Consider the following 140,457-nt stretch of genomic DNA (forward strand, 5'->3'; position numbering starts at 1 on the left):
TTCCTTAGGAGGCACAGTGGCTCAGGACTGCCCTACCCCAAGGATTCAGGCTTGCAGCCCGACTGGTTGAGATCAGCCCTTCTGGCTCTCACGGATGAAACCAACTAGGAAAAGAGCCTCTCCTAAGCTGGGGAACGTGGTGGCTTTTCCTAGTCTTCAAAGGAACAGCACTCTGAGAGAGAGGAGCTGTTGACGTGTGGTAGCAAAATCTCCTCTGCTGAAGAGAAACATTTCGTTGTAAGCGGGTTCCCTCAGCCTTGCCACCTTTTCTCAGCTGGCTATACTGGAGGGCAGTCTGTTGGCAGACTCCCCTGAGGCCCTGCTTCCCAGGCTGTGATACACACACGCCGCCTGCTTCAGCGCAATGGGACAGCTTAAAGTATGGGAAAAACCTCCTCTGCTGAAGAGAAACATTTCGTTGTAAGCGGGTTCCATCAGCCTTGCCACCTTTTCTCAGCTGGCATTACTGGAGGGCAGTCTGTTGGCAGACTCCCCTGAGGCCCTGCTTCCCAGGCTGTGATACACACACGCCGCCTGCTTCAGCGCAAAGGGACAGCTTAAGGTAAGGTAAAAACCCTGTGTTGGCAAGTGCCTGCCTAACCCTCGCACAAGCAAAAGCATATTGGCCATTGGTCAAAGGCTTTCCCCACAAGCTTCACACGTTTGCTCCCATGTAGCCTGCGAAGGCCGAGTTGACCTAGCTAGGAATCAAAGTGCAGGAAAGGAACTCAGGGTGCTGGTGACTGCAGGTTGTTTCACCAGGCAGCCCAAATCGAGTACATCCGTACACAATGTAGTAAAGGCCTCACCCTTCAAGCCCACGTCAATTTCATAGAGAAAACACCAGGCCTCGGTGTGCTTTCCTGTGGCAAGGAAACTTTGCTTGCATTCCTTAGGAGGCACAGTGGCTCAGGACTGCCCTACCCCAAGGACTCAGGCTGTGCAGCCCGACTGGTTGAGATCAGCCCTTCTGGCTCTCACGGATGAAACCAACTAGGAAAAGAGCCTCTCCTAAGCTGGGGAACGTGGTGGCTTTTCCTAGTCTTCAAAGGAACAGCACTCTGAGGGAGAGGAGCTGTTGACGTGTGGTAGCAAAATCTCCTCTGCTGAAGAGAAACATTTCGTTGTAAGCGGGTTCCCTCAGCCTTGCCACCTTTTCTCAGCTGGCTATACTGGAGGGCAGTCTGTTGGCAGACTCCCCTGAGGCCCTGCTTCCCAGGCTGTGATACACACACGCCGCCTGCTTCAGTGCAAAGGCACAGCTTAAGGTAAGGGAAAAACCTCCTCTGCTGAAGAGAAACATTTCGTTGTAAGCGGGTTCCATCAGCCTTGCCACCTTTTCTCAGCTGGCATTACTGGAGGGCAGTCTGTTGGCAGACTCCCCTGAGGCCCTGCTTCCCAGGCTGTGATACACACACGCCGCCTGCTTCAGCGCAAAGGGACAGCTTAAGGTAAGGTAAAAACCCTGTGTTGGCAAGTGCCTGCCTAACCCTCGCACAAGCAAAAGCATATTGGCCATTGGTCAAAGGCTTTCCCCACAAGCTTCACACGTTTGCTCCCATGTAGCCTCCGAAGGCCGAGTTGACCTAGCTAGGAATCAAAGTTCAGGAAAGGAACTCAGGGTGCTGGGGACTGCAGGTTGTTTCACCAGGCAGCCCAAATCGAGTACATCCGTACACAATGTAGTAAAGGCCTCACCCTTCAAGCCCACGTCAATTTCATAGAGAAAACACCAGGCCTCGGTGTGCTTTCCTGTGGCAAGGAAACTTTGCTTGCATTCCTTAGGAGGCACAGTGGCTCAGGACTGCCCTACCCCAAGGATTCAGGCTTGCAGCCCGACTGGTTGAGATCAGCCCTTCTGGCTCTCACGGATGAAACCAACTAGGAAAAGAGCCTCTCCTAAGCTGGGGAACGTGGTGGCTTTTCCTAGTCTTCAAAGGAACAGCACTCTGAGAGAGAGGAGCTGTTGACGTGTGGTAGCAAAATCTCCTCTGCTGAAGAGAAACATTTCGTTGTAAGCGGGTTCCCTCAGCCTTGCCACCTTTTCTCAGCTGGCTATACTGGAGGGCAGTCTGTTGGCAGACTCCCCTGAGGCCCTGCTTCCCAGGCTGTGATACACACACGCCGCCTGCTTCAGTGCAAAGGCACAGCTTAAGGTAAGGGAAAAACCTCCTCTGCTGAAGAGAAACATTTCGTTGTAAGCGGGTTCCATCAGCCTTGCCACCTTTTCTCAGCTGGCATTACTGGAGGGCAGTCTGTTGGCAGACTCCCCTGAGGCCCTGCTTCCCAGGCTGTGATACACACACGCCGCCTGCTTCAGCGCAAAGGGACAGCTTAAGGTAAGGTAAAAACCCTGTGTTGGCAAGTGCCTGCCTAACCCTCGCACAAGCAAAAGCATATTGGCCATTGGTCAAAGGCTTTCCCCACAAGCTTCACACGTTTGCTCCCATGTAGCCTCCGAAGGCCGAGTTGACCTAGCTAGGAATCAAAGTTCAGGAAAGGAACTCAGGGTGCTGGGGACTGCAGGTTGTTTCACCAGGCAGCCCAAATCGAGTACATCCGTACACAATGTAGTAAAGGCCTCACCCTTCAAGCCCACGTCAATTTCATAGAGAAAACACCAGGCCTCGGTGTGCTTTCCTGTGGCAAGGAAACTTTGCTTGCATTCCTTAGGAGGCACAGTGGCTCAGGACTGCCCTACCCCAAGGATTCAGGCTTGCAGCCCGACTGGTTGAGATCAGCCCTTCTGGCTCTCACGGATGAAACCAACTAGGAAAAGAGCCTCTCCTAAGCTGGGGAACGTGGTGGCTTTTCCTAGTCTTCAAAGGAACAGCACTCTGAGAGAGAGGAGCTGTTGACGTGTGGTAGCAAAATCTCCTCTGCTGAAGAGAAACATTTCGTTGTAAGCGGGTTCCCTCAGCCTTGCCACCTTTTCTCAGCTGGCTATACTGGAGGGCAGTCTGTTGGCAGACTCCCCTGAGGCCCTGCTTCCCAGGCTGTGATACACACACGCCGCCTGCTTCAGCGCAATGGGACAGCTTAAAGTAAGGGAAAAACCTCCTCTGCTGAAGAGAAACATTTCGTTGTAAGCGGGTTCCATCAGCCTTGCCACCTTTTCTCAGCTGGCATTACTGGAGGGCAGTCTGTTGGCAGACTCCCCTGAGGCCCTGCTTCCCAGGCTGTGATACACACACGCCGCCTGCTTCAGCGCAAAGGGACAGCTTAAGGTAAGGTAAAAACCCTGTGTTGGCAAGTGCCTGCCTAACCCTCGCACAAGCAAAAGCATATTGGCCATTGGTCAAAGGCTTTCCCCACAAGCTTCACACGTTTGCTCCCATGTAGCCTGCGAAGGCCGAGTTGACCTAGCTAGGAATCAAAGTGCAGGAAAGGAACTCAGGGTGCTGGTGACTGCAGGTTGTTTCACCAGGCAGCCCAAATCGAGTACATCCGTACACAATGTAGTAAAGGCCTCACCCTTCAAGCCCACGTCAATTTCATAGAGAAAACACCAGGCCTCGGTGTGCTTTCCTGTGGCAAGGAAACTTTGCTTGCATTCCTTAGGAGGCACAGTGGCTCAGGACTGCCCTACCCCAAGGACTCAGGCTGTGCAGCCCAACTGGTTGAGATCAGCCCTTCTGGCTCTCACGGATGAAACCAACTAGGAAAAGAGCCTCTCCGAAGCTGGGGAACGTGGTGGCTTTTCCTAGTCTTCAAAGGAACAGCACTCTGAGGGAGAGGAGCTGTTGACGTGTGGTAGCAAAATCTCCTCTGCTGAAGAGAAACATTTCGTTGTAAGCGGGTTCCCTCAGCCTTGCCACCTTTTCTCAGCTGGCTATACTGGAGGGCAGTCTGTTGGCAGACTCCCCTGAGGCCCTGCTTCCCAGGCTGTGATACACACACGCCGCCTGCTTCAGTGCAAAGGCACAGCTTAAGGTAAGGGAAAAACCTCCTCTGCTGAAGAGAAACATTTCGTTGTAAGCGGGTTCCATCAGCCTTGCCACCTTTTCTCAGCTGGCATTACTGGAGGGCAGTCTGTTGGCAGACTCCCCTGAGGCCCTGCTTCCCAGGCTGTGATACACACACGCCGCCTGCTTCAGCGCAAAGGGACAGCTTAAGGTAAGGTAAAAACCCTGTGTTGGCAAGTGCCTGCCTAACCCTCGCACAAGCAAAAGCATATTGGCCATTGGTCAAAGGCTTTCCCCACAAGCTTCACACGTTTGCTCCCATGTAGCCTCCGAAGGCCGAGTTGACCTAGCTAGGAATCAAAGTTCAGGAAAGGAACTCAGGGTGCTGGGGACTGCAGGTTGTTTCACCAGGCAGCCCAAATCGAGTACATCCGTACACAATGTAGTAAAGGCCTCACCCTTCAAGCCCACGTCAATTTCATAGAGAAAACACCAGGCCTCGGTGTGCTTTCCTGTGGCAAGGAAACTTTGCTTGCATTCCTTAGGAGGCACAGTGGCTCAGGACTGCCCTACCCCAAGGATTCAGGCTTGCAGCCCGACTGGTTGAGATCAGCCCTTCTGGCTCTCACGGATGAAACCAACTAGGAAAAGAGCCTCTCCTAAGCTGGGGAACGTGGTGGCTTTTCCTAGTCTTCAAAGGAACAGCACTCTGAGAGAGAGGAGCTGTTGACGTGTGGTAGCAAAATCTCCTCTGCTGAAGAGAAACATTTCGTTGTAAGCGGGTTCCCTCAGCCTTGCCACCTTTTCTCAGCTGGCTATACTGGAGGGCAGTCTGTTGGCAGACTCCCCTGAGGCCCTGCTTCCCAGGCTGTGATACACACACGCCGCCTGCTTCAGCGCAATGGGACAGCTTAAAGTAAGGGAAAAACCTCCTCTGCTGAAGAGAAACATTTCGTTGTAAGCGGGTTCCATCAGCCTTGCCACCTTTTCTCAGCTGGCATTACTGGAGGGCAGTCTGTTGGCAGACTCCCCTGAGGCCCTGCTTCCCAGGCTGTGATACACACACGCCGCCTGCTTCAGCGCAAAGGGACAGCTTAAGGTAAGGTAAAAACCCTGTGTTGGCAAGTGCCTGCCTAACCCTCGCACAAGCAAAAGCATATTGGCCATTGGTCAAAGGCTTTCCCCACAAGCTTCACACGTTTGCTCCCATGTAGCCTGCGAAGGCCGAGTTGACCTAGCTAGGAATCAAAGTGCAGGAAAGGAACTCAGGGTGCTGGTGACTGCAGGTTGTTTCACCAGGCAGCCCAAATCGAGTACATCCGTACACAATGTAGTAAAGGCCTCACCCTTCAAGCCCACGTCAATTTCATAGAGAAAACACCAGGCCTCGGTGTGCTTTCCTGTGGCAAGGAAACTTTGCTTGCATTCCTTAGGAGGCACAGTGGCTCAGGACTGCCCTACCCCAAGGATTCAGGCTTGCAGCCCGACTGGTTGAGATCAGCCCTTCTGGCTCTCACGGATGAAACCAACTAGGAAAAGAGCCTCTCCTAAGCTGGGGAACGTGGTGGCTTTTCCTAGTCTTCAAAGGAACAGCACTCTGAGAGAGAGGAGCTGTTGACGTGTGGTAGCAAAATCTCCTCTGCTGAAGAGAAACATTTCGTTGTAAGCGGGTTCCCTCAGCCTTGCCACCTTTTCTCAGCTGGCTATACTGGAGGGCAGTCTGTTGGCAGACTCCCCTGAGGCCCTGCTTCCCAGGCTGTGATACACACACGCCGCCTGCTTCAGTGCAAAGGCACAGCTTAAGGTAAGGGAAAAACCTCCTCTGCTGAAGAGAAACATTTCGTTGTAAGCGGGTTCCATCAGCCTTGCCACCTTTTCTCAGCTGGCATTACTGGAGGGCAGTCTGTTGGCAGACTCCCCTGAGGCCCTGCTTCCCAGGCTGTGATACACACACGCCGCCTGCTTCAGCGCAAAGGGACAGCTTAAGGTAAGGTAAAAACCCTGTGTTGGCAAGTGCCTGCCTAACCCTCGCACAAGCAAAAGCATATTGGCCATTGGTCAAAGGCTTTCCCCACAAGCTTCACACGTTTGCTCCCATGTAGCCTCCGAAGGCCGAGTTGACCTAGCTAGGAATCAAAGTTCAGGAAAGGAACTCAGGGTGCTGGGGACTGCAGGTTGTTTCACCAGGCAGCCCAAATCGAGTACATCCGTACACAATGTAGTAAAGGCCTCACCCTTCAAGCCCACGTCAATTTCATAGAGAAAACACCAGGCCTCGGTGTGCTTTCCTGTGGCAAGGAAACTTTGCTTGCATTCCTTAGGAGGCACAGTGGCTCAGGACTGCCCTACCCCAAGGATTCAGGCTTGCAGCCCGACTGGTTGAGATCAGCCCTTCTGGCTCTCACGGATGAAACCAACTAGGAAAAGAGCCTCTCCTAAGCTGGGGAACGTGGTGGCTTTTCCTAGTCTTCAAAGGAACAGCACTCTGAGAGAGAGGAGCTGTTGACGTGTGGTAGCAAAATCTCCTCTGCTGAAGAGAAACATTTCGTTGTAAGCGGGTTCCCTCAGCCTTGCCACCTTTTCTCAGCTGGCTATACTGGAGGGCAGTCTGTTGGCAGACTCCCCTGAGGCCCTGCTTCCCAGGCTGTGATACACACACGCCGCCTGCTTCAGCGCAATGGGACAGCTTAAAGTAAGGGAAAAACCTCCTCTGCTGAAGAGAAACATTTCGTTGTAAGCGGGTTCCATCAGCCTTGCCACCTTTTCTCAGCTGGCATTACTGGAGGGCAGTCTGTTGGCAGACTCCCCTGAGGCCCTGCTTCCCAGGCTGTGATACACACACGCCGCCTGCTTCAGCGCAAAGGGACAGCTTAAGGTAAGGTAAAAACCCTGTGTTGGCAAGTGCCTGCCTAACCCTCGCACAAGCAAAAGCATATTGGCCATTGGTCAAAGGCTTTCCCCACAAGCTTCACACGTTTGCTCCCATGTAGCCTGCGAAGGCCGAGTTGACCTAGCTAGGAATCAAAGTGCAGGAAAGGAACTCAGGGTGCTGGTGACTGCAGGTTGTTTCACCAGGCAGCCCAAATCGAGTACATCCGTACACAATGTAGTAAAGGCCTCACCCTTCAAGCCCACGTCAATTTCATAGAGAAAACACCAGGCCTCGGTGTGCTTTCCTGTGGCAAGGAAACTTTGCTTGCATTCCTTAGGAGGCACAGTGGCTCAGGACTGCCCTACCCCAAGGACTCAGGCTGTGCAGCCCAACTGGTTGAGATCAGCCCTTCTGGCTCTCACGGATGAAACCAACTAGGAAAAGAGCCTCTCCGAAGCTGGGGAACGTGGTGGCTTTTCCTAGTCTTCAAAGGAACAGCACTCTGAGGGAGAGGAGCTGTTGACGTGTGGTAGCAAAATCTCCTCTGCTGAAGAGAAACATTTCGTTGTAAGCGGGTTCCCTCAGCCTTGCCACCTTTTCTCAGCTGGCTATACTGGAGGGCAGTCTGTTGGCAGACTCCCCTGAGGCCCTGCTTCCCAGGCTGTGATACACACACGCCGCCTGCTTCAGTGCAAAGGCACAGCTTAAGGTAAGGGAAAAACCTCCTCTGCTGAAGAGAAACATTTCGTTGTAAGCGGGTTCCATCAGCCTTGCCACCTTTTCTCAGCTGGCATTACTGGAGGGCAGTCTGTTGGCAGACTCCCCTGAGGCCCTGCTTCCCAGGCTGTGATACACACACGCCGCCTGCTTCAGCGCAAAGGGACAGCTTAAGGTAAGGTAAAAACCCTGTGTTGGCAAGTGCCTGCCTAACCCTCGCACAAGCAAAAGCATATTGGCCATTGGTCAAAGGCTTTCCCCACAAGCTTCACACGTTTGCTCCCATGTAGCCTCCGAAGGCCGAGTTGACCTAGCTAGGAATCAAAGTTCAGGAAAGGAACTCAGGGTGCTGGGGACTGCAGGTTGTTTCACCAGGCAGCCCAAATCGAGTACATCCGTACACAATGTAGTAAAGGCCTCACCCTTCAAGCCCACGTCAATTTCATAGAGAAAACACCAGGCCTCGGTGTGCTTTCCTGTGGCAAGGAAACTTTGCTTGCATTCCTTAGGAGGCACAGTGGCTCAGGACTGCCCTACCCCAAGGATTCAGGCTTGCAGCCCGACTGGTTGAGATCAGCCCTTCTGGCTCTCACGGATGAAACCAACTAGGAAAAGAGCCTCTCCTAAGCTGGGGAACGTGGTGGCTTTTCCTAGTCTTCAAAGGAACAGCACTCTGAGAGAGAGGAGCTGTTGACGTGTGGTAGCAAAATCTCCTCTGCTGAAGAGAAACATTTCGTTGTAAGCGGGTTCCCTCAGCCTTGCCACCTTTTCTCAGCTGGCTATACTGGAGGGCAGTCTGTTGGCAGACTCCCCTGAGGCCCTGCTTCCCAGGCTGTGATACACACACGCCGCCTGCTTCAGCGCAATGGGACAGCTTAAAGTAAGGGAAAAACCTCCTCTGCTGAAGAGAAACATTTCGTTGTAAGCGGGTTCCATCAGCCTTGCCACCTTTTCTCAGCTGGCATTACTGGAGGGCAGTCTGTTGGCAGACTCCCCTGAGGCCCTGCTTCCCAGGCTGTGATACACACACGCCGCCTGCTTCAGCGCAAAGGGACAGCTTAAGGTAAGGTAAAAACCCTGTGTTGGCAAGTGCCTGCCTAACCCTCGCACAAGCAAAAGCATATTGGCCATTGGTCAAAGGCTTTCCCCACAAGCTTCACACGTTTGCTCCCATGTAGCCTGCGAAGGCCGAGTTGACCTAGCTAGGAATCAAAGTGCAGGAAAGGAACTCAGGGTGCTGGTGACTGCAGGTTGTTTCACCAGGCAGCCCAAATCGAGTACATCCGTACACAATGTAGTAAAGGCCTCACCCTTCAAGCCCACGTCAATTTCATAGAGAAAACACCAGGCCTCGGTGTGCTTTCCTGTGGCAAGGAAACTTTGCTTGCATTCCTTAGGAGGCACAGTGGCTCAGGACTGCCCTACCCCAAGGACTCAGGCTGTGCAGCCCGACTGGTTGAGATCAGCCCTTCTGGCTCTCACGGATGAAACCAACTAGGAAAAGAGCCTCTCCGAAGCTGGGGAACGTGGTGGCTTTTCCTAGTCTTCAAAGGAACAGCACTCTGAGGGAGAGGAGCTGTTGACGTGTGGTAGCAAAATCTCCTCTGCTGAAGAGAAACATTTCGTTGTAAGCGGGTTCCCTCAGCCTTGCCACCTTTTCTCAGCTGGCTATACTGGAGGGCAGTCTGTTGGCAGACTCCCCTGAGGCCCTGCTTCCCAGGCTGTGATACACACACGCCGCCTGCTTCAGTGCAAAGGCACAGCTTAAGGTAAGGGAAAAACCTCCTCTGCTGAAGAGAAACATTTCGTTGTAAGCGGGTTCCATCAGCCTTGCCACCTTTTCTCAGCTGGCATTACTGGAGGGCAGTCTGTTGGCAGACTCCCCTGAGGCCCTGCTTCCCAGGCTGTGATACACACACGCCGCCTGCTTCAGCGCAAAGGGACAGCTTAAGGTAAGGTAAAAACCCTGTGTTGGCAAGTGCCTGCCTAACCCTCGCACAAGCAAAAGCATATTGGCCATTGGTCAAAGGCTTTCCCCACAAGCTTCACACGTTTGCTCCCATGTAGCCTCCGAAGGCCGAGTTGACCTAGCTAGGAATCAAAGTTCAGGAAAGGAACTCAGGGTGCTGGGGACTGCAGGTTGTTTCACCAGGCAGCCCAAATCGAGTACATCCGTACACAATGTAGTAAAGGCCTCACCCTTCAAGCCCACGTCAATTTCATAGAGAAAACACCAGGCCTCGGTGTGCTTTCCTGTGGCAAGGAAACTTTGCTTGCATTCCTTAGGAGGCACAGTGGCTCAGGACTGCCCTACCCCAAGGATTCAGGCTTGCAGCCCGACTGGTTGAGATCAGCCCTTCTGGCTCTCACGGATGAAACCAACTAGGAAAAGAGCCTCTCCTAAGCTGGGGAACGTGGTGGCTTTTCCTAGTCTTCAAAGGAACAGCACTCTGAGAGAGAGGAGCTGTTGACGTGTGGTAGCAAAATCTCCTCTGCTGAAGAGAAACATTTCGTTGTAAGCGGGTTCCCTCAGCCTTGCCACCTTTTCTCAGCTGGCTATACTGGAGGGCAGTCTGTTGGCAGACTCCCCTGAGGCCCTGCTTCCCAGGCTGTGATACACACACGCCGCCTGCTTCAGCGCAATGGGACAGCTTAAAGTAAGGGAAAAACCTCCTCTGCTGAAGAGAAACATTTCGTTGTAAGCGGGTTCCATCAGCCTTGCCACCTTTTCTCAGCTGGCATTACTGGAGGGCAGTCTGTTGGCAGACTCCCCTGAGGCCCTGCTTCCCAGGCTGTGATACACACACGCCGCCTGCTTCAGCGCAAAGGGACAGCTTAAGGTAAGGTAAAAACCCTGTGTTGGCAAGTGCCTGCCTAACCCTCGCACAAGCAAAAGCATATTGGCCATTGGTCAAAGGCTTTCCCCACAAGCTTCACACGTTTGCTCCCATGTAGCCTGCGAAGGCCGAGTTGACCTAGCTAGGAATCAAAGTGCAGGAAAGGAACTCAGGGTGCTGGTGACTGCAGGTTGTTTCACCAGGCAGCCCAAATCGAGTACATCCGTACACAATGTAGTAAAGGCCTCACCCTTCAAGCCCACGTCAATTTCATAGAGAAAACACCAGGCCTCGGTGTGCTTTCCTGTGGCAAGGAAACTTTGCTTGCATTCCTTAGGAGGCACAGTGGCTCAGGACTGCCCTACCCCAAGGACTCAGGCTGTGCAGCCCGACTGGTTGAGATCAGCCCTTCTGGCTCTCACGGATGAAACCAACTAGGAAAAGAGCCTCTCCGAAGCTGGGGAACGTGGTGGCTTTTCCTAGTCTTCAAAGGAACAGCACTCTGAGGGAGAGGAGCTGTTGACGTGTGGTAGCAAAATCTCCTCTGCTGAAGAGAAACATTTCGTTGTAAGCGGGTTCCCTCAGCCTTGCCACCTTTTCTCAGCTGGCTATACTGGAGGGCAGTCTGTTGGCAGACTCCCCTGAGGCCCTGCTTCCCAGGCTGTGATACACACACGCCGCCTGCTTCAGTGCAAAGGCACAGCTTAAGGTAAGGGAAAAACCTCCTCTGCTGAAGAGAAACATTTCGTTGTAAGCGGGTTCCATCAGCCTTGCCACCTTTTCTCAGCTGGCATTACTGGAGGGCAGTCTGTTGGCAGACTCCCCTGAGGCCCTGCTTCCCAGGCTGTGATACACACACGCCGCCTGCTTCAGCGCAAAGGGACAGCTTAAGGTAAGGTAAAAACCCTGTGTTGGCAAGTGCCTGCCTAACCCTCGCACAAGCAAAAGCATATTGGCCATTGGTCAAAGGCTTTCCCCACAAGCTTCACACGTTTGCTCCCATGTAGCCTCCGAAGGCCGAGTTGACCTAGCTAGGAATCAAAGTTCAGGAAAGGAACTCAGGGTGCTGGGGACTGCAGGTTGTTTCACCAGGCAGCCCAAATCGAGTACATCCGTACACAATGTAGTAAAGGCCTCACCCTTCAAGCCCACGTCAATTTCATAGAGAAAACACCAGGCCTCGGTGTGCTTTCCTGTGGCAAGGAAACTTTGCTTGCATTCCTTAGGAGGCACAGTGGCTCAGGACTGCCCTACCCCAAGGATTCAGGCTTGCAGCCCGACTGGTTGAGATCAGCCCTTCTGGCTCTCACGGATGAAACCAACTAGGAAAAGAGCCTCTCCTAAGCTGGGGAACGTGGTGGCTTTTCCTAGTCTTCAAAGGAACAGCACTCTGAGGGAGAGGAGCTGTTGACGTGTGGTAGCAAAATCTCCTCTGCTGAAGAGAAACATTTCGTTGTAAGCGGGTTCCCTCAGCCTTGCCACCTTTTCTCAGCTGGCTATACTGGAGGGCAGTCTGTTGGCAGACTCCCCTGAGGCCCTGCTTCCCAGGCTGTGATACACACACGCCGCCTGCTTCAGCGCAATGGGACAGCTTAAAGTAAGGGAAAAACCTCCTCTGCTGAAGAGAAACATTTCGTTGTAAGCGGGTTCCATCAGCCTTGCCACCTTTTCTCAGCTGGCATTACTGGAGGGCAGTCTGTTGGCAGACTCCCCTGAGGCCCTGCTTCCCAGGCTGTGATACACACACGCCGCCTGCTTCAGCGCAAAGGGACAGCTTAAGGTAAGGTAAAAACCCTGTGTTGGCAAGTGCCTGCCTAACCCTCGCACAAGCAAAAGCATATTGGCCATTGGTCAAAGGCTTTCCCCACAAGCTTCACACGTTTGCTCCCATGTAGCCTGCGAAGGCCGAGTTGACCTAGCTAGGAATCAAAGTGCAGGAAAGGAACTCAGGGTGCTGGTGACTGCAGGTTGTTTCACCAGGCAGCCCAAATCGAGTACATCCGTACACAATGTAGTAAAGGCCTCACCCTTCAAGCCCACGTCAATTTCATAGAGAAAACACCAGGCCTCGGTGTGCTTTCCTGTGGCAAGGAAACTTTGCTTGCATTCCTTAGGAGGCACAGTGGCTCAGGACTGCCCTACCCCAAGGACTCAGGCTGTGCAGCCCGACTGGTTGAGATCAGCCCTTCTGGCTCTCACGGATGAAACCAACTAGGAAAAGAGCCTCTCCGAAGCTGGGGAACGTGGTGGCTTTTCCTAGTCTTCAAAGGAACAGCACTCTGAGGGAGAGGAGCTGTTGACGTGTGGTAGCAAAATCTCCTCTGCTGAAGAGAAACATTTCGTTGTAAGCGGGTTCCCTCAGCCTTGCCACCTTTTCTCAGCTGGCTATACTGGAGGGCAGTCTGTTGGCAGACTCCCCTGAGGCCCTGCTTCCCAGGCTGTGATACACACACGCCGCCTGCTTCAGTGCAAAGGCACAGCTTAAGGTAAGGGAAAAACCTCCTCTGCTGAAGAGAAACATTTCGTTGTAAGCGGGTTCCATCAGCCTTGCCACCTTTTCTCAGCTGGCATTACTGGAGGGCAGTCTGTTGGCAGACTCCCCTGAGGCCCTGCTTCCCAGGCTGTGATACACACACGCCGCCTGCTTCAGCGCAAAGGGACAGCTTAAGGTAAGGTAAAAACCCTGTGTTGGCAAGTGCCTGCCTAACCCTCGCACAAGCAAAAGCATATTGGCCATTGGTCAAAGGCTTTCCCCACAAGCTTCACACGTTTGCTCCCATGTAGCCTCCGAAGGCCGAGTTGACCTAGCTAGGAATCAAAGTTCAGGAAAGGAACTCAGGGTGCTGGGGACTGCAGGTTGTTTCACCAGGCAGCCCAAATCGAGTACATCCGTACACAATGTAGTAAAGGCCTCACCCTTCAAGCCCACGTCAATTTCATAGAGAAAACACCAGGCCTCGGTGTGCTTTCCTGTGGCAAGGAAACTTTGCTTGCATTCCTTAGGAGGCACAGTGGCTCAGGACTGCCCTACCCCAAGGATTCAGGCTTGCAGCCCGACTGGTTGAGATCAGCCCTTCTGGCTCTCACGGATGAAACCAACTAGGAAAAGAGCCTCTCCTAAGCTGGGGAACGTGGTGGCTTTTCCTAGTCTTCAAAGGAACAGCACTCTGAGGGAGAGGAGCTGTTGACGTGTGGTAGCAAAATCTCCTCTGCTGAAGAGAAACATTTCGTTGTAAGCGGGTTCCCTCAGCCTTGCCACCTTTTCTCAGCTGGCTATACTGGAGGGCAGTCTGTTGGCAGACTCCCCTGAGGCCCTGCTTCCCAGGCTGTGATACACACACGCCGCCTGCTTCAGCGCAATGGGACAGCTTAAAGTAAGGGAAAAACCTCCTCTGCTGAAGAGAAACATTTCGTTGTAAGCGGGTTCCATCAGCCTTGCCACCTTTTCTCAGCTGGCATTACTGGAGGGCAGTCTGTTGGCAGACTCCCCGGAGGCCCTGCTTCCCAGGCTGTGATACACACACGCCGCCTGCTTCAGCGCAAAGGGACAGCTTAAGGTAAGGTAAAAACCCTGTGTTGGCAAGTGCCTGCCTAACCCTCGCACAAGCAAAAGCATATTGGCCATTGGTCAAAGGCTTTCCCCACAAGCTTCACACGTTTGCTCCCATGTAGCCTGCGAAGGCCGAGTTGACCTAGCTAGGAATCAAAGTGCAGGAAAGGAACTCAGGGTGCTGGTGACTGCAGGTTGTTTCACCAGGCAGCCCAAATCGAGTACATCCGTACACAATGTAGTAAAGGCCTCACCCTTCAAGCCCACGTCAATTTCATAGAGAAAACACCAGGCCTCGGTGTGCTTTCCTGTGGCAAGGAAACTTTGCTTGCATTCCTTAGGAGGCACAGTGGCTCAGGACTGCCCTACCCCAAGGACTCAGGCTGTGCAGCCCGACTGGTTGAGATCAGCCCTTCTGGCTCTCACGGATGAAACCAACTAGGAAAAGAGCCTCTCCGAAGCTGGGGAACGTGGTGGCTTTTCCTAGTCTTCAAAGGAACAGCACTCTGAGGGAGAGGAGCTGTTGACGTGTGGTAGCAAAATCTCCTCTGCTGAAGAGAAACATTTCGTTGTAAGCGGGTTCCATCAGCCTTGCCACCTTTTCTCAGCTGGCTATACTGGAGGGCAGTCTGTTGGCAGACTCCCCTGAGGCCCTGCTTCCCAGGCTGTGATACACACACGCCGCCTGCTTCAGTGCAAAGGCACAGCTTAAGGTAAGGGAAAAACCTCCTCTGCTGAAGAGAAACATTTCGTTGTAAGCGGGTTCCATCAGCCTTGCCACCTTTTCTCAGCTGGCATTACTGGAGGGCAGTCTGTTGGCAGACTCCCCTGAGGCCCTGCTTCCCAGGCTGTGATACACACACGCCGCCTGCTTCAGCGCAAAGGGACAGCTTAAGGTAAGGTAAAAACCCTGTGTTGGCAAGTGCCTGCCTAACCCTCGCACAAGCAAAAGCATATTAGCCATTGGTCAAAGGCTTTCCCCACAAGCTTCACACGTTTGCTCCCATGTAGCCTCCGAAGGCCGAGTTGACCTAGCTAGGAATCAAAGTTCAGGAAAGGAACTCAGGGTGCTGGGGACTGCAGGTTGTTTCACCAGGCAGCCCAAATCGAGTACATCCGTACACAATGTAGTAAAGGCCTCACCCTTCAAGCCCACGTCAATTTCATAGAGAAAACACCAGGCCTCGGTGTGCTTTCCTGTGGCAAGGAAACTTTGCTTGCATTCCTTAGGAGGCACAGTGGCTCAGGACTGCCCTACCCCAAGGACTCAGGCTGTGCAGCCCGACTGGTTGAGATCAGCCCTTCTGGCTCTCACGGATGAAACCAACTAGGAAAAGAGCCTCTCCGAAGCTGGGGAACGTGGTGGCTTTTCCTAGTCTTCAAAGGAACAGCACTCTGAGGGAGAGGAGCTGTTGACGTGTGGTAGCAAAATCTCCTCTGCTGAAGAGAAACATTTCGTTGTAAGCGGGTTCCCTCAGCCTTGCCACCTTTTCTCAGCTGGCTATACTGGAGGGCAGTCTGTTGGCAGACTCCCCTGAGGCCCTGCTTCCCAGGCTGTGATACACACACGCCGCCTGCTTCAGTGCAAAGGCACAGCTTAAGGTAAGGGAAAAACCTCCTCTGCTGAAGAGAAACATTTCGTTGTAAGCGGGTTCCATCAGCCTTGCCACCTTTTCTCAGCTGGCATTACTGGAGGGCAGTCTGTTGGCAGACTCCCCTGAGGCCCTGCTTCCCAGGCTGTGATACACACACGCCGCCTGCTTCAGCGCAAAGGGACAGCTTAAGGTAAGGTAAAAACCCTGTGTTGGCAAGTGCCTGCCTAACCCTCGCACAAGCAAAAGCATATTGGCCATTGGTCAAAGGCTTTCCCCACAAGCTTCACACGTTTGCTCCCATGTAGCCTCCGAAGGCCGAGTTGACCTAGCTAGGAATCAAAGTTCAGGAAAGGAACTCAGGGTGCTGGGGACTGCAGGTTGTTTCACCAGGCAGCCCAAATCGAGTACATCCGTACACAATGTAGTAAAGGCCTCACCCTTCAAGCCCACGTCAATTTCATAGAGAAAACACCAGGCCTCGGTGTGCTTTCCTGTGGCAAGGAAACTTTGCTTGCATTCCTTAGGAGGCACAGTGGCTCAGGACTGCCCTACCCCAAGGATTCAGGCTTGCAGCCCGACTGGTTGAGATCAGCCCTTCTGGCTCTCACGGATGAAACCAACTAGGAAAAGAGCCTCTCCTAAGCTGGGGAACGTGGTGGCTTTTCCTAGTCTTCAAAGGAACAGCACTCTGAGGGAGAGGAGCTGTTGACGTGTGGTAGCAAAATCTCCTCTGCTGAAGAGAAACATTTCGTTGTAAGCGGGTTCCCTCAGCCTTGCCACCTTTTCTCAGCTGGCTATACTGGAGGGCAGTCTGTTGGCAGACTCCCCTGAGGCCCTGCTTCCCAGGCTGTGATACACACACGCCGCCTGCTTCAGCGCAATGGGACAGCTTAAAGTAAGGGAAAAACCTCCTCTGCTGAAGAGAAACATTTCGTTGTAAGCGGGTTCCATCAGCCTTGCCACCTTTTCTCAGCTGGCATTACTGGAGGGCAGTCTGTTGGCAGACTCCCCTGAGGCCCTGCTTCCCAGGCTGTGATACACACACGCCGCCTGCTTCAGCGCAAAGGGACAGCTTAAGGTAAGGTAAAAACCCTGTGTTGGCAAGTGCCTGCCTAACCCTCGCACAAGCAAAAGCATATTGGCCATTGGTCAAAGGCTTTCCCCACAAGCTTCACACGTTTGCTCCCATGTAGCCTGCGAAGGCCGAGTTGACCTAGCTAGGAATCAAAGTGCAGGAAAGGAACTCAGGGTGCTGGTGACTGCAGGTTGTTTCACCAGGCAGCCCAAATCGAGTACATCCGTACACAATGTAGTAAAGGCCTCACCCTTCAAGCCCACGTCAATTTCATAGAGAAAACACCAGGCCTCGGTGTGCTTTCCTGTGGCAAGGAAACTTTGCTTGCATTCCTTAGGAGGCACAGTGGCTCAGGACTGCCCTACCCCAAGGACTCAGGCTGTGCAGCCCGACTGGTTGAGATCAGCCCTTCTGGCTCTCACGGATGAAACCAACTAGGAAAAGAGCCTCTCCGAAGCTGGGGAACGTGGTGGCTTTTCCTAGTCTTCAAAGGAACAGCACTCTGAGGGAGAGGAGCTGTTGACGTGTGGTAGCAAAATCTCCTCTGCTGAAGAGAAACATTTCGTTGTAAGCGGGTTCCCTCAGCCTTGCCACCTTTTCTCAGCTGGCTATACTGGAGGGCAGTCTGTTGGCAGACTCCCCTGAGGCCCTGCTTCCCAGGCTGTGATACACACACGCCGCCTGCTTCAGTGCAAAGGCACAGCTTAAGGTAAGGGAAAAACCTCCTCTGCTGAAGAGAAACATTTCGTTGTAAGCGGGTTCCATCAGCCTTGCCACCTTTTCTCAGCTGGCATTACTGGAGGGCAGTCTGTTGGCAGACTCCCCTGAGGCCCTGCTTCCCAGGCTGTGATACACACACGCCGCCTGCTTCAGCGCAAAGGGACAGCTTAAGGTAAGGTAAAAACCCTGTGTTGGCAAGTGCCTGCCTAACCCTCGCACAAGCAAAAGCATATTGGCCATTGGTCAAAGGCTTTCCCCACAAGCTTCACACGTTTGCTCCCATGTAGCCTCCGAAGGCCGAGTTGACCTAGCTAGGAATCAAAGTTCAGGAAAGGAACTCAGGGTGCTGGGGACTGCAGGTTGTTTCACCAGGCAGCCCAAATCGAGTACATCCGTACACAATGTAGTAAAGGCCTCACCCTTCAAGCCCACGTCAATTTCATAGAGAAAACACCAGGCCTCGGTGTGCTTTCCTGTGGCAAGGAAACTTTGCTTGCATTCCTTAGGAGGCACAGTGGCTCAGGACTGCCCTACCCCAAGGATTCAGGCTTGCAGCCCGACTGGTTGAGATCAGCCCTTCTGGCTCTCACGGATGAAACCAACTAGGAAAAGAGCCTCTCCTAAGCTGGGGAACGTGGTGGCTTTTCCTAGTCTTCAAAGGAACAGCACTCTGAGGGAGAGGAGCTGTTGACGTGTGGTAGCAAAATCTCCTCTGCTGAAGAGAAACATTTCGTTGTAAGCGGGTTCCCTCAGCCTTGCCACCTTTTCTCAGCTGGCTATACTGGAGGGCAGTCTGTTGGCAGACTCCCCTGAGGCCCTGCTTCCCAGGCTGTGATACACACACGCCGCCTGCTTCAGCGCAATGGGACAGCTTAAAGTAAGGGAAAAACCTCCTCTGCTGAAGAGAAACATTTCGTTGTAAGCGGGTTCCATCAGCCTTGCCACCTTTTCTCAGCTGGCATTACTGGAGGGCAGTCTGTTGGCAGACTCCCCTGAGGCCCTGCTTCCCAGGCTGTGATACACACACGCCGCCTGCTTCAGCGCAAAGGGACAGCTTAAGGTAAGGTAAAAACCCTGTGTTGGCAAGTGCCTGCCTAACCCTCGCACAAGCAAAAGCATATTGGCCATTGGTCAAAGGCTTTCCCCACAAGCTTCACACGTTTGCTCCCATGTAGCCTGCGAAGGCCGAGTTGACCTAGCTAGGAATCAAAGTGCAGGAAAGGAACTCAGGGTGCTGGTGACTGCAGGTTGTTTCACCAGGCAGCCCAAATCGAGTACATCCGTACACAATGTAGTAAAGGCCTCACCCTTCAAGCCCACGTCAATTTCATAGAGAAAACACCAGGCCTCGGTGTGCTTTCCTGTGGCAAGGAAACTTTGCTTGCATTCCTTAGGAGGCACAGTGGCTCAGGACTGCCCTACCCCAAGGACTCAGGCTGTGCAGCCCGACTGGTTGAGATCAGCCCTTCTGGCTCTCACGGATGAAACCAACTAGGAAAAGAGCCTCTCCGAAGCTGGGGAACGTGGTGGCTTTTCCTAGTCTTCAAAGGAACAGCACTCTGAGGGAGAGGAGCTGTTGACGTGTGGTAGCAAAATCTCCTCTGCTGAAGAGAAACATTTCGTTGTAAGCGGGTTCCATCAGCCTTGCCACCTTTTCTCAGCTGGCTATACTGGAGGGCAGTCTGTTGGCAGACTCCCCTGAGGCCCTGCTTCCCAGGCTGTGATACACACACGCCGCCTGCTTCAGTGCAAAGGCACAGCTTAAGGTAAGGGAAAAACCTCCTCTGCTGAAGAGAAACATTTCGTTGTAAGCGGGTTCCATCAGCCTTGCCACCTTTTCTCAGCTGGCATTACTGGAGGGCAGTCTGTTGGCAGACTCCCCTGAGGCCCTGCTTCCCAGGCTGTGATACACACACGCCGCCTGCTTCAGCGCAAAGGGACAGCTTAAGGTAAGGTAAAAACCCTGTGTTGGCAAGTGCCTGCCTAACCCTCGCACAAGCAAAAGCATATTAGCCATTGGTCAAAGGCTTTCCCCACAAGCTTCACACGTTTGCTCCCATGTAGCCTCCGAAGGCCGAGTTGACCTAGCTAGGAATCAAAGTTCAGGAAAGGAACTCAGGGTGCTGGGGACTGCAGGTTGTTTCACCAGGCAGCCCAAATCGAGTACATCCGTACACAATGTAGTAAAGGCCTCACCCTTCAAGCCCACGTCAATTTCATAGAGAAAACACCAGGCCTCGGTGTGCTTTCCTGTGGCAAGGAAACTTTGCTTGCATTCCTTAGGAGGCACAGTGGCTCAGGACTGCCCTACCCCAAGGACTCAGGCTGTGCAGCCCGACTGGTTGAGATCAGCCCTTCTGGCTCTCACGGATGAAACCAACTAGGAAAAGAGCCTCTCCGAAGCTGGGGAACGTGGTGGCTTTTCCTAGTCTTCAAAGGAACAGCACTCTGAGGGAGAGGAGCTGTTGACGTGTGGTAGCAAAATCTCCTCTGCTGAAGAGAAACATTTCGTTGTAAGCGGGTTCCCTCAGCCTTGCCACCTTTTCTCAGCTGGCTATACTGGAGGGCAGTCTGTTGGCAGACTCCCCTGAGGCCCTGCTTCCCAGGCTGTGATACACACACGCCGCCTGCTTCAGTGCAAAGGCACAGCTTAAGGTAAGGGAAAAACCTCCTCTGCTGAAGAGAAACATTTCGTTGTAAGCGGGTTCCATCAGCCTTGCCACCTTTTCTCAGCTGGCATTACTGGAGGGCAGTCTGTTGGCAGACTCCCCTGAGGCCCTGCTTCCCAGGCTGTGATACACACACGCCGCCTGCTTCAGCGCAAAGGGACAGCTTAAGGTAAGGTAAAAACCCTGTGTTGGCAAGTGCCTGCCTAACCCTCGCACAAGCAAAAGCATATTGGCCATTGGTCAAAGGCTTTCCCCACAAGCTTCACACGTTTGCTCCCATGTAGCCTCCGAAGGCCGAGTTGACCTAGCTAGGAATCAAAGTGCAGGAAAGGAACTCAGGGTGCTGGTGACTGCAGGTTGTTTCACCAGGCAGCCCAAATCGAGTACATCCGTACACAATGTAGTAAAGGCCTCACCCTTCAAGCCCACGTCAATTTCATAGAGAAAACACCAGGCCTCGGTGTGCTTTCCTGTGGCAAGGAAACTTTGCTTGCATTCCTTAGGAGGCACAGTGGCTCAGGACTGCCCTACCCCAAGGACTCAGGCTGTGCAGCCCGACTGGTTGAGATCAGCCCTTCTGGCTCTCACGGATGAAACCAACTAGGAAAAGAGCCTCTCCTAAGCTGGGGAACGTGGTGGCTTTTCCTAGTCTTCAAAGGAACAGCACTCTGAGGGAGAGGAGCTGTTGACGTGTGGTAGCAAAATCTCCTCTGCTGAAGAGAAACATTTCGTTGTAAGCGGGTTCCCTCAGCCTTGCCACCTTTTCTCAGCTGGCTATACTGGAGGGCAGTCTGTTGGCAGACTCCCCTGAGGCCCTGCTTCCCAGGCTGTGATACACACACGCCGCCTGCTTCAGTGCAAAGGCACAGCTTAAGGTAAGGGAAAAACCTCCTCTGCTGAAGAGAAACATTTCGTTGTAAGCGGGTTCCATCAGCCTTGCCACCTTTTCTCAGCTGGCATTACTGGAGGGCAGTCTGTTGGCAGACTCCCCTGAGGCCCTGCTTCCCAGGCTGTGATACACACACGCCGCCTGCTTCAGCGCAAAGGGACAGCTTAAGGTAAGGTAAAAACCCTGTGTTGGCAAGTGCCTGCCTAACCCTCGCACAAGCAAAAGCATATTGGCCATTGGTCAAAGGCTTTCCCCACAAGCTTCACACGTTTGCTCCCATGTAGCCTGCGAAGGCCGAGTTGACCTAGCTAGGAATCAAAGTGCAGGAAAGGAACTCAGGGTGCTGGTGACTGCAGGTTGTTTCACCAGGCAGCCCAAATCGAGTACATCCGTACACAGTGTAGTAAAGGCCTCACCCTTCAAGCCCACGTCAATTTCATAGAGAAAACACCAGGCCTCGGTGTGCTTTCCTGTGGCAAGGAAACTTTGCTTGCATTCCTTAGGAGGCACAGTGGCTCAGGACTGCCCTACCCCAAGGACTCAGGCTGTGCAGCCCGACTGGTTGAGATCAGCCCTTCTGGCTCTCACGGATGAAACCAACTAGGAAAAGAGCCTCTCCTAAGCTGGGGAACGTGGTGGCTTTTCCTAGTCTTCAAAGGAACAGCACTCTGAGAGAGAGGAGCTGTTGACGTGTGGTAGCAAAATCTCCTCTGCTGAAGAGAAACATTTCGTTGTAAGCGGGTTCCCTCAGCCTTGCCACCTTTTCTCAGCTGGCTATACTGGAGGGCAGTCTGTTGGCAGACTCCCCTGAGGCCCTGCTTCCCAGGCTGTGATACACACACGCCGCCTGCTTCAGCGCAATGGGACAGCTTAAAGTAAGGGAAAAACCTCCTCTGCTGAAGAGAAACATTTCGTTGTAAGCGGGTTCCATCAGCCTTGCCACCTTTTCTCAGCTGGCATTACTGGAGGGCAGTCTGTTGGCAGACTCCCCTGAGGCCCTGCTTCCCAGGCTGTGATACACACACGCCGCCTGCTTCAGCGCAAAGGGACAGCTTAAGGTAAGGTAAAAACCCTGTGTTGGCAAGTGCCTGCCTAACCCTCGCACAAGCAAAAGCATATTGGCCATTGGTCAAAGGCTTTCCCCACAAGCTTCACACGTTTGCTCCCATGTAGCCTGCGAAGGCCGAGTTGACCTAGCTAGGAATCAAAGTGCAGGAAAGGAACTCAGGGTGCTGGTGACTGCAGGTTGTTTCACCAGGCAGCCCAAATCGAGTACATCCGTACACAATGTAGTAAAGGCCTCACCCTTCAAGCCCACGTCAATTTCATAGAGAAAACACCAGGCCTCGGTGTGCTTTCCTGTGGCAAGGAAACTTTGCTTGCATTCCTTAGGAGGCACAGTGGCTCAGGACTGCCCTACCCCAAGGACTCAGGCTGTGCAGCCCGACTGGTTGAGATCAGCCCTTCTGGCTCTCACGGATGAAACCAACTAGGAAAAGAGCCTCTCCGAAGCTGGGGAACGTGGTGGCTTTTCCTAGTCTTCAAAGGAACAGCACTCTGAGGGAGAGGAGCTGTTGACGTGTGGTAGCAAAATCTCCTCTGCTGAAGAGAAACATTTCGTTGTAAGCGGGTTCCCTCAGCCTTGCCACCTTTTCTCAGCTGGCTATACTGGAGGGCAGTCTGTTGGCAGACTCCCCTGAGGCCCTGCTTCCCAGGCTGTGATACACACACGCCGCCTGCTTCAGTGCAAAGGCACAGCTTAAGGTAAGGGAAAAACCTCCTCTGCTGAAGAGAAACATTTCGTTGTAAGCGGGTTCCATCAGCCTTGCCACCTTTTCTCAGCTGGCATTACTGGAGGGCAGTCTGTTGGCAGACTCCCCTGAGGCCCTGCTTCCCAGGCTGTGATACACACACGCCGCCTGCTTCAGCGCAAAGGGACAGCTTAAGGTAAGGTAAAAACCCTGTGTTGGCAAGTGCCTGCCTAACCCTCGCACAAGCAAAAGCATATTGGCCATTGGTCAAAGGCTTTCCCCACAAGCTTCACACGTTTGCTCCCATGTAGCCTGCGAAGGCCGAGTTGACCTAGCTAGGAATCAAAGTGCAGGAAAGGAACTCAGGGTGCTGGTGACTGCAGGTTGTTTCACCAGGCAGCCCAAATCGAGTACATCCGTACACAATGTAGTAAAGGCCTCACCCTTCAAGCCCACGTCAATTTCATAGAGAAAACACCAGGCCTCGGTGTGCTTTCCTGTGGCAAGGAAACTTTGCTTGCATTCCTTAGGAGGCACAGTGGCTCAGGACTGCCCTACCCCAAGGACTCAGGCTGTGCAGCCCGACTGGTTGAGATCAGCCCTTCTGGCTCTCACGGATGAAACCAACTAGGAAAAGAGCCTCTCCGAAGCTGGGGAACGTGGTGGCTTTTCCTAGTCTTCAAAGGAACAGCACTCTGAGGGAGAGGAGCTGTTGACGTGTGGTAGCAAAATCTCCTCTGCTGAAGAGAAACATTTCGTTGTAAGCGGGTTCCCTCAGCCTTGCCACCTTTTCTCAGCTGGCTATACTGGAGGGCAGTCTGTTGGCAGACTCCCCTGAGGCCCTGCTTCCCAGGCTGTGATACACACACGCCGCCTGCTTCAGTGCAAAGGCACAGCTTAAGGTAAGGGAAAAACCTCCTCTGCTGAAGAGAAACATTTCGTTGTAAGCGGGTTCCATCAGCCTTGCCACCTTTTCTCAGCTGGCATTACTGGAGGGCAGTCTGTTGGCAGACTCCCCTGAGGCCCTGCTTCCCAGGCTGTGATACACACACGCCGCCTGCTTCAGCGCAAAGGGACAGCTTAAGGTAAGGTAAAAACCCTGTGTTGGCAAGTGCCTGCCTAACCCTCGCACAAGCAAAAGCATATTGGCCATTGGTCAAAGGCTTTCCCCACAAGCTTCACACGTTTGCTCCCATGTAGCCTGCGAAGGCCGAGTTGACCTAGCTAGGAATCAAAGTGCAGGAAAGGAACTCAGGGTGCTGGGGACTGCAGGTTGTTTCACCAGGCAGCCCAAATCGAGTACATCCGTACACAATGTAGTAAAGGCCTCACCCTTCAAGCCCACGTCAATTTCATAGAGAAAACACCAGGCCTCGGTGTGCTTTCCTGTGGCAAGGAAACTTTGCTTGCATTCCTTAGGAGGCACAGTGGCTCAGGACTGCCCTACCCCAAGGACTCAGGCTGTGCAGCCCGACTGGTTGAGATCAGCCCTTCTGGCTCTCACGGATGAAACCAACTAGGAAAAGAGCCTCTCCGAAGCTGGGGAACGTGGTGGCTTTTCCTAGTCTTCAAAGGAACAGCACTCTGAGGGAGAGGAGCTGTTGACGTGTGGTAGCAAAATCTCCTCTGCTGAAGAGAAACATTTCGTTGTAAGCGGGTTCCCTCAGCCTTGCCACCTTTTCTCAGCTGGCTATACTGGAGGGCAGTCTGTTGGCAGACTCCCCTGAGGCCCTGCTTCCCAGGCTGTGATACACACACGCCGCCTGCTTCAGTGCAAAGGCACAGCTTAAGGTAAGGGAAAAACCTCCTCTGCTGAAGAGAAACATTTCGTTGTAAGCGGGTTCCATCAGCCTTGCCACCTTTTCTCAGCTGGCATTACTGGAGGGCAGTCTGTTGGCAGACTCCCCTGAGGCCCTGCTTCCCAGGCTGTGATACACACACGCCGCCTGCTTCAGCGCAAAGGGACAGCTTAAGGTAAGGTAAAAACCCTGTGTTGGCAAGTGCCTGCCTAACCCTCGCACAAGCAAAAGCATATTGGCCATTGGTCAAAGGCTTTCCCCACAAGCTTCACACGTTTGCTCCCATGTAGCCTGCGAAGGCCGAGTTGACCTAGCTAGGAATCAAAGTGCAGGAAAGGAACTCAGGGTGCTGGTGACTGCAGGTTGTTTCACCAGGCAGCCCAAATCGAGTACATCCGTACACAATGTAGTAAAGGCCTCACCCTTCAAGCCCACGTCAATTTCATAGAGAAAACACCAGGCCTCGGTGTGCTTTCCTGTGGCAAGGAAACTTTGCTTGCATTCCTTAGGAGGCACAGTGGCTCAGGACTGCCCTACCCCAAGGACTCAGGCTGTGCAGCCCGACTGGTTGAGATCAGCCCTTCTGGCTCTCACGGATGAAACCAACTAGGAAAAGAGCCTCTCCTAAGCTGGGGAACGTGGTGGCTTTTCCTAGTCTTCAAAGGAACAGCACTCTGAGGGAGAGGAGCTGTTGACGTGTGGTAGCAAAATCTCCTCTGCTGAAGAGAAACATTTCGTTGTAAGCGGGTTCCCTCAGCCTTGCCACCTTTTCTCAGCTGGCTATACTGGAGGGCAGTCTGTTGGCAGACTCCCCTGAGGCCCTGCTTCCCAGGCTGTGATACACACACGCCGCCTGCTTCAGTGCAAAGGCACAGCTTAAGGTAAGGGAAAAACCTCCTCTGCTGAAGAGAAACATTTCGTTGTAAGCGGGTTCCATCAGCCTTGCCACCTTTTCTCAGCTGGCATTACTGGAGGGCAGTCTGTTGGCAGACTCCCCTGAGGCCCTGCTTCCCAGGCTGTGATACACACACGCCGCCTGCTTCAGCGCAAAGGGACAGCTTAAGGTAAGGTAAAAACCCTGTGTTGGCAAGTGCCTGCCTAACCCTCGCACAAGCAAAAGCATATTGGCCATTGGTCAAAGGCTTTCCCCACAAGCTTCACACGTTTGCTCCCATGTAGCCTCCGAAGGCCGAGTTGACCTAGCTAGGAATCAAAGTTCAGGAAAGGAACTCAGGGTGCTGGGGACTGCAGGTTGTTTCACCAGGCAGCCCAAATCGAGTACATCCGTACACAATGTAGTAAAGGCCTCACCCTTCAAGCCCACGTCAATTTCATAGAGAAAACACCAGGCCTCGGTGTGCTTTCCTGTGGCAAGGAAACTTTGCTTGCATTCCTTAGGAGGCACAGTGGCTCAGGACTGCCCTACCCCAAGGATTCAGGCTTGCAGCCCGACTGGTTGAGATCAGCCCTTCTGGCTCTCACGGATGAAACCAACTAGGAAAAGAGCCTCTCCTAAGCTGGGGAACGTGGTGGCTTTTCCTAGTCTTCAAAGGAACAGCACTCTGAGGGAGAGGAGCTGTTGACGTGTGGTAGCAAAATCTCCTCTGCTGAAGAGAAACATTTCGTTGTAAGCGGGTTCCCTCAGCCTTGCCACCTTTTCTCAGCTGGCTATACTGGAGGGCAGTCTGTTGGCAGACTCCCCTGAGGCCCTGCTTCCCAGGCTGTGATACACACACGCCGCCTGCTTCAGCGCAATGGGACAGCTTAAAGTAAGGGAAAAACCTCCTCTGCTGAAGAGAAACATTTCGTTGTAAGCGGGTTCCATCAGCCTTGCCACCTTTTCTCAGCTGGCATTACTGGAGGGCAGTCTGTTGGCAGACTCCCCTGAGGCCCTGCTTCCCAGGCTGTGATACACACACGCCGCCTGCTTCAGCGCAAAGGGACAGCTTAAGGTAAGGTAAAAACCCTGTGTTGGCAAGTGCCTGCCTAACCCTCGCACAAGCAAAAGCATATTGGCCATTGGTCAAAGGCTTTCCCCACAAGCTTCACACGTTTGCTCCCATGTAGCCTGCGAAGGCCGAGTTGACCTAGCTAGGAATCAAAGTGCAGGAAAGGAACTCAGGGTGCTGGTGACTGCAGGTTGTTTCACCAGGCAGCCCAAATCGAGTACATCCGTACACAATGTAGTAAAGGCCTCACCCTTCAAGCCCACGTCAATTTCATAGAGAAAACACCAGGCCTCGGTGTGCTTTCCTGTGGCAAGGAAACTTTGCTTGCATTCCTTAGGAGGCACAGTGGCTCAGGACTGCCCTACCCCAAGGACTCAGGCTGTGCAGCCCGACTGGTTGAGATCAGCCCTTCTGGCTCTCACGGATGAAACCAACTAGGAAAAGAGCCTCTCCGAAGCTGGGGAACGTGGTGGCTTTTCCTAGTCTTCAAAGGAACAGCACTCTGAGGGAGAGGAGCTGTTGACGTGTGGTAGCAAAATCTCCTCTGCTGAAGAGAAACATTTCGTTGTAAGCGGGTTCCCTCAGCCTTGCCACCTTTTCTCAGCTGGCTATACTGGAGGGCAGTCTGTTGGCAGACTCCCCTGAGGCCCTGCTTCCCAGGCTGTGATACACACACGCCGCCTGCTTCAGTGCAAAGGCACAGCTTAAGGTAAGGGAAAAACCTCCTCTGCTGAAGAGAAACATTTCGTTGTAAGCGGGTTCCATCAGCCTTGCCACCTTTTCTCAGCTGGCATTACTGGAGGGCAGTCTGTTGGCAGACTCCCCTGAGGCCCTGCTTCCCAGGCTGTGATACACACACGCCGCCTGCTTCAGCGCAAAGGGACAGCTTAAGGTAAGGTAAAAACCCTGTGTTGGCAAGTGCCTGCCTAACCCTCGCACAAGCAAAAGCATATTGGCCATTGGTCAAAGGCTTTCCCCACAAGCTTCACACGTTTGCTCCCATGTAGCCTCCGAAGGCCGAGTTGACCTAGCTAGGAATCAAAGTTCAGGAAAGGAACTCAGGGTGCTGGGGACTGCAGGTTGTTTCACCAGGCAGCCCAAATCGAGTACATCCGTACACAATGTAGTAAAGGCCTCACCCTTCAAGCCCACGTCAATTTCATAGAGAAAACACCAGGCCTCGGTGTGCTTTCCTGTGGCAAGGAAACTTTGCTTGCATTCCTTAGGAGGCACAGTGGCTCAGGACTGCCCTACCCCAAGGATTCAGGCTTGCAGCCCGACTGGTTGAGATCAGCCCTTCTGGCTCTCACGGATGAAACCAACTAGGAAAAGAGCCTCTCCTAAGCTGGGGAACGTGGTGGCTTTTCCTAGTCTTCAAAGGAACAGCACTCTGAGGGAGAGGAGCTGTTGACGTGTGGTAGCAAAATCTCCTCTGCTGAAGAGAAACATTTCGTTGTAAGCGGGTTCCCTCAGCCTTGCCACCTTTTCTCAGCTGGCTATACTGGAGGGCAGTCTGTTGGCAGACTCCCCTGAGGCCCTGCTTCCCAGGCTGTGATACACACACGCCGCCTGCTTCAGCGCAATGGGACAGCTTAAAGTAAGGGAAAAACCTCCTCTGCTGAAGAGAAACATTTCGTTGTAAGCGGGTTCCATCAGCCTTGCCACCTTTTCTCAGCTGGCATTACTGGAGGGCAGTCTGTTGGCAGACTCCCCTGAGGCCCTGCTTCCCAGGCTGTGATACACACACGCCGCCTGCTTCAGCGCAAAGGGACAGCTTAAGGTAAGGTAAAAACCCTGTGTTGGCAAGTGCCTGCCTAACCCTCGCACAAGCAAAAGCATATTGGCCATTGGTCAAAGGCTTTCCCCACAAGCTTCACACGTTTGCTCCCATGTAGCCTGCGAAGGCCGAGTTGACCTAGCTAGGAATCAAAGTGCAGGAAAGGAACTCAGGGTGCTGGTGACTGCAGGTTGTTTCACCAGGCAGCCCAAATCGAGTACATCCGTACACAATGTAGTAAAGGCCTCACCCTTCAAGCCCACGTCAATTTCATAGAGAAAACACCAGGCCTCGGTGTGCTTTCCTGTGGCAAGGAAACTTTGCTTGCATTCCTTAGGAGGCACAGTGGCTCAGGACTGCCCTACCCCAAGGACTCAGGCTGTGCAGCCCGACTGGTTGAGATCAGCCCTTCTGGCTCTCACGGATGAAACCAACTAGGAAAAGAGCCTCTCCGAAGCTGGGGAACGTGGTGGCTTTTCCTAGTCTTCAAAGGAACAGCACTCTGAGGGAGAGGAGCTGTTGACGTGTGGTAGCAAAATCTCCTCTGCTGAAGAGAAACATTTCGTTGTAAGCGGGTTCCCTCAGCCTTGCCACCTTTTCTCAGCTGGCTATACTGGAGGGCAGTCTGTTGGCAGACTCCCCTGAGGCCCTGCTTCCCAGGCTGTGATACACACACGCCGCCTGCTTCAGTGCAAAGGCACAGCTTAAGGTAAGGGAAAAACCTCCTCTGCTGAAGAGAAACATTTCGTTGTAAGCGGGTTCCATCAGCCTTGCCACCTTTTCTCAGCTGGCATTACTGGAGGGCAGTCTGTTGGCAGACTCCCCTGAGGCCCTGCTTCCCAGGCTGTGATACACACACGCCGCCTGCTTCAGCGCAAAGGGACAGCTTAAGGTAAGGTAAAAACCCTGTGTTGGCAAGTGCCTGCCTAACCCTCGCACAAGCAAAAGCATATTGGCCATTGGTCAAAGGCTTTCCCCACAAGCTTCACACGTTTGCTCCCATGTAGCCTCCGAAGGCCGAGTTGACCTAGCTAGGAATCAAAGTGCAGGAAAGGAACTCAGGGTGCTGGTGACTGCAGGTTGTTTCACCAGGCAGCCCAAATCGAGTACATCCGTACACAATGTAGTAAAGGCCTCACCCTTCAAGCCCACGTCAATTTCATAGAGAAAACACCAGGCCTCGGTGTGCTTTCCTGTGGCAAGGAAACTTTGCTTGCATTCCTTAGGAGGCACAGTGGCTCAGGACTGCCCTACCCCAAGGACTCAGGCTGTGCAGCCCGACTGGTTGAGATCAGCCCTTCTGGCTCTCACGGATGAAACCAACTAGGAAAAGAGCCTCTCCTAAGCTGGGGAACGTGGTGGCTTTTCCTAGTCTTCAAAGGAACAGCACTCTGAGGGAGAGGAGCTGTTGACGTGTGGTAGCAAAATCTCCTCTGCTGAAGAGAAACATTTCGTTGTAAGCGGGTTCCCTCAGCCTTGCCACCTTTTCTCAGCTGGCTATACTGGAGGGCAGTCTGTTGGCAGACTCCCCTGAGGCCCTGCTTCCCAGGCTGTGATACACACACGCCGCCTGCTTCAGTGCAAAGGCACAGCTTAAGGTAAGGGAAAAACCTCCTCTGCTGAAGAGAAACATTTCGTTGTAAGCGGGTTCCATCAGCCTTGCCACCTTTTCTCAGCTGGCATTACTGGAGGGCAGTCTGTTGGCAGACTCCCCTGAGGCCCTGCTTCCCAGGCTGTGATACACACACGCCGCCTGCTTCAGCGCAAAGGGACAGCTTAAGGTAAGGTAAAAACCCTGTGTTGGCAAGTGCCTGCCTAACCCTCGCACAAGCAAAAGCATATTGGCCATTGGTCAAAGGCTTTCCCCACAAGCTTCACACGTTTGCTCCCATGTAGCCTGCGAAGGCCGAGTTGACCTAGCTAGGAATCAAAGTGCAGGAAAGGAACTCAGGGTGCTGGTGACTGCAGGTTGTTTCACCAGGCAGCCCAAATCGAGTACATCCGTACACAGTGTAGTAAAGGCCTCACCCTTCAAGCCCACGTCAATTTCATAGAGAAAACACCAGGCCTCGGTGTGCTTTCCTGTGGCAAGGAAACTTTGCTTGCATTCCTTAGGAGGCACAGTGGCTCAGGACTGCCCTACCCCAAGGACTCAGGCTGTGCAGCCCGACTGGTTGAGATCAGCCCTTCTGGCTCTCACGGATGAAACCAACTAGGAAAAGAGCCTCTCCTAAGCTGGGGAACGTGGTGGCTTTTCCTAGTCTTCAAAGGAACAGCACTCTGAGAGAGAGGAGCTGTTGACGTGTGGTAGCAAAATCTCCTCTGCTGAAGAGAAACATTTCGTTGTAAGCGGGTTCCCTCAGCCTTGCCACCTTTTCTCAGCTGGCTATACTGGAGGGCAGTCTGTTGGCAGACTCCCCTGAGGCCCTGCTTCCCAGGCTGTGATACACACACGCCGCCTGCTTCAGCGCAATGGGACAGCTTAAAGTAAGGGAAAAACCTCCTCTGCTGAAGAGAAACATTTCGTTGTAAGCGGGTTCCATCAGCCTTGCCACCTTTTCTCAGCTGGCATTACTGGAGGGCAGTCTGTTGGCAGACTCCCCTGAGGCCCTGCTTCCCAGGCTGTGATACACACACGCCGCCTGCTTCAGCGCAAAGGGACAGCTTAAGGTAAGGTAAAAACCCTGTGTTGGCAAGTGCCTGCCTAACCCTCGCACAAGCAAAAGCATATTGGCCATTGGTCAAAGGCTTTCCCCACAAGCTTCACACGTTTGCTCCCATGTAGCCTGCGAAGGCCGAGTTGACCTAGCTAGGAATCAAAGTGCAGGAAAGGAACTCAGGGTGCTGGTGACTGCAGGTTGTTTCACCAGGCAGCCCAAATCGAGTACATCCGTACACAATGTAGTAAAGGCCTCACCCTTCAAGCCCACGTCAATTTCATAGAGAAAACACCAGGCCTCGGTGTGCTTTCCTGTGGCAAGGAAACTTTGCTTGCATTCCTTAGGAGGCACAGTGGCTCAGGACTGCCCTACCCCAAGGATTCAGGCTTGCAGCCCGACTGGTTGAGATCAGCCCTTCTGGCTCTCACGGATGAAACCAACTAGGAAAAGAGCCTCTCCTAAGCTGGGGAACGTGGTGGCTTTTCCTAGTCTTCAAAGGAACAGCACTCTGAGAGAGAGGAGCTGTTGACGTGTGGTAGCAAAATCTCCTCTGCTGAAGAGAAACATTTCGTTGTAAGCGGGTTCCCTCAGCCTTGCCACCTTTTCTCAGCTGGCTATACTGGAGGGCAGTCTGTTGGCAGACTCCCCTGAGGCCCTGCTTCCCAGGCTGTGATACACACACGCCGCCTGCTTCAGCGCAATGGGACAGCTTAAAGTAAGGGAAAAACCTCCTCTGCTGAAGAGAAACATTTCGTTGTAAGCGGGTTCCATCAGCCTTGCCACCTTTTCTCAGCTGGCATTACTGGAGGGCAGTCTGTTGGCAGACTCCCCTGAGGCCCTGCTTCCCAGGCTGTGATACACACACGCCGCCTGCTTCAGCGCAAAGGGACAGCTTAAGGTAAGGTAAAAACCCTGTGTTGGCAAGTGCCTGCCTAACCCTCGCACAAGCAAAAGCATATTGGCCATTGGTCAAAGGCTTTCCCCACAAGCTTCACACGTTTGCTCCCATGTAGCCTGCGAAGGCCGAGTTGACCTAGCTAGGAATCAAAGTGCAGGAAAGGAACTCAGGGTGCTGGTGACTGCAGGTTGTTTCACCAGGCAGCCCAAATCGAGTACATCCGTACACAATGTAGTAAAGGCCTCACCCTTCAAGCCCACGTCAATTTCATAGAGAAAACACCAGGCCTCGGTGTGCTTTCCTGTGGCAAGGAAACTTTGCTTGCATTCCTTAGGAGGCACAGTGGCTCAGGACTGCCCTACCCCAAGGACTCAGGCTGTGCAGCCCGACTGGTTGAGATCAGCCCTTCTGGCTCTCACGGATGAAACCAACTAGGAAAAGAGCCTCTCCGAAGCTGGGGAACGTGGTGGCTTTTCCTAGTCTTCAAAGGAACAGCACTCTGAGGGAGAGGAGCTGTTGACGTGTGGTAGCAAAATCTCCTCTGCTGAAGAGAAACATTTCGTTGTAAGCGGGTTCCCTCAGCCTTGCCACCTTTTCTCAGCTGGCTATACTGGAGGGCAGTCTGTTGGCAGACTCCCCTGAGGCCCTGCTTCCCAGGCTGTGATACACACACGCCGCCTGCTTCAGTGCAAAGGCACAGCTTAAGGTAAGGGAAAAACCTCCTCTGCTGAAGAGAAACATTTCGTTGTAAGCGGGTTCCATCAGCCTTGCCACCTTTTCTCAGCTGGCATTACTGGAGGGCAGTCTGTTGGCAGACTCCCCTGAGGCCCTGCTTCCCAGGCTGTGATACACACACGCCGCCTGCTTCAGCGCAAAGGGACAGCTTAAGGTAAGGTAAAAACCCTGTGTTGGCAAGTGCCTGCCTAACCCTCGCACAAGCAAAAGCATATTGGCCATTGGTCAAAGGCTTTCCCCACAAGCTTCACACGTTTGCTCCCATGTAGCCTGCGAAGGCCGAGTTGACCTAGCTAGGAATCAAAGTGCAGGAAAGGAACTCAGGGTGCTGGGGACTGCAGGTTGTTTCACCAGGCAGCCCAAATCGAGTACATCCGTACACAATGTAGTAAAGGCCTCACCCTTCAAGCCCACGTCAATTTCATAGAGAAAACACCAGGCCTCGGTGTGCTTTCCTGTGGCAAGGAAACTTTGCTTGCATTCCTTAGGAGGCACAGTGGCTCAGGACTGCCCTACCCCAAGGACTCAGGCTGTGCAGCCCGACTGGTTGAGATCAGCCCTTCTGGCTCTCACGGATGAAACCAACTAGGAAAAGAGCCTCTCCGAAGCTGGGGAACGTGGTGGCTTTTCCTAGTCTTCAAAGGAACAGCACTCTGAGGGAGAGGAGCTGTTGACGTGTGGTAGCAAAATCTCCTCTGCTGAAGAGAAACATTTCGTTGTAAGCGGGTTCCCTCAGCCTTGCCACCTTTTCTCAGCTGGCTATACTGGAGGGCAGTCTGTTGGCAGACTCCCCTGAGGCCCTGCTTCCCAGGCTGTGATACACACACGCCGCCTGCTTCAGCGCAATGGGACAGCTTAAAGTAAGGGAAAAACCTCCTCTGCTGAAGAGAAACATTTCGTTGTAAGCGGGTTCCATCAGCCTTGCCACCTTTTCTCAGCTGGCATTACTGGAGGGCAGTCTGTTGGCAGACTCCCCTGAGGCCCTGCTTCCCAGGCTGTGATACACACACGCCGCCTGCTTCAGCGCAAAGGGACAGCTTAAGGTAAGGTAAAAACCCTGTGTTGGCAAGTGCCTGCCTAACCCTCGCACAAGCAAAAGCATATTGGCCATTGGTCAAAGGCTTTCCCCACAAGCTTCACACGTTTGCTCCCATGTAGCCTGCGAAGGCCGAGTTGACCTAGCTAGGAATCAAAGTGCAGGAAAGGAACTCAGGGTGCTGGGGACTGCAGGTTGTTTCACCAGGCAGCCCAAATCGAGTACATCCGTACACAATGTAGTAAAGGCCTCACCCTTCAAGCCCACGTCAATTTCATAGAGAAAACACCAGGCCTCGGTGTGCTTTCCTGTGGCAAGGAAACTTTGCTTGCATTCCTTAGGAGGCACAGTGGCTCAGGACTGCCCTACCCCAAGGACTCAGGCTGTGCAGCCCGACTGGTTGAGATCAGCCCTTCTGGCTCTCACGGATGAAACCAACTAGGAAAAGAGCCTCTCCGAAGCTGGGGAACGTGGTGGCTTTTCCTAGTCTTCAAAGGAACAGCACTCTGAGGGAGAGGAGCTGTTGACGTGTGGTAGCAAAATCTCCTCTGCTGAAGAGAAACATTTCGTTGTAAGCGGGTTCCCTCAGCCTTGCCACCTTTTCTCAGCTGGCTATACTGGAGGGCAGTCTGTTGGCAGACTCCCCTGAGGCCCTGCTTCCCAGGCTGTGATACACACACGCCGCCTGCTTCAGTGCAAAGGCACAGCTTAAGGTAAGGGAAAAACCTCCTCTGCTGAAGAGAAACATTTCGTTGTAAGCGGGTTCCATCAGCCTTGCCACCTTTTCTCAGCTGGCATTACTGGAGGGCAGTCTGTTGGCAGACTCCCCTGAGGCCCTGCTTCCCAGGCTGTGATACACACACGCCGCCTGCTTCAGCGCAAAGGGACAGCTTAAGGTAAGGTAAAAACCCTGTGTTGGCAAGTGCCTGCCTAACCCTCGCACAAGCAAAAGCATATTGGCCATTGGTCAAAGGCTTTCCCCACAAGCTTCACACGTTTGCTCCCATGTAGCCTGCGAAGGCCGAGTTGACCTAGCTAGGAATCAAAGTGCAGGAAAGGAACTCAGGGTGCTGGTGACTGCAGGTTGTTTCACCAGGCAGCCTAAATCGAGTACATCCGTACACAATGTAGTAAAGGCCTCACCCTTCAAGCCCACGTCAATTTCATAGAGAAAACACCAGGCCTCGGTGTGCTTTCCTGTGGCAAGGAAACTTTGCTTGCATTCCTTAGGAGGCACAGTGGCTCAGGACTGCCCTACCCCAAGGACTCAGGCTGTGCAGCCCGACTGGTTGAGATCAGCCCTTCTGGCTCTCACGGATGAAACCAACTAGGAAAAGAGCCTCTCCGAAGCTGGGGAACGTGGTGGCTTTTCCTAGTCTTCAAAGGAACAGCACTCTGAGGGAGAGGAGCTGTTGACGTGTGGTAGCAAAATCTCCTCTGCTGAAGAGAAACATTTCGTTGTAAGCGGGTTCCCTCAGCCTTGCCACCTTTTCTCAGCTGGCTATACTGGAGGGCAGTCTGTTGGCAGACTCCCCTGAGGCCCTGCTTCCCAGGCTGTGATACACACACGCCGCCTGCTTCAGTGCAAAGGCACAGCTTAAGGTAAGGGAAAAACCTCCTCTGCTGAAGAGAAACATTTCGTTGTAAGCGGGTTCCATCAGCCTTGCCACCTTTTCTCAGCTGGCATTACTGGAGGGCAGTCTGTTGGCAGACTCCCCTGAGGCCCTGCTTCCCAGGCTGTGATACACACACGCCGCCTGCTTCAGCGCAAAGGGACAGCTTAAGGTAAGGTAAAAACCCTGTGTTGGCAAGTGCCTGCCTAACCCTCGCACAAGCAAAAGCATATTGGCCATTGGTCAAAGGCTTTCCCCACAAGCTTCACACGTTTGCTCCCATGTAGCCTCCGAAGGCCGAGTTGACCTAGCTAGGAATCAAAGTGCAGGAAAGGAACTCAGGGTGCTGGGGACTGCAGGTTGTTTCACCAGGCAGCCCAAATCGAGTACATCCGTACACAATGTAGTAAAGGCCTCACCCTTCAAGCCCACGTCAATTTCATAGAGAAAACACCAGGCCTCGGTGTGCTTTCCTGTGGCAAGGAAACTTTGCTTGCATTCCTTAGGAGGCACAGTGGCTCAGGACTGCCCTACCCCAAGGACTCAGGCTGTGCAGCCCGACTGGTTGAGATCAGCCCTTCTGGCTCTCACGGATGAAACCAACTAGGAAAAGAGCCTCTCCGAAGCTGGGGAACGTGGTGGCTTTTCCTAGTCTTCAAAGGAACAGCACTCTGAGGGAGAGGAGCTGTTGACGTGTGGTAGCAAAATCTCCTCTGCTGAAGAGAAACATTTCGTTGTAAGCGGGTTCCCTCAGCCTTGCCACCTTTTCTCAGCTGGCTATACTGGAGGGCAGTCTGTTGGCAGACTCCCCTGAGGCCCTGCTTCCCAGGCTGTGATACACACACGCCGCCTGCTTCAGCGCAATGGGACAGCTTAAAGTAAGGGAAAAACCTCCTCTGCTGAAGAGAAACATTTCGTTGTAAGCGGGTTCCATCAGCCTTGCCACCTTTTCTCAGCTGGCATTACTGGAGGGCAGTCTGTTGGCAGACTCCCCTGAGGCCCTGCTTCCCAGGCTGTGATACACACACGCCGCCTGCTTCAGCGCAAAGGGACAGCTTAAGGTAAGGTAAAAACCCTGTGTTGGCAAGTGCCTGCCTAACCCTCGCACAAGCAAAAGCATATTGGCCATTGGTCAAAGGCTTTCCCCACAAGCTTCACACGTTTGCTCCCATGTAGCCTGCGAAGGCCGAGTTGACCTAGCTAGGAATCAAAGTGCAGGAAAGGAACTCAGGGTGCTGGGGACTGCAGGTTGTTTCACCAGGCAGCCCAAATCGAGTACATCCGTACACAATGTAGTAAAGGCCTCACCCTTCAAGCCCACGTCAATTTCATAGAGAAAACACCAGGCCTCGGTGTGCTTTCCTGTGGCAAGGAAACTTTGCTTGCATTCCTTAGGAGGCACAGTGGCTCAGGACTGCCCTACCCCAAGGACTCAGGCTGTGCAGCCCGACTGGTTGAGATCAGCCCTTCTGGCTCTCACGGATGAAACCAACTAGGAAAAGAGCCTCTCCGAAGCTGGGGAACGTGGTGGCTTTTCCTAGTCTTCAAAGGAACAGCACTCTGAGGGAGAGGAGCTGTTGACGTGTGGTAGCAAAATCTCCTCTGCTGAAGAGAAACATTTCGTTGTAAGCGGGTTCCCTCAGCCTTGCCACCTTTTCTCAGCTGGCTATACTGGAGGGCAGTCTGTTGGCAGACTCCCCTGAGGCCCTGCTTCCCAGGCTGTGATACACACACGCCGCCTGCTTCAGTGCAAAGGCACAGCTTAAGGTAAGGGAAAAACCTCCTCTGCTGAAGAGAAACATTTCGTTGTAAGCGGGTTCCATCAGCCTTGCCACCTTTTCTCAGCTGGCATTACTGGAGGGCAGTCTGTTGGCAGACTCCCCTGAGGCCCTGCTTCCCAGGCTGTGATACACACACGCCGCCTGCTTCAGCGCAAAGGGACAGCTTAAGGTAAGGTAAAAACCCTGTGTTGGCAAGTGCCTGCCTAACCCTCGCACAAGCAAAAGCATATTGGCCATTGGTCAAAGGCTTTCCCCACAAGCTTCACACGTTTGCTCCCATGTAGCCTCCGAAGGCCGAGTTGACCTAGCTAGGAATCAAAGTGCAGGAAAGGAACTCAGGGTGCTGGGGACTGCAGGTTGTTTCACCAGGCAGCCCAAATCGAGTACATCCGTACACAATGTAGTAAAGGCCTCACCCTTCAAGCCCACGTCAATTTCATAGAGAAAACACCAGGCCTCGGTGTGCTTTCCTGTGGCAAGGAAACTTTGCTTGCATTCCTTAGGAGGCACAGTGGCTCAGGACTGCCCTACCCCAAGGACTCAGGCTGTGCAGCCCGACTGGTTGAGATCAGCCCTTCTGGCTCTCACGGATGAAACCAACTAGGAAAAGAGCCTCTCCGAAGCTGGGGAACGTGGTGGCTTTTCCTAGTCTTCAAAGGAACAGCACTCTGAGGGAGAGGAGCTGTTGACGTGTGGTAGCAAAATCTCCTCTGCTGAAGAGAAACATTTCGTTGTAAGCGGGTTCCCTCAGCCTTGCCACCTTTTCTCAGCTGGCTATACTGGAGGGCAGTCTGTTGGCAGACTCCCCTGAGGCCCTGCTTCCCAGGCTGTGATACACACACGCCGCCTGCTTCAGTGCAAAGGCACAGCTTAAGGTAAGGGAAAAACCTCCTCTGCTGAAGAGAAACATTTCGTTGTAAGCGGGTTCCATCAGCCTTGCCACCTTTTCTCAGCTGGCATTACTGGAGGGCAGTCTGTTGGCAGACTCCCCTGAGGCCCTGCTTCCCAGGCTGTGATACACACACGCCGCCTGCTTCAGCGCAAAGGGACAGCTTAAGGTAAGGTAAAAACCCTGTGTTGGCAAGTGCCTGCCTAACCCTCGCACAAGCAAAAGCATATTGGCCATTGGTCAAAGGCTTTCCCCACAAGCTTCACACGTTTGCTCCCATGTAGCCTGCGAAGGCCGAGTTGACCTAGCTAGGAATCAAAGTGCAGGAAAGGAACTCAGGGTGCTGGGGACTGCAGGTTGTTTCACCAGGCAGCCCAAATCGAGTACATCCGTACACAGTGTAGTAAAGGCCTCACCCTTCAAGCCCACGTCAATTTCATAGAGAAAACACCAGGCCTCGGTGTGCTTTCCTGTGGCAAGGAAACTTTGCTTGCATTCCTTAGGAGGCACAGTGGCTCAGGACTGCCCTAACCCAAGGACTCAGGCTGTGCAGCCCGACTGGTTGAGATCAGCCCTTCTGGCTCTCACGGATGAAACCAACTAGGAAAAGAGCCTCTCCTAAGCTGGGGAACGTGGTGGCTTTTCCTAGTCTTCAAAGGAACAGCACTCTGAAGGAGAGGAGCTGTTGACGTGTGGTAGCAAAATCTCCTCTGCTGAAGAGAAACATTTCGTTGTAAGCGGGTTCCCTCAGCCTTGCCACCTTTTCTCAGCTGGCTATACTGGAGGGCAGTCTGTTGGCAGACTCCCCTGAGGCCCTGCTTCCCAGGCTGTGATACACACACGCCGCCTGCTTCAGTGCAAAGGCACAGCTTAAGGTAAGGGAAAAACCTCCTCAGCTGAAGAGAAACATTTCGTTGTAAGCGGGTTCCATCAGCCTTGCCACCTTTTCTCAGCTGGCATTACTGGAGGGCAGTCTGTTGGCAGACTCCCCTGAGGCCCTGCTTCCCAGGCTGTGATACACACACGCCGCCTGCTTCAGCGCAAAGGGACAGCTTAAGGTAAGGTAAAAACCCTGTGTTGGCAAGTGCCTGCCTAACCCTCGCACAAGCAAAAGCATATTGGCCATTGGTCAAAGGCTTTCCCCACAAGCTTCACACGTTTGCTCCCATGTAGCCTCCGAAGGCCGAGTTGACCTAGCTAGGAATCAAAGTTCAGGAAAGGAACTCAGGGTGCTGGGGACTGCAGTTTGTTTCACCAGGCAGCCCAAATCGAGTACATCCGTACACAATGTAGTAAAGGCCTCACCCTTCAAGCCCACGTCAATTTCATAGAGAAAACACCAGGCCTCGGTGTGCTTTCCTGTGGCAAGGAAACTTTGCTTGCATTCCTTAGGAGGCACAGTGGCTCAGGACTGCCCTACCCCAAGGATTCAGGCTTGCAGCCCGACTGGTTGAGATCAGCCCTTCTGGCTCTCACGGATGAAACCAACTAGGAAAAGAGCCTCTCCTAAGCTGGGGAACGTGGTGGCTTTTCCTAGTCTTCAAAGGAACAGCACTCTGAGAGAGAGGAGCTGTTGACGTGTGGTAGCAAAATCTCCTCTGCTGAAGAGAAACATTTCGTTGTAAGCGGGTTCCCTCAGCCTTGCCACCTTTTCTCAGCTGGCTATACTGTAGGGCAGTCTGTTGGCAGACTCCCCTGAGGCCCTGCTTCCCAGGCTGTGATACACACACGCCGCCTGCTTCAGTGCAAAGGCACAGCTTAAGGTAAGGGAAAAACCTCCTCTGCTGAAGAGAAACATTTCGTTGTAAGCGGGTTCCATCAGCCTTGCCACCTTTTCTCAGCTGGCATTACTGGAGGGCAGTCTGTTGGCAGACTCCCCTGAGGCCCTGCTTCCCAGGCTGTGATACACACACGCCGCCTGCTTCAGCGCAATGGGACAGCTTAAAGTAAGGGAAAAACCTCCTCTGCTGAAGAGAAACATTTCGTTGTAAGCGGGTTCCATCAGCCTTGCCACCTTTTCTCAGCTGGCATTACTGGAGGGCAGTCTGTTGGCAGACTCCCCTGAGGCCCTGCTTCCCAGGCTGTGATACACACACGCCGCCTGCTTCAGCGCAAAGGGACAGCTTAAGGTAAGGTAAAAACCCTGTGTTGGCAAGTGCCTGCCTAACCCTCGCACAAGCAAAAGCATATTGGCCATTGGTCAAAGGCTTTCCCCACAAGCTTCACACGTTTGCTCCCATGTAGCCTGCGAAGGCCGAGTTGACCTAGCTAGGAATCAAAGTGCAGGAAAGGAACTCAGGGTGCTGGTGACTGCAGGTTGTTTCACCAGGCAGCCCAAATTGAGTACATCCGTACACAATGTAGTAAAGGCCTCACCCTTCAAGCCCACGTCAATTTCATAGAGAAAACACCAGGCCTCAGTGTGCTTTCCTGTGGCAAGGAAACTTTGCTTGCATTCCTTAGGAGGCACAGTGGCTCAGGACTGCCCTACCCCAAGTACTCAGGCTGTGCAGCCCGACTGGTTGAGATCAGCCCTTCTGGCTCTCACGGATGAAACCAACTAGGAAAAGAGCCTCTCCTAAGCTGGGGAACGTGGTGGCTTTTCCTAGTCTTCAAAGGAACAGCACTCTGAGGGAGAGGAGCTGTTGACGTGTGGTAGCAAAATCTCCTCTGCTGAAGAGAAACATTTCGTTGTAAGCGGGTTCCCTCAGCCTTGCCACCTTTTCTCAGCTGGCTATACTGGAGGGCAGTCTGTTGGCAGACTCCCCTGAGGCCCTGCTTCCCAGGCTGTGATACACACACGCCGCCTGCTTCAGTGCAAAGGCACAGCTTAAGGTAAGGGAAAAACCTCCTCTGCTGAAGAGAAACATTTCGTTGTAAGCGGGTTCCATCAGCCTTGCCACCTTTTCTCAGCTGGCATTACTGGAGGGCAGTCTGTTGGCAGACTCCCCTGAGGCCCTGCTTCCCAGGCTGTGATACACACACGCCGCCTGCTTCAGCGCAAAGGGACAGCTTAAGGTAAGGTAAAAACCCTGTGTTGGCAAGTGCCTGCCTAACCCTCGCACAAGCAAAAGCATATTGGCCATTGGTCAAAGGCTTTCCCCACAAGCTTCACACGTTTGCTCCCATGTAGCCTCCGAAGGCCGAGTTGACCTAGCTAGGAATCAAAGTTCAGGAAAGGAACTCAGGGTGCTGGGGACTGCAGGTTGTTTCACCAGGCAGCCCAAATCGAGTACATCCGTACACAATGTAGTAAAGGCCTCACCCTTTAAGCCCACGTCAATTTCATAGAGAAAACACCAGGCCTCGGTGTGCTTTCCTGTGGCAAGGAAACTTTGCTTGCATTCCTTAGGAGGCACAGTGGCTCAGGACTGCCCTACCCCAAGGTCTCAGGCTGTGCAGCCCGACTGGTTGAGATCAGCCCTTCTGGCTCTCACGGATGAAACCAACTAGGAAAAGAGCCTCTCCTAAGCTGGGGAACGTGGTGGCTTTTCCTAGTCTTCAAAGGAACAGCACTCTGAGGGAGAGGAGCTGTTGACGTGTGGTAGCAAAATCTCCTCTGCTGAAGAGAAACATTTCGTTGTAAGCGGGTTCCCTCAGCCTTGCCACCTTTTCTCAGCTGGCTATACTGGAGGGCAGTCTGTTGGCAGACTCCCCTGAGGCCCTGCTTCCCAGGCTGTGATACACACACGCCGCCTGCTTCAGTGCAAAGGCACAGCTTAAGGTAAGGGAAAAACCTCCTCTGCTGAAGAGAAACATTTCGTTGTAAGCGGGTTCCATCAGCCTTGCCACCTTTTCTCAGCTGGCATTACTGGAGGGCAGTCTGTTGGCAGACTCCCCTGAGGCCCTGCTTCCCAGGCTGTGATACACACACGCCGCCTGCTTCAGCGCAAAGGGACAGCTTAAGGTAAGGTAAAAACCCTGTGTTGGCAAGTGCCTGCCTAACCCTCGCACAAGCAAAAGCATATTGGCCATTGGTCAAAGGCTTTCCCCACAAGCTTCACACGTTTGCTCCCATGTAGCCTGCGAAGGCCGAGTTGACCTAGCTAGGAATCAAAGTGCAGGAAAGGAACTCAGGGTGCTGGTGACTGCAGGTTGTTTCACCAGGCAGCCCAAATTGAGTACATCCGTACACAATGTAGTAAAGGCCTCACCCTTCAAGCCCACGTCAATTTCATAGAGAAAACACCAGGCCTCAGTGTGCTTTCCTGTGGCAAGGAAACTTTGCTTGCATTCCTTAGGAGGCACAGTGGCTCAGGACTGCCCTACCCCAAGGACTCAGGCTGTGCAGCCCGACTGGTTGAGATCAGCCCTTCTGGCTCTCACGGATGAAACCAACTAGGAAAAGAGCCTCTCCTAAGCTGGGGAACGTGGTGGCTTTTCCTAGTCTTCAAAGGAACAGCACTCTGAGGGAGAGGAGCTGTTGACGTGTGGTAGCAAAATCTCCTCTGCTGAAGAGAAACATTTCGTTGTAAGCGGGTTCCCTCAGCCTTGCCACCTTTTCTCAGCTGGCTATACTGGAGGGCAGTCTGTTGGCAGACTCCCCTGAGGCCCTGCTTCCCAGGCTGTGATACACACACGCCGCCTGCTTCAGTGCAAAGGCACAGCTTAAGGTAAGGGAAAAACCTCCTCTGCTGAAGAGAAACATTTCGTTGTAAGCGGGTTCCATCAGCCTTGCCACCTTTTCTCAGCTGGCATTACTGGAGGGCAGTCTGTTGGCAGACTCCCCTGAGGCCCTGCTTCCCAGGCTGTGATACACACACGCCGCCTGCTTCAGCACAAAGGGACAGCTTAAGGTAAGGTAAAAACCCTGTGTTGGCAAGTGCCTGCCTAACCCTCGCACAAGCAAAAGCATATTGGCCATTGGTCAAAGGCTTTCCCCACAAGCTTCACACGTTTGCTCCCATGTAGCCTCCGAAGGCCGAGTTGACCTAGCTAGGAATCAAAGTTCAGGAAAGGAACTCAGGGTGCTGGTGACTGCAGGTTGTTTCACCAGGCAGCCCAAATCGAGTACATCCGTACACAATGTAGTAAAGGCCTCACCCTTCAAGCCCACGTCAATTTCATAGAGAAAACACCAGGCCTCGGTGTGCTTTCCTGTGGCAAGGAAACTTTGCTTGCATTCCTTAGGAGGCACAGTGGCTCAGGACTGCCCTACCCCAAGGACTCAGGCTGTGCAGCCCGACTGGTTGAGATCAGCCCTTCTGGCTCTCACGGATGAAACCAACTAGGAAAAGAGCCTCTCCTAAGCTGGGGAACGTGGTGGCTTTTCCTAGTCTTCAAAGGAACAGCACTCTGAGGGAGAGGAGCTGTTGACGTGTGGTAGCAAAATCTCCTCTGCTGAAGAGAAACATTTCGTTGTAAGCGGGTTCCCTCAGCCTTGCCACCTTTTCTCAGCTGGCTATACTGGAGGGCAGTCTGTTGGCAGACTCCCCTGAGGCCCTGCTTCCCAGGCTGTGATACACACACGCCGCCTGCTTCAGTGCAAAGGCACAGCTTAAGGTAAGGGAAAAACCTCCTCTGCTGAAGAGAAACATTTCGTTGTAAGCGGGTTCCATCAGCCTTGCCACCTTTTCTCAGCTGGCATTACTGGAGGGCAGTCTGTTGGCAGACTCCCCTGAGGCCCTGCTTCCCAGGCTGTGATACACACACGCCGCCTGCTTCAGCGCAAAGGGACAGCTTAAGGTAAGGTAAAAACCCTGTGTTGGCAAGTGCCTGCCTAACCCTCGCACAAGCAAAAGCATATTGGCCATTGGTCAAAGGCTTTCCCCACAAGCTTCACACGTTTGCTCCCATGTAGCCTCCGAAGGCCGAGTTGACCTAGCTAGGAATCAAAGTGCAGGAAAGGAACTCAGGGTGCTGGTGACTGCAGGTTGTTTCACCAGGCAGCCCAAATCGAGTATATCCGTACACAATGTAGTAAAGGCCTCACCCTTCAAGCCCACGTCAATTTCATAGAGAAAACACCAGGCCTCGGTGTGCTTTCCTGTGGCAAGGAAACTTTGCTTGCATTCCTTAGGAGGCACAGTGGCTCAGGACTGCCCTACCCCAAGGACTCAGGCTGTGCAGCCCGACTGGTTGAGATCAGCCCTTCTGGCTCTCACGGATGAAACCAACTAGGAAAAGAGCCTCTCCGAAGCTGGGGAACGTGGTGGCTTTTCCTAGTCTTCAAAGGAACAGCACTCTGAGGGAGAGGAGCTGTTGACGTGTGGTAGCAAAATCTCCTCTGCTGAAGAGAAACATTTCGTTGTAAGCGGGTTCCCTCAGCCTTGCCACCTTTTCTCAGCTGGCTATACTGGAGGGCAGTCTGTTGGCAGACTCCCCTGAGGCCCTGCTTCCCAGGCTGTGATACACACACGCCGCCTGCTTCAGTGCAAAGGCACAGCTTAAGGTAAGGGAAAAACCTCCTCTGCTGAAGAGAAACATTTCGTTGTAAGCGGGTTCCATCAGCCTTGCCACCTTTTCTCAGCTGGCATTACTGGAGGGCAGTCTGTTGGCAGACTCCCCTGAGGCCCTGCTTCCCAGGCTGTGATACACACACGCCGCCTGCTTCAGCGCAAAGGGACAGCTTAAGGTAAGGTAAAAACCCTGTGTTGGCAAGTGCCTGCCTAACCCTCGCACAAGCAAAAGCATATTGGCCATTGGTCAAAGGCTTTCCCCACAAGCTTCACACGTTTGCTCCCATGTAGCCTGCGAAGGCCGAGTTGACCTAGCTAGGAATCAAAGTGCAGGAAAGGAACTCAGGGTGCTGGTGACTGCAGGTTGTTTCACCAGGCAGCCCAAATCGAGTACATCCGTACACAATGTAGTAAAGGCCTCACCCTTCAAGCCCACGTCAATTTCATAGAGAAAACACCAGGCCTCGGTGTGCTTTCCTGTGACAAGGAAACTTTGCTTGCATTCCTTAGGAGGCACAGTGGCTCAGGACTGCCCTACCCCAAGGATTCAGGCTTGCAGCCCGACTGGTTGAGATCAGCCCTTCTGGCTCTCACGGATGAAACCAACTAGGAAAAGAGCCTCTCCTAAGCTGGGGAACGTGGTGGCTTTTCCTAGTCTTCAAAGGAACAGCACTCTGAGAGAGAGGAGCTGTTGACGTGTGGTAGCAAAATCTCCTCTGCTGAAGAGAAACATTTCGTTGTAAGCGGGTTCCCTCAGCCTTGCCACCTTTTCTCAGCTGGCTATACTGGAGGGCAGTCTGTTGGCAGACTCCCCTGAGGCCCTGCTTCCCAGGCTGTGATACACACACGCCGCCTGCTTCAGTGCAAAGGCACAGCTTAAGGTAAGGGAAAAACCTCCTCAGCTGAAGAGAAACATTTCGTTGTAAGCGGGTTCCATCAGCCTTGCCACCTTTTCTCAGCTGGCATTACTGGAGGGCAGTCTGTTGGCAGACTCCCCTGAGGCCCTGCTTCCCAGGCTGTGATACACACACGCCGCCTGCTTCAGCGCAAAGGGACAGCTTAAGGTAAGGTAAAAACCCTGTGTTGGCAAGTGCCTGCCTAACCCTCGCACAAGCAAAAGCATATTGGCCATTGGTCAAAGGCTTTCCCCACAAGCTTCACACGTTTGCTCCCATGTAGCCTCCGAAGGCCGAGTTGACCTAGCTAGGAATCAAAGTTCAGGAAAGGAACTCAGGGTGCTGGGGACTGCAGTTTGTTTCACCAGGCAGCCCAAATCGAGTACATCCGTACACAATGTAGTAAAGGCCTCACCCTTCAAGCCCACGTCAATTTCATAGAGAAAACACCAGGCCTCGGTGTGCTTTCCTGTGGCAAGGAAACTTTGCTTGCATTCCTTAGGAGGCACAGTGGCTCAGGACTGCCCTACCCCAAGGATTCAGGCTTGCAGCCCGACTGGTTGAGATCAGCCCTTCTGGCTCTCACGGATGAAACCAACTAGGAAAAGAGCCTCTCCTAAGCTGGGGAACGTGGTGGCTTTTCCTAGTCTTCAAAGGAACAGCACTCTGAGAGAGAGGAGCTGTTGACGTGTGGTAGCAAAATCTCCTCTGCTGAAGAGAAACATTTCGTTGTAAGCGGGTTCCCTCAGCCTTGCCACCTTTTCTCAGCTGGCTATACTGTAGGGCAGTCTGTTGGCAGACTCCCCTGAGGCCCTGCTTCCCAGGCTGTGATACACACACGCCGCCTGCTTCAGTGCAAAGGCACAGCTTAAGGTAAGGGAAAAACCTCCTCTGCTGAAGAGAAACATTTCGTTGTAAGCGGGTTCCATCAGCCTTGCCACCTTTTCTCAGCTGGCATTACTGGAGGGCAGTCTGTTGGCAGACTCCCCTGAGGCCCTGCTTCCCAGGCTGTGATACACACACGCCGCCTGCTTCAGCGCAATGGGACAGCTTAAAGTAAGGGAAAAACCTCCTCTGCTGAAGAGAAACATTTCGTTGTAAGCGGGTTCCATCAGCCTTGCCACCTTTTCTCAGCTGGCATTACTGGAGGGCAGTCTGTTGGCAGACTCCCCTGAGGCCCTGCTTCCCAGGCTGTGATACACACACGCCGCCTGCTTCAGCGCAAAGGGACAGCTTAAGGTAAGGTAAAAACCCTGTGTTGGCAAGTGCCTGCCTAACCCTCGCACAAGCAAAAGCATATTGGCCATTGGTCAAAGGCTTTCCCCACAAGCTTCACACGTTTGCTCCCATGTAGCCTGCGAAGGCCGAGTTGACCTAGCTAGGAATCAAAGTGCAGGAAAGGAACTCAGGGTGCTGGTGACTGCAGGTTGTTTCACCAGGCAGCCCAAATTGAGTACATCCGTACACAATGTAGTAAAGGCCTCACCCTTCAAGCCCACGTCAATTTCATAGAGAAAACACCAGGCCTCAGTGTGCTTTCCTGTGGCAAGGAAACTTTGCTTGCATTCCTTAGGAGGCACAGTGGCTCAGGACTGCCCTACCCCAAGTACTCAGGCTGTGCAGCCCGACTGGTTGAGATCAGCCCTTCTGGCTCTCACGGATGAAACCAACTAGGAAAAGAGCCTCTCCTAAGCTGGGGAACGTGGTGGCTTTTCCTAGTCTTCAAAGGAACAGCACTCTGAGGGAGAGGAGCTGTTGACGTGTGGTAGCAAAATCTCCTCTGCTGAAGAGAAACATTTCGTTGTAAGCGGGTTCCCTCAGCCTTGCCACCTTTTCTCAGCTGGCTATACTGGAGGGCAGTCTGTTGGCAGACTCCCCTGAGGCCCTGCTTCCCAGGCTGTGATACACACACGCCGCCTGCTTCAGTGCAAAGGCACAGCTTAAGGTAAGGGAAAAACCTCCTCTGCTGAAGAGAAACATTTCGTTGTAAGCGGGTTCCATCAGCCTTGCCACCTTTTCTCAGCTGGCATTACTGGAGGGCAGTCTGTTGGCAGACTCCCCTGAGGCCCTGCTTCCCAGGCTGTGATACACACACGCCGCCTGCTTCAGCGCAAAGGGACAGCTTAAGGTAAGGTAAAAACCCTGTGTTGGCAAGTGCCTGCCTAACCCTCGCACAAGCAAAAGCATATTGGCCATTGGTCAAAGGCTTTCCCCACAAGCTTCACACGTTTGCTCCCATGTAGCCTCCGAAGGCCGAGTTGACCTAGCTAGGAATCAAAGTTCAGGAAAGGAACTCAGGGTGCTGGGGACTGCAGGTTGTTTCACCAGGCAGCCCAAATCGAGTACATCCGTACACAATGTAGTAAAGGCCTCACCCTTTAAGCCCACGTCAATTTCATAGAGAAAACACCAGGCCTCGGTGTGCTTTCCTGTGGCAAGGAAACTTTGCTTGCATTCCTTAGGAGGCACAGTGGCTCAGGACTGCCCTACCCCAAGGTCTCAGGCTGTGCAGCCCGACTGGTTGAGATCAGCCCTTCTGGCTCTCACGGATGAAACCAACTAGGAAAAGAGCCTCTCCTAAGCTGGGGAACGTGGTGGCTTTTCCTAGTCTTCAAAGGAACAGCACTCTGAGGGAGAGGAGCTGTTGACGTGTGGTAGCAAAATCTCCTCTGCTGAAGAGAAACATTTCGTTGTAAGCGGGTTCCCTCAGCCTTGCCACCTTTTCTCAGCTGGCTATACTGGAGGGCAGTCTGTTGGCAGACTCCCCTGAGGCCCTGCTTCCCAGGCTGTGATACACACACGCCGCCTGCTTCAGTGCAAAGGCACAGCTTAAGGTAAGGGAAAAACCTCCTCTGCTGAAGAGAAACATTTCGTTGTAAGCGGGTTCCATCAGCCTTGCCACCTTTTCTCAGCTGGCATTACTGGAGGGCAGTCTGTTGGCAGACTCCCCTGAGGCCCTGCTTCCCAGGCTGTGATACACACACGCCGCCTGCTTCAGCGCAAAGGGACAGCTTAAGGTAAGGTAAAAACCCTGTGTTGGCAAGTGCCTGCCTAACCCTCGCACAAGCAAAAGCATATTGGCCATTGGTCAAAGGCTTTCCCCACAAGCTTCACACGTTTGCTCCCATGTAGCCTGCGAAGGCCGAGTTGACCTAGCTAGGAATCAAAGTGCAGGAAAGGAACTCAGGGTGCTGGTGACTGCAGGTTGTTTCACCAGGCAGCCCAAATTGAGTACATCCGTACACAATGTAGTAAAGGCCTCACCCTTCAAGCCCACGTCAATTTCATAGAGAAAACACCAGGCCTCAGTGTGCTTTCCTGTGGCAAGGAAACTTTGCTTGCATTCCTTAGGAGGCACAGTGGCTCAGGACTGCCCTACCCCAAGGACTCAGGCTGTGCAGCCCGACTGGTTGAGATCAGCCCTTCTGGCTCTCACGGATGAAACCAACTAGGAAAAGAGCCTCTCCTAAGCTGGGGAACGTGGTGGCTTTTCCTAGTCTTCAAAGGAACAGCACTCTGAGGGAGAGGAGCTGTTGACGTGTGGTAGCAAAATCTCCTCTGCTGAAGAGAAACATTTCGTTGTAAGCGGGTTCCCTCAGCCTTGCCACCTTTTCTCAGCTGGCTATACTGGAGGGCAGTCTGTTGGCAGACTCCCCTGAGGCCCTGCTTCCCAGGCTGTGATACACACACGCCGCCTGCTTCAGTGCAAAGGCACAGCTTAAGGTAAGGGAAAAACCTCCTCTGCTGAAGAGAAACATTTCGTTGTAAGCGGGTTCCATCAGCCTTGCCACCTTTTCTCAGCTGGCATTACTGGAGGGCAGTCTGTTGGCAGACTCCCCTGAGGCCCTGCTTCCCAGGCTGTGATACACACACGCCGCCTGCTTCAGCACAAAGGGACAGCTTAAGGTAAGGTAAAAACCCTGTGTTGGCAAGTGCCTGCCTAACCCTCGCACAAGCAAAAGCATATTGGCCATTGGTCAAAGGCTTTCCCCACAAGCTTCACACGTTTGCTCCCATGTAGCCTCCGAAGGCCGAGTTGACCTAGCTAGGAATCAAAGTTCAGGAAAGGAACTCAGGGTGCTGGTGACTGCAGGTTGTTTCACCAGGCAGCCCAAATCGAGTACATCCGTACACAATGTAGTAAAGGCCTCACCCTTCAAGCCCACGTCAATTTCATAGAGAAAACACCAGGCCTCGGTGTGCTTTCCTGTGGCAAGGAAACTTTGCTTGCATTCCTTAGGAGGCACAGTGGCTCAGGACTGCCCTACCCCAAGGACTCAGGCTGTGCAGCCCGACTGGTTGAGATCAGCCCTTCTGGCTCTCACGGATGAAACCAACTAGGAAAAGAGCCTCTCCTAAGCTGGGGAACGTGGTGGCTTTTCCTAGTCTTCAAAGGAACAGCACTCTGAGGGAGAGGAGCTGTTGACGTGTGGTAGCAAAATCTCCTCTGCTGAAGAGAAACATTTCGTTGTAAGCGGGTTCCCTCAGCCTTGCCACCTTTTCTCAGCTGGCTATACTGGAGGGCAGTCTGTTGGCAGACTCCCCTGAGGCCCTGCTTCCCAGGCTGTGATACACACACGCCGCCTGCTTCAGTGCAAAGGCACAGCTTAAGGTAAGGGAAAAACCTCCTCTGCTGAAGAGAAACATTTCGTTGTAAGCGGGTTCCATCAGCCTTGCCACCTTTTCTCAGCTGGCATTACTGGAGGGCAGTCTGTTGGCAGACTCCCCTGAGGCCCTGCTTCCCAGGCTGTGATACACACACGCCGCCTGCTTCAGCGCAAAGGGACAGCTTAAGGTAAGGTAAAAACCCTGTGTTGGCAAGTGCCTGCCTAACCCTCGCACAAGCAAAAGCATATTGGCCATTGGTCAAAGGCTTTCCCCACAAGCTTCACACGTTTGCTCCCATGTAGCCTCCGAAGGCCGAGTTGACCTAGCTAGGAATCAAAGTTCAGGAAAGGAACTCAGGGTGCTGGGGACTGCAGGTTGTTTCACCAGGCAGCCCAAATCGAGTACATCCGTACACAATGTAGTAAAGGCCTCACCCTTCAAGCCCACGTCAATTTCATAGAGAAAACACCAGGCCTCGGTGTGCTTTCCTGTGGCAAGGAAACTTTGCTTGCATTCCTTAGGAGGCACAGTGGCTCAGGACTGCCCTACCCCAAGGACTCAGGCTGTGCAGCCCGACTGGTTGAGATCAGCCCTTCTGGCTCTCACGGATGAAACCAACTAGGAAAAGAGCCTCTCCTAAGCTGGGGAACGTGGTGGCTTTTCCTAGTCTTCAAAGGAACAGCACTCTGAGGGAGAGGAGCTGTTGACGTGTGGTAGCAAAATCTCCTCTGCTGAAGAGAAACATTTCGTTGTAAGCGGGTTCCCTCAGCCTTGCCACCTTTTCTCAGCTGGCTATACTGGAGGGCAGTCTGTTGGCAGACTCCCCTGAGGCCCTGCTTCCCAGGCTGTGATACACACACGCCGCCTGCTTCAGTGCAAAGGCACAGCTTAAGGTAAGGGAAAAACCTCCTCTGCTGAAGAGAAACATTTCGTTGTAAGCGGGTTCCATCAGCCTTGCCACCTTTTCTCAGCTGGCATTACTGGAGGGCAGTCTGTTGGCAGACTCCCCTGAGGCCCTGCTTCCCAGGCTGTGATACACACACGCCGCCTGCTTCAGCGCAAAGGGACAGCTTAAGGTAAGGTAAAAACCCTGTGTTGGCAAGTGCCTGCCTAACCCTCGCACAAGCAAAAGCATATTGGCCATTGGTCAAAGGCTTTCCCCACAAGCTTCACACGTTTGCTCCCATGTAGCCTCCGAAGGCCGAGTTGACCTAGCTAGGAATCAAAGTGCAGGAAAGGAACTCAGGGTGCTGGTGACTGCAGGTTGTTTCACCAGGCAGCCCAAATCGAGTATATCCGTACACAATGTAGTAAAGGCCTCACCCTTCAAGCCCACGTCAATTTCATAGAGAAAACACCAGGCCTCGGTGTGCTTTCCTGTGGCAAGGAAACTTTGCTTGCATTCCTTAGGAGGCACAGTGGCTCAGGACTGCCCTACCCCAAGGACTCAGGCTGTGCAGCCCGACTGGTTGAGATCAGCCCTTCTGGCTCTCACGGATGAAACCAACTAGGAAAAGAGCCTCTCCGAAGCTGGGGAACGTGGTGGCTTTTCCTAGTCTTCAAAGGAACAGCACTCTGAGGGAGAGGAGCTGTTGACGTGTGGTAGCAAAATCTCCTCTGCTGAAGAGAAACATTTCGTTGTAAGCGGGTTCCCTCAGCCTTGCCACCTTTTCTCAGCTGGCTATACTGGAGGGCAGTCTGTTGGCAGACTCCCCTGAGGCCCTGCTTCCCAGGCTGTGATACACACACGCCGCCTGCTTCAGTGCAAAGGCACAGCTTAAGGTAAGGGAAAAACCTCCTCTGCTGAAGAGAAACATTTCGTTGTAAGCGGGTTCCATCAGCCTTGCCACCTTTTCTCAGCTGGCATTACTGGAGGGCAGTCTGTTGGCAGACTCCCCTGAGGCCCTGCTTCCCAGGCTGTGATACACACACGCCGCCTGCTTCAGCGCAAAGGGACAGCTTAAGGTAAGGTAAAAACCCTGTGTTGGCAAGTGCCTGCCTAACCCTCGCACAAGCAAAAGCATATTGGCCATTGGTCAAAGGCTTTCCCCACAAGCTTCACACGTTTGCTCCCATGTAGCCTGCAAAGGCCGAGTTGACCTAGCTAGGAATCAAAGTGCAGGAAAGGAACTCAGGGTGCTGGTGACTGCAGGTTGTTTCACCAGGCAGCCCAAATCGAGTACATCCGTACACAATGTAGTAAAGGCCTCACCCTTCAAGCCCACGTCAATTTCATAGAGAAAACACCAGGCCTCGGTGTGCTTTCCTGTGACAAGGAAACTTTGCTTGCATTCCTTAGGAGGCACAGTGGCTCAGGACTGCCCTACCCCAAGGATTCAGGCTTGCAGCCCGACTGGTTGAGATCAGCCCTTCTGGCTCTCACGGATGAAACCAACTAGGAAAAGAGCCTCTCCTAAGCTGGGGAACGTGGTGGCTTTTCCTAGTCTTCAAAGGAACAGCACTCTGAGAGAGAGGAGCTGTTGACGTGTGGTAGCAAAATCTCCTCTGCTGAAGAGAAACATTTCGTTGTAAGCGGGTTCCCTCAGCCTTGCCACCTTTTCTCAGCTGGCTATACTGGAGGGCAGTCTGTTGGCAGACTCCCCTGAGGCCCTGCTTCCCAGGCTGTGATACACACACGCCGCCTGCTTCAGTGCAAAGGCACAGCTTAAGGTAAGGGAAAAACCTCCTCTGCTGAAGAGAAACATTTCGTTGTAAGCGGGTTCCATCAGCCTTGCCACCTTTTCTCAGCTGGCATTACTGGAGGGCAGTCTGTTGGCAGACTCCCCTGAGGCCCTGCTTCCCAGGCTGTGATACACACACGCCGCCTGCTTCAGCGCAATGGGACAGCTTAAAGTAAGGGAAAAACCTCCTCTGCTGAAGAGAAACATTTCGTTGTAAGCGGGTTCCATCAGCCTTGCCACCTTTTCTCAGCTGGCATTACTGGAGGGCAGTCTGTTGGCAGACTCCCCTGAGGCCCTGCTTCCCAGGCTGTGATACACACACGCCGCCTGCTTCAGCGCAAAGGGACAGCTTAAGGTAAGGTAAAAACCCTGTGTTGGCAAGTGCCTGCCTAACCCTCGCACAAGCAAAAGCATATTGGCCATTGGTCAAAGGCTTTCCCCACAAGCTTCACACGTTTGCTCCCATGTAGCCTGCGAAGGCCGAGTTGACCTAGCTAGGAATCAAAGTGCAGGAAAGGAACTCAGGGTGCTGGTGACTGCAGGTTGTTTCACCAGGCAGCCCAAATTGAGTACATCCGTACACAATGTAGTAAAGGACTCACCCTTCAAGCCCACGTCAATTTCATAGAGAAAACACCAGGCCTCGGTGTGCTTTCCTGTGGCAAGGAAACTTTGCTTGCATTCCTTAGGAGGCACAGTGGCTCAGGACTGCCCTACCCCAAGGATTCAGGCTTGCAGCCCGACTGGTTGAGATCAGCCCTTCTGGCTCTCACGGATGAAACCAACTAGGAAAAGAGCCTCTCCTAAGCTGGGGAACGTGGTGGCTTTTCCTAGTCTTCAAAGGAACAGCACTCTGAGAGAGAGGAGCTGTTGACGTGTGGTAGCAAAATCTCCTCTGCTGAAGAGAAACATTTCGTTGTAAGCGGGTTCCCTCAGCCTTGCCACCTTTTCTCAGCTGGCTATACTGGAGGGCAGTCTGTTGGCAGACTCCCCTGAGGCCCTGCTTCCCAGGCTGTGATACACACATGCCGCCTGCTTCAGTGCAAAGGCACAGCTTAAGGTAAGGGAAAAACCTCCTCTGCTGAAGAGAAACATTTCGTTGTAAGCGGGTTCCATCAGCCTTGCCACCTTTTCTCAGCTGGCATTACTGGAGGGCAGTCTGTTGGCAGACTCCCCTGAGGCCCTGCTTCCCAGGCTGTGATACACACACGCCGCCTGCTTCAGCGCAAAGGGACAGCTTAAGGTAAGGTAAAAACCCTGTGTTGGCAAGTGCCTGCCTAACCCTCGCACAAGCAAAAGCATATTGGCCATTGGTCAAAGGCTTTCCCCACAAGCTTCACACGTTTGCTCCCATGTAGCCTCCGAAGGCCGAGTTGACCTAGCTAGGAATCAAAGTTCAGGAAAGGAACTCAGGGTGCTGGGGACTGCAGGTTGTTTCACCAGGCAGCCCAAATCGAGTACATCCGTACACAATGTAGTAAAGGCCTCACCCTTCAAGCCCACGTCAATTTCATAGAGAAAACACCAGGCCTCGGTGTGCTTTCCTGTGGCAAGGAAACTTTGCTTGCATTCCTTAGGAGGCACAGTGGCTCAGGACTGCCCTACCCCAAGGACTCAGGCTGTGCAGCCCGACTGGTTGAGATCAGCCCTTCTGGCTCTCACGGATGAAACCAACTAGGAAAAGAGCCTCTCCTAAGCTGGGGAACGTGGTGGCTTTTCCTAGTCTTCAAAGGAACAGCACTCTGAGGGAGAGGAGCTGTTGACGTGTGGTAGCAAAATCTCCTCTGCTGAAGAGAAACATTTCGTTGTAAGCGGGTTCCCTCAGCCTTGCCACCTTTTCTCAGCTGGCTATACTGGAGGGCAGTCTGTTGGCAGACTCCCCTGAGGCCCTGCTTCCCAGGCTGTGATACACACACGCCGCCTGCTTCAGTGCAAAGGCACAGCTTAAGGTAAGGGAAAAACCTCCTCTGCTGAAGAGAAACATTTCGTTGTAAGCGGGTTCCATCAGCCTTGCCACCTTTTCTCAGCTGGCATTACTGGAGGGCAGTCTGTTGGCAGACTCCCCTGAGGCCCTGCTTCCCAGGCTGTGATACACACACGCCGCCTGCTTCAGCGCAATGGGACAGCTTAAAGTAAGGGAAAAACCTCCTCTGCTGAAGAGAAACATTTCGTTGTAAGCGGGTTCCATCAGCCTTGCCACCTTTTCTCAGCTGGCATTACTGGAGGGCAGTCTGTTGGCAGACTCCCCTGAGGCCCTGCTTCCCAGGCTGTGATACACACACGCCGCCTGCTTCAGCGCAAAGGGACAGCTTAAGGTAAGGTAAAAACCCTGTGTTGGCAAGTGCCTGCCTAACCCTCGCACAAGCAAAAGCATATTGGCCATTGGTCAAAGGCTTTCCCCACAAGCTTCACACGTTTGCTCCCATGTAGCCTGCGAAGGCCGAGTTGACCTAGCTAGGAATCAAAGTGCAGGAAAGGAACTCAGGGTGCTGGTGACTGCAGGTTGTTTCACCAGGCAGCCCAAATTGAGTACATCCGTACACAATGTAGTAAAGGCCTCACCCTTCAAGCCCACGTCAATTTCATAGAGAAAACACCAGGCCTCAGTGTGCTTTCCTGTGGCAAGGAAACTTTGCTTGCATTCCTTAGAAGGCACAGTGGCTCAGGACTGCCCTACCCCAAGGACTCAGGCTGTGCAGCCCGACTGGTTGAGATCAGCCCTTCTGGCTCTCACGGATGAAACCAACTAGGAAAAGAGCCTCTCCTAAGCTGGGGAACGTGGTGGCTTTTCCTAGTCTTCAAAGGAACAGCACTCTGAGGGAGAGGAGCTGTTGACGTGTGGTAGCAAAATCTCCTCTGCTGAAGAGAAACATTTCGTTGTAAGCGGGTTCCCTCAGCCTTGCCACCTTTTCTCAGCTGGCTATACTGGAGGGCAGTCTGTTGGCAGACTCCCCTGAGGCCCTGCTTCCCAGGCTGTGATACACACACGCCGCCTGCTTCAGTGCAAAGGCACAGCTTAAGGTAAGGGAAAAACCTCCTCTGCTGAAGAGAAACATTTCGTTGTAAGCGGGTTCCATCAGCCTTGCCACCTTTTCTCAGCTGGCATTACTGGAGGGCAGTCTGTTGGCAGACTCCCCTGAGGCCCTGCTTCCCAGGCTGTGATACACACACGCCGCCTGCTTCAGCGCAAAGGGACAGCTTAAGGTAAGGTAAAAACCCTGTGTTGGCAAGTGCCTGCCTAACCCTCGCACAAGCAAAAGCATATTGGCCATTGGTCAAAGGCTTTCCCCACAAGCTTCACACGTTTGCTCCCATGTAGCCTCCGAAGGCCGAGTTGACCTAGCTAGGAATCAAAGTTCAGGAAAGGAACTCAGGGTGCTGGTGACTGCAGGTTGTTTCACCAGGCAGCCCAAATCGAGTACATCCGTACACAATGTAGTAAAGGCCTCACCCTTTAAGCCCACGTCAATTTCATAGAGAAAACACCAGGCCTCGGTGTGCTTTCCTGTGGCAAGGAAACTTTGCTTGCATTCCTTAGGAGGCACAGTGGCTCAGGACTGCCCTACCCCAAGGACTCAGGCTGTGCAGCCCGACTGGTTGAGATCAGCCCTTCTGGCTCTCACGGATGAAACCAACTAGGAAAAGAGCCTCTCCTAAGCTGGGGAACGTGGTGGCTTTTCCTAGTCTTCAAAGGAACAGCACTCTGAGGGAGAGGAGCTGTTGACGTGTGGTAGCAAAATCTCCTCTGCTGAAGAGAAACATTTCGTTGTAAGCGGGTTCCCTCAGCCTTGCCACCTTTTCTCAGCTGGCTATACTGGAGGGCAGTCTGTTGGCAGACTCCCCTGAGGCCCTGCTTCCCAAGCTGTGATACACACACGCCGCCTGCTTCAGTGCAAAGGCACAGCTTAAGGTAAGGGAAAAACCTCCTCTGCTGAAGAGAAACATTTCGTTGTAAGCGGGTTCCATCAGCCTTGCCACCTTTTCTCAGCTGGCATTACTGGAGGGCAGTCTGTTGGCAGACTCCCCTGAGGCCCTGCTTCCCAGGCTGTGATACACACACGCCGCCTGCTTCAGCGCAAAGGGACAGCTTAAGGTAAGGTAAAAACCCTGTGTTGGCAAGTGCCTGCCTAACCCTCGCACAAGCAAAAGCATATTGGCCATTGGTCAAAGGCTTTCCCCACAAGCTTCACACGTTTGCTCCCATGTAGCCTGCGAAGGCCGAGTTGACCTAGCTAGGAATCAAAGTGCAGGAAAGGAACTCAGGGTGCTGGTGACTGCAGGTTGTTTCACCAGGCAGCCCAAATTGAGTACATCCGTACACAATGTAGTAAAGGCCTCACCCTTCAAGCCCACGTCAATTTCATAGAGAAAACACCAGGCCTCAGTGTGCTTTCCTGTGGCAAGGAAACTTTGCTTGCATTCCTTAGGAGGCACAGTGGCTCAGGACTGCCCTACCCCAAGGACTCAGGCTGTGCAGCCCGACTGGTTGAGATCAGCCCTTCTGGCTCTCACGGATGAAACCAACTAGGAAAAGAGCCTCTCCTAAGCTGGGGAACGTGGTGGCTTTTCCTAGTCTTCAAAGGAACAGCACTCTGAGGGAGAGGAGCTGTTGACGTGTGGTAGCAAAATCTCCTCTGCTGAAGAGAAACATTTCGTTGTAAGCGGGTTCCCTCAGCCTTGCCACCTTTTCTCAGCTGGCTATACTGGAGGGCAGTCTGTTGGCAGACTCCCCTGAGGCCCTGCTTCCCAGGCTGTGATACACACACGCCGCCTGCTTCAGTGCAAAGGCACAGCTTAAGGTAAGGGAAAAACCTCCTCTGCTGAAGAGAAACATTTCGTTGTAAGCGGGTTCCATCAGCCTTGCCACCTTTTCTCAGCTGGCATTACTGGAGGGCAGTCTGTTGGCAGACTCCCCTGAGGCCCTGCTTCCCAGGCTGTGATACACACACGCCGCCTGCTTCAGCGCAAAGGGACAGCTTAAGGTAAGGTAAAAACCCTGTGTTGGCAAGTGCCTGCCTAACCCTCGCACAAGCAAAAGCATATTGGCCATTGGTCAAAGGCTTTCCCCACAAGCTTCACACGTTTGCTCCCATGTAGCCTCCGAAGGCCGAGTTGACCTAGCTAGGAATCAAAGTGCAGGAAAGGAACTCAGGGTGCTGGTGACTGCAGGTTGTTTCACCAGGCAGCCCAAATCGAGTACATCCGTACACAATGTAGTAAAGGCCTCACCCTTCAAGCCCACGTCAATTTCATAGAGAAAACACCAGGCCTCGGTGTGCTTTCCTGTGGCAAGGAAACTTTGCTTGCATTCCTTAGGAGGCACAGTGGCTCAGGACTGCCCTACCCCAAGGACTCAGGCTGTGCAGCCCGACTGGTTGAGATCAGCCCTTCTGGCTCTCACGGATGAAACCAACTAGGAAAAGAGCCTCTCCGAAGCTGGGGAACGTGGTGGCTTTTCCTAGTCTTCAAAGGAACAGCACTCTGAGGGAGAGGAGCTGTTGACGTGTGGTAGCAAAATCTCCTCTGCTGAAGAGAAACATTTCGTTGTAAGCGGGTTCCCTCAGCCTTGCCACCTTTTCTCAGCTGGCTATACTGGAGGGCAGTCTGTTGGCAGACTCCCCTGAGGCCCTGCTTCCCAGGCTGTGATACACACACGCCGCCTGCTTCAGTGCAAAGGCACAGCTTAAGGTAAGGGAAAAACCTCCTCTGCTGAAGAGAAACATTTCGTTGTAAGCGGGTTCCATCAGCCTTGCCACCTTTTCTCAGCTGGCATTACTGGAGGGCAGTCTGTTGGCAGACTCCCCTGAGGCCCTGCTTCCCAGGCTGTGATACACACACGCCGCCTGCTTCAGCGCAAAGGGACAGCTTAAGGTAAGGTAAAAACCCTGTGTTGGCAAGTGCCTGCCTAACCCTCGCACAAGCAAAAGCATATTGGCCATTGGTCAAAGGCTTTCCCCACAAGCTTCACACGTTTGCTCCCATGTAGCCTGCGAAGGCCGAGTTGACCTAGCTAGGAATCAAAGTGCAGGAAAGGAACTCAGGGTGCTGGTGACTGCAGGTTGTTTCACCAGGCAGCCCAAATCGAGTACATCCGTACACAGTGTAGTAAAGGCCTCACCCTTCAAGCCCACGTCAATTTCATAGAGAAAACACCAGGCCTCGGTGTGCTTTCCTGTGGCAAGGAAACTTTGCTTGCATTCCTTAGGAGGCACAGTGGCTCAGGACTGCCCTACCCCAAGGACTCAGGCTGTGCAGCCCGACTGGTTGAGATCAGCCCTTCTGGCTCTCACGGATGAAACCAACTAGGAAAAGAGCCTCTCCTAAGCTGGGGAACGTGGTGGCTTTTCCTAGTCTTCAAAGGAACAGCACTCTGAGGGAGAGGAGCTGTTGACGTGTGGTAGCAAAATCTCCTCTGCTGAAGAGAAACATTTCGTTGTAAGCGGGTTCCCTCAGCCTTGCCACCTTTTCTCAGCTGGCTATACTGGAGGGCAGTCTGTTGGCAGACTCCCCTGAGGCCCTGCTTCCCAGGCTGTGATACACACACGCCGCCTGCTTCAGTGCAAAGGCACAGCTTAAGGTAAGGGAAAAACCTCCTCAGCTGAAGAGAAACATTTCATTGTAAGCGGGTTCCATCAGCCTTGCCACCTTTTCTCAGCTGGCATTACTGGAGGGCAGTCTGTTGGCAGACTCCCCTGAGGCCCTGCTTCCCAGGCTGTGATACACACACGCCGCCTGCTTCAGCGCAAAGGGACAGCTTAAGGTAAGGTAAAAACCCTGTGTTGGCAAGTGCCTGCCTAACCCTCGCACAAGCAAAAGCATATTGGCCATTGGTCAAAGGCTTTCCCCACAAGCTTCACACGTTTGCTCCCATGTAGCCTCCGAAGGCCGAGTTGACCTAGCTAGGAATCAAAGTGCAGGAAAGGAACTCAGGGTGCTGGTGACTGCAGGTTGTTTCACCAGGCAGCCCAAATCGAGTATATCCGTACACAATGTAGTAAAGGCCTCACCCTTCAAGCCCACGTCAATTTCATAGAGAAAACACCAGGCCTCGGTGTGCTTTCCTGTGGCAAGGAAACTTTGCTTGCATTCCTTAGGAGGCACAGTGGCTCAGGACTGCCCTACCCCAAGGACTCAGGCTGTGCAGCCCGACTGGTTGAGATCAGCCCTTCTGGCTCTCACGGATGAAACCAACTAGGAAAAGAGCCTCTCCGAAGCTGGGGAACGTGGTGGCTTTTCCTAGTCTTCAAAGGAACAGCACTCTGAGGGAGAGGAGCTGTTGACGTGTGGTAGCAAAATCTCCTCTGCTGAAGAGAAACATTTCGTTGTAAGCGGGTTCCCTCAGCCTTGCCACCTTTTCTCAGCTGGCTATACTGGAGGGCAGTCTGTTGGCAGACTCCCCTGAGGCCCTGCTTCCCAGGCTGTGATACACACACGCCGCCTGCTTCAGTGCAAAGGCACAGCTTAAGGTAAGGGAAAAACCTCCTCTGCTGAAGAGAAACATTTCGTTGTAAGCGGGTTCCATCAGCCTTGCCACCTTTTCTCAGCTGGCATTACTGGAGGGCAGTCTGTTGGCAGACTCCCCTGAGGCCCTGCTTCCCAGGCTGTGATACACACACGCCGCCTGCTTCAGCGCAAAGGGACAGCTTAAGGTAAGGTAAAAACCCTGTGTTGGCAAGTGCCTGCCTAACCCTCGCACAAGCAAAAGCATATTGGCCATTGGTCAAAGGCTTTCCCCACAAGCTTCACACGTTTGCTCCCATGTAGCCTGCGAAGGCCGAGTTGACCTAGCTAGGAATCAAAGTGCAGGAAAGGAACTCAGGGTGCTGGTGACTGCAGGTTGTTTCACCAGGCAGCCCAAATCGAGTACATCCGTACACAGTGTAGTAAAGGCCTCACCCTTCAAGCCCACGTCAATTTCATAGAGAAAACACCAGGCCTCGGTGTGCTTTCCTGTGGCAAGGAAACTTTGCTTGCATTCCTTAGGAGGCACAGTGGCTCAGGACTGCCCTACCCCAAGGACTCAGGCTGTGCAGCCCGACTGGTTGAGATCAGCCCTTCTGGCTCTCACGGATGAAACCAACTAGGAAAAGAGCCTCTCCTAAGCTGGGGAACGTGGTGGCTTTTCCTAGTCTTCAAAGGAACAGCACTCTGAGGGAGAGGAGCTGTTGACGTGTGGTAGCAAAATCTCCTCTGCTGAAGAGAAACATTTCGTTGTAAGCGGGTTCCCTCAGCCTTGCCACCTTTTCTCAGCTGGCTATACTGGAGGGCAGTCTGTTGGCAGACTCCCCTGAGGCCCTGCTTCCCAGGCTGTGATACACACACGCCGCCTGCTTCAGTGCAAAGGCACAGCTTAAGGTAAGGGAAAAACCTCCTCAGCTGAAGAGAAACATTTCATTGTAAGCGGGTTCCATCAACCTTGCCACCTTTTCTCAGCTGGCATTACTGGAGGGCAGTCTGTTGGCAGACTCCCCTGAGGCCCTGCTTCCCAGGCTGTGATACACACACGCCGCCTGCTTCAGCGCAAAGGGACAGCTTAAGGTAAGGTAAAAACCCTGTGTTGGCAAGTGCCTGCCTAACCCTCGCACAAGCAAAAGCATATTGGCCATTGGTCAAAGGCTTTCCCCACAAGCTTCACACGTTTGCTCCCATGTAGCCTCCGAAGGCCGAGTTGACCTAGCTAGGAATCAAAGTTCAGGAAAGGAACTCAGGGTGCTGGGGACTGCAGTTTGTTTCACCAGGCAGCCCAAATCGAGTACATCCGTACACAATGTAGTAAAGGCCTCACCCTTCAAGCCCACGTCAATTTCATAGAGAAAACACCAGGCCTCGGTGTGCTTTCCTGTGACAAGGAAACTTTGCTTGCATTCCTTAGGAGGCACAGTGGCTCAGGACTGCCCTACCCCAAGGATTCAGGCTTGCAGCCCGACTGGTTGAGATCAGCCCTTCTGGCTCTCACGGATGAAACCAACTAGGAAAAGAGCCTCTCCTAAGCTGGGGAACGTGGTGGCTTTTCCTAGTCTTCAAAGGAACAGCACTCTGAGAGAGAGGAGCTGTTGACGTGTGGTAGCAAAATCTCCTCTGCTGAAGAGAAACATTTCGTTGTAAGCGGGTTCCCTCAGCCTTGCCACCTTTTCTCAGCTGGCTATACTGGAGGGCAGTCTGTTGGCAGACTCCCCTGAGGCCCTGCTTCCCAGGCTGTGATACACACACGCCGCCTGCTTCAGTGCAAAGGCACAGCTTAAGGTAAGGGAAAAACCTCCTCTGTTGAAGAGAAACATTTCGTTGTAAGCGGGTTCCATCAGCCTTGCCACCTTTTCTCAGCTGGCATTACTGGAGGGCAGTCTGTTGGCAGACTCCCCTGAGGCCCTGCTTCCCAGGCTGTGATACACACACGCCGCCTGCTTCAGCGCAATGGGACAGCTTAAAGTAAGGGAAAAACCTCCTCTGCTGAAGAGAAACATTTCGTTGTAAGCGGGTTCCATCAGCCTTGCCACGTTTTCTCAGCTGGCATTACTGGAGGGCAGTCTGTTGGCAGACTCCCCTGAGGCCCTGCTTCCCAGGCTGTGATACACACACGCCGCCTGCTTCAGCGCAAAGGGACAGCTTAAGGTAAGGTAAAAACCCTGTGTTGGCAAGTGCCTGCCTAACCCTCGCACAAGCAAAAGCATATTGGCCATTGGTCAAAGGCTTTCCCCACAAGCTTCACACGTTTGCTCCCATGTAGCCTGCGAAGGCCGAGTTGACCTAGCTAGGAATCAAAGTGCAGGAAAGGAACTCAGGGTGCTGGTGACTGCAGGTTGTTTCACCAGGCAGCCCAAATTGAGTACATCCGTACACAATGTAGTAAAGGACTCACCCTTCAAGCCCACGTCAATTTCATAGAGAAAACACCAGGCCTCGGTGTGCTTTCCTGTGACAAGGAAACTTTGCTTGCATTCCTTAGGAGGCACAGTGGCTCAGGACTGCCCTACCCCAAGGACTCAGGCTGTGCAGCCCGACTGGTTGAGATCAGCCCTTCTGGCTCTCACGGATGAAACCAACTAGGAAAAGAGCCTCTCCTAAGCTGGGGAACGTGGTGGCTTTTCCTAGTCTTCAAAGGAACAGCACTCTGAGGGAGAGGAGCTGTTGACGTGTGGTAGCAAAATCTCCTCTGCTGAAGAGAAACATTTCGTTGTAAGCGGGTTCCCTCAGCCTTGCCACCTTTTCTCAGCTGGCTATACTGGAGGGCAGTCTGTTGGCAGACTCCCCTGAGGCCCTGCTTCCCAGGCTGTGATACACACACGCCGCCTGCTTCAGTGCAAAGGCACAGCTTAAGGTAAGGGAAAAACCTCCTCAGCTGAAGAGAAACATTTCATTGTAAGCGGGTTCCATCAGCCTTGCCACCTTTTCTCAGCTGGCATTACTGGAGGGCAGTCTGTTGGCAGACTCCCCTGAGGCCCTGCTTCCCAGGCTGTGATACACACACGCCGCCTGCTTCAGCGCAAAGGGACAGCTTAAGGTAAGGTAAAAACCCTGTGTTGGCAAGTGCCTGCCTAACCCTCGCACAAGCAAAAGCATATTGGCCATTGGTCAAAGGCTTTCCCCACAAGCTTCACACGTTTGCTCCCATGTAGCCTCCGAAGGCCGAGTTGACCTAGCTAGGAATCAAAGTTCAGGAAAGGAACTCAGGGTGCTGGGGACTGCAGTTTGTTTCACCAGGCAGCCCAAATCGAGTACATCCGTACACAATGTAGTAAAGGCCTCACCCTTCAAGCCCACGTCAATTTCATAGAGAAAACACCAGGCCTCGGTGTGCTTTCCTGTGGCAAGGAAACTTTGCTTGCATTCCTTAGGAGGCACAGTGGCTCAGGACTGCCCTACCCCAAGGATTCAGGCTTGCAGCCCGACTGGTTGAGATCAGCCCTTCTGGCTCTCACGGATGAAACCAACTAGGAAAAGAGCCTCTCCTAAGCTGGGGAACGTGGTGGCTTTTCCTAGTCTTCAAAGGAACAGCACTCTGAGAGAGAGGAGCTGTTGACGTGTGGTAGCAAAATCTCCTCTGCTGAAGAGAAACATTTCGTTGTAAGCGGGTTCCCTCAGCCTTGCCACCTTTTCTCAGCTGGCTATACTGGAGGGCAGTCTGTTGGCAGACTCCCCTGAGGCCCTGCTTCCCAGGCTGTGATACACACACGCCGCCTGCTTCAGTGCAAAGGCACAGCTTAAGGTAAGGGAAAAACCTCCTCTGCTGAAGAGAAACATTTCGTTGTAAGCGGGTTCCATCAGCCTTGCCACCTTTTCTCAGCTGGCATTACTGGAGGGCAGTCTGTTGGCAGACTCCCCTGAGGCCCTGCTTCCCAGGCTGTGATACACACACGCCGCCTGCTTCAGCGCAATGGGACAGCTTAAAGTAAGGGAAAAACCTCCTCTGCTGAAGAGAAACATTTCGTTGTAAGCGGGTTCCATCAGCCTTGCCACCTTTTCTCAGCTGGCATTACTGGAGGGCAGTCTGTTGGCAGACTCCCCTGAGGCCCTGCTTCCCAGGCTGTGATACACACACGCCGCCTGCTTCAGCGCAAAGGGACAGCTTAAGGTAAGGTAAAAACCCTGTGTTGGCAAGTGCCTGCCTAACCCTCGCACAAGCAAAAGCATATTGGCCATTGGTCAAAGGCTTTCCCCACAAGCTTCACACGTTTGCTCCCATGTAGCCTGCGAAGGCCGAGTTGACCTAGCTAGGAATCAAAGTGCAGGAAAGGAACTCAGGGTGCTGGTGACTGCAGGTTGTTTCACCAGGCAGCCCAAATTGAGTACATCCGTACACAATGTAGTAAAGGCCTCACCCTTCAAGCCCACGTCAATTTCATAGAGAAAACACCAGGCCTCAGTGTGCTTTCCTGTGGCAAGGAAACTTTGCTTGCATTCCTTAGGAGGCACAGTGGCTCAGGACTGCCCTACCCCAAGGACTCAGGCTGTGCAGCCCGACTGGTTGAGATCAGCCCTTCTGGCTCTCACGGATGAAACCAACTAGGAAAAGAGCCTCTCCTAAGCTGGGGAACGTGGTGGCTTTTCCTAGTCTTCAAAGGAACAGCACTCTGAGGGAGAGGAGCTGTTGACGTGTGGTAGCAAAATCTCCTCTGCTGAAGAGAAACATTTCGTTGTAAGCGGGTTCCCTCAGCCTTGCCACCTTTTCTCAGCTGGCTATACTGGAGGGCAGTCTGTTGGCAGACTCCCCTGAGGCCCTGCTTCCCAGGCTGTGATACACACACGCCGCCTGCTTCAGTGCAAAGGCACAGCTTAAGGTAAGGGAAAAACCTCCTCTGCTGAAGAGAAACATTTCGTTGTAAGCGGGTTCCATCAGCCTTGCCACCTTTTCTCAGCTGGCATTACTGGAGGGCAGTCTGTTGGCAGACTCCCCTGAGGCCCTGCTTCCCAGGCTGTGATACACACACGCCGCCTGCTTCAGCGCAAAGGGACAGCTTAAGGTAAGGTAAAAACCCTGTGTTGGCAAGTGCCTGCCTAACCCTCGCACAAGCAAAAGCATATTGGCCATTGGTCAAAGGCTTTCCCCACAAGCTTCACACGTTTGCTCCCATGTAGCCTGCGAAGGCCGAGTTGACCTAGCTAGGAATCAAAGTTCAGGAAAGGAACTCAGGGTGCTGGGGACTGCAGGTTGTTTCACCAGGCAGCCCAAATCGAGTACATCCGTACACAATGTAGTACAGGCCTCACCCTTCAAGCCCACGTCAATTTCATAGAGAAAACACCAGGCCTCGGTGTGCTTTCCTGTGGCAAGGAAACTTTGCTTGCATTCCTTAGGAGGCACAGTGGCTCAGGACTGCCCTACCCCAAGGATTCAGGCTTGCAGCCCGACTGGTTGAGATCAGCCCTTCTGGCTCTCACGGATGAAACCAACTAGGAAAAGAGCCTCTCCTAAGCTGGGGAACGTGGTGGCTTTTCCTAGTCTTCAAAGGAACAGCACTCTGAGAGAGAGGAGCTGTTGACGTGTGGTAGCAAAATCTCCTCTGCTGAAGAGAAACATTTCGTTGTAAGCGGGTTCCCTCAGCCTTGCCACCTTTTCTCAGCTGGCTATACTGGAGGGCAGTCTGTTGGCAGACTCCCCTGAGGCCCTGCTTCCCAGGCTGTGATACACACACGCCGCCTGCTTCAGCGCAATGGGACAGCTTAAAGTAAGGGAAAAACCTCCTCTGCTGAAGAGAAACATTTCGTTGTAAGCGGGTTCCATCAGCCTTGCCACCTTTTCTCAGCTGGCATTACTGGAGGGCAGTCTGTTGGCAGACTCCCCTGAGGCCCTGCTTCCCAGGCTGTGATACACACACGCCGCCTGCTTCAGCGCAAAGGGACAGCTTAAGGTAAGGTAAAAACCCTGTGTTGGCAAGTGCCTGCCTAACCCTCGCACAAGCAAAAGCATATTGGCCATTGGTCAAAGGCTTTCCCCACAAGCTTCACACGTTTGCTCCCATGTAGCCTCCGAAGGCCGAGTTGACCTAGCTAGGAATCAAAGTGCAGGAAAGGAACTCAGGGTGCTGGTGACTGCAGGTTGTTTCACCAGGCAGCCCAAATCGAGTATATCCGTACACAATGTAGTAAAGGCCTCACCCTTCAAGCCCACGTCAATTTCATAGAGAAAACACCAGGCCTCGGTGTGCTTTCCTGTGGCAAGGAAACTTTGCTTGCATTCCTTAGGAGGCACAGTGGCTCAGGACTGCCCTACCCCAAGGACTCAGGCTGTGCAGCCCGACTGGTTGAGATCAGCCCTTCTGGCTCTCACGGATGAAACCAACTAGGAAAAGAGCCTCTCCGAAGCTGGGGAACGTGGTGGCTTTTCCTAGTCTTCAAAGGAACAGCACTCTGAGGGAGAGGAGCTGTTGACGTGTGGTAGCAAAATCTCCTCTGCTGAAGAGAAACATTTCGTTGTAAGCGGGTTCCATCAGCCTTGCCACCTTTTCTCAGCTGGCTATACTGGAGGGCAGTCTGTTGGCAGACTCCCCTGAGGCCCTGCTTCCCAGGCTGTGATACACACACGCCGCCTGCTTCAGTGCAAAGGCACAGCTTAAGGTAAGGGAAAAACCTCCTCTGCTGAAGAGAAACATTTCGTTGTAAGCGGGTTCCATCAGCCTTGCCACCTTTTCTCAGCTGGCATTACTGGAGGGCAGTCTGTTGGCAGACTCCCCTGAGGCCCTGCTTCCCAGGCTGTGATACACACACGCCGCCTGCTTCAGCGCAAAGGGACAGCTTAAGGTAAGGTAAAAACCCTGTGTTGGCAAGTGCCTGCCTAACCCTCGCACAAGCAAAAGCATATTGGCCATTGGTCAAAGGCTTTCCCCACAAGCTTCACACGTTTGCTCCCATGTAGCCTGCGAAGGCCGAGTTGACCTAGCTAGGAATCAAAGTGCAGGAAAGGAACTCAGGGTGCTGGTGACTGCAGGTTGTTTCACCAGGCAGCCCAAATCGAGTACATCCGTACACAGTGTAGTAAAGGCCTCACCCTTCAAGCCCACGTCAATTTCATAGAGAAAACACCAGGCCTCGGTGTGCTTTCCTGTGGCAAGGAAACTTTGCTTGCATTCCTTAGGAGGCACAGTGGCTCAGGACTGCCCTACCCCAAGGACTCAGGCTGTGCAGCCCGACTGGTTGAGATCAGCCCTTCTGGCTCTCACGGATGAAACCAACTAGGAAAAGAGCCTCTCCGAAGCTGGGGAACGTGGTGGCTTTTCCTAGTCTTCAAAGGAACAGCACTCTGAGGGAGAGGAGCTGTTGACGTGTGGTAGCAAAATCTCCTCTGCTGAAGAGAAACATTTCGTTGTAAGCGGGTTCCCTCAGCCTTGCCACCTTTTCTCAGCTGGCTATACTGGAGGGCAGTCTGTTGGCAGACTCCCCTGAGGCCCTGCTTCCCAGGCTGTGATACACACACGCCGCCTGCTTCAGTGCAAAGGCACAGCTTAAGGTAAGGGAAAAACCTCCTCTGCTGAAGAGAAACATTTCGTTGTAAGCGGGTTCCATCAGCCTTGCCACCTTTTCTCAGCTGGCATTACTGGAGGGCAGTCTGTTGGCAGACTCCCCTGAGGCCCTGCTTCCCAGGCTGTGATACACACACGCCGCCTGCTTCAGCGCAAAGGGACAGCTTAAGGTAAGGTAAAAACCCTGTGTTGGCAAGTGCCTGCCTAACCCTCGCACAAGCAAAAGCATATTGGCCATTGGTCAAAGGCTTTCCCCACAAGCTTCACACGTTTGCTCCCATGTAGCCTGCGAAGGCCGAGTTGACCTAGCTAGGAATCAAAGTGCAGGAAAGGAACTCAGGGTGCTGGGGACTGCAGGTTGTTTCACCAGGCAGCCCAAATCGAGTACATCCGTACACAGTGTAGTAAAGGCCTCACCCTTCAAGCCCACGTCAATTTCATAGAGAAAACACCAGGCCTCGGTGTGCTTTCCTGTGGCAAGGAAACTTTGCTTGCATTCCTTAGGAGGCACAGTGGCTCAGGACTGCCCTACCCCAAGGACTCAGGCTGTGCAGCCCGACTGGTTGAGATCAGCCCTTCTGGCTCTCACGGATGAAACCAACTAGGAAAAGAGCCTCTCCTAAGCTGGGGAACGTGGTGGCTTTTCCTAGTCTTCAAAGGAACAGCACTCTGAGGGAGAGGAGCTGTTGACGTGTGGTAGCAAAATCTCCTCTGCTGAAGAGAAACATTTCGTTGTAAGCGGGTTCCCTCAGCCTTGCCACCTTTTCTCAGCTGGCTATACTGGAGGGCAGTCTGTTGGCAGACTCCCCTGAGGCCCTGCTTCCCAGGCTGTGATACACACACGCCGCCTGCTTCAGTGCAAAGGCACAGCTTAAGGTAAGGGAAAAACCTCCTCAGCTGAAGAGAAACATTTCATTGTAAGCGGGTTCCATCAGCCTTGCCACCTTTTCTCAGCTGGCATTACTGGAGGGCAGTCTGTTGGCAGACTCCCCTGAGGCCCTGCTTCCCAGGCTGTGATACACACACGCCGCCTGCTTCAGCGCAAAGGGACAGCTTAAGGTAAGGTAAAAACCCTGTGTTGGCAAGTGCCTGCCTAACCCTCGCACAAGCAAAAGCATATTGGCCATTGGTCAAAGGCTTTCCCCACAAGCTTCACACGTTTGCTCCCATGTAGCCTCCGAAGGCCGAGTTGACCTAGCTAGGAATCAAAGTTCAGGAAAGGAACTCAGGGTGCTGGGGACTGCAGTTTGTTTCACCAGGCAGCCCAAATCGAGTACATCCGTACACAATGTAGTAAAGGCCTCACCCTTCAAGCCCACGTCAATTTCATAGAGAAAACACCAGGCCTCGGTGTGCTTTCCTGTGACAAGGAAACTTTGCTTGCATTCCTTAGGAGGCACAGTGGCTCAGGACTGCCCTACCCCAAGGATTCAGGCTTGCAGCCCGACTGGTTGAGATCAGCCCTTCTGGCTCTCACGGATGAAACCAACTAGGAAAAGAGCCTCTCCTAAGCTGGGGAACGTGGTGGCTTTTCCTAGTCTTCAAAGGAACAGCACTCTGAGAGAGAGGAGCTGTTGACGTGTGGTAGCAAAATCTCCTCTGCTGAAGAGAAACATTTCGTTGTAAGCGGGTTCCCTCAGCCTTGCCACCTTTTCTCAGCTGGCTATACTGGAGGGCAGTCTGTTGGCAGACTCCCCTGAGGCCCTGCTTCCCAGGCTGTGATACACACACGCCGCCTGCTTCAGTGCAAAGGCACAGCTTAAGGTAAGGGAAAAACCTCCTCTGCTGAAGAGAAACATTTCGTTGTAAGCGGGTTCCATCAGCCTTGCCACCTTTTCTCAGCTGGCATTACTGGAGGGCAGTCTGTTGGCAGACTCCCCTGAGGCCCTGCTTCCCAGGCTGTGATACACACACGCCGCCTGCTTCAGCGCAAAGGGACAGCTTAAGGTAAGGTAAAAACCCTGTGTTGGCAAGTGCCTGCCTAACCCTCGCACAAGCAAAAGCATATTGGCCATTGGTCAAAGGCTTTCCCCACAAGCTTCACACGTTTGCTCCCATGTAGCCTCCGAAGGCCGAGTTGACCTAGCTAGGAATCAAAGTTCAGGAAAGGAACTCAGGGTGCTGGGGACTGCAGGTTGTTTCACCAGGCAGCCCAAATCGAGTACATCCGTACACAATGTAGTAAAGGCCTCACCCTTCAAGCCCACGTCAATTTCATAGAGAAAACACCAGGCCTCGGTGTGCTTTCCTGTGGCAAGGAAACTTTGCTTGCATTCCTTAGGAGGCACAGTGGCTCAGGTCTGCCCTACCCCAAGGACTCAGGCTGTGCAGCCCGACTGGTTGAGATCAGCCCTTCTGGCTCTCACGGATGAAACCAACTAGGAAAAGAGCCTCTCCTAAGCTGGGGAACGTGGTGGCTTTTCCTAGTCTTCAAAGGAACAGCACTCTGAGGGAGAGGAGCTGTTGACGTGTGGTAGCAAAATCTCCTCTGCTGAAGAGAAACATTTCGTTGTAAGCGGGTTCCCTCAGCCTTGCCACCTTTTCTCAGCTGGCTATACTGGAGGGCAGTCTGTTGGCAGACTCCCCTGAGGCCCTGCTTCCCAGGCTGTGATACACACACGCCGCCTGCTTCAGTGCAAAGGCACAGCTTAAGGTAAGGGAAAAACCTCCTCTGCTGAAGAGAAACATTTCGTTGTAAGCGGGTTCCATCAGCCTTGCCACCTTTTCTCAGCTGGCATTACTGGAGGGCAGTCTGTTGGCAGACTCCCCTGAGGCCCTGCTTCCCAGGCTGTGATACACACACGCCGCCTGCTTCAGCGCAAAGGGACAGCTTAAGGTAAGGTAAAAACCCTGTGTTGGCAAGTGCCTGCCTAACCCTCGCACAAGCAAAAGCATATTGGCCATTGGTCAAAGGCTTTCCCCACAAGCTTCACACGTTTGCTCCCATGTAGCCTGCGAAGGCCGAGTTGACCTAGCTAGGAATCAAAGTGCAGGAAAGGAACTCAGGGTGCTGGTGACCGCAGGTTGTTTCACCAGGCAGCCCAAATCGAGTACATCCGTACACAGTGTAGTAAAGGCCTCACCCTTCAAGCCCACGTCAATTTCATAGAGAAAACACCAGGCCTCGGTGTGCTTTCCTGTGGCAAGGAAACTTTGCTTGCATTCCTTAGGAGGCACAGTGGCTCAGGACTGCCCTACCCCAAGGACTCAGGCTGTGCAGCCCGACTGGTTGAGATCAGCCCTTCTGGCTCTCACGGATGAAACCAACTAGGAAAAGAGCCTCTCCTAAGCTGGGGAACGTGGTGGCTTTTCCTAGTCTTCAAAGGAACAGCACTCTGAGGGAGAGGAGCTGTTGACGTGTGGTAGCAAAATCTCCTCTGCTGAAGAGAAACATTTCGTTGTAAGCGGGTTCCCTCAGCCTTGCCACCTTTTCTCAGCTGGCTATACTGGAGGGCAGTCTGTTGGCAGACTCCCCTGAGGCCCTGCTTCCCAGGCTGTGATACACACACGCCGCCTGCTTCAGTGCAAAGGCACAGCTTAAGGTAAGGGAAAAACCTCCTCAGCTGAAGAGAAACATTTCATTGTAAGCGGGTTCCATCAGCCTTGCCACCTTTTCTCAGCTGGCATTACTGGAGGGCAGTCTGTTGGCAGACTCCCCTGAGGCCCTGCTTCCCAGGCTGTGATACACACACGCCGCCTGCTTCAGCGCAAAGGGACAGCTTAAGGTAAGGTAAAAACCCTGTGTTGGCAAGTGCCTGCCTAACCCTCGCACAAGCAAAAGCATATTGGCCATTGGTCAAAGGCTTTCCCCACAAGCTTCACACGTTTGCTCCCATGTAGCCTCCGAAGGCCGAGTTGACCTAGCTAGGAATCAAAGTTCAGGAAAGGAACTCAGGGTGCTGGGGACTGCAGTTTGTTTCACCAGGCAGCCCAAATCGAGTACATCCGTACACAATGTAGTAAAGGCCTCACCCTTCAAGCCCACGTCAATTTCATAGAGAAAACACCAGGCCTCGGTGTGCTTTCCTGTGGCAAGGAAACTTTGCTTGCATTCCTTAGGAGGCACAGTGGCTCAGGACTGCCCTACCCCAAGGATTCAGGCTTGCAGCCCGACTGGTTGAGATCAGCCCTTCTGGCTCTCACGGATGAAACCAACTAGGAAAAGAGCCTCTCCTAAGCTGGGGAACGTGGTGGCTTTTCCTAGTCTTCAAAGGAACAGCACTCTGAGAGAGAGGAGCTGTTGACGTGTGGTAGCAAAATCTCCTCTGCTGAAGAGAAACATTTCGTTGTAAGCGGGTTCCCTCAGCCTTGCCACCTTTTCTCAGCTGGCTATACTGGAGGGCAGTCTGTTGGCAGACTCCCCTGAGGCCCTGCTTCCCAGGCTGTGATACACACACGCCGCCTGCTTCAGTGCAAAGGCACAGCTTAAGGTAAGGGAAAAACCTCCTCTGCTGAAGAGAAACATTTCGTTGTAAGCGGGTTCCATCAGCCTTGCCACCTTTTCTCAGCTGGCATTACTGGAGGGCAGTCTGTTGGCAGACTCCCCTGAGGCCCTGCTTCCCAGGCTGTGATACACACACGCCGCCTGCTTCAGCGCAATGGGACAGCTTAAAGTAAGGGAAAAACCTCCTCTGCTGAAGAGAAACATTTCGTTGTAAGCGGGTTCCATCAGCCTTGCCACCTTTTCTCAGCTGGCATTACTGGAGGGCAGTCTGTTGGCAGACTCCCCTGAGGCCCTGCTTCCCAGGCTGTGATACACACACGCCGCCTGCTTCAGCGCAAAGGGACAGCTTAAGGTAAGGTAAAAACCCTGTGTTGGCAAGTGCCTGCCTAACCCTCGCACAAGCAAAAGCATATTGGCCATTGGTCAAAGGCTTTCCCCACAAGCTTCACACGTTTGCTCCCATGTAGCCTGCGAAGGCCGAGTTGACCTAGCTAGGAATCAAAGTGCAGGAAAGGAACTCAGGGTGCTGGTGACTGCAGGTTGTTTCACCAGGCAGCCCAAATTGAGTACATCCGTACACAATGTAGTAAAGGCCTCACCCTTCAAGCCCACGTCAATTTCATAGAGAAAACACCAGGCCTCAGTGTGCTTTCCTGTGGCAAGGAAACTTTGCTTGCATTCCTTAGGAGGCACAGTGGCTCAGGACTGCCCTACCCCAAGGACTCAGGCTGTGCAGCCCGACTGGTTGAGATCAGCCCTTCTGGCTCTCACGGATGAAACCAACTAGGAAAAGAGCCTCTCCTAAGCTGGGGAACGTGGTGGCTTTTCCTAGTCTTCAAAGGAACAGCACTCTGAGGGAGAGGAGCTGTTGACGTGTGGTAGCAAAATCTCCTCTGCTGAAGAGAAACATTTCGTTGTAAGCGGGTTCCCTCAGCCTTGCCACCTTTTCTCAGCTGGCTATACTGGAGGGCAGTCTGTTGGCAGACTCCCCTGAGGCCCTGCTTCCCAGGCTGTGATACACACACGCCGCCTGCTTCAGTGCAAAGGCACAGCTTAAGGTAAGGGAAAAACCTCCTCTGCTGAAGAGAAACATTTCGTTGTAAGCGGGTTCCATCAGCCTTGCCACCTTTTCTCAGCTGGCATTACTGGAGGGCAGTCTGTTGGCAGACTCCCCTGAGGCCCTGCTTCCCAGGCTGTGATACACACACGCCGCCTGCTTCAGCGCAAAGGGACAGCTTAAGGTAAGGTAAAAACCCTGTGTTGGCAAGTGCCTGCCTAACCCTCGCACAAGCAAAAGCATATTGGCCATTGGTCAAAGGCTTTCCCCACAAGCTTCACACGTTTGCTCCCATGTAGCCTCCGAAGGCCGAGTTGACCTAGCTAGGAATCAAAGTTCAGGAAAGGAACTCAGGGTGCTGGGGACTGCAGGTTGTTTCACCAGGCAGCCCAAATCGAGTACATCCGTACACAATGTAGTAAAGACCTCACCCTTCAAGCCCACGTCAATTTCATAGAGAAAACACCAGGCCTCAGTGTGCTTTCCTGTGGCAAGGAAACTTTGCTTGCATTCCTTAGGAGGCACAGTGGCTCAGGACTGCCCTACCCCAAGGACTCAGGCTGTGCAGCCCGACTGGTTGAGATCAGCCCTTCTGGCTCTCACGGATGAAACCAACTAGGAAAAGAGCCTGTCCTAAGCTGGGGAACGTGGTGGCTTTTCCTAGTCTTCAAAGGAACAGCACTCTGAGGGAGAGGAGCTGTTGACGTGTGGTAGCAAAATCTCCTCTGCTGAAGAGAAACATTTCGTTGTAAGCGGGTTCCCTCAGCCTTGCCACCTTTTCTCAGCTGGCTATACTGGAGGGCAGTCTGTTGGCAGACTCCCCTGAGGCCCTGCTTCCCAGGCTGTGATACACACACGCCGCCTGCTTCAGTGCAAAGGCACAGCTTAAGGTAAGGGAAAAACCTCCTCTGCTGAAGAGAAACATTTCGTTGTAAGCGGGTTCCATCAGCCTTGCCACCTTTTCTCAGCTGGCATTACTGGAGGGCAGTCTGTTGGCAGACTCCCCTGAGGCCCTGCTTCCCAGGCTGTGATACACACACGCCGCCTGCTTCAGCGCAAAGGGACAGCTTAAGGTAAGGTAAAAACCCTGTGTTGGCAAGTGCCTGCCTAACCCTCGCACAAGCAAAAGCATATTGGCCATTGGTCAAAGGCTTTCCCCACAAGCTTCACACGTTTGCTCCCATGTAGCCTGCGAAGGCCGAGTTGACCTAGCTAGGAATCAAAGTGCAGGAAAGGAACTCAGGGTGCTGGTGACTGCAGGTTGTTTCACCAGGCAGCCCAAATCGAGTACATCCGTACACAGTGTAGTAAAGGCCTCACCCTTCAAGCCCACGTCAATTTCATAGAGAAAACACCAGGCCTCGGTGTGCTTTCCTGTGGCAAGGAAACTTTGCTTGCATTCCTTAGGAGGCACAGTGGCTCAGGACTGCCCTACCCCAAGGACTCAGGCTGTGCAGCCCGACTGGTTGAGATCAGCCCTTCTGGCTCTCACGGATGAAACCAACTAGGAAAAGAGCCTCTCCTAAGCTGGGGAACGTGGTGGCTTTTCCTAGTCTTCAAAGGAACAGCACTCTGAGGGAGAGGAGCTGTTGACGTGTGGTAGCAAAATCTCCTCTGCTGAAGAGAAACATTTCGTTGTAAGCGGGTTCCCTCAGCCTTGCCACCTTTTCTCAGCTGGCTATACTGGAGGGCAGTCTGTTGGCAGACTCCCCTGAGGCCCTGCTTCCCAGGCTGTGATACACACACGCCGCCTGCTTCAGTGCAAAGGCACAGCTTAAGGTAAGGGAAAAACCTCCTCTGCTGAAGAGAAACATTTCGTTGTAAGCGGGTTCCATCAGCCTTGCCACCTTTTCTCAGCTGGCATTACTGGAGGGCAGTCTGTTGGCAGACTCCCCTGAGGCCCTGCTTCCCAGGCTGTGATACACACACGCCGCCTGCTTCAGCGCAATGGGACAGCTTAAAGTAAGGGAAAAACCTCCTCTGCTGAAGAGAAACATTTCGTTGTAAGCGGGTTCCATCAGCCTTGCCACCTTTTCTCAGCTGGCATTACTGGAGGGCAGTCTGTTGGCAGACTCCCCTGAGGCCCTGCTTCCCAGGCTGTGATACACACACGCCGCCTGCTTCAGCGCAAAGGGACAGCTTAAGGTAAGGTAAAAACCCTGTGTTGGCAAGTGCCTGCCTAACCGTCGCACAAGCAAAAGCATATTGGCCATTGGTCAAAGGCTTTCCCCACAAGCTTCACACGTTTGCTCCCATGTAGCCTCCGAAGGCCGAGTTGACCTAGCTAGGAATCAAAGTTCAGGAAAGGAACTCAGGGTCCTGGTGACTGCAGGTTTTTTCACCAGGCAGCCCAAATCGAGGACACCCGTACACAATGTAGTAAAGGCCTCACCCTTCAAGCCCACGTCAATTTCATAGAGAAAACACCAGGCCTCGGTGTGCTTTCCTGTGGCAAGAAAACTTTGCTTGCATTCCTTAGGAGGCACAGTGGCTCAGGACTGCCCTACCCCAAGGACTCAGGCTGTGCAGCCCGACTGGTTGAGATCAGCCCTTCTGGCTCTCACGGATGAAACCAACTAGGAAAAGAGCCTCTCCTAAGCTGGGGAACGTGGTGGCTTTTCCTAGTCTTCAAAGGAACAGCACTCTGAGGGAGAGGAGCTGCTGACGTGTGGTAGCAAAATCTCCTCTGCTGAAGAGAAACATTTCGTTGTAAGCGGGTTCCATCAGCCTTGCCACCTTTTCTCAGCTGGCATTACTGGAGGGCAGTCTGTTGGCAGACTCCCCTGAGGCCCTGCTTCCCAGGCTGTGATACACACACGCCGCCTGCTTCAGCGCAAAGGGACAGCTTAAGGTAAGGGAAAAACCTCCTCTGCTGAAGAGAAACATTTCGTTGTAAGCGGGTTCCATCAGCCTTGCCACCTTTTCTCAGCTGGCATTACTGGAGGGCAGTCTGTTGGCAGACTCCCCTGAGGCCCTGCTTCCCAGGCTGTGATACACACACGCCGCCTGCTTCAGCGCAAAGGGACAGCTTAAGGTAAGGTAAAAACCCTGTGTTGGCAAGTGCCTGCCTAACCCTCGCACAAGCAAAAGCATATTGGCCATTGGTCAAAGGCTTTCCCCACAAGCTTCACACGTTTGCTCCCATGTAGCCTGCGAAGGCCGAGTTGACCTAGCTAGGAATCAAAGTGCAGGAAAGGAACTCAGGGTGCTGGTGACTGCAGGTTGTTTCACCAGGCAGCCCAAATTGAGTACATCCGTACACAATGTAGTAAAGGCCTCACCCTTCAAGCCCACGTCAATTTCATAGAGAAAACACCAGGCCTCAGTGTGCTTTCCTGTGGCAAGGAAACTTTGCTTGCATTCCTTAGGAGGCACAGTGGCTCAGGACTGCCCTACCCCAAGGACTCAGGCTGTGCAGCCCGACTGGTTGAGATCAGCCCTTCTGGCTCTCACGGATGAAACCAACTAGGAAAAGAGCCTCTCCTAAGCTGGGGAACGTGGTGGCTTTTCCTAGTCTTCAAAGGAACAGCACTCTGAGGGAGAGGAGCTGTTGACGTGTGGTAGCAAAATCTCCTCTGCTGAAGAGAAACATTTCGTTGTAAGCGGGTTCCCTCAGCCTTGCCACCTTTTCTCAGCTGGCTATACTGGAGGGCAGTCTGTTGGCAGACTCCCCTGAGGCCCTGCTTCCCAGGCTGTGATACACACACGCCGCCTGCTTCAGTGCAAAGGCACAGCTTAAGGTAAGGGAAAAACCTCCTCTGCTGAAGAGAAACATTTCGTTGTAAGCGGGTTCCATCAGCCTTGCCACCTTTTCTCAGCTGGCATTACTGGAGGGCAGTCTGTTGGCAGACTCCCCTGAGGCCCTGCTTCCCAGGCTGTGATACACACACGCCGCCTGCTTCAGCGCAAAGGGACAGCTTAAGGTAAGGTAAAAACCCTGTGTTGGCAAGTGCCTGCCTAACCCTCGCACAAGCAAAAGCATATTGGCCATTGGTCAAAGGCTTTCCCCACAAGCTTCACACGTTTGCTCCCATGTAGCCTCCGAAGGCCGAGTTGACCTAGCTAGGAATCAAAGTTCAGGAAAGGAACTCAGGGTGCTGGGGACTGCAGGTTGTTTCACCAGGCAGCCCAAATCGAGTACATCCGTACACAATGTAGTACAGGCCTCACCCTTCAAGCCCACGTCAATTTCATAGAGAAAACACCAGGCCTCGGTGTGCTTTCCTGTGGCAAGGAAACTTTGCTTGCATTCCTTAGGAGGCACAGTGGCTCAGGACTGCCCTACCCCAAGGATTCAGGCTTGCAGCCCGACTGGTTGAGATCAGCCCTTCTGGCTCTCACGGATGAAACCAACTAGGAAAAGAGCCTCTCCTAAGCTGGGGAACGTGGTGGCTTTTCCTAGTCTTCAAAGGAACAGCACTCTGAGAGAGAGGAGCTGTTGACGTGTGGTAGCAAAATCTCCTCTGCTGAAGAGAAACATTTCGTTGTAAGCGGGTTCCCTCAGCCTTGCCACCTTTTCTCAGCTGGCTATACTGGAGGGCAGTCTGTTGGCAGACTCCCCTGAGGCCCTGCTTCCCAGGCTGTGATACACACACGCCGCCTGCTTCAGCGCAATGGGACAGCTTAAAGTAAGGGAAAAACCTCCTCTGCTGAAGAGAAACATTTCGTTGTAAGCGGGTTCCATCAGCCTTGCCACCTTTTCTCAGCTGGCATTACTGGAGGGCAGTCTGTTGGCAGACTCCCCTGAGGCCCTGCTTCCCAGGCTGTGATACACACACGCCGCCTGCTTCAGCGCAAAGGGACAGCTTAAGGTAAGGTAAAAACCCTGTGTTGGCAAGTGCCTGCCTAACCCTCGCACAAGCAAAAGCATATTGGCCATTGGTCAAAGGCTTTCCCCACAAGCTTCACACGTTTGCTCCCATGTAGCCTGCGAAGGCCGAGTTGACCTAGCTAGGAATCAAAGTGCAGGAAAGGAACTCAGGGTGCTGGTGACTGCAGGTTGTTTCACCAGGCAGCCCAAATCGAGTACATCCGTACACAATGTAGTAAAGGCCTCACCCTTCAAGCCCACGTCAATTTCATAGAGAAAACACCAGGCCTCGGTGTGCTTTCCTGTGGCAAGGAAACTTTGCTTGCATTCCTTAGGAGGCACAGTGGCTCAGGACTGCCCTACCCCAAGGACTCAGGCTGTGCAGCCCGACTGGTTGAGATCAGCCCTTCTGGCTCTCACGGATGAAACCAACTAGGAAAAGAGCCTCTCCTAAGCTGGGGAACGTGGTGGCTTTTCCTAGTCTTCAAAGGAACAGCACTCTGAGGGAGAGGAGCTGTTGACGTGTGGTAGCAAAATCTCCTCTGCTGAAGAGAAACATTTCGTTGTAAGCGGGTTCCCTCAGCCTTGCCACCTTTTCTCAGCTGGCTATACTGGAGGGCAGTCTGTTGGCAGACTCCCCTGAGGCCCTGCTTCCCAGGCTGTGATACACACACGCCGCCTGCTTCAGTGCAAAGGCACAGCTTAAGGTAAGGGAAAAACCTCCTCTGCTGAAGAGAAACATTTCGTTGTAAGCGGGTTCCATCAGCCTTGCCACCTTTTCTCAGCTGGCATTACTGGAGGGCAGTCTGTTGGCAGACTCCCCTGAGGCCCTGCTTCCCAGGCTGTGATACACACACGCCGCCTGCTTCAGCGCAAAGGGACAGCTTAAGGTAAGGTAAAAACCCTGTGTTGGCAAGTGCCTGCCTAACCCTCGCACAAGCAAAAGCATATTGGCCATTGGTCAAAGGCTTTCCCCACAAGCTTCACACGTTTGCTCCCATGTAGCCTCCGAAGGCCGAGTTGACCTAGCTAGGAATCAAAGTTCAGGAAAGGAACTCAGGGTGCTGGGGAATGCAGGTTGTTTCACCAGGCAGCCCAAATCGAGTACATCCATACACAATGTAGTAAAGGCCTCACCCTTCAAGCCCACGTCAATTTCATAGAGAAAACACCAGGCCTCGGTGTGCTTTCCTGTGGCAAGGAAACTTTGCTTGCATTCCTTAGGAGGCACAGTGGCTCAGGACTGCCCTACCCCAAGGACTCAGGCTGTGCAGCCCGACTGGTTGAGATCAGCCCTTCTGGCTCTCACGGATGAAACCAACTAGGAAAAGAGCCTCTCCTAAGCTGGGGAACGTGGTGGCTTTTCCTAGTCTTCAAAGGAACAGCACTCTGAGGGAGAGGAGCTGTTGACGTGTGGTAGCAAAATCTCCTCTGCTGAAGAGAAACATTTCGTTGTAAGCGGGTTCCCTCAGCCTTGCCACCTTTTCTCAGCTGGCTATACTGGAGGGCAGTCTGTTGGCAGACTCCCCTGAGGCCCTGCTTCCCAGGCTGTGATACACACACGCCGCCTGCTTCAGTGCAAAGGCACAGCTTAAGGTAAGGGAAAAACCTCCTCTGCTGAAGAGAAACATTTCGTTGTAAGCGGGTTCCATCAGCCTTGCCACCTTTTCTCAGCTGGCATTACTGGAGGGCAGTCTGTTGGCAGACTCCCCTGAGGCCCTGCTTCCCAGGCTGTGATACACACACGCCGCCTGCTTCAGCGCAAAGGGACAGCTTAAGGTAAGGTAAAAACCCTGTGTTGGCAAGTGCCTGCCTAACCCTCGCACAAGCAAAAGCATATTGGCCATTGGTCAAAGGCTTTCCCCACAAGCTTCACACGTTTGCTCCCATGTAGCCTGCGAAGGCCGAGTTGACCTAGCTAGGAATCAAAGTGCAGGAAAGGAACTCAGGGTGCTGGTGACTGCAGGTTGTTTCACCAGGCAGCCCAAATCGAGTACATCCGTACACAGTGTAGTAAAGGCCTCACCCTTCAAGCCCACGTCAATTTCATAGAGAAAACACCAGGCCTCGGTGTGCTTTCCTGTGGCAAGGAAACTTTGCTTGCATTCCTTAGGAGGCACAGTGGCTCAGGACTGCCCTACCCCAAGGACTCAGGCTGTGCAGCCCGACTGGTTGAGATCAGCCCTTCTGGCTCTCACGGATGAAACCAACTAGGAAAAGAGCCTCTCCTAAGCTGGGGAACGTGGTGGCTTTTCCTAGTCTTCAAAGGAACAGCACTCTGAGGGAGAGGAGCTGTTGACGTGTGGTAGCAAAATCTCCTCTGCTGAAGAGAAACATTTCGTTGTAAGCGGGTTCCCTCAGCCTTGCCACCTTTTCTCAGCTGGCTATACTGGAGGGCAGTCTGTTGGCAGACTCCCCTGAGGCCCTGCTTCCCAGGCTGTGATACACACACGCCGCCTGCTTCAGTGCAAAGGCACAGCTTAAGGTAAGGGAAAAACCTCCTCTGCTGAAGAGAAACATTTCGTTGTAAGCGGGTTCCATCAGCCTTGCCACCTTTTCTCAGCTGGCATTACTGGAGGGCAGTCTGTTGGCAGACTCCCCTGAGGCCCTGCTTCCCAGGCTGTGATACACACACGCCGCCTGCTTCAGCGCAATGGGACAGCTTAAAGTAAGGGAAAAACCTCCTCTGCTGAAGAGAAACATTTCGTTGTAAGCGGGTTCCATCAGCCTTGCCACCTTTTCTCAGCTGGCATTACTGGAGGGCAGTCTGTTGGCAGACTCCCCTGAGGCCCTGCTTCCCAGGCTGTGATACACACACGCCGCCTGCTTCAGCGCAAAGGGACAGCTTAAGGTAAGGTAAAAACCCTGTGTTGGCAAGTGCCTGCCTAACCGTCGCACAAGCAAAAGCATATTGGCCATTGGTCAAAGGCTTTCCCCACAAGCTTCACACGTTTGCTCCCATGTAGCCTCCGAAGGCCGAGTTGACCTAGCTAGGAATCAAAGTTCAGGAAAGGAACTCAGGGTCCTGGTGACTGCAGGTTTTTTCACCAGGCAGCCCAAATCGAGGACACCCGTACACAATGTAGTAAAGGCCTCACCCTTCAAGCCCACGTCAATTTCATAGAGAAAACACCAGGCCTCGGTGTGCTTTCCTGTGGCAAGAAAACTTTGCTTGCATTCCTTAGGAGGCACAGTGGCTCAGGACTGCCCTACCCCAAGGACTCAGGCTGTGCAGCCCGACTGGTTGAGATCAGCCCTTCTGGCTCTCACGGATGAAACCAACTAGGAAAAGAGCCTCTCCTAAGCTGGGGAACGTGGTGGCTTTTCCTAGTCTTCAAAGGAACAGCACTCTGAGGGAGAGGAGCTGCTGACGTGTGGTAGCAAAATCTCCTCTGCTGAAGAGAAACATTTCGTTGTAAGCGGGTTCCATCAGCCTTGCCACCTTTTCTCAGCTGGCATTACTGGAGGGCAGTCTGTTGGCAGACTCCCCTGAGGCCCTGCTTCCCAGGCTGTGATACACACACGCCGCCTGCTTCAGCGCAAAGGGACAGCTTAAGGTAAGGGAAAAACCTCCTCTGCTGAAGAGAAACATTTCGTTGTAAGCGGGTTCCATCAGCCTTGCCACCTTTTCTCAGCTGGCATTACTGGAGGGCAGTCTGTTGGCAGACTCCCCTGAGGCCCTGCTTCCCAGGCTGTGATACACACACGCCGCCTGCTTCAGCGCAAAGGGACAGCTTAAGGTAAGGTAAAAACCCTGTGTTGGCAAGTGCCTGCCTAACCCTCGCACAAGCAAAAGCATATTGGCCATTGGTCAAAGGCTTTCCCCACAAGCTTCACACGTTTGCTCCCATGTAGCCTGCGAAGGCCGAGTTGACCTAGCTAGGAATCAAAGTGCAGGAAAGGAACTCAGGGTGCTGGTGACTGCAGGTTGTTTCACCAGGCAGCCCAAATTGAGTACATCCGTACACAATGTAGTAAAGGCCTCACCCTTCAAGCCCACGTCAATTTCATAGAGAAAACACCAGGCCTCAGTGTGCTTTCCTGTGGCAAGGAAACTTTGCTTGCATTCCTTAGGAGGCACAGTGGCTCAGGACTGCCCTACCCCAAGGACTCAGGCTGTGCAGCCCGACTGGTTGAGATCAGCCCTTCTGGCTCTCACGGATGAAACCAACTAGGAAAAGAGCCTCTCCTAAGCTGGGGAACGTGGTGGCTTTTCCTAGTCTTCAAAGGAACAGCACTCTGAGGGAGAGGAGCTGTTGACGTGTGGTAGCAAAATCTCCTCTGCTGAAGAGAAACATTTCGTTGTAAGCGGGTTCCCTCAGCCTTGCCACCTTTTCTCAGCTGGCTATACTGGAGGGCAGTCTGTTGGCAGACTCCCCTGAGGCCCTGCTTCCCAGGCTGTGATACACACACGCCGCCTGCTTCAGTGCAAAGGCACAGCTTAAGGTAAGGGAAAAACCTCCTCTGCTGAAGAGAAACATTTCGTTGTAAGCGGGTTCCATCAGCCTTGCCACCTTTTCTCAGCTGGCATTACTGGAGGGCAGTCTGTTGGCAGACTCCCCTGAGGCCCTGCTTCCCAGGCTGTGATACACACACGCCGCCTGCTTCAGCGCAAAGGGACAGCTTAAGGTAAGGTAAAAACCCTGTGTTGGCAAGTGCCTGCCTAACCCTCGCACAAGCAAAAGCATATTGGCCATTGGTCAAAGGCTTTCCCCACAAGCTTCACACGTTTGCTCCCATGTAGCCTCCGAAGGCCGAGTTGACCTAGCTAGGAATCAAAGTTCAGGAAAGGAACTCAGGGTGCTGGGGAATGCAGGTTGTTTCACCAGGCAGCCCAAATCGAGTACATCCATACACAATGTAGTAAAGGCCTCACCCTTCAAGCCCACGTCAATTTCATAGAGAAAACACCAGGCCTCGGTGTGCTTTCCTGTGGCAAGGAAACTTTGCTTGCATTCCTTAGGAGGCACAGTGGCTCAGGACTGCCCTACCCCAAGGACTCAGGCTGTGCAGCCCGACTGGTTGAGATCAGCCCTTCTGGCTCTCACGGATGAAACCAACTAGGAAAAGAGCCTCTCCTAAGCTGGGGAACGTGGTGGCTTTTCCTAGTCTTCAAAGGAACAGCACTCTGAGGGAGAGGAGCTGTTGACGTGTGGTAGCAAAATCTCCTCTGCTGAAGAGAAACATTTCGTTGTAAGCGGGTTCCCTCAGCCTTGCCACCTTTTCTCAGCTGGCTATACTGGAGGGCAGTCTGTTGGCAGACTCCCCTGAGGCCCTGCTTCCCAGGCTGTGATACACACACGCCGCCTGCTTCAGTGCAAAGGCACAGCTTAAGGTAAGGGAAAAACCTCCTCTGCTGAAGAGAAACATTTCGTTGTAAGCGGGTTCCATCAGCCTTGCCACCTTTTCTCAGCTGGCATTACTGGAGGGCAGTCTGTTGGCAGACTCCCCTGAGGCCCTGCTTCCCAGGCTGTGATACACACACGCCGCCTGCTTCAGCGCAAAGGGACAGCTTAAGGTAAGGTAAAAACCCTGTGTTGGCAAGTGCCTGCCTAACCCTCGCACAAGCAAAAGCATATTGGCCATTGGTCAAAGGCTTTCCCCACAAGCTTCACACGTTTGCTCCCATGTAGCCTCCGAAGGCCGAGTTGACCTAGCTAGGAATCAAAGTTCAGGAAAGGAACTCAGGGTGCTGGGGAATGCAGGTTGTTTCACCAGGCAGCCCAAATCGAGTACATCCATACACAATGTAGTAAAGGCCTCACCCTTCAAGCCCACGTCAATTTCATAGAGAAAACACCAGGCCTCGGTGTGCTTTCCTGTGGCAAGGAAACTTTGCTTGCATTCCTTAGGAGGCACAGTGGCTCAGGACTGCCCTACCCCAAGGACTCAGGCTGTGCAGCCCGACTGGTTGAGATCAGCCCTTCTGGCTCTCACGGATGAAACCAACTAGGAAAAGAGCCTGTCCTAAGCTGGGGAACGTGGTGGCTTTTCCTAGTCTTCAAAGGAACAGCACTCTGAGGGAGAGGAGCTGTTGACGTGTGGTAGCAAAATCTCCTCTGCTGAAGAGAAACATTTCGTTGTAAGCGGGTTCCCTCAGCCTTGCCACCTTTTCTCAGCTGGCTATACTGGAGGGCAGTCTGTTGGCAGACTCCCCTGAGGCCCTGCTTCCCAGGCTGTGATACACACACGCCGCCTGCTTCAGTGCAAAGGCACAGCTTAAGGTAAGGGAAAAACCTCCTCTGCTGAAGAGAAACATTTCGTTGTAAGCGGGTTCCATCAGCCTTGCCACCTTTTCTCAGCTGGCATTACTGGAGGGCAGTCTGTTGGCAGACTCCCCTGAGGCCCTGCTTCCCAGGCTGTGATACACACACGCCGCCTGCTTCAGCGCAAAGGGACAGCTTAAGGTAAGGTAAAAACCCTGTGTTGGCAAGTGCCTGCCTAACCCTCGCACAAGCAAAAGCATATTGGCCATTGGTCAAAGGCTTTCCCCACAAGCTTCACACGTTTGCTCCCATGTAGCCTGCGAAGGCCGAGTTGACCTAGCTAGGAATCAAAGTGCAGGAAAGGAACTCAGGGTGCTGGTGACTGCAGGTTGTTTCACCAGGCAGCCCAAATCGAGTACATCCGTACACAGTGTAGTAAAGGCCTCACCCTTCAAGCCCACGTCAAATTCATAGAGAAAACACCAGGCCTCGGTGTGCTTTCCTGTGGCAAGGAAACTTTGCTTGCATTCCTTAGGAGGCACAGTGGCTCAGGACTGCCCTACCCCAAGGACTCAGGCTGTGCAGCCCGACTGGTTGAGATCAGCCCTTCTGGCTCTCACAGATGAAACCAACTAGGAAAAGAGCCTCTCCTAAGCTGGGGAACGTGGTGGCTTTTCCTAGTCTTCAAAGGAACAGCACTCTGAGGGAGAGGAGCTGTTGACGTGTGGTAGCAAAATCTCCTCTGCTGAAGAGAAACATTTCGTTGTAAGCGGGTTCCCTCAGCCTTGCCACCTTTTCTCAGCTGGCTATACTGGAGGGCAGTCTGTTGGCAGACTCCCCTGAGGCCCTGCTTCCCAGGCTGTGATACACACACGCCGCCTGCTTCAGCGCAAAGGGACAGCTTAAGGTAAGGTAAAAACCCTGTGTTGGCAAGTGCCTGCCTAACCGTCGCACAAGCAAAAGCATATTGGCCATTGGTCAAAGGCTTTCCCCACAAGCTTCACACGTTTGCTCCCATGTAGCCTCCGAAGGCCGAGTTGACCTACCTAGGAATCAAAGTTCAGGAAAGGAACTCAGGGTCCTGGTGACTGCAGGTTTTTTCACCAGGCAGCCCAAATCGAGGACACCCGTACACAATGTAGTAAAGGCCTCACCCTTCAAGCCCACGTCAATTTCATAGAGAAAACACCAGGCCTCGGTGTGCTTTCCTGTGGCAAGAAAACTTTGCTTGCATTCCTTAGGAGGCACAGTGGCTCAGGACTGCCCTACCCCAAGGACTCAGGCTGTGCAGCCCGACTGGTTGAGATCAGCCCTTCTGGCTCTCACGGATGAAACCAACTAGGAAAAGAGCCTCTCCTAAGCTGGGGAACGTGGTGGCTTTTCCTAGTCTTCAAAGGAACAGCACTCTGAGGGAGAGGAGCTGCTGACGTGTGGTAGCAAAATCTCCTCTGCTGAAGAGAAACATTTCGTTGTAAGCGGGTTCCATCAGCCTTGCCACCTTTTCTCAGCTGGCATTACTGGAGGGCAGTCTGTTGGCAGACTCCCCTGAGGCCCTGCTTCCCAGGCTGTGATACACACACGCCGCCTGCTTCAGCGCAAAGGGACAGCTTAAGGTAAGGGAAAAACCTCCTCTGCTGAAGAGAAACATTTCGTTGTAAGCGGGTTCCATCAGCCTTGCCACCTTTTCTCAGCTGGCATTACTGGAGGGCAGTCTGTTGGCAGACTCCCCTGAGGCCCTGCTTCCCAGGCTGTGATACACACACGCCGCCTGCTTCAGCGCAAAGGGACAGCTTAAGGTAAGGTAAAAACCCTGTGTTGGCAAGTGCCTGCCTAACCCTCGCACAAGCAAAAGCATATTGGCCATTGGTCAAAGGCTTTCCCCACAAGCTTCACACGTTTGCTCCCATGTAGCCTGCGAAGGCCGAGTTGACCTAGCTAGGAATCAAAGTGCAGGAAAGGAACTCAGGGTGCTGGTGACTGCAGGTTGTTTCACCAGGCAGCCCAAATTGAGTACATCCGTACACAATGTAGTAAAGGCCTCACCCTTCAAGCCCACGTCAATTTCATAGAGAAAACACCAGGCCTCAGTGTGCTTTCCTGTGGCAAGGAAACTTTGCTTGCATTCCTTAGGAGGCACAGTGGCTCAGGACTGCCCTACCCCAAGGACTCAGGCTGTGCAGCCCGACTGGTTGAGATCAGCCCTTCTGGCTCTCACGGATGAAACCAACTAGGAAAAGAGCCTCTCCTAAGCTGGGGAACGTGGTGGCTTTTCCTAGTCTTCAAAGGAACAGCACTCTGAGGGAGAGGAGCTGTTGACGTGTGGTAGCAAAATCTCCTCTGCTGAAGAGAAACATTTCGTTGTAAGCGGGTTCCCTCAGCCTTGCCACCTTTTCTCAGCTGGCTATACTGGAGGGCAGTCTGTTGGCAGACTCCCCTGAGGCCCTGCTTCCCAGGCTGTGATACACACACGCCGCCTGCTTCAGTGCAAAGGCACAGCTTAAGGTAAGGGAAAAACCTCCTCTGCTGAAGAGAAACATTTCGTTGTAAGCGGGTTCCATCAGCCTTGCCACCTTTTCTCAGCTGGCATTACTGGAGGGCAGTCTGTTGGCAGACTCCCCTGAGGCCCTGCTTCCCAGGCTGTGATACACACACGCCGCCTGCTTCAGCGCAAAGGGACAGCTTAAGGTAAGGTAAAAACCCTGTGTTGGCAAGTGCCTGCCTAACCCTCGCACAAGCAAAAGCATATTGGCCATTGGTCAAAGGCTTTCCCCACAAGCTTCACACGTTTGCTCCCATGTAGCCTCCGAAGGCCGAGTTGACCTAGCTAGGAATCAAAGTTCAGGAAAGGAACTCAGGGTGCTGGTGACTGCAGGTTGTTTCACCAGGCAGCCCAAATCGAGTACATCCGTACACAATGTAGTAAAGGCCTCACCCTTCAAGCCCACGTCAATTTCATAGAGAAAACACCAGGCCTCGGTGTGCTTTCCTGTGGCAAGGAAACTTTGCTTGCATTCCTTAGGAGGCACAGTGGCTCAGGACTGCCCTACCCCAAGGACTCAGGCTGTGCAGCCCGACTGGTTGAGATCAGCCCTTCTGGCTCTCTCGGATGAAACCAACTAGGAAAAGAGCCTCTCCTAATCTGGGGAACGTGGTGGCTTTTCCTAGTCTTCACAGGAAGAGCACTCTGAGGGAGAGGAGCTGCTGACGTGTGGTAGCAAAATCTCCTCTGCTGAAGAGAAACATTTCGTTGTAAGCGGGTTCCCTCAGCCTTGCCACCTTTTCTCAGCTGGCTATACTGGAGGGCAGTCTGTTGGCAGACTCCCCTGAGGCCCTGCTTCCCAGGCTGTGATACACACACGCCGCCTGCTTCAGCGCAAAGGGACAGCTTAAGGTAAGGTAAAAACACTGTGTTGGCAAGTGCCTGCCTAACCCTCGCAGAAGCAAAAGCATATTGGCCATTGGTCAAAGGCTTTCCCCACAAGCTTCACACGTTTGCTCCCATGTATCCTCCGAAGGCCGAGTTGACCTAGCTAGGAATCAAAGTTCAGGAAAGGAACTCAGGGTCCTGGTGACTGCAGGTTGTTTCACCAGGCAGCCCAAATCGAGTACATCCGTACACAATGTAGTAAAGGCCTCACCCTTCAAGCCCACGTCAATTTCATAGAGAAAACACCAGGCCTTGGTGTGCTTTCCTGTGGCAAGAAAACTTTGCTTGCATTCCTTAGGAGGCACAGTGGCTCAGGACTGCCCTACCCCAAGGACTCAGGCTGTGCAGCCCGACTGGTTGAGATCAGCCCTTCTGGCTCTCACGGATGAAACCAACTAGGAAAAGAGCCTCTCCTAAGCTGGGGAACGTGGTGGCTTTTCCTAGTCTTCAAAGGAACAGCACTCTGAGGGAGAGGAGCTGCTGACGTGTGGTAGCAAAATCTCCTCTGCTGAAGAGAAACATTTCGTTGTAAGCGGGTTCCATCAGCCTTGCCACATTTTCTCAGCTGGCATTACTGGAGGGCAGTCTGTTGGCAGACTCCCCTGAGGCCCTGCTTCCCAGGCTGTGATACACACACGCCGCCTGCTTCAGCGCAATGGGACAGCTTAAGGTAAGGTAAAAACCTCCTCTGCTGAAGAGAAACATTTCGTTGTAAGCGGGTTCCATCAGCCTTGCCACCTTTTCTCAGCTGGCATTACTGGAGGGCAGTCTGTTGGCAGACTACCCTGAGGCCCTGCTTCCCAGGCTGTGATAGACACACGCCGCCTGCTTCAGCGCAAAGTGACAGCTTATGGTAATTAAAAACCCTGTGTTGGCAAGTGCCTTCCTATACCTCGCACAAGCACAAGCATATTGGCCATTGTTCAAAGGCTTTCCCCCAAGCTTCACACGTTTGTTCCCATCTAGCCTCCGAAGGCCGAGTTGACCTAGCTAGGAATCAAAGTTCAGCAAAGGTACTCAGGGTGCTGGTGACCGCAGGTTGTTTCACCAGGCAGCCCAAATCGATTACATCTATACACAATAGAGTAAAGGCCTCACCCTTCAAGCCCACGTCAATTTCATAGAGAAAACACCAGGCCTCGGTGTGCTTTCCTGTGGCAAGGAAACTTTGCTTGCATTCCTTAGGAGGCACAGTGGCTCAGGACTGCCCTACCCCAAGGATTCAGGCTGTGCAGTCCGACTGGTTGAGATCAGCCCTTCTGGCTCTCACGGATGAAACCAACTAGGAAAAGAGCCTCTCCTAAGCTGGGGAACGTGGTGGCTTTTCCTAGTCTTCAAAGGAACAGCACTCTGAGGGAGAGGAGCTGCTGACGTGTGGTAGCAAAATCTCCTCTGCTGAAGAGAAACATTTCGTTGTAAGCGGGTTCCATCAGCCTTGCCACCTTTTCTCAGCTGGCATTACTGGAGGGCAGTCTGTTGGCAGACTCCCCCGAGGCCCTGCTTCCCAGGCTGTGATACACACACGCCGCCTGCTTCAGCGCAAAGGGACAGCTTAAGGTAAGGTAAAAACCCTGTGTTGGCAAGTGCCTGCCTAACCCTCGCACAAGCAAAAGCATATTGGCCATTGGTCAAAGGCTTTCCCCACAAGCTTCACACGTTTGCTCCCATGTAGCCTCCGAAGGCCGAGTTGACCTAGCTAGGAATCAAAGTTCAGGAAAGGAACTCAGGGTCCTGGTGACTGCAGGTTGTTTCACCAGGCAGCCCAAATCGAGTACATCCGTACACAATGTAGTAAAGGCCTCACCCTTCAAGCCCACGTCAATTTCATAGAGAAAACACCAGGCCTCGGTGTGCTTTCCTGTGGCAAGAAAACTTTGCTTGCATTCCTTAGGAGGCACAGTGGCTCAGGACTGCCCTACCCCAAGGACTCAGGCTGTGCAGCCCGACTGGTTGAGATCAGCCCTTCTGGCTCTCACGGATGAAACCAACTAGGAAAAGAGCCTCTCCTAAGCTGGGGAACGTGGTGGCTTTTCCTAGTCTTCAAAGGAACAGCACTCTGAGGGAGAGGAGCTGCTGACGTGTGGTAGCAAAATCTCCTCTGCTGAAGAGAAACATTTCGTTGTAAGCGGGTTCCATCAGCCTTGCCACCTTTTCTCAGCTGGCTATACTGGAGGGCAGTCTGTTGGCAGACTCCCCTGAGGCCCTGCTTCCCAGGCGGTGATACACACACGCCGCCTGCTTCAGCGCAATGGGACAGCTTAAGGTAAGGTAAAAACCTCCTCTGCTGAAGAGAAACATTTCGTTGTAAGCGGGTTCCATCAGCCTTGCCACCTTTTCTCAGCTGGCATTACTGGAGGGCAGTCTGTTGGCAGACTACCCTGAGGCCCTGCTTCCCAGGCTGTGATACACACACGCCGCCTGCTTCAGCGCAAAGGGACAGCTTAAGGTAAGGTAAAAACCCTGTGTTGGCAAGTGCCTGCCTAACCCTCGCAGAAGCAAAAGCATATTGGCCATTGGTCAAAGGCTTTCCCCACAAGCTTCACACGTTTGCTCCCATGTAGCCTCCGAAGGCCGAGTTGACCTAGCTAGGAATCAAAGTTCAGGAAAGGAACTCAGGGTGCTGGTGACTGCAGGTTGTTTCACCAGGCAGCCCAAATCGAGTACATCCGTACACAATGTAGTAAAGGCCTCACCCTTCAAGCCCACGTCAATTTCATAGAGAAAACACCAGGCCTCGGTGTGCTTTCCTGTGGCAAGAAAACTTTGCTTGCATTCCTTAGGAGGCACAGTGGCTCAGGACTGCCCTACCCCAAGGACTCAGGCTGTGCAGCCCGACTGGTTGAGATCAGCCCTTCTGGCTCTCACGGATGAAACCAACTAGGAAAAGAGCCTCTCCTAAGCTGGGGAACGTGGTGGCTTTTCCTAGTCTTCAAAGGAACAGCACTCTGAGGGAGAGGAGCTGCTGACGTGTGGTAGCAAAATCTCCTCTGCTGAAGAGAAACATTTCGTTGTAAGCGGGTTCCATCAGCCTTGCCACCTTTTCTCAGCTGGCATTACTGGAGGGCAGTCTGTTGGCAGACTCCCCTGAGGCCCTGCTTCCCAGGCTGTGATACACACACGCCGCCTGCTTCAGCGCAAAGGGACAGCTTAAGGTAAGGTAAAAACCCTGTGTTGGCAAGTGCCTGCCTAACCGTCGCACAAGCAAAAGCATATTGGCCATTGGTCAAAGGCTTTCCCCACAAGCTTCACACGTTTGCTCCCATGTAGCCTCCGAAGGCCGAGTTGACCTAGCTAGGAATCAAAGTTCAGGAAAGGAACTCAGGGTCCTGGTGACTGCAGGTTTTTTCACCAGGCAGCCCAAATCGAGGACACCCGTACACAATGTAGTAAAGGCCTCACCCTTCAAGCCCACGTCAATTTCATAGAGAAAACACCAGGCCTCGGTGTGCTTTCCTGTGGCAAGAAAACTTTGCTTGCATTCCTTAGGAGGCACAGTGGCTCAGGACTGCCCTACCCCAAGGACTCAGGCTGTGCAGCCCGACTGGTTGAGATCAGCCCTTCTGGCTCTCACGGATGAAACCAACTAGGAAAAGAGCCTCTCCTAAGCTGGGGAACGTGGTGGCTTTTCCTAGTCTTCAAAGGAACAGCACTCTGAGGGAGAGGAGCTGCTGACGTGTGGTAGCAAAATCTCCTCTGCTGAAGAGAAACATTTCGTTGTAAGCGGGTTCCATCAGCCTTGCCACCTTTTCTCAGCTGGCTATACTGGAGGGCAGTCTGTTGGCAGACTCCCCTGAGGCCCTGCTTCCCAGGCTGTGATACACACACGCCGCCTGCTTCAGCGCAAAGGGACAGCTTAAGGTAAGGGAAAAACCTCCTCTGCTGAAGAGAAACATTTCGTTGTAAGCGGGTTCCATCAGCCTTGCCACCTTTTCTCAGCTGGCATTACTGGAGGGCAGTCTGTTGGCAGACTCCCCTGAGGCCCTGCTTCCCAGGCTGTGATACACACACGCCGCCTGCTTCAGCGCAAAGGGACAGCTTAAGGTAAGGTAAAAACCCTGTGTTGGCAAGTGCCTGCCTAACCCTCGCACAAGCAAAAGCATATTGGCCATTGGTCAAAGGCTTTCCCCACAAGCTTCACACGTTTGCTCCCATGTAGCCTCCGAAGGCCGAGTTGACCTAGCTAGGAATCAAAGTTCAGGAAAGGAACTCAGGGTGCTGGTGACTGCAGGTTGTTTCACCAGGCAGCCCAAATCGAGTACATCCGTACACAATGTAGTAAAGGCCTCACCCTTCAAGCCCACGTCAATTTCATAGAGAAAACACCAGGCCTCGGTGTGCTTTCCTGTGGCAAGGAAACTTTGCTTGCATTCCTTAGGAGGCACAGTGGCTCAGGACTGCCCTACCCCAAGGACTCAGGCTGTGCAGCCCGACTGGTTGAGATCAGCCCTTCTGGCTCTCTCGGATGAAACCAACTAGGAAAAGAGCCTCTCCTAAGCTGGGGAACGTGGTGGCTTTTCCTAGTCTTCAAAGGAACAGCACTCTGAGGGAGAGGAGCTGCTGACGTGTGGTAGCAAAATCTCCTCTGCTGAAGAGAAACATTTCATTGTAAGCGGGTTCCCTCAGCCTTGCCACCTTTTCTCAGCTGGCTATACTGGAGGGCAGTCTGTTGGCAGACTCCCCTGAGGCCCTGCTTCCCAGGCTGTGATACACACACGCCGCCTGCTTCAGTGCAAAGGCACAGCTTAAGGTAAGGGAAAAACCTCCTCTGCTGAAGAGAAACATTTCGTTGTAAGCGGGTTCCATCAGCCTTGCCACCTTTTCTCAGCTGGCATTACTGGAGGGCAGTCTGTTGGCAGACTCCCCTGAGGCCCTGCTTCCCAGGCTGTGATACACACACGCCGCCTGCTTCAGCGCAAAGGGACAGCTTAAGGTAAGGTAAAAACCCTGTGTTGGCAAGTGCCTGCCTAACCCTCGCACAAGCAAAAGCATATTGGCCATTGGTCAAAGGCTTTCCCCACAAGCTTCACACGTTTGCTCCCATGTAGCCTCCGAAGGCCGAGTTGACCTAGCTAGGAATCAAAGTTCAGGAAAGGAACTCAGGGTGCTGGGGACTGCAGGTTGTTTCACCAGGCAGCCCAAATCGAGTACATCCGTACACAATGTAGTACAGGCCTCACCCTTCAAGCCCACGTCAATTTCATAGAGAAAACACCAGGCCTCGGTGTGCTTTCCTGTGGCAAGGAAACTTTGCTTGCATTCCTTAGGAGGCACAGTGGCTCAGGACTGCCCTACCCCAAGGATTCAGGCTTGCAGCCCGACTGGTTGAGATCAGCCCTTCTGGCTCTCACGGATGAAACCAACTAGGAAAAGAGCCTCTCCTAAGCTGGGGAACGTGGTGGCTTTTCCTAGTCTTCAAAGGAACAGCACTCTGAGAGAGAGGAGCTGTTGACGTGTGGTAGCAAAATCTCCTCTGCTGAAGAGAAACATTTCGTTGTAAGCGGGTTCCCTCAGCCTTGCCACCTTTTCTCAGCTGGCTATACTGGAGGGCAGTCTGTTGGCAGACTCCCCTGAGGCCCTGCTTCCCAGGCTGTGATACACACACGCCGCCTGCTTCAGCGCAATGGGACAGCTTAAAGTAAGGGAAAAACCTCCTCTGCTGAAGAGAAACATTTCGTTGTAAGCGGGTTCCATCAGCCTTGCCACCTTTTCTCAGCTGGCTATACTGGAGGGCAGTCTGTTGGCAGACTCCCCTGAGGCCCTGCTTCCCAGGCGGTGATACACACACGCCGCCTGCTTCAGCGCAATGGGACAGCTTAAGGTAAGGTAAAAACCTCCTCTGCTGAAGAGAAACATTTCGTTGTAAGCGGGTTCCATCAGCCTTGCCACCTTTTCTCAGCTGGCATTACTGGAGGGCAGTCTGTTGGCAGACTACCCTGAGGCCCTGCTTCCCAGGCTGTGATACACACACGCCGCCTGCTTCAGCGCAAAGGGACAGCTTAAGGTAAGGTAAAAACCCTGTGTTGGCAAGTGCCTGCCTAACCCTCGCAGAAGCAAAAGCATATTGGCCATTGGTCAAAGGCTTTCCCCACAAGCTTCACACGTTTGCTCCCATGTAGCCTCCGAAGGCCGAGTTGACCTAGCTAGGAATCAAAGTTCAGGAAAGGAACTCAGGGTGCTGGTGACTGCAGGTTGTTTCACCAGGCAGCCCAAATCGAGTACATCCGTACACAATGTAGTAAAGGCCTCACCCTTCAAGCCCACGTCAATTTCATAGAGAAAACACCAGGCCTCGGTGTGCTTTCCTGTGGCAAGAAAACTTTGCTTGCATTCCTTAGGAGGCACAGTGGCTCAGGACTGCCCTACCCCAAGGACTCAGGCTGTGCAGCCCGACTGGTTGAGATCAGCCCTTCTGGCTCTCACGGATGAAACCAACTAGGAAAAGAGCCTCTCCTAAGCTGGGGAACGTGGTGGCTTTTCCTAGTCTTCAAAGGAACAGCACTCTGAGGGAGAGGAGCTGCTGACGTGTGGTAGCAAAATCTCCTCTGCTGAAGAGAAACATTTCGTTGTAAGCGGGTTCCATCAGCCTTGCCACCTTTTCTCAGCTGGCATTACTGGAGGGCAGTCTGTTGGCAGACTCCCCTGAGGCCCTGCTTCCCAGGCTGTGATACACACACGCCGCCTGCTTCAGCGCAAAGGGACAGCTTAAGGTAAGGTAAAAAGCCTGTGTTGGCAAGTGCCTGCCTAACCGTCGCACAAGCAAAAGCATATTGGCCATTGGTCAAAGGCTTTCCCCACAAGCTTCACACGTTTGCTCCCATGTAGCCTCCGAAGGCCGAGTTGACCTAGCTAGGAATCAAAGTTCAGGAAAGGAACTCAGGGTCCTGGTGACTGCAGGTTTTTTCACCAGGCAGCCCAAATCGAGGACACCCGTACACAATGTAGTAAAGGCCTCACCCTTCAAGCCCACGTCAATTTCATAGAGAAAACACCAGGCCTCGGTGTGCTTTCCTGTGGCAAGAAAACTTTGCTTGCATTCCTTAGGAGGCACAGTGGCTCAGGACTGCCCTACCCCAAGGACTCAGGCTGTGCAGCCCGACTGGTTGAGATCAGCCCTTCTGGCTCTCACGGATGAAACCAACTAGGAAAAGAGCCTCTCCTAAGCTGGGGAACGTGGTGGCTTTTCCTAGTCTTCAAAGGAACAGCACTCTGAGGGAGAGGAGCTGCTGACGTGTGGTAGCAAAATCTCCTCTGCTGAAGAGAAACATTTCGTTGTAAGCGGGTTCCATCAGCCTTGCCACCTTTTCTCAGCTGGCATTACTGGAGGGCAGTCTGTTGGCAGACTCCCCTGAGGCCCTGCTTCCCAGGCTGTGATACACACACGCCGCCTGCTTCAGCGCAAAGGGACAGCTTAAGGTAAGGGAAAAACCTCCTCTGCTGAAGAGAAACATTTCGTTGTAAGCGGGTTCCATCAGCCTTGCCACCTTTTCTCAGCTGGCATTACTGGAGGGCAGTCTGTTGGCAGACTCCCCTGAGGCCCTGCTTCCCAGGCTGTGATACACACACGCCGCCTGCTTCAGCGCAAAGGGACAGCTTAAGGTAAGGTAAAAACCCTGTGTTGGCAAGTGCCTGCCTAACCCTCGCACAAGCAAAAGCATATTGGCCATTGGTCAAAGGCTTTCCCCACAAGCTTCACACGTTTGCTCCCATGTAGCCTCCGAAGGCCGAGTTGACCTAGCTAGGAATCAAAGTTCAGGAAAGGAACTCAGGGTGCTGGTGACTGCAGGTTGTTTCACCAGGCAGCCCAAATCGAGTACATCCGTACACAATGTAGTAAAGGCCTCACCCTTCAAGCCCACGTCAATTTCATAGAGAAAACACCAGGCCTCGGTGTGCTTTCCTGTGGCAAGGAAACTTTGCTTGCATTCCTTAGGAGGCACAGTGGCTCAGGACTGCCCTACCCCAAGGACTCAGGCTGTGCAGCCCGACTGGTTGAGATCAGCCCTTCTGGCTCTCTCGGATGAAACCAACTAGGAAAAGAGCCTCTCCTAAGCTGGGGAACGTGGTGGCTTTTCCTAGTCTTCAAAGGAACAGCACTCTGAGGGAGAGGAGCTGCTGACGTGTGGTAGCAAAATCTCCTCTGCTGAAGAGAAACATTTCATTGTAAGCGGGTTCCCTCAGCCTTGCCACCTTTTCTCAGCTGGCTATACTGGAGGGCAGTCTGTTGGCAGACTCCCCTGAGGCCCTGCTTCCCAGGCTGTGATACACACACGCCGCCTGCTTCAGTGCAAAGGCACAGCTTAAGGTAAGGGAAAAACCTCCTCTGCTGAAGAGAAACATTTCGTTGTAAGCGGGTTCCATCAGCCTTGCCACCTTTTCTCAGCTGGCATTACTGGAGGGCAGTCTGTTGGCAGACTCCCCTGAGGCCCTGCTTCCCAGGCTGTGATACACACACGCCGCCTGCTTCAGCGCAAAGGGACAGCTTAAGGTAAGGTAAAAACCCTGTGTTGGCAAGTGCCTGCCTAACCCTCGCACAAGCAAAAGCATATTGGCCATTGGTCAAAGGCTTTCCCCACAAGCTTCACACGTTTGCTCCCATGTAGCCTCCGAAGGCCGAGTTGACCTAGCTAGGAATCAAAGTTCAGGAAAGGAACTCAGGGTGCTGGGGACTGCAGGTTGTTTCACCAGGCAGCCCAAATCGAGTACATCCGTACACAATGTAGTACAGGCCTCACCCTTCAAGCCCACGTCAATTTCATAGAGAAAACACCAGGCCTCGGTGTGCTTTCCTGTGGCAAGGAAACTTTGCTTGCATTCCTTAGGAGGCACAGTGGCTCAGGACTGCCCTACCCCAAGGATTCAGGCTTGCAGCCCGACTGGTTGAGATCAGCCCTTCTGGCTCTCACGGATGAAACCAACTAGGAAAAGAGCCTCTCCTAAGCTGGGGAACGTGGTGGCTTTTCCTAGTCTTCAAAGGAACAGCACTCTGAGAGAGAGGAGCTGTTGACGTGTGGTAGCAAAATCTCCTCTGCTGAAGAGAAACATTTCGTTGTAAGCGGGTTCCCTCAGCCTTGCCACCTTTTCTCAGCTGGCTATACTGGAGGGCAGTCTGTTGGCAGACTCCCCTGAGGCCCTGCTTCCCAGGCTGTGATACACACACGCCGCCTGCTTCAGCGCAATGGGACAGCTTAAAGTAAGGGAAAAACCTCCTCTGCTGAAGAGAAACATTTCGTTGTAAGCGGGTTCCATCAGCCTTGCCACCTTTTCTCAGCTGGCATTACTGGAGGGCAGTCTGTTGGCAGACTCCCCTGAGGCCCTGCTTCCCAGGCTGTGATACACACACGCCGCCTGCTTCAGCGCAAAGGGACAGCTTAAGGTAAGGTAAAAACCCTGTGTTGGCAAGTGCCTGCCTAACCCTCGCACAAGCAAAAGCATATTGGCCATTGGTCAAAGGCTTTCCCCACAAGCTTCACACGTTTGCTCCCATGTAGCCTGCGAAGGCCGAGTTGACCTAGCTAGGAATCAAAGTGCAGGAAAGGAACTCAGGGTGCTGGTGACTGCAGGTTGTTTCACCAGGCAGCCCAAATCGAGTACATCCGTACACAATGTAGTAAAGGCCTCACCCTTCAAGCCCACGTCAATTTCATAGAGAAAACACCAGGCCTCGGTGTGCTTTCCTGTGGCAAGGAAACTTTGCTTGCATTCCTTAGGAGGCACAGTGGCTCAGGACTGCCCTACCCCAAGGACTCAGGCTGTGCAGCCCGACTGGTTGAGATCAGCCCTTCTGGCTCTCACGGATGAAACCAACTAGGAAAAGAGCCTCTCCTAAGCTGGGGAACGTGGTGGCTTTTCCTAGTCTTCAAAGGAACAGCACTCTGAGGGAGAGGAGCTGTTGACGTGTGGTAGCAAAATCTCCTCTGCTGAAGAGAAACATTTCGTTGTAAGCGGGTTCCCTCAGCCTTGCCACCTTTTCTCAGCTGGCTATACTGGAGGGCAGTCTGTTGGCAGACTCCCCTGAGGCCCTGCTTCCCAGGCTGTGATACACACACGCCGCCTGCTTCAGTGCAAAGGCACAGCTTAAGGTAAGGGAAAAACCTCCTCTGCTGAAGAGAAACATTTCGTTGTAAGCGGGTTCCATCAGCCTTGCCACCTTTTCTCAGCTGGCATTACTGGAGGGCAGTCTGTTGGCAGACTCCCCTGAGGCCCTGCTTCCCAGGCTGTGATACACACACGCCGCCTGCTTCAGCGCAAAGGGACAGCTTAAGGTAAGGTAAAAACCCTGTGTTGGCAAGTGCCTGCCTAACCCTCGCACAAGCAAAAGCATATTGGCCATTGGTCAAAGGCTTTCCCCACAAGCTTCACACGTTTGCTCCCATGTAGCCTCCGAAGGCCGAGTTGACCTAGCTAGGAATCAAAGTTCAGGAAAGGAACTCAGGGTGCTGGGGAATGCAGGTTGTTTCACCAGGCAGCCCAAATCGAGTACATCCATACACAATGTAGTAAAGGCCTCACCCTTCAAGCCCACGTCAATTTCATAGAGAAAACACCAGGCCTCGGTGTGCTTTCCTGTGGCAAGGAAACTTTGCTTGCATTCCTTAGGAGGCACAGTGGCTCAGGACTGCCCTACCCCAAGGACTCAGGCTGTGCAGCCCGACTGGTTGAGATCAGCCCTTCTGGCTCTCACGGATGAAACCAACTAGGAAAAGAGCCTGTCCTAAGCTGGGGAACGTGGTGGCTTTTCCTAGTCTTCAAAGGAACAGCACTCTGAGGGAGAGGAGCTGTTGACGTGTGGTAGCAAAATCTCCTCTGCTGAAGAGAAACATTTCGTTGTAAGCGGGTTCCCTCAGCCTTGCCACCTTTTCTCAGCTGGCTATACTGGAGGGCAGTCTGTTGGCAGACTCCCCTGAGGCCCTGCTTCCCAGGCTGTGATACACACACGCCGCCTGCTTCAGTGCAAAGGCACAGCTTAAGGTAAGGGAAAAACCTCCTCTGCTGAAGAGAAACATTTCGTTGTAAGCGGGTTCCATCAGCCTTGCCACCTTTTCTCAGCTGGCATTACTGGAGGGCAGTCTGTTGGCAGACTCCCCTGAGGCCCTGCTTCCCAGGCTGTGATACACACACGCCGCCTGCTTCAGCGCAAAGGGACAGCTTAAGGTAAGGTAAAAACCCTGTGTTGGCAAGTGCCTGCCTAACCCTCGCACAAGCAAAAGCATATTGGCCATTGGTCAAAGGCTTTCCCCACAAGCTTCACACGTTTGCTCCCATGTAGCCTGCGAAGGCCGAGTTGACCTAGCTAGGAATCAAAGTGCAGGAAAGGAACTCAGGGTGCTGGTGACTGCAGGTTGTTTCACCAGGCAGCCCAAATCGAGTACATCCGTACACAGTGTAGTAAAGGCCTCACCCTTCCAGCCCACGTCAATTTCATAGAGAAAACACCAGGCCTCGGTGTGCTTTCCTGTGGCAAGGAAACTTTGCTTGCATTCCTTAGGAGGCACAGTGGCTCAGGACTGCCCTACCCCAAGGACTCAGGCTGTGCAGCCCGACTGGTTGAGATCAGCCCTTCTGGCTCTCACGGATGAAACCAACTAGGAAAAGAGCCTCTCCTAAGCTGGGGAACGTGGTGGCTTTTCCTAGTCTTCAAAGGAACAGCACTCTGAGGGAGAGGAGCTGTTGACGTGTGGTAGCAAAATCTCCTCTGCTGAAGAGAAACATTTCGTTGTAAGCGGGTTCCCTCAGCCTTGCCACCTTTTCTCAGCTGGCTATACTGGAGGGCAGTCTGTTGGCAGACTCCCCTGAGGCCCTGCTTCCCAGGCTGTGATACACACACGCCGCCTGCTTCAGTGCAAAGGCACAGCTTAAGGTAAGGGAAAAACCTCCTCTGCTGAAGAGAAACATTTCGTTGTAAGCGGGTTCCATCAGCCTTGCCACCTTTTCTCAGCTGGCATTACTGGAGGGCAGTCTGTTGGCAGACTCCCCTGAGGCCCTGCTTCCCAGGCTGTGATACACACACGCCGCCTGCTTCAGCGCAATGGGACAGCTTAAAGTAAGGGAAAAACCTCCTCTGCTGAAGAGAAACATTTCGTTGTAAGCGGGTTCCATCAGCCTTGCCACCTTTTCTCAGCTGGCATTACTGGAGGGCAGTCTGTTGGCAGACTCCCCTGAGGCCCTGCTTCCCAGGCTGTGATACACACACGCCGCCTGCTTCAGCGCAAAGGGACAGCTTAAGGTAAGGTAAAAACCCTGTGTTAGCAAGTGCCTGCCTAACCCTCGCACAAGCAAAAGCATATTGGCCATTGGTCAAAGGCTTTCCCCACAAGCTTCACACGTTTCCTCCCATGTAGCCTGCGAAGGCCGAGTTGACCTAGCTAGGAATCAAAGTGCAGGAAAGGAACTCAGGGTGCTGGTGACTGCAGGTTGTTTCACCAGGCAGCCCAAATTGAGTACATCCGTACACAATGTAGTAAAGGCCTCACCCTTCAAGCCCACGTCAATTTCATAGAGAAAACACCAGGCCTCAGTGTGCTTTCCTGTGGCAAGGAAACTTTGCTTGCATTCCTTAGGAGGCACAGTGGCTCAGGACTGCCCTACCCCAAGGACTCAGGCTGTGCAGCCCGACTGGTTGAGATCAGCCCTTCTGGCTCTCACGGATGAAACCAACTAGGAAAAGAGCCTCTCCTAAGCTGGGGAACGTGGTGGCTTTTCCTAGTCTTCAAAGGAACAGCACTCTGAGGGAGAGGAGCTGTTGACGTGTGGTAGCAAAATCTCCTCTGCTGAAGAGAAACATTTCGTTGTAAGCGGGTTCCCTCAGCCTTGCCACCTTTTCTCAGCTGGCTATACTGGAGGGCAGTCTGTTGGCAGACTCCCCTGAGGCCCTGCTTCCCAGGCTGTGATACACACACGCCGCCTGCTTCAGCGCAAAGGGACAGCTTAAGGTAAGGGAAAAACCTCCTCTGCTGAAGAGAAACATTTCGTTGTAAGCGGGTTCCATCAGCCTTGCCACCTTTTCTCAGCTGGCATTACTGGAGGGCAGTCTGTTGGCAGACTCCCCTGAGGCCCTGCTTCCCAGGCTGTGATACACACACGCCGCCTGCTTCAGCGCAAAGGGACAGCTTAAGGTAAGGTAAAAACCCTGTGTTGGCAAGTGCCTGCCTAACCCTCGCACAAGCAAAAGCATATTGGCCATTGGTCAAAGGCTTTCCCCACAAGCTTCACACGTTTGCTCCCATGTAGCCTCCGAAGGCCGAGTTGACCTAGCTAGGAATCAAAGTTCAGGAAAGGAACTCAGGGTGCTGGGGACTGCAGGTTGTTTCACCAGGCAGCCCAAATCGAGTACATCCGTACACAATGTAGTAAAGGCCTCACCCTTCAAGCCCACGTCAATTTCATAGAGAAAACACCAGGCCTCGGTGTGCTTTCCTGTGGCAAGGAAACTTTGCTTGCATTCCTTAGGAGGCACAGTGGCTCAGGACTGCCCTACCCCAAGGATTCAGGCTTGCAGCCCGACTGGTTGAGATCAGCCCTTCTGGCTCTCACGGATGAAACCAACTAGGAAAAGAGCCTCTCCTAAGCTGGGGAACGTGGTGGCTTTTCCTAGTCTTCAAAGGAACAGCACTCTGAGAGAGAGGAGCTGTTGACGTGTGGTAGCAAAATCTCCTCTGCTGAAGAGAAACATTTCGTTGTAAGCGGGTTCCCTCAGCCTTGCCACCTTTTCTCAGCTGGCTATACTGGAGGGCAGTCTGTTGGCAGACTCCCCTGAGGCCCTGCTTCCCAGGCTGTGATACACACACGCCGCCTGCTTCAGCGCAATGGGACAGCTTAAAGTAAGGGAAAAACCTCCTCTGCTGAAGAGAAACATTTCGTTGTAAGCGGGTTCCATCAGCCTTGCCACCTTTTCTCAGCTGGCATTACTGGAGGGCAGTCTGTTGGCAGACTCCCCTGAGGCCCTGCTTCCCAGGCTGTGATACACACACGCCGCCTGCTTCAGCGCAAAGGGACAGCTTAAGGTAAGGTAAAAACCCTGTGTTGGCAAGTGCCTGCCTAACCCTCGCACAAGCAAAAGCATATTGGCCATTGGTCAAAGGCTTTCCCCACAAGCTTCACACGTTTGCTCCCATGTAGCCTGCGAGGCCGAGTTGACCTAGCTAGGAATCAAAGTGCAGGAAAGGAACTCAGGGTGCTGGTGACTGCAGGTTGTTTCACCAGGCAGCCCAAATCGAGTACATCCGTACACAATGTAGTAAAGGCCTCACCCTTCAAGCCCACGTCAATTTCATAGAGAAAACACCAGGCCTCGGTGTGCTTTCCTGTGGCAAGGAAACTTTGCTTGCATTCCTTAGGAGGCACAGTGGCTCAGGACTGCCCTACCCCAAGGACTCAGGCTGTGCAGCCCGACTGGTTGAGATCAGCCCTTCTGGCTCTCACGGATGAAACCAACTAGGAAAAGAGCCTCTCCTAAGCTGGGGAACGTGGTGGCTTTTCCTAGTCTTCAAAGGAACAGCACTCTGAGGGAGAGGAGCTGTTGACGTGTGGTAGCAAAATCTCCTCTGCTGAAGAGAAACATTTCGTTGTAAGCGGGTTCCCTCAGCCTTGCCACCTTTTCTCAGCTGGCTATACTGGAGGGCAGTCTGTTGGCAGACTCCCCTGAGGCCCTGCTTCCCAGGCTGTGATACACACACGCCGCCTGCTTCAGTGCAAAGGCACAGCTTAAGGTAAGGGAAAAACCTCCTCTGCTGAAGAGAAACATTTCGTTGTAAGCGGGTTCCATCAGCCTTGCCACCTTTTCTCAGCTGGCATTACTGGAGGGCAGTCTGTTGGCAGACTCCCCTGAGGCCCTGCTTCCCAGGCTGTGATACACACACGCCGCCTGCTTCAGCGCAATGGGACAGCTTAAAGTAAGGGAAAAACCTCCTCTGCTGAAGAGAAACATTTCGTTGTAAGCGGGTTCCATCAGCCTTGCCACCTTTTCTCAGCTGGCATTACTGGAGGGCAGTCTGTTGGCAGACTCCCCTGAGGCCCTGCTTCCCAGGCTGTGATACACACACGCTGCCTGCTTCAGCGCAAAGGGACAGCTTAAGGTAAGGTAAAAACCCTGTGTTGGCAAGTGCCTGCCTAACCGTCGCACAAGCAAAAGCATATTGGCCATTGGTCAAAGGCTTTCCCCACAAGCTTCACACGTTTGCTCCCATGTAGCCTCCGAAGGCCGAGTTGACCTAGCTAGGAATCAAAGTTCAGGAAAGGAACTCAGGGTGCTGGTGACTGCAGGTTGTTTCACCAGGCAGCCCAAATCGAGTACATCCGTACACAATGTAGTAAAGGCCTCACCCTTCAAGCCCACGTCAATTTCATAGAGAAAACACCAGGCCTCGGTGTGCTTTCCTGTGGCAAGAAAACTTTGCTTGCATTCCTTAGGAGGCACAGTGGCTCAGGACTGCCCTACCCCAAGGACTCAGGCTGTGCAGCCCGACTGGTTGAGATCAGCCCTTCTGGCTCTCACGGATGAAACCAACTAGGAAAAGAGCCTCTCCTAAGCTGGGGAACGTGGTGGCTTTTCCTAGTCTTCAAAGGAACAGCACTCTGAGGGAGAGGAGCTGCTGACGTGTGGTAGCAAAATCTCCTCTGCTGAAGAGAAACATTTCGTTGTAAGCGGGTTCCCTCAGCCTTGCCACCTTTTCTCAGCTGGCTATACTGGAGGGCAGTCTGTTGGCAGACTCCCCTGAGGCCCTGCTTCCCAGGCTGTGATACACACACGCCGCCTGCTTCAGCGCAAAGGGACAGCTTAAGGTAAGGTAAAAACCCTGTGTTGGCAAGTGCCTGCCTAACCGTCGCACAAGCAAAAGCATATTGGCCATTGGTCAAAGGCTTTCCCCACAAGCTTCACACGTTTGCTCCCATGTAGCCTCCGAAGGCCGAGTTGACCTAGCTAGGAATCAAAGTTCAGGAAAGGAACTCAGGGTGCTGGTGACTGCAGGTTGTTTCACCAGGCAGCCCAAATCGAGTACATCCGTACACAATGTAGTAAAGGCCTCACCCTTCAAGCCCACGTCAATTTCATAGAGAAAACACCAGGCCTCGGTGTGCTTTCCTGTGGCAAGGAAACTTTGCTTGCATTCCTTAGGAGGCACAGTGGCTCAGGACTGCCCTACCCCAAGGACTCAGGCTGTGCAGCCCGACTGGTTGAGATCAGCCCTTCTGGCTCTCACGGATGAAACCAACTAGGAAAAGAGCCTCTCCTAAGCTGGGGAACGTGGTGGCTTTTCCTAGTCTTCAAAGGAACAGCACTCTGAGGGAGAGGAGCTGTTGACGTGTGGTAGCAAAATCTCCTCTGCTGAAGAGAAACATTTCGTTGTAAGCGGGTTCCCTCAGCCTTGCCACCTTTTCTCAGCTGGCTATACTGGAAGCAGTCTGTTGGCAGACTCCCCTGAGGCCCTGCTTCCCAGGCTGTGATACACACACGCCGCCTGCTTCAGCGCAATGGGACAGCTTAAGGTAAGGGAAAAACCTCCTCTGCTGAAGAGAAACATTTCGTTGTAAGCGGGTTCCATCAGCCTTGCCACCTTTTCTCAGCTGGCATTACTGGAGGGCAGTCTGTTGGCAGACTACCCTGAGGCCCTGCTTCCCAGGCTGTGATAGACACACGCCGCCTGCTTCAGCGCAAAGGGACAGCTTAAGGTAAGGTAAAAACCCTGTGTTGTCAAGTGCCTGCCTAACCCTCGCACAAGCAAAAGCATATTGGCCATTGGTCAAAGGCTTTCCCCACAAGCTTCACACGTTTGCTCCCATGTAACCTGCGAAGGCCGAGTTGACCTAGCTAGGAATCAAAGTGCAGGAAAGGAACTCAGGGTGCTGGTGACTGCAGGTTGTTTCACCAGGCAGCCCAAATCGAGTACATCCGTACACAATGTAGTAAAGGCCTCACCCTTCAAGCCCACGTCAATTTCATAGAGAAAACACCAGGCCTCGGTGTGCTTTCCTGTGGCAAGGAAACTTGGTTTGCATTTCTTAGGTGGCACATTGGCTCAGGACTGCCCTACCCCATGGCCTCAGGCTGTGCAGCCCGACTGGTTGAGATCAGCCCTTCTGGCTCTCTCACGAATGAAACCAACTAGGAAAAGAGCCTCTCCTAAGCTGGGGAACGTGGTGGCTTTTCCTAGTCTTCACAGGAACAGCACTCTCAGGGAGAGGAGCTGCTGACGTGTGGTAGCAAAATCTCCTCTGCTGAAGAGAAACATTTCGTTGTAAGCGGGTTCCATCAGCCTTGCCACCTTTTCTCAGCTGGCATTACTGGAGGGCAGTCTGTTGGCAGACTCCCCTGAGGCCCTGCTTCCCAGGCTGTGATACACACACGCTGCCTGCTTCAGTGCAAAGGGAAAGCTTAAAGTAAGGTAAAAACCCTGTGTTGGCAAGTGCCTGCCTAACCCTCGCACAAGCAAAAGCATATTGGCCATTGGTCAAAGGCTTTCCCCACAAGCTTCACACGTTTGCTCCCATGTAGCCTCCGAAGGCCGAGTTGACCTAGCTAGGAATCAAAGTGCAGGAAAGGAACTCAGGGTGCTGGTGACTGCAGGTTGTTTCACCAGGCAGCCCAAATCGAGTACATCCGTACACAATGTAGTAAAGGCCTCACCCTTCAAGCCCACGTCAATTTCATAGAGAAAACACCAGGCCTCGGTGTGCTTTCCTGTGGCAAGGAAACTTTGCTTGCATTCCTTAGGAGGCACAGTGGCTCAGGACTGCCCTACCCCAAGGACTCAGGCTGTGCAGCCCGACTGGTTGAGATCAGCCCTTCTGGCTCTCACGGATGAAACCAACTAGGAAAAGAGCCTCTCCTAAGCTGGGGAACGTGGTGGCTTTTCCTAGTCTTCAAAGGAACAGCACTCTGAGAGAGAGGAGCTGTTGACGTGTGGTAGCAAAATCTCCTCTGCTGAAGAGAAACATTTCGTTGTAAGCGGGTTCCCTCAGCCTTGCCACCTTTTCTCAGCTGGCTATACTGGAGGGCAGTCTGTTGGCAGACTCCCCTGAGGCCCTGCTTCCCAGGCTGTGATACACACACGCCGCCTGCTTCAGCGCAAAGGGACAGCTTAAGGTAAGGGAAAAACCTCCTCTGCTGAAGAGAAACATTTCGTTGTAAGCGGGTTCCATCAGCCTTGCCACCTTTTCTCAGCTGGCATTACTGGAGGGCAGTCTGTTGGCAGACTCCCCTGAGGCCCTGCTTCCCAGGCTGTGATACACACACGCCGCCTGCTTCAGCGCAAAGGGACAGCTTAAGGTAAGGTAAAAACCCTGTGTTGGCAAGTGCCTGCCTAACCCTCGCACAAGCAAAAGCATATTGGCCATTGGTCAAAGGCTTTCCCCACAAGCTTCACACGTTTGCTCCCATGTAGCCTCCGAAGGCCGAGTTGACCTAGCTAGGAATCAAAGTTCAGGAAAGGAACTCAGGGTGCTGGTGATTGCAGGTTGTTTCACCAGGCAGCCCAAATCGAGTACATCCGTACACAATGTAGTAAAGGCCTCACCCTTCAAGCCCACGTCAATTTCATATGGAAAACACCAGGCCTCGGTGTGCTTTCCTGTGGCAAGGAAACTGCTTGCATTCCTTAGGAGGCACAGTGGCTCAGGACTGCCCTACCCCAAGGACTCAGGCTGTGCAGCCCGACTGGTTGAGATCAGCCCTTCTGGCTCTCACGGATGAAACCAACTAGGAAAAGAGCCTCTCCTAAGCTGGGGAACGTGGTGGCTTTTCCTAGTCTTCAAAGGAACAGCACTCTGAGAGAGAGGAGCTGTTGACGTGTGGTAGCAAAATCTCCTCTGCTGAAGAGAAACATTTCGTTGTAAGCGGGTTCCCTCAGCCTTGCCACCTTTTCTCAGCTGGCTATACTGGAGGGCAGTCTGTTGGCAGACTCCCCTGAGGCCCTGCTTCCCAGGCTGTGATACACACACGCCGCCTGCTTCAGTGCAAAGGCACAGCTTCAGGTAAGGGAAAAACCTCCCCTGCTGAAGAGAAACATTTCGTTGTAAGCGGGTTCCCTCAGCCTTGCCACCTTTTCTCAGCTGGCATTACTGGAGGGCAGTCTGTTGGCAGACTCCCCTGAGGCCCTGCTTCCCAGGCTGTGATACACACACGCTGCCTGCTTCAGTGCAAAGGGACAGCTTAATGTAAGGTAAAAACCCTGTGTTGGCAAGTGCCTGTCTAACCCTCGCACAAGCAAAAGCATATTGGCCATTGGTCAAAGGCTTTCCCCACAAGCTTCACACGTTTGCTCCCATGTAGCCTCCGAAGGCCGAGTTGACCTAGCTAGGAATCAAAGTTCAGGAAAGGAACTCAGGGTGCTGGTGATTGCAGGTTGTTTCACCAGGCAGCCCAAATCGAGTACATCCGTACACAATGCAGTAAAGGCCTCACCCTTCAAGCCCACGTCAATTTCATAGAGAAAACACCAGGCCTCGGTGTGCTTTCCTGTGGCAAGGAAACTGCTTGCATTCCTTAGGAGGCACAGTGGCTCAGGACTGCCCTACCCCAAGGACTCAGGCTGTGCAGCCCGACTGGTTGAGATCAGCCCTTCTGGCTCTCACGGATGAAACCAACTAGGAAAAGAGCCTCTCCTAAGCTGGGGAACGTGGTGGCTTTTCCTTGTCTTGAAAGGAACAGCACTCTGAGGGAGAGGAGCTGTTGACGTGTGGTAGCAAAATCTCCTCTGCTGAAGAGAAACATTTCGTTGTAAGCGGGTTCCATCAACCTTACCACCTTTTCTCAGCTGGCATTACTGGAGGGCAGTCTCTTGGCAGACTACCCTGAGGCCCTGCTTCCCAGGCTGTGATACAAACACGCCGCCTGCTTCAGCGCAAAGTGACAGCTTTGGTAAGTTAAAAACCCTGTGTTGGCAAGTGCCTTCCTATACCTCGCACAAGCACAAGCATATTGGCCATTGTTCAAAGGCTTTCCCCCAAGCTTCACACGTTTGCTCCCATCTAGCCTCCGAAGGCCGAGTTGACCTAGCTAGGAATCAAAGTTCAGCAAAGGTACTCAGGGTGCTGGTGACCGCAGGTTGTTTCACCAGGCAGCCCAAATCGATTACATCCGTACACAATATAGTAAAGGCCTCACCCTTCAAGCCCACGTCAATTTCATAGAGAAAACACAAGGCCTCGGTGTGCTTTCCTGTGGCAAGGAAACTTGGTTTGCATTTCTTAGGTGGCACATTGGCTCAGGACTGCCCTACCCCATGGCCTCAGGCTGTGCAGCACGACTGGTTGAGATCAGCCCTTCTGGCTCTCTCACGAATGAAACCAACTAGGAAAAGAGCCTCTCCTAAGCTGGGGAACGTGGTGGCTTTTCCTAGTCTTCACAGGAACAGCACTCTGAGGGAGAGGAGCTGCTGACGTGTGGTAGCAAAATCTCCTCTGCTGAAGAGAAACATTTCGTTGTAAGCGGGTTCCATCAGCCTTGCCACCTTTTCTCAGCTGGCATTACTGGAGGGCAGTCTGTTGGCAGACTCCCCTGAGGCCCTGCTTCCCAGGCTGTGATACACACACGCCGCCTGCTTCAGCGCAAAGGGACAGCTTAAGGTAAGGTAAAAACCCTGTGTTGGCAAGTGCCTGCCTAACCCTCGCACAAGCAAAAGCATATTGGCCATTGGTCAAAGGCTTTCCCCACAAGCTTCACACGTTTGCTCCCATGTAGCCTCCGAAGGCCGAGTTGACCTAGCTAGGAATCAAAGTTCAGGAAAGGAACTCAGGGTGCTGGGGACTGCAGGTTGTTTCACCAGGCAGCCCAAATCGAGTACATCCGTACACAATGTAGTAAAGGCCTCACCCTTCAAGCCCACGTCAATTTCATAGAGAAAACAGCAGGCCTCGGTGTGCTTTCCTGTGGCAAGGAAACTTTGCTTGCATTCCTTAGGAGGCACAGTGGCTCAGGACTGCCCTACCCCAAGGACTCAGGCTGTGCAGCCCGACTGGTTGAGATCAGCCCTTCTGGCTCTCTCGGATGAAACCAACTAGGAAAAGAGCCTCTCCTAATCTGGGGAACGTGGTGGCTTTTCCTAGTCTTCACAGGAAGAGCACTCTGAGGGAGAGGAGCTGCTGACGTGTGGTAGCAAAATCTCCTCTGCTGAAGAGAAACATTTCGTTGTAAGCGGGTTCCCTCAGCCTTGCCACCTTTTCTCAGCTGGCTATACTGGAGGGCAGTCTGTTGGCAGACTCCCCTGAGGCCCTGCTTCCCAGGCTGTGATACACACACGCCGCCTGCTTCAGCGCAAAGGGACAGCTTAAGGTAAGGTAAAAACACTGTGTTGGCAAGTGCCTGCCTAACCCTCGCAGAAGCAAAAGCATATTGGCCATTGGTCAAAGGCTTTCCCCACAAGCTTCACACGTTTGCTCCCATGTATCCTCCGAAGGCCGAGTTGACCTAGCTAGGAATCAAAGTTCAGGAAAGGAACTCAGGGTCCTGGTGACTGCAGGTTGTTTCACCAGGCAGCCCAAATCGAGTACATCCGTACACAATGTAGTAAAGGCCTCACCCTTCAAGCCCACGTCAATTTCATAGAGAAAACACCAGGCCTCGGTGTGCTTTCCTGTGGCAAGAAAACTTTGCTTGCATTCCTTAGGAGGCACAGTGGCTCAGGACTGCCCTACCCCAAGGACTCAGGCTGTGCAGCCCGACTGGTTGAGATCAGCCCTTCTGGCTCTCACGGATGAAACCAACTAGGAAAAGAGCCTCTCCTAAGCTGGGGAACGTGGTGGCTTTTCCTAGTCTTCAAAGGAACAGCACTCTGAGGGAGAGGAGCTGCTGACGTGTGGTAGCAAAATCTCCTCTGCTGAAGAGAAACATTTCGTTGTAAGCGGGTTCCATCAGCCTTGCCACATTTTCTCAGCTGGCATTACTGGAGGGCAGTCTGTTGGCAGACTCCCCTGAGGCCCTGCTTCCCAGGCTGTGATACACACACGCCGCCTGCTTCAGCGCAATGGGACAGCTTAAGGTAAGGTAAAAACCTCCTCTGCTGAAGAGAAACATTTCGTTGTAAGCGGGTTCCATCAGCCTTGCCACCTTTTCTCAGCTGGCATTACTGGAGGGCAGTCTGTTGGCAGACTACCCTGAGGCCCTGCTTCCCAGGCTGTGATAGACACACGCCGCCTGCTTCAGCGCAAAGTGACAGCTTATGGTAAGTTAAAAACCCTGTGTTGGCAAGTGCCTTCCTATACCTCGCACAAGCACAAGCATATTGGCCATTGTTCAAAGGCTTTCCCCCAAGCTTCACACGTTTGTTCCCATCTAGCCTCCGAAGGCCGAGTTGACCTAGCTAGGAATCAAAGTTCAGCAAAGGTACTCAGGGTGCTGGTGACCGCAGGTTGTTTCACCAGGCAGCCCAAATCGATTACATCTATACACAATAGAGTAAAGGCCTCACCCTTCAAGCCCACGTCAATTTCATAGAGAAAACACCAGGCCTCGGTGTGCTTTCCTGTGGCAAGGAAACTTTGCTTGCATTCCTTAGGAGGCACAGTGGCTCAGGACTGCCCTACCCCAAGGATTCAGGCTGTGCAGTCCGACTGGTTGAGATCAGCCCTTCTGGCTCTCACGGATGAAACCAACTAGGAAAAGAGCCTCTCCTAAGCTGGGGAACGTGGTGGCTTTTCCTAGTCTTCAAAGGAACAGCACTCTGAGGGAGAGGAGCTGCTGACGTGTGGTAGCAAAATCTCCTCTGCTGAAGAGAAACATTTCGTTGTAAGCGGGTTCCATCAGCCTTGCCACCTTTTCTCAGCTGGCATTACTGGAGGGCAGTCTGTTGGCAGACTCCCCCGAGGCCCTGCTTCCCAGGCTGTGATACACACACGCCGCCTGCTTCAGCGCAAAGGGACAGCTTAAGGTAAGGTAAAAACCCTGTGTTGGCAAGTGCCTGCCTAACCCTCGCACAAGCAAAAGCATATTGGCCATTGGTCAAAGGCTTTCCCCACAAGCTTCACACGTTTGCTCCCATGTAGCCTCCGAAGGCCGAGTTGACCTAGCTAGGAATCAAAGTTCAGGAAAGGAACTCAGGGTCCTGGTGACTGCAGGTTGTTTCACCAGGCAGCCCAAATCGAGTACATCCGTACACAATGTAGTAAAGGCCTCACCCTTCAAGCCCACGTCAATTTCATAGAGAAAACACCAGGCCTCGGTGTGCTTTCCTGTGGCAAGAAAACTTTGCTTGCATTCCTTAGGAGGCACAGTGGCTCAGGACTGCCCTACCCCAAGGACTCAGGCTGTGCAGCCCGACTGGTTGAGATCAGCCCTTCTGGCTCTCACGGATGAAACCAACTAGGAAAAGAGCCTCTCCTAAGCTGGGGAACGTGGTGGCTTTTCCTAGTCTTCAAAGGAACAGCACTCTGAGGGAGAGGAGCTGCTGACGTGTGGTAGCAAAATCTCCTCTGCTGAAGAGAAACATTTCGTTGTAAGCGGGTTCCATCAGCCTTGCCACCTTTTCTCAGCTGGCTATACTGGAGGGCAGTCTGTTGGCAGACTCCCCTGAGGCCCTGCTTCCCAGGCTGTGATACACACACGCCGCCTGCTTCAGCGCAATGGGACAGCTTAAGGTAAGGTAAAAACCTCCTCTGCTGAAGAGAAACATTTCGTTGTAAGCGGGTTCCATCAGCCTTGCCACCTTTTCTCAGCTGGCATTACTGGAGGGCAGTCTGTTGGCAGACTACCCTGAGGCCCTGCTTCCCAGGCTGTGATACACACACGCCGCCTGCTTCAGCGCAAAGGGACAGCTTAAGGTAAGGTAAAAACCCTGTGTTGGCAAGTGCCTGCCTAACCCTCGCACAAGCAAAAGCATATTGGCCATTGGTCAAAGGCTTTCCCCACAAGCTTCACACGTTTGCTCCCATGTAGCCTCCGAAGGCCGAGTTGACCTAGCTAGGAATCAAAGTTCAGGAAAGGAACTCAGGGTGCTGGTGACTGCAGGTTGTTTCACCAGGCAGCCCAAATCGAGTACATCCGTACACAATGTAGTAAAGGCCTCACCCTTCAAGCCCACGTCAATTTCATAGAGAAAACACCAGGCCTCGGTGTGCTTTCCTGTGGCAAGAAAACTTTGCTTGCATTCCTTAGGAGGCACAGTGGCTCAGGACTGCCCTACCCCAAGGACTCAGGCTGTGCAGCCCGACTGGTTGAGATCAGCCCTTCTGGCTCTCACGGATGAAACCAACTAGGAAAAGAGCCTCTCCTAAGCTGGGGAACGTGGTGGCTTTTCCTAGTCTTCAAAGGAACAGCACTCTGAGGGAGAGGAGCTGCTGACGTGTGGTAGCAAAATCTCCTCTGCTGAAGAGAAACATTTCGTTGTAAGCGGGTTCCATCAGCCTTGCCACCTTTTCTCAGCTGGCATTACTGGAGGGCAGTCTGTTGGCAGACTCCCCTGAGGCCCTGCTTCCCAGGCTGTGATACACACACGCCGCCTGCTTCAGCGCAAAGGGACAGCTTAAGGTAAGGTAAAAACCCTGTGTTGGCAAGTGCCTGCCTAACCGTCGCACAAGCAAAAGCATATTGGCCATTGGTCAAAGGCTTTCCCCACAAGCTTCACACGTTTGCTCCCATGTAGCCTCCGAAGGCCGAGTTGACCTAGCTAGGAATCAAAGTTCAGGAAAGGAACTCAGGGTCCTGGTGACTGCAGGTTTTTTCACCAGGCAGCCCAAATCGAGGACACCCGTACACAATGTAGTAAAGGCCTCACCCTTCAAGCCCACGTCAATTTCATAGAGAAAACACCAGGCCTCGGTGTGCTTTCCTGTGGCAAGAAAACTTTGCTTGCATTCCTTAGGAGGCACAGTGGCTCAGGACTGCCCTACCCCAAGGACTCAGGCTGTGCAGCCCGACTGGTTGAGATCAGCCCTTCTGGCTCTCACGGATGAAACCAACTAGGAAAAGAGCCTCTCCTAAGCTGGGGAACGTGGTGGCTTTTCCTAGTCTTCAAAGGAACAGCACTCTGAGGGAGAGGAGCTGTTGACGTGTGGTAGCAAAATCTCCTCTGCTGAAGAGAAACATTTCGTTGTAAGCGGGTTCCCTCAGCCTTGCCACCTTTTCTCAGCTGGCTATACTGGAGGGCAGTCTGTTGGCAGACTCCCCTGAGGCCCTGCTTCCCAGGCTGTGATACACACACGCCGCCTGCTTCAGTGCAAAGGCACAGCTTAAGGTAAGGGAAAAACCTCCTCTGCTGAAGAGAAACATTTCGTTGTAAGCGGGTTCCATCAGCCTTGCCACCTTTTCTCAGCTGGCATTACTGGAGGGCAGTCTGTTGGCAGACTCCCCTGAGGCCCTGCTTCCCAGGCTGTGATACACACACGCCGCCTGCTTCAGCGCAAAGGGACAGCTTAAGGTAAGGTAAAAACCCTGTGTTGGCAAGTGCCTGCCTAACCCTCGCACAAGCAAAAGCATATTGGCCATTGGTCAAAGGCTTTCCCCACAAGCTTCACACGTTTGCTCCCATGTAGCCTGCGAAGGCCGAGTTGACCTAGCTAGGAATCAAAGTTCAGGAAAGGAACTCAGGGTGCTGGGGACTGCAGGTTGTTTCACCAGGCAGCCCAAATCGAGTACATCCGTACACAATGTAGTAAAGGCCTCACCCTTCAAGCCCACGTCAATTTCATAGAGAAAACACCAGGCCTCGGTGTGCTTTCCTGTGGCAAGGAAACTTTGCTTGCATTCCTTAGGAGGCACAGTGGCTCAGGACTGCCCTACCCCAAGGATTCAGGCTTGCAGCCCGACTGGTTGAGATCAGCCCTTCTGGCTCTCACGGATGAAACCAACTAGGAAAAGAGCCTCTCCTAAGCTGGGGAACGTGGTGGCTTTTCCTAGTCTTCAAAGGAACAGCACTCTGAGAGAGAGGAGCTGTTGACGTGTGGTAGCAAAATCTCCTCTGCTGAAGAGAAACATTTCGTTGTAAGCGGGTTCCCTCAGCCTTGCCACCTTTTCTCAGCTGGCTATACTGGAGGGCAGTCTGTTGGCAGACTCCCCTGAGGCCCTGCTTCCCAGGCTGTGATACACACACGCCGCCTGCTTCAGCGCAATGGGACAGCTTAAAGTAAGGGAAAAACCTCCTCTGCTGAAGAGAAACATTTCGTTGTAAGCGGGTTCCATCAGCCTTGCCACCTTTTCTCAGCTGGCATTACTGGAGGGCAGTCTGTTGGCAGACTCCCCTGAGGCCCTGCTTCCCAGGCTGTGATACACACACGCCGCCTGCTTCAGCGCAAAGGGACAGCTTAAGGTAAGGTAAAAACCCTGTGTTGGCAAGTGCCTGCCTAACCCTCGCACAAGCAAAAGCATATTGGCCATTGGTCAAAGGCTTTCCCCACAAGCTTCACACGTTTGCTCCCATGTAGCCTGCGAGGCCGAGTTGACCTAGCTAGGAATCAAAGTGCAGGAAAGGAACTCAGGGTGCTGGTGACTGCAGGTTGTTTCACCAGGCAGCCCAAATCGAGTACATCCGTACACAATGTAGTAAAGGCCTCACCCTTCAAGCCCACGTCAATTTCATAGAGAAAACACCAGGCCTCGGTGTGCTTTCCTGTGGCAAGGAAACTTTGCTTGCATTCCTTAGGAGGCACAGTGGCTCAGGACTGCCCTACCCCAAGGACTCAGGCTGTGCAGCCCGACTGGTTGAGATCAGCCCTTCTGGCTCTCACGGATGAAACCAACTAGGAAAAGAGCCTCTCCTAAGCTGGGGAACGTGGTGGCTTTTCCTAGTCTTCAAAGGAACAGCACTCTGAGGGAGAGGAGCTGTTGACGTGTGGTAGCAAAATCTCCTCTGCTGAAGAGAAACATTTCGTTGTAAGCGGGTTCCCTCAGCCTTGCCACCTTTTCTCAGCTGGCTATACTGGAGGGCAGTCTGTTGGCAGACTCCCCTGAGGCCCTGCTTCCCAGGCTGTGATACACACACGCCGCCTGCTTCAGTGCAAAGGCACAGCTTAAGGTAAGGGAAAAACCTCCTCTGCTGAAGAGAAACATTTCGTTGTAAGCGGGTTCCATCAGCCTTGCCACCTTTTCTCAGCTGGCATTACTGGAGGGCAGTCTGTTGGCAGACTCCCCTGAGGCCCTGCTTCCCAGGCTGTGATACACACACGCCGCCTGCTTCAGCGCAATGGGACAGCTTAAAGTAAGGGAAAAACCTCCTCTGCTGAAGAGAAACATTTCGTTGTAAGCGGGTTCCATCAGCCTTGCCACCTTTTCTCAGCTGGCATTACTGGAGGGCAGTCTGTTGGCAGACTCCCCTGAGGCCCTGCTTCCCAGGCTGTGATACACACACGCCGCCTGCTTCAGCGCAAAGGGACAGCTTAAGGTAAGGTAAAAACCCTGTGTTGGCAAGTGCCTGCCTAACCCTCGCACAAGCAAAAGCATATTGGCCATTGGTCAAAGGCTTTCCCCACAAGCTTCACACGTTTGCTCCCATGTAGCCTCCGAAGGCCGAGTTGACCTAGCTAGGAATCAAAGTTCAGGAAAGGAACTCAGGGTGCTGGGGACTGCAGGTTGTTTCACCAGGCAGCCCAAATCGAGTACATCCGTACACAATGTAGTAAAGGCCTCACCCTTCAAGCCCACGTCAATTTCATAGAGAAAACACCAGGCCTCGGTGTGCTTTCCTGTGGCAAGGAAACTTTGCTTGCATTCCTTAGGAGGCACAGTGGCTCAGGACTGCCCTACCCCAAGGATTCAGGCTTGCAGCCCGACTGGTTGAGATCAGCCCTTCTGGCTCTCACGGATGAAACCAACTAGGAAAAGAGCCTCTCCTAAGCTGGGGAACGTGGTGGCTTTTCCTAGTCTTCAAAGGAACAGCACTCTGAGAGAGAGGAGCTGTTGACGTGTGGTAGCAAAATCTCCTCTGCTGAAGAGAAACATTTCGTTGTAAGCGGGTTCCCTCAGCCTTGCCACCTTTTCTCAGCTGGCTATACTGGAGGGCAGTCTGTTGGCAGACTCCCCTGAGGCCCTGCTTCCCAGGCTGTGATACACACACGCCGCCTGCTTCAGCGCAATGGGACAGCTTAAAGTAAGGGAAAAACCTCCTCTGCTGAAGAGAAACATTTCGTTGTAAGCGGGTTCCATCAGCCTTGCCACCTTTTCTCAGCTGGCATTACTGGAGGGCAGTCTGTTGGCAGACTCCCCTGAGGCCCTGCTTCCCAGGCTGTGATACACACACGCCGCCTGCTTCAGCGCAAAGGGACAGCTTAAGGTAAGGTAAAAACCCTGTGTTGGCAAGTGCCTGCCTAACCCTCGCACAAGCAAAAGCATATTGGCCATTGGTCAAAGGCTTTCCCCACAAGCTTCACACGTTTGCTCCCATGTAGCCTGCGAGGCCGAGTTGACCTAGCTAGGAATCAAAGTGCAGGAAAGGAACTCAGGGTGCTGGTGACTGCAGGTTGTTTCACCAGGCAGCCCAAATCGAGTACATCCGTACACAATGTAGTAAAGACCTCACCCTTCAAGCCCACGTCAATTTCATAGAGAAAACACCAGGCCTCGGTGTGCTTTCCTGTGGCAAGGAAACTTTGCTTGCATTCCTTAGGAGGCACAGTGGCTCAGGACTGCCCTACCCCAAGGACTCAGGCTGTGCAGCCCGACTGGTTGAGATCAGCCCTTCTGGCTCTCACGGATGAAACCAACTAGGAAAAGAGCCTCTCCTAAGCTGGGGAACGTGGTGGCTTTTCCTAGTCTTCAAAGGAACAGCACTCTGAGGGAGAGGAGCTGTTGACGTGTGGTAGCAAAATCTCCTCTGCTGAAGAGAAACATTTCGTTGTAAGCGGGTTCCCTCAGCCTTGCCACCTTTTCTCAGCTGGCTATACTGGAGGGCAGTCTGTTGGCAGACTCCCCTGAGGCCCTGCTTCCCAGGCTGTGATACACACACGCCGCCTGCTTCAGTGCAAAGGCACAGCTTAAGGTAAGGGAAAAACCTCCTCTGCTGAAGAGAAACATTTCGTTGTAAGCGGGTTCCATCAGCCTTGCCACCTTTTCTCAGCTGGCATTACTGGAGGGCAGTCTGTTGGCAGACTCCCCTGAGGCCCTGCTTCCCAGGCTGTGATACACACACGCCGCCTGCTTCAGCGCAATGGGACAGCTTAAAGTAAGGGAAAAACCTCCTCTGCTGAAGAGAAACATTTCGTTGTAAGCGGGTTCCATCAGCCTTGCCACCTTTTCTCAGCTGGCATTACTGGAGGGCAGTCTGTTGGCAGACTCCCCTGAGGCCCTGCTTCCCAGGCTGTGATACACACACGCCGCCTGCTTCAGCGCAAAGGGACAGCTTAAGGTAAGGTAAAAACCCTGTGTTGGCAAGTGCCTGCCTAACCCTCGCACAAGCAAAAGCATATTGGCCATTGGTCAAAGGCTTTCCCCACAAGCTTCACACGTTTGCTCCCATGTAGCCTGCGAAGGCCGAGTTGACCTAGCTAGGAATCAAAGTGCAGGAAAGGAACTCAGGGTGCTGGTGACTGCAGGTTGTTTCACCAGGCAGCCCAAATTGAGTACATCCGTACACAATGTAGTAAAGGACTCACCCTTCAAGCCCACGTCAATTTCATAGAGAAAACACCAGGCCTCGGTGTGCTTTCCTGTGGCAAGGAAACTTTGCTTGCATTCCTTAGGAGGCACAGTGGCTCAGGACTGCCCTACCCCAAGGATTCAGGCTTGCAGCCCGACTGGTTGAGATCAGCCCTTCTGGCTCTCACGGATGAAACCAACTAGGAAAAGAGCCTCTCCTAAGCTGGGGAGCGTGGTGGCTTTTCCTAGTCTTCAAAGGAACAGCACTCTGAGAGAGAGGAGCTGTTGACGTGTGGTAGCAAAATCTCCTCTGCTGAAGAGAAACATTTCGTTGTAAGCGGGTTCCCTCAGCCTTGCCACCTTTTCTCAGCTGGCTATACTGGAGGGCAGTCTGTTGGCAGACTCCCCTGAGGCCCTGCTTCCCAGGCTGTGATACACACATGCCGCCTGCTTCAGTGCAAAGGCACAGTTTAAGGTAAGGGAAAAACCTCCTCTGCTGAAGAGAAACATTTCGTTGTAAGCGGGTTCCATCAGCCTTGCCACATTTTCTCAGCTGGCATTACTGGAGGGCAGTCTGTTGGCAGACTCCCCTGAGGCCCTGCTTCCCAGGCTGTGATACACACACGCCGCCTGCTTCAGCGCAAAGGGACAGCTTAAGGTAAGGTAAAAACCCTGTGTTGGCAAGTGCCTGCCTAACCCTCGCACAAGCAAAAGCATATTGGCCATTGGTCAAAGGCTTTCCCCACAAGCTTCACACGTTTGCTCCCATGTAGCCTCCGAAGGCCGAGTTGACCTAGCTAGGAATCAAAGTTCAGGAAAGGAACTCAGGGTGCTGGGGACTGCAGGTTGTTTCACCAGGCAGCCCAAATCGAGTACATCCGTACACAATGTAGTAAAGGCCTCACCCTTCAAGCCCACGTCAATTTCATAGAGAAAACACCAGGCCTCGGTGTGCTTTCCTGTGGCAAGGAAACTTTGCTTGCATTCCTTAGGAGGCACAGTGGCTCAGGACTGCCCTACCCCAAGGACTCAGGCTGTGCAGCCCGACTGGTTGAGATCAGCCCTTCTGGCTCTCACGGATGAAACCAACTAGGAAAAGAGCCTCTCCTAAGCTGGGGAACGTGGTGGCTTTTCCTAGTCTTCAAAGGAACAGCACTCTGAGGGAGAGGAGCTGTTGACGTGTGGTAGCAAAATCTCCTCTGCTGAAGAGAAACATTTCGTTGTAAGCGGGTTCCCTCAGCCTTGCCACCTTTTCTCAGCTGGCTATACTGGAGGGCAGTCTGTTGGCAGACTCCCCTGAGGCCCTGCTTCCCAGGCTGTGATACACACACGCCGCCTGCTTCAGTGCAAAGGCACAGCTTAAGGTAAGGGAAAAACCTCCTCTGCTGAAGAGAAACATTTCGTTGTAAGCGGGTTCCATCAGCCTTGCCACCTTTTCTCAGCTGGCATTACTGGAGGGCAGTCTGTTGGCAGACTCCCCTGAGGCCCTGCTTCCCAGGCTGTGATACACACACGCCGCCTGCTTCAGCGCAAAGGGACAGCTTAAGGTAAGGTAAAAACCCTGTGTTGGCAAGTGCCTGCCTAACCCTCGCACAAGCAAAAGCATATTGGCCATTGGTCAAAGGCTTTCCCCACAAGCTTCACACGTTTGCTCCCATGTAGCCTGCGAAGGCCGAGTTGACCTAGCTAGGAATCAAAGTGCAGGAAAGGAACTCAGGGTGCTGGTGACTGCAGGTTGTTTCACCAGGCAGCCCAAATCGAGTACATCCGTACACAGTGTAGTAAAGGCCTCACCCTTCAAGCCCACGTCAATTTCATAGAGAAAACACCAGGCCTCGGTGTGCTTTCCTGTGGCAAGGAAACTTTGCTTGCATTCCTTAGGAGGCACAGTGGCTCAGGACTGCCCTACCCCAAGGACTCAGGCTGTGCAGCCCGACTGGTTGAGATCAGCCCTTCTGGCTCTCACGGATGAAACCAACTAGGAAAAGAGCCTCTCCTAAGCTGGGGAACGTGGTGGCTTTTCCTAGTCTTCAAAGGAACAGCACTCTGAGGGAGAGGAGCTGTTGACGTGTGGTAGCAAAATCTCCTCTGCTGAAGAGAAACATTTCGTTGTAAGCGGGTTCCCTCAGCCTTGCCACCTTTTCTCAGCTGGCTATACTGGAGGGCAGTCTGTTGGCAGACTCCCCTGAGGCCCTGCTTCCCAGGCTGTGATACACACACGCCGCCTGCTTCAGCGCAAAGGCACAGCTTAAGGTAAGGGAAAAACCTCCTCAGCTGAAGAGAAACATTTCATTGTAAGCGGGTTCCATCAGCCTTGCCACCTTTTCTCAGCTGGCATTACTGGAGGGCAGTCTGTTGGCAGACTCCCCTGAGGCCCTGCTTCCCAGGCTGTGATACACACACGCCGCCTGCTTCAGCGCAAAGGGACAGCTTAAGGTAAGGTAAAAACCCTGTGTTGGCAAGTGCCTGCCTAACCCTCGCACAAGCAAAAGCATATTGGCCATTGGTCAAAGGCTTTCCCCACAAGCTTCACACGTTTGCTCCCATGTAGCCTCCGAAGGCCGAGTTGACCTAGCTAGGAATCAAAGTTCAGGAAAGGAACTCAGGGTGCTGGGGACTGCAGGTTGTTTCACCAGGCAGCCCAAATCGAGTACATCCGTACACAATGTAGTAAAGGCCTCACCCTTCAAGCCCACGTCAATTTCATAGAGAAAACACCAGGCCTCGGTGTGCTTTCCTGTGGCAAGGAAACTTTGCTTGCATTCCTTAGGAGGCACAGTGGCTCAGGACTGCCCTACCCCAAGGACTCAGGCTGTGCAGCCCGACTGGTTGAGATCAGCCCTTCTGGCTCTCACGGATGAAACCAACTAGGAAAAGAGCCTCTCCTAAGCTGGGGAACGTGGTGGCTTTTCCTAGTCTTCAAAGGAACAGCACTCTGAGGGAGAGGAGCTGTTGACGTGTGGTAGCAAAATCTCCTCTGCTGAAGAGAAACATTTCGTTGTAAGCGGGTTCCCTCAGCCTTGCCACCTTTTCTCAGCTGGCTATACTGGAGGGCAGTCTGTTGGCAGACTCCCCTGAGGCCCTGCTTCCCAGGCTGTGATACACACACGCCGCCTGCTTCAGTGCAAAGGCACAGCTTAAGGTAAGGGAAAAACCTCCTCTGCTGAAGAGAAACATTTCGTTGTAAGCGGGTTCCATCAGCCTTGCCACCTTTTCTCAGCTGGCATTACTGGAGGGCAGTCTGTTGGCAGACTCCCCTGAGGCCCTGCTTCCCAGGCTGTGATACACACACGCCGCCTGCTTCAGCGCAAAGGGACAGCTTAAGGTAAGGTAAAAACCCTGTGTTGGCAAGTGCCTGCCTAACCCTCGCACAAGCAAAAGCATATTGGCCATTGGTCAAAGGCTTTCCCCACAAGCTTCACACGTTTGCTCCCATGTAGCCTGCGAAGGCCGAGTTGACCTAGCTAGGAATCAAAGTGCAGGAAAGGAACTCAGGGTGCTGGTGACTGCAGGTTGTTTCACCAGGCAGCCCAAATCGAGTACATCCGTACACAGTGTAGTAAAGGCCTCACCCTTCAAGCCCACGTCAATTTCATAGAGAAAACACCAGGCCTCGGTGTGCTTTCCTGTGGCAAGGAAACTTTGCTTGCATTCCTTAGGAGGCACAGTGGCTCAGGACTGCCCTACCCCAAGGACTCAGGCTGTGCAGCCCGACTGGTTGAGATCAGCCCTTCTGGCTCTCACGGATGAAACCAACTAGGAAAAGAGCCTCTCCTAAGCTGGGGAACGTGGTGGCTTTTCCTAGTCTTCAAAGGAACAGCACTCTGAGGGAGAGGAGCTGTTGACGTGTGGTAGCAAAATCTCCTCTGCTGAAGAGAAACATTTCGTTGTAAGCGGGTTCCCTCAGCCTTGCCACCTTTTCTCAGCTGGCTATACTGGAGGGCAGTCTGTTGGCAGACTCCCCTGAGGCCCTGCTTCCCAGGCTGTGATACACACACGCCGCCTGCTTCAGTGCAAAGGCACAGCTTAAGGTAAGGGAAAAACCTCCTCAGCTGAAGAGAAACATTTCATTGTAAGCGGGTTCCATCAGCCTTGCCACCTTTTCTCAGCTGGCATTACTGGAGGGCAGTCTGTTGGCAGACTCCCCTGAGGCCCTGCTTCCCAGGCTGTGATACACACACGCCGCCTGCTTCAGCGCAAAGGGACAGCTTAAGGTAAGGTAAAAACCCTGTGTTGGCAAGTGCCTGCCTAACCCTCGCACAAGCAAAAGCATATTGGCCATTGGTCAAAGGCTTTCCCCACAAGCTTCACACGTTTGCTCCCATGTAGCCTCCGAAGGCCGAGTTGATCTAGCTAGGAATCAAAGTGCAGGAAAGGAACTCAGGGTGCTGGTGACTGCAGGTTGTTTCACCAGGCAGCCCAAATCGAGTACATCCGTACACAATGTAGTAAAGGCCTCACCCTTCAAGCCCACGTCAATTTCATAGAGAAAACACCAGGCCTCGGTGTGCTTTCCTGTGGCAAGGAAACTTGGTTTGCATTTCTTAGGTGGCACATTGGCTCAGGACTGCCCTACCCCATGGCCTCAGACTGTGCAGCCCGACTGGTTGAGATCAGCCCTTCTGGCTCTCTCACGAATGAAACCAACTAGGAAAAGAGCCTCTCCTAAGCTGGGGAACGTGGTGGCTTTTCCTAGTCTTCACAGGAACAGCACTCTCAGGGAGAGGAGCTGCTGACGTGTGGTAGCAAAATCTCCTCTGCTGAAGAGAAACATTTCGTTGTAAGCGGGTTCCATCAGCCTTGCCACCTTTTCTCAGCTGGCTATACTGGAGGGCAGTCTGTTGGCAGACTCCCCTGAGGCCCTGCTTCCCAGGCTGTGATACACACACGCTGCCTGCTTCAGTGCAAAGGGACAGCTTAAAGTAAGGTAAAAACCCTGTGTTGGCAAGTGCCTGCCTAACCCTCGCACAAGCAAAAGCATATTGGCCATTGGTCAAAGGCTTTCCCCACAAGCTTCACACGTTTGCTCCCATGTACCTTCCGAAGGCCGAGTTGACCTAGCTAGGAATCAAAGTTCAGGAAAGGAACTCAGGGTGCTGGTGACTGCAGGTTGTTTCACCAGGCAGCCCAAATCGAGTACATCCGTACACAATGTAGTAAAGGCCTCACCCTTCAAGCCCACATCAATTTCATAGAGAAAACACCAGGCCTCGGTGTGCTTTCCTGTGGCAAGGAAACTTTGCTTGCATTCCTTAGGAGGCACAGTGGCTCAGGACTGCCCTACCCCAAGGACTCAGGCTGTGCAGCCCGACTGGTTGAGATCAGCCCTTCTGGCTCTCACGGATGAAACCAACTAGGAAAAGAGCCTCTCCTAAGCTGGGGAACGTGGTGGCTTTTCCTAGTCTTCAAAGGAACAGCACTCTGAGGGAGAGGAGCTGTTGACGTGTGGTAGCAAAATCTCCTCTGCTGAAGAGAAACATTTCGTTGTAAGCGGGTTCCCTCAGCCTTGCCACCTTTTCTCAGCTGGCTATACTGGAGGGCAGTCTGTTGGCAGACTCCCCTGAGGCCCTGCTTCCCAGGCTGTGATACACACACGCCGCCTGCTTCAGTGCAAAGGCACAGCTTAAGGTAAGGGAAAAACCTCCTCAGCTGAAGAGAAACATTTCATTGTAAGCGGGTTCCATCAGCCTTGCCACCTTTTCTCAGCTGGCATTACTGGAGGGCAGTCTGTTGGCAGACTCCCCTGAGGCCCTGCTTCCCAGGCTGTGATACACACACGCCGCCTGCTTCAGCGCAAAGGGACAGCTTAAGGTAAGGTAAAAACCCTGTGTTGGCAAGTGCCTGCCTAACCCTCGCACAAGCAAAAGCATATTGGCCATTGGTCAAAGGCTTTCCCCACAAGCTTCACACGTTTGCTCCCATGTAGCCTCCGAAGGCCGAGTTGATCTAGCTAGGAATCAAAGTGCAGGAAAGGAACTCAGGGTGCTGGTGACTGCAGGTTGTTTCACCAGGCAGCCCAAATCGAGTACATCCGTACACAATGTAGTAAAGGCCTCACCCTTCAAGCCCACGTCAATTTCATAGAGAAAACACCAGGCCTCGGTGTGCTTTCCTGTGGCAAGGAAACTTGGTTTGCATTTCTTAGGTGGCACATTGGCTCAGGACTGCCCTACCCCATGGCCTCAGACTGTGCAGCCCGACTGGTTGAGATCAGCCCTTCTGGCTCTCTCACGAATGAAACCAACTAGGAAAAGAGCCTCTCCTAAGCTGGGGAACGTGGTGGCTTTTCCTAGTCTTCACAGGAACAGCACTCTCAGGGAGAGGAGCTGCTGACGTGTGGTAGCAAAATCTCCTCTGCTGAAGAGAAACATTTCGTTGTAAGCGGGTTCCATCAGCCTTGCCACCTTTTCTCAGCTGGCTATACTGGAGGGCAGTCTGTTGGCAGACTCCCCTGAGGCCCTGCTTCCCAGGCTGTGATACACACACGCTGCCTGCTTCAGTGCAAAGGGACAGCTTAAAGTAAGGTAAAAACCCTGTGTTGGCAAGTGCCTGCCTAACCCTCGCACAAGCAAAAGCATATTGGCCATTGGTCAAAGGCTTTCCCCACAAGCTTCACACGTTTGCTCCCATGTACCTTCCGAAGGCCGAGTTGACCTAGCTAGGAATCAAAGTTCAGGAAAGGAACTCAGGGTGCTGGTGACTGCAGGTTGTTTCACCAGGCAGCCCAAATCGAGTACATCCGTACACAATGTAGTAAAGGCCTCACCCTTCAAGCCCACATCAATTTCATAGAGAAAACACCAGGCCTCGGTGTGCTTTCCTGTGGCAAGGAAACTTTGCTTGCATTCCTTAGGAGGCACAGTGGCTCAGGACTGCCCTACCCCAAGGACTCAGGCTGTGCAGCCCGACTGGTTGAGATCAGCCCTTCTGGCTCTCACGGATGAAACCAACTAGGAAAAGAGCCTCTCCTAAGCTGGGGAACGTGGTGGCTTTTCCTAGTCTTCAAAGGAACAGCACTCTGAGAGAGAGGAGCTGTTGACGTTTGGTAGCAAAATCTCCTCTGCTGAAGAGAAACATTTCGTTGTAAGCGGGTTCCCTCAGCCTTGCCACCTTTTCTCAGCTGGCTATACTGGAGGGCAGTCTGTTGGCAGACTCCCCTGAGGCCCTGCTTCCCAGGCTGTGATACACACACGCCGCCTGCTTCAGCGCAAAGGGACAGCTTAAGGTAAGGGAAAAACCTCCTCTGCTGAAGAGAAACATTTCGTTGTAAGCGGGTTCCATCAGCCTTGCCACCTTTTCTCAGCTGGCATTACTGGAGGGCAGTCTGTTGGCAGACTCCCCGGAGGCCCTGCTTCCCAGGCTGTGATACACACACGCCGCCTGCTTCAGCGCAAAGGGACAGCTTAAGGTAAGGTAAAAACCCTGTGTTGGCAAGTGCCTGCCTAACCCTCGCACAAGCAAAAGCATATTGGCCATTGGTCAAAGGCTTTCCCCACAGCTTCACACGTTTGCTCCCATGTAGCCTGCGAAGGCCGAGTTGACCTAGCTAGGAATCAAAGTGCAGGAAAGGAACTCAGGGTGCTGGTGACTGCAGGTTGTTTCACCAGGCAGCCCAAATCGAGTACATCCGTACACAATGTAGTAAAGGCCTCACCCTTCAAGCCCACGTCAATTTCATAGAGAAAACACCAGGCCTCGGTGTGCTTTCCTGTGGCAAGGAAACTTTGCTTGCATTTCTTAGGAGGTACAGTGGCTCAGGACGGCCCTACCCCAAGGATTCAGGCTTGCAGCCCGACTGGTTGAGATCAGCCCTTCTGGCTCTCACGGATAAAACCAACTAGGAAAAGAGCCTCTCCTAAGCTGGGGAACGTGGTGGCTTTTCCTAGTCTTCAAAGGAACAGCACTCTGAGAGAGAGGAGCTGTTGACGTGTGGTAGCAAAATCTCCTCTGCTGAAGAGAAACATTTCGTTGTAAGCGGGTTCCCTCAGCCTTGCCACCTTTTCTCAGCTGGCTATACTGGAGGGCAGTCTGTTGGCAGACTCCCCTGAGGCCCTGCTTCCCAGGCTGTGATACACACACGCCGCCTGCTTCAGCGCAAAGGGACAGCTTAAGGTAAGGGAAAAACCTCCTCTGCTGAAGAGAAACATTTCGTTGTAAGCGGGTTCCATCAGCCTTGCCACCTTTTCTCAGCTGGCATTACTGGAGGGCAGTCTGTTGGCAGACTCCCCTGAGGCCCTGCTTCCCAGGCTGTGATACACACACGCCGCCTGCTTCAGCGCAAAGGGACAGCTTAAGGTAAGGTAAAAACCCTGTGTTGGCAAGTGCCTGCCTAACACTCGCACAAGCAAAAGCATATTGGCCATTGGTCAAAGGCTTTCCCCACAAGCTTCACACGTTTGCTCCCATGTAGCCTGCGAAGGCCGAGTTGACCTAGCTAGGAATCAAAGTGCAGGAAAGGAACTCAGGGTGCTGGTGACTGCAGGTTGTTTCACCAGGCAGCCCAAATCGAGTACATCCGTACACAATGTAGTAAAGGCCTCACCCTTCAAGCCCACGTCAATTTCATAGAGAAAACACAAGGCCTCGATGTGCTTTCCTGTGGCAAGGAAACTTGGTTTGCATTTCTTAGGTGGCACATTGGCTCAGGACTGCCCTACCCCATGGCCTCAGGCTGTGCAGCCCGACTGGTTGAGATCAGCCCTTCTGGCTCTCTCACGAATGAAACCAACTAGGAAAAGAGCCTCTCCTAAGCTGGGGAACGTGGTGGCTTTTCCTAGTCTTCACAGGAACAGCACTCTCAGGGAGAGGAGCTGCTGACGTGTGGTAGCAAAATCTCCTCTGCTGAAGAGAAACATTTCGTTGTAAGCGGGTTCCATCAGCCTTGCCACCTTTTCTCAGCTGGCATTACTGGAGGGCAGTCTGTTGGCAGACTCCCCTGAGGCCCTGCTTCCCATGCTGTGATACACACACGCTGCCTGCTTCAGTGCAAAGGGACAGCTTAAAGTAAGGTAAAAACCCTGTGTTGGCAAGTGCCTGCCTAACCCTCGCACAAGCAAAAGCATATTGGCCATTGGTCAAAGGCTTTCCCCACAAGCTTCACACGTTTGCTCCCATGTAGCCTCCGAAGGCCGAGTTGACCTAGCTAGGAATCAAAGTTCAGGAAAGGAACTCAGGGTGCTGGTGACTGCAGGTTGTTTCACCAGGCAGCCCAAATCGAGTACATCCGTACACAATGTAGTAAAGGCCTCACCCTTCAAGCCCACGTCAATTTCATAGAGAAAACACCAGGCCTCGGTGTGCTTTCCTGTGGCAAGGAAACTTTGCTTGCATTCCTTAGGAGGCACAGTGGCTCAGGACTGCCCTACCCCAAGGACTCAGGCTGTGCAGCCCGACTGGTTGAGATCAGCCCTTCTGGCTCTCACGGATGAAACCAACTAGGAAAAGAGCCTCTCCTAAGCTGGGGAACGTGGTGGCTTTTCCTAGTCTTCAAAGGAACAGCACTCTGAGAGAGAGGAGCTGTTGACGTGTGGTAGCAAAATCTCCTCTGCTGAAGAGAAACATTTCGTTGTAAGCGGGTTCCCTCAGCCTTGCCACCTTTTCTCAGCTGGCTATACTGGAGGGCAGTCTGTTGGCAGACTCCCCTGAGGCCCTGCTTCCCAGGCTGTGATACACACACGCCGCCTGCTTCAGCGCAAAGGGACAGCTTATGGTAAGTTAAAAACCCTGTGTTGGCAAGTGCCTTCCTATACCTCCCACAAGCACAAGCATATTGGCCATTGTTCAAAGGCTTTCCCCCAAGCTTCACACGTTTGTTCCCATCTAGCCTCCGAAGGCCGAGTTGACCTAGCTAGGAATCAAAGTTCAGCAAAGGTACTCAGGGTGCTGGTGACCGCAGGTTGTTTCACCAGGCAGCCCAAATCGATTACATCCGTACACAATATAGTAAAGGCCTCACCCTTCAAGCCCACGTCAATTTCATAGAGAAAACCCCAGGCCTCGGTGTGCTTTCCTGTGGCAAGGAAACTTTGCTTGCATTCCTTAGGAGGCACAGTGGCTCAGGACTGCCCTACCCCAAGGACTCAGGCTGTGCAGCCCGACTGGTTGAGATCAGCCCTTCTGGCTCTCACGGATGAAACCAACTAGGAAAAGAGCCTCTCCTAAGCTGGGGAACGTGGTGGCTTTTCCTAGTCTTCAAAGGAACAGCACTCTGAGGGAGAGGAGCTGTTGACGTGTGGTAGCAAAATCTCCTCTGCTGAAGAGAAACATTTCGTTGTAAGCGGGTTCCCTCAGCCTTGCCACCTTTTCTCAGCTGGCTATACTGGAGAGCAGTCTGTTGGCAGACTCCCCTGAGGCCCTGCTTCCCAGGCTGTGATACACACACGCCGCCTGCTTCAGCGCAAAGGGACAGCTTAAGGTAAGGGAAAAACCTCCTCTGCTGAAGAGAAACATTTCGTTGTAAGCGGGTTCCATCAGCCTTGCCACCTTTTCTCAGCTGGCATTACTGGAGGGCAGTCTGTTGGCAGACTCCCCTGAGGCCCTGCTTCCCAGGCTGTGATACACACACGCCGCCTGCTTCAGCGCAAAGGGACAGCTTAAGGTAAGGTAAAAACCCTGTGTTGGCAAGTGCCTGCCTAACCCTCGCACAAGCAAAAGCATATTGGCCATTGGTCAAAGGCTTTCCCCACAAGCTTCACACGTTTGCTCCCATGTAGCCTGCGAAGGCCGAGTTGACCTAGCTAGGAATCAAAGTGCAGGAAAGGAACTCAGGGTGCTGGTGACTGCAGGTTGTTTCACCAGGCAGCCCAAATCGAGTACATCCGTACACAATGTAGTAAAGGCCTCACCCTTCAAGCCCACGTCAATTTCATAGAGAAAACACAAGGCCTCGATGTGCTTTCCTGTGGCAAGGAAACTTGGTTTGCATTTCTTAGGTGGCACATTGGCTCAGGACTGCCCTACCCCATGGCCTCAGGCTGTGCAGCCCGACTGGTTGAGATCAGCCCTTCTGGCTCTCTCACGAATGAAACCAACTAGGAAAAGAGCCTCTCCTAAGCTGGGGAACGTGGTGGCTTTTCCTAGTCTTCACAGGAACAGCACTCTCAGGGAGAGGAGCTGCTGACGTGTGGTAGCAAAATCTCCTCTGCTGAAGAGAAACATTTCGTTGTAAGCGGGTTCCATCAGCCTTGCCACCTTTTCTCAGCTGGCTATACTGGAGGGCAGTCTGTTGGCAGACTCCCCTGAGGCCCTGCTTCCCAGGCTGTGATACACACACGCTGCCTGCTTCAGTGCAAAGGGACAGCTTAAAGTAAGGTAAAAACCCTGTGTTGGCAAGTGCCTGCCTAACCCTCGCACAAGCAAAAGCATATTGGCCATTGGTCAAAGGCTTTCCCCACAAGCTTCACACGTTTGCTCCCATGTACCTTCCGAAGGCCGAGTTGACCTAGCTAGGAATCAAAGTTCAGGAAAGGAACTCAGGGTGCTGGTGACTGCAGGTTGTTTCACCAGGCAGCCCAAATCGAGTACATCCGTACACAATGTAGTAAAGGCCTCACCCTTCAAGCCCACATCAATTTCATAGAGAAAACACCAGGCCTCGGTGTGCTTTCCTGTGGCAAGGAAACTTTGCTTGCATTCCTTAGGAGGCACAGTGGCTCAGGACTGCCCTACCCCAAGGACTCAGGCTGTGCAGCCCGACTGGTTGAGATCAGCCCTTCTGGCTCTCACGGATGAAACCAACTAGGAAAAGAGCCTCTCCTAAGCTGGGGAACGTGGTGGCTTTTCCTAGTCTTCAAAGGAACAGCACTCTGAGAGAGAGGAGCTGTTGACGTTTGGTAGCAAAATCTCCTCTGCTGAAGAGAAACATTTCGTTGTAAGCGGGTTCCCTCAGCCTTGCCACCTTTTCTCAGCTGGCTATACTGGAGGGCAGTCTGTTGGCAGACTCCCCTGAGGCCCTGCTTCCCAGGCTGTGATACACACACGCCGCCTGCTTCAGCGCAAAGGGACAGCTTAAGGTAAGGGAAAAACCTCCTCTGCTGAAGAGAAACATTTCGTTGTAAGCGGGTTCCATCAGCCTTGCCACCTTTTCTCAGCTGGCATTACTGGAGGGCAGTCTGTTGGCAGACTCCCCGGAGGCCCTGCTTCCCAGGCTGTGATACACACACGCCGCCTGCTTCAGCGCAAAGGGACAGCTTAAGGTAAGGTAAAAACCCTGTGTTGGCAAGTGCCTGCCTAACCCTCGCACAAGCAAAAGCATATTGGCCATTGGTCAAAGGCTTTCCCCACAGCTTCACACGTTTGCTCCCATGTAGCCTGCGAAGGCCGAGTTGACCTAGCTAGGAATCAAAGTGCAGGAAAGGAACTCAGGGTGCTGGTGACTGCAGGTTGTTTCACCAGGCAGCCCAAATCGAGTACATCCGTACACAATGTAGTAAAGGCCTCACCCTTCAAGCCCACGTCAATTTCATAGAGAAAACACCAGGCCTCGGTGTGCTTTCCTGTGGCAAGGAAACTTTGCTTGCATTTCTTAGGAGGTACAGTGGCTCAGGACGGCCCTACCCCAAGGATTCAGGCTTGCAGCCCGACTGGTTGAGATCAGCCCTTCTGGCTCTCACGGATAAAACCAACTAGGAAAAGAGCCTCTCCTAAGCTGGGGAACGTGGTGGCTTTTCCTAGTCTTCAAAGGAACAGCACTCTGAGAGAGAGGAGCTGTTGACGTGTGGTAGCAAAATCTCCTCTGCTGAAGAGAAACATTTCGTTGTAAGCGGGTTCCCTCAGCCTTGCCACCTTTTCTCAGCTGGCTATACTGGAGGGCAGTCTGTTGGCAGACTCCCCTGAGGCCCTGCTTCCCAGGCTGTGATACACACATGCCGCCTGCTTCAGCGCAAAGGGACAGCTTAAGGTAAGGGAAAAACCTCCTCTGCTGAAGAGAAACATTTCGTTGTAAGCGGGTTCCATCAGCCTTGCCACCTTTTCTCAGCTGGCATTACTGGAGGGCAGTCTGTTGGCAGACTCCCCTGAGGCCCTGCTTCCCAGGCTGTGATACACACACGCCGCCTGCTTCAGCGCAAAGGGACAGCTTAAGGTAAGGTAAAAACCCTGTGTTGGCAAGTGCCTGCCTAACACTCGCACAAGCAAAAGCATATTGGCCATTGGTCAAAGGCTTTCCCCACAAGCTTCACACGTTTGCTCCCATGTAGCCTGCGAAGGCCGAGTTGACCTAGCTAGGAATCAAAGTGCAGGAAAGGAACTCAGGGTGCTGGTGACTGCAGGTTGTTTCACCAGGCAGCCCAAATCGAGTACATCCGTACACAATGTAGTAAAGGCCTCACCCTTCAAGCCCACGTCAATTTCATAGAGAAAACACAAGGCCTCGATGTGCTTTCCTGTGGCAAGGAAACTTGGTTTGCATTTCTTAGGTGGCACATTGGCTCAGGACTGCCCTACCCCATGGCCTCAGGCTGTGCAGCCCGACTGGTTGAGATCAGCCCTTCTGGCTCTCTCACGAATGAAACCAACTAGGAAAAGAGCCTCTCCTAAGCTGGGGAACGTGGTGGCTTTTCCTAGTCTTCACAGGAACAGCACTCTCAGGGAGAGGAGCTGCTGACGTGTGGTAGCAAAATCTCCTCTGCTGAAGAGAAACATTTCGTTGTAAGCGGGTTCCATCAGCCTTGCCACCTTTTCTCAGCTGGCATTACTGGAGGGCAGTCTGTTGGCAGACTCCCCTGAGGCCCTGCTTCCCATGCTGTGATACACACACGCTGCCTGCTTCAGTGCAAAGGGACAGCTTAAAGTAAGGTAAAAACCCTGTGTTGGCAAGTGCCTGCCTAACCCTCGCACAAGCAAAAGCATATTGGCCATTGGTCAAAGGCTTTCCCCACAAGCTTCACACGTTTGCTCCCATGTAGCCTCCGAAGGCCGAGTTGACCTAGCTAGGAATCAAAGTTCAGGAAAGGAACTCAGGGTGCTGGTGACTGCAGGTTGTTTCACCAGGCAGCCCAAATCGAGTACATCCGTACACAATGTAGTAAAGGCCTCACCCTTCAAGCCCACGTCAATTTCATAGAGAAAACACCAGGCCTCGGTGTGCTTTCCTGTGGCAAGGAAACTTTGCTTGCATTCCTTAGGAGGCACAGTGGCTCAGGACTGCCCTACCCCAAGGACTCAGGCTGTGCAGCCCGACTGGTTGAGATCAGCCCTTCTGGCTCTCACGGATGAAACCAACTAGGAAAAGAGCCTCTCCTAAGCTGGGGAACGTGGTGGCTTTTCCTAGTCTTCAAAGGAACAGCACTCTGAGAGAGAGGAGCTGTTGACGTGTGGTAGCAAAATCTCCTCTGCTGAAGAGAAACATTTCGTTGTAAGCGGGTTCCCTCAGCCTTGCCACCTTTTCTCAGCTGGCTATACTGGAGGGCAGTCTGTTGGCAGACTCCCCTGAGGCCCTGCTTCCCAGGCTGTGATACACACACGCCGCCTGCTTCAGCGCAAAGGGACAGCTTATGGTAAGTTAAAAACCCTGTGTTGGCAAGTGCCTTCCTATACCTCCCACAAGCACAAGCATATTGGCCATTGTTCAAAGGCTTTCCCCCAAGCTTCACACGTTTGTTCCCATCTAGCCTCCGAAGGCCGAGTTGACCTAGCTAGGAATCAAAGTTCAGCAAAGGTACTCAGGGTGCTGGTGACCGCAGGTTGTTTCACCAGGCAGCCCAAATCGATTACATCCGTACACAATATAGTAAAGGCCTCACCCTTCAAGCCCACGTCAATTTCATAGAGAAAACCCCAGGCCTCGGTGTGCTTTCCTGTGGCAAGGAAACTTTGCTTGCATTCCTTAGGAGGCACAGTGGCTCAGGACTGCCCTACCCCAAGGACTCAGGCTGTGCAGCCCGACTGGTTGAGATCAGCCCTTCTGGCTCTCACGGATGAAACCAACTAGGAAAAGAGCCTCTCCTAAGCTGGGGAACGTGGTGGCTTTTCCTAGTCTTCAAAGGAACAGCACTCTGAGGGAGAGGAGCTGTTGACGTGTGGTAGCAAAATCTCCTCTGCTGAAGAGAAACATTTCGTTGTAAGCGGGTTCCCTCAGCCTTGCCACCTTTTCTCAGCTGGCTATACTGGAGAGCAGTCTGTTGGCAGACTCCCCTGAGGCCCTGCTTCCCAGGCTGTGATACACACACGCCGCCTGCTTCAGCGCAAAGGGACAGCTTAAGGTAAGGGAAAAACCTCCTCTGCTGAAGAGAAACATTTCGTTGTAAGCGGGTTCCATCAGCCTTGCCACCTTTTCTCAGCTGGCATTACTGGAGGGCAGTCTGTTGGCAGACTCCCCTGAGGCCCTGCTTCCCAGGCTGTGATACACACACGCCGCCTGCTTCAGCGCAAAGGGACAGCTTAAGGTAAGGTAAAAACCCTGTGTTGGCAAGTGCCTGCCTAACCCTCGCACAAGCAAAAGCATATTGGCCATTGGTCAAAGGCTTTCCCCACAAGCTTCACACGTTTGCTCCCATGTAGCCTGCGAAGGCCGAGTTGACCTAGCTAGGAATCAAAGTGCAGGAAAGGAACTCAGGGTGCTGGTGACTGCAGGTTGTTTCACCAGGCAGCCGAAATCGAGTACATCCGTACACAATGTAGTAAAGGCCTCACCCTTCAAGCCCACGTCAATTTCACAGAGAAAACACCAGGCCTCGGTGTGCTTTCCTGTGGCAAGGAAACTTTGCTTGCATTCCTTAGGAGGCACAGTGGCTCAGGACTGCCCTACCCCAAGGACTCAGGCTGTGCAGCCCGACTGGTTGAGATCAGCCCTTCTGGCTCTCACGGATGAAACCAACTAGGAAAAGAGCCTCTCCTAAGCTGGGGAACGTGGTGGCTTTTCCTAGTCTTCAAAGGAACAGCACTCTGAGAGAGAGGAGCTGTTGACGTGTGGTAGCAAAATCTCCTCTGCTGAAGGGAAACATTTCGTTGTAAGCGGGTTCCCTCAGCCTTGCCACCTTTTCTCAGCTGGCTATACTGGAGGGCAGTCTGTTGGCAGACTCCCCTGAGGCCCTGCTTCCCAGGCTGTGATACACACACGCCGCCTGCTTCAGCGCAAAGGGACAGCTTAAGGTAAGGGAAAAACCTCCTCTGCTGAAGAGAAACATTTTGTTGTAAGCGGGTTCCATCACCTTTTCTCAGCTGGCATTACTGGAGGGCAGTCTGTTGGCAGACTACCCTGAGGCCCTGCTTCCCAGGCTGTGATACACACACGCCGCCTGCTTCAGCGCAAAGTGACAGCTTATGGTAAGGTAAAAACCCTGTGTTGGCAAGTGCCTTCCTATACCTCGCACAAGCACAAGCATATTGGCCATTGTTCAAAGGCTTTCCCCCAAGCTTCACACGTTTGTTCCCATCTAGCCTCCGAAGGCCGAGTTGACCTAGCTAGGAATCAAAGTTCAGCAAAGGTACTCAGGGTGCTGGTGACCGCAGGTTGTTTCACCAGGCAGCCTAAATCGATTACATCCGTACACAATATAGTAAAGGCCTCACCCTTCAAGCCCACGTCAATTTCATAGAGAAAACACCAGGCCTCGGTGTGCTTTCCTGTGGCAAGGAAACTTTGCTTGCATTCCTTAGGAGGCACAGTGGCTCAGGACTGCACTACCCCAAGGACTCAGGCTGTGCAGCCCGACTGGTTGAGATCAGCCCTTCTGGCTCTCACGGATGAAACCAACTAGGAAAAGAGCCTCTCCTAAGCTGGGGAACGTGGTGGCTTTTCCTAGTCTTCAAAGGAACAGCACTCTGAGGGAGAGGAGCTGTTGACGTGTGGTAGCAAAATCTCCTCTGCTGAAGAGAAACATTTCGTTGTAAGCGGGTTCCCTCAGCCTTGCCACCTTTTCTCAGCTGGCTATACTGGAGAGCAGTCTGTTGGCAGACTCCCCTGAGGCCCTGCTTCCCAGGCTGTGATACACACACGCCGCCTGCTTCAGTGCAAAGGAACAGCTTAAGGTAAGGGAAAAACCTCCTCTGCTGAAGAGAAACATTTCGTTGTAAGCGGGTTCCATCAGCCTTGCCACCTTTTCTCAGCTGGCATTACTGGAGGGCAGTCTGTTGGCAGACTCCCCTGAGGCCCTGCTTCCCAGGCTGTGATACACACACGCCGCCTGCTTCAGCGCAAAGGGACAGCTTAAGGTAAGGTAAAAACCCTGTGTTGGCAAGTGCCTGCCTAACCCTCGCACAAGCAAAAGCATATTGGCCATTGGTCAAAGGCTTTCCCCACAAGCTTCACACGTTTGCTCCCATGTAGCCTGCGAAGGCCGAGTTGACCTAGCTAGGAATCAAAGTGCAGGAAAGGAACTCAGGGTGCTGGTGACTGCAGGTTGTTTCACCAGGCAGCCCAAATCGAGTACATCCGTACACAATGTAGTAAAGGCCTCACCCTTCAAGCCCACGTCAATTTCATAGAGAAAACACAAGGCCTCGATGTGCTTTCCTGTGGCAAGGAAACTTGGTTTGCATTTCTTAGGTGGCACATTGGCTCAGGACTGCCCTACCCCATGGCCTCAGGCTGTGCAGCCCGACTGGTTGAGATCAGCCCTTCTGGCTCTCTCACGAATGAAACCAAGTAGGAAAAGAGCCTCTCCTAAGCTGGGGAACGTGGTGGCTTTTCCTAGTCTTCACAGGAACAGCACTCTCAGGGAGAGGAGCTGCTGACGTGTGGTAGCAAAATCTCCTCTGCTGAAGAGAAACATTTCGTTGTAAGCGGGTTCCATCAGCCTTGCCACCTTTTCTCAGCTGGCATTACTGCAGGGCAGTCTGTTGGCAGACTCCCCTGAGGCCCTGCTTCCCAGGCTGTGATAGACACACGCCGCCTGCTTCAGCGCAAAGGGACAGCTTAAGGTAAGGTAAAAACCCTGTGTTGGCAAGTGCCTGCCTAACCCTCGCACAAGCAAAAGCATATTGGCCATTGGTCAAAGGCTTTCCCCACAAGCTTCACACGTTTGCTCCCATGTAGCCTGCGAAGGCCGAGTTGACCTAGCTAGGAATCAAAGTGCAGGAAAGGAACTCAGGGTGCTGGTGACTGCAGGTTGTTTCACCAGGCAGCCCAAATCGAGTACATCCGTACACAATGTAGTAAAGGCCTCACCCTTCAAGCCCACGTCAATTTCACAGAGAAAACACCAGGCCTCGGTGTGCTTTCCTGTGGCAAGGAAACTTTGCTTGCATTCCTTAGGAGGCACAGTGGCTCAGGACTGCCCTACCCCAAGGACTCAGGCTGTGCAGCCCGACTGGTTGAGATCAGCCCTTCTGGCTCTCACGGATGAAACCAACTAGGAAAAGAGCCTCTCCTAAGCTGGGGAACATGGTGGCTTTTCCTAGTCTTCAAAGGAACAGCACTCTGAGAGAGAGGAGCTGTTGACGTGTGGTAGGAAAATCTCCTCTGCTGAAGGGAAACATTTCGTTGTAAGCGGGTTCCCTCAGCCTTGCCACCTTTTCTCAGCTGGCTATACTGGAGGGCAGTCTGTTGGCAGACTCCCCTGAGGCCCTGCTTCCCAGGCTGTGATACACACACGCCGCCTGCTTCAGCGCAAAGGGACAGCTTAAGGTAAGGGAAAAACCTCCTCTGCTGAAGAGAAACATTTCGTTGTAAGCGGGTTCTATCACCTTTTCTCAGCTGGCATTACTGGAGGGCAGTCTGTTGGCAGACTACCCTGAGGCCCTGCTTCCCAGGCTGTGATACACACACGCCGCCTGCTTCAGCGCAAAGTGACAGCTTATGGTAAGGTAAAAACCCTGTGTTGGCAAGTGCCTTCCTATACCTCGCACAAGCACAAGCATATTGGCCATTGTTCAAAGGCTTTCCCCCAAGCTTCACACGTTTGTTCCCATCTAGCCTCCGAAGGCCGAGTTGACCTAGCTAGGAATTAAAGTTCAGCAAAGGTACTCAGGGTGCTGGTGACCGCAGGTTGTTTCACCAGGCAGCCTAAATCGATTACATCCGTACACAATATAGTAAAGGCCTCACCCTTCAAGCCCACGTCAATTTCATAGAGAAAACACCAGGCCTCGGTGTGCTTTCCTGTGGCAAGGAAACTTTGCTTGCATTCCTTAGGAGGCACAGTGGCTCAGGACTGCACTACCCCAAGGACTCAGGCTGTGCAGCCCGACTTGTTGAGATCAGCCCTTCTGGCTCTCACGGATGAAACCAACTAGGAAAAGAGCCTCTCCTAAGCTGGGGAACGTGGTGGCTTTTCCTAGTCTTCAAAGGAACAGCACTCTGAGGGAGAGGAGCTGCTGACGTGTGGTAGCAAAATCTCCTCTGCTGAAGAGAAACATTTCGTTGTAAGCGGGTTCCCTCAGCCTTGCCACCTTTTCTCAGCTGGCTATACTGGAGGGCAGTCTGTTGGCAGACTCCCCTGAGGCCCTGCTTCCCAGGCTGTGATACACACACGCCGCCTGCTTCAGCGCAAAGGGACAGCTTATGGTAAGTTAAAAACCCTGTGTTGGCAAGTGCCTTCCTATACCTCCCACAAGCACAAGCATATTGGCCATTGTTCAAAGGCTTTCCCCCAAGCTTCACACGTTTGTTCCCATCTAGCCTCCGAAGGCCGAGTTGACTTAGCTAGGAATCAAATTTCAGCAAAGGTACTCAGGGTGCTGGTGACCGCAGGTTGTTTCACCAGGCAGCCCAAATCGATTACATCCATACACAATATAGTAAAGGCCTCACCCTTCAAGCCCACGTCAATTTCATAGAGAAAACCCCAGGCCTCGGTGTGCTTTCCTGTGGCAAGGAAACTTTGCTTACATTCCTTAGGAGGCACAGTGGCTCAGGACTGCCCTACCCCAAGGACTCAGGCTGTGCAGCCCGACTGGTTGAGATCAGCCCTTCTGGCTCTCACGGATGAAACCAACTAGGAAAAGAGCCTCTCCTAAGCTGGGGAACGTGGTGGCTTTTCCTAGTCTTCAAAGGAACAGCACTCTGAGGGAGAGGAGCTGTTGACGTGTGGTAGCAAAATCTCCTCTGCTGAAGAGAAACATTTCGTTGTAAGCGGGTTCCCTCAGCCTTGCCACCTTTTCTCAGCTGGCTATACTGGAGGGCATTCTGTTGGCAGACTCCCCTGAGGCCCTGCTTCCCAGGCTGTGATACACACACGCCGCCTGCTTCAGCGCAATGGGACAGCTTAAGGTAAGGGAAAAACCTCCTCTGCTGAAGAGAAACATTTCGTTGTAAGCGGGTTCCATCAGCCTTGCCACCTTTTCTCAGCTGGCATTACTGGAGGGCAGTCTGTTGGCAGACTCCCCTGAGGCCCTGCTTCCCAGGCTGTGATACACACACGCCGCCTGCTTCAGCGCAAAGGGACAGCTTAAGGTAAGGTAAAAACCCTGTGTTGGCAAGTGCCTGCCTAACCCTCGCACAAGCAAAAGCATATTGGCCATTGGTCAAAGGCTTTCCCCACAAGCTTCACACGTTTGCTCCCATGTAGCCTGCGAAGGCCGAGTTGACCTAGCTAGGAATCAAAGTGCAGGAAAGGAACTCAGGGTGCTGGTGACTGCAGGTTGTTTCACCAGGCAGCCCAAATCGAGTACATCCGTACACAATGTAGTAAAGGCCTCACCCTTCAAGCCCACGTCAATTTCACAGAGAAAACACCAGGCCTCGGTGTGCTTTCCTGTGGCAAGGAAACTTTGCTTGCATTCCTTAGGAGGCACAGTGGCTCAGGACTGCCCTACCCCAAGGACTCAGGCTGTGCAGCCCGACTGGTTGAGATCAGCCCTTCTGGCTCTCACGGATGAAACCAACTAGGAAAAGAGCCTCTCCTAAGCTGGGGAACGTGGTGGCTTTTCCTAGTCTTCAAAGGAACAGCACTCTGAGAGAGAGGAGCTGTTGACGTGTGGTAGCAAAATCTCCTCTGCTGAAGGGAAACATTTCGTTGTAAGCGGGTTCCCTCAGCCTTGCCACCTTTTCTCAGCTGGCTATACTGGAGGGCAGTCTGTTGGCAGACTCCCCTGAGGCCCTGCTTCCCAGGCTGTGATACACACACGCCGCCTGCTTCAGCGCAAAGGGACAGCTTAAGGTAAGGGAAAAACCTCCTCTGCTGAAGAGAAACATTTTGTTGTAAGCGGGTTCCATCACCTTTTCTCAGCTGGCATTACTGGAGGGCAGTCTGTTGGCAGACTCCCCTGAGGCCCTGCTTCCCAGGCTGTGATACACACACGCCGCCTGCTTCAGCGCAAAGGGACAGCTTATGGTAAGTTAAAAACCCTGTGTTGGCAAGTGCCTTCCTATACCTCCCACAAGCACAAGCATATTGGCCATTGTTCAAAGGCTTTCCCCCAAGCTTCACACGTTTGTTCCCATCTAGCCTCCGAAGGCCGAGTTGACCTAGCTAGGAATCAAAGTTCAGCAAAGGTACTCAGGGTGCTGGTGACCGCAGGTTGTTTCACCAGGCAGCCCAAATCGATTACATCCATACACAATATAGTAAAGGCCTCACCCTTCAAGCCCACGTCAATTTCATAGAGAAAACCCCAGGCCTCGGTGTGCTTTCCTGTGGCAAGGAAACTTTGCTTGCATTCCTTAGGAGGCACAGTGGCTCAGGACTGCCCTACCCCAAGGACTCAGGCTGTGCAGCCCGACTGGTTGAGATCAGCCCTTCTGGCTCTCACGGATGAAACCAACTAGGAAAAGAGCCTCTCCTAAGCTGGGGAACGTGGTGGCTTTTCCTAGTCTTCAAAGGAACAGCACTCTGAGGGAGAGGAGCTGTTGACGTGTGGTAGCAAAATCTCCTCTGCTGAAGAGAAACATTTCGTTGTAAGCGGGTTCCCTCAGCCTTGCCACCTTTTCTCAGCTGGCTATACTGGAGGGCAGTCTGTTGGCAGACTCCCCTGAGGCCCTGCTTCCCAGGCTGTGATACACACACGCCGCCTGCTTCAGCGCAAAGGGACAGCTTAAGGTAAGGGAAAAACCTCCTCTGCTGAAGAGAAACATTTCGTTGTAAGCGGGTTCCATCAGCCTTGCCACCTTTTCTCAGCTGGCATTACTGGAGGGCAGTCTGTTGGCAGACTCCCCTGAGGCCCTGCTTCCCAGGCTGTGATACACACACGCCGCCTGCTTCAGCGCAAAGGGACAGCTTAAGGTAAGGTAAAAACCCTGTGTTGGCAAGTGCCTGCCTAACCCTCGCACAAGCAAAAGCATATTGGCCATTGGTCAAAGGCTTTCCCCACAAGCTTCACACGTTTGCTCCCATGTAGCCTGCGAAGGCCGAGTTGACCTAGCTAGGAATCAAAGTGCAGGAAAGGAACTCAGGGTGCTGGTGACTGCAGGTTGTTTCACCAGGCAGCCCAAATCGAGTACATCCGTACACAATGTAGTAAAGGCCTCACCCTTCAAGCCCACGTCAATTTCATAGAGAAAACACAAGGCCTCGATGTGCTTTCCTGTGGCAAGGAAACTTGGTTTGCATTTCTTAGGTGGCACATTGGCTCAGGACTGCCCTACCCCATGGCCTCAGGCTGTGCAGCCCGACTGGTTGAGATCAGCCCTTCTGGCTCTCTCACGAATGAAACCAAGTAGGAAAAGAGCCTCTCCTAAGCTGGGGAACGTGGTGGCTTTTCCTAGTCTTCACAGGAACAGCACTCTCAGGGAGAGGAGCTGCTGACGTGTGGTAGCAAAATCTCCTCTGCTGAAGAGAAACATTTCGTTGTAAGCGGGTTCCATCAGCCTTGCCACCTTTTCTCAGCTGGCATTACTGGAGGGCAGTCTGTTGGCAGACTCCCCTGAGGCCCTGCTTCCCAGGCTGTGATACACACACGCTGCCTGCTTCAGTGCAAAGGGACAGCTTAAAGTAAGGTAAAAACCCTGTGTTGGCAAGTGCCTGCCTAACCCTCGCACAAGCAAAAGCATATTGGCCATTGGTCAAAGGCTTTCCCCACAAGCTTCACACGTTTACTCCCATGTAGCCTCCGAAGGCCGAGTTGACCTAGCTAGGAATCAAAGTTCAGGAAAGGAACTCAGGGTGCTGGTGACTGCAGGTTGTTTCACCAGGCAGCCCAAATCGAGTACATCCGTACACAATGTAGTAAAGGCCTCACCCTTCAAGCCCACGTCAATTTCATAGAGAAAACACCAGGCCTCGGTGTGCTTTCCTGTGGCAAGGAAACTTTGCTTGCATTCCTTAGGAGGCACAGTGGCTCAGGACTGCCCTACCCCAAGGACTCAGGCTGTGCAGCCCGACTGGTTGAGATCAGCCCTTCTGGCTCTCACGGATGAAACCAACTAGGAAAAGAGCCTCTCCTAAGCTGGGGAACGTGGTGGCTTTTCCTAGTCTTCAAAGGAACAGCACTCTGAGGGAGAGGAGCTGTTGACGTGTGGTAGCAAAATCTCCTCTGCTGAAGAGAAACATTTCGTTGTAAGCGGGTTCCCTCAGCCTTGCCACCTTTTCTCAGCTGGCTATACTGGAGGGCAGTCTGTTGGCAGACTCCCCTGAGGCCCTGCTTCCCAGGCTGTGATACACACACGCCGCCTGCTTCAGCGCAATGGGACAGCTTAAGGTAAGGGAAAAACCTCCTCTGCTGAAGAGAAACATTTCGTTGTAAGCGGGTTCCATCAGCCTTGCCACCTTTTCTCAGCTGGCATTACTGCAGGGCAGTCTGTTGGCAGACTCCCCTGAGGCCCTGCTTCCCAGGCTGTGATAGACACACGCCGCCTGCTTCAGCGCAAAGGGACAGCTTAAGGTAAGGTAAAAACCCTGTGTTGGCAAGTGCCTGCCTAACCCTCGCACAAGCAAAAGCATATTGGCCATTGG

Source organism: Eubalaena glacialis, chromosome 15 (assembly GCF_028564815.1).
Source record: "Eubalaena glacialis isolate mEubGla1 chromosome 15, mEubGla1.1.hap2.+ XY, whole genome shotgun sequence".
Classification (NCBI taxonomy): domain Eukaryota; kingdom Metazoa; phylum Chordata; class Mammalia; order Artiodactyla; family Balaenidae; genus Eubalaena; species Eubalaena glacialis.